At 38.6% G+C, this 113,420-nt stretch overlaps 1 protein-coding gene across 5 annotated transcripts; it reads left to right on the forward strand.

Moving 5' to 3' along the window:
- The first annotated feature begins 13,857 nt into the window (after positions 1 to 13,857).
- Prtfdc1 (phosphoribosyl transferase domain containing 1) lies at positions 13,858 to 113,219 on the forward strand. 5 transcript variants are annotated; one of them, XM_076831561.1, is made up of 9 exons: positions 13,858 to 14,028; positions 23,456 to 23,562; positions 27,704 to 27,887; positions 81,889 to 81,954; positions 91,923 to 91,940; positions 93,308 to 93,390; positions 93,866 to 93,912; positions 96,724 to 96,800; positions 98,425 to 99,660. In XM_076831561.1, the coding sequence occupies exons 1-9, from the start codon at positions 13,981 to 13,983 to the stop codon at positions 98,470 to 98,472; spliced, it is 678 nt and encodes a 225-aa protein (XP_076687676.1). In that variant the 5' UTR covers positions 13,858 to 13,980; the 3' UTR covers positions 98,473 to 99,660. The 5 variants fall into 5 exon arrangements, 4 of the variants coding, with proteins under 4 accessions (XP_076687676.1, XP_076687675.1, XP_076687673.1 ...); XM_076831558.1 differs by lacking the exon at positions 13,858 to 14,028 and adding an exon at positions 17,890 to 17,961; XM_076831559.1 differs by lacking the exon at positions 13,858 to 14,028 and adding an exon at positions 18,109 to 18,181.
- Positions 113,220 to 113,420: the final 201 nt, after the last annotated feature.

Below are 113,420 nucleotides of genomic sequence, written 5' to 3' on the forward strand. Positions count from 1 at the left end.
AAGGTATTTCTGATGTCCAGAAGAAGGCCCACAGCACTCGGGGAAAGGACTACAGAAGGCTAGAGGGCATTGCAGTTCAAGAGAAAGTTAATAGTGCTTTGGAAGTTAATGAGAAAATTGTACATAGCATACAATGGGGTCTCTTCTTTGTTGGCCACTTTATTATAAAGCACTTTGCACAGATTTCATTTTTATCAATTAAATATGAAGGTAGTATATATATGTCAAAAGAGCAAATTGCATAAGTGACAGGTTCAAGTTTCGTTTTCCTGGACATACCCAGAAATTTCCATTTATATTATCTTTGGGGTGTGCTTAACATTTATTTTTCTGAAAGAAGGTGATGAATCTGGCTGTATTCTTCTCAGGGTATTCTTATAGGCATCCTCTATTAAGTGAGTGTGTTAGTCTGTTTTTTGTTGCTATGACAAAATGCCTGAGAAAAATCCATTCAAAGGAGGAAAGATTTTAGCTCATGGTTTCAGAGGTTTCAGTCCATGGTCAGCTGACTCCATTGCTTGTAGGTCTATGGCAAGGCAGAAACATCATGGCTGAAGGGCATGACAGAAGAAAGCTGTCATGGTAGTTAGGAAGCAGGATGTGCAGACAGGTCCAGGGACAAAATTTAACCTCCTGTGAATTACCTCTTCCAACTAGCCCCCACCTCCTAAAATGTTCACCACCTCCTAATTGTACCATCAGTTGGGGACCAAGTCTTCAATACATAAGCATTTCAGAGACATTTCAAACCCAAATTATACAGTGTCCAAATATTATTGGAAGCTGTGTTAGTCGGCTTTTTATCACTGTGACAAAATACCTGAGATAAATAACATTAAAAGAGGAAAGGCTTATTTTGGTTCATGGTTTCAGAAGTTTCAGTCCATGGTACCTTGATTCTGTTGCTTTGGGCCTATGGCAAAGCAGTAAGCCATGGCAGGAGCATGTGGCAGAGGAGGCCCATCTACCTCAAGGCATTGAGAAATGAAGAGAGAGGAAGGGCTGGGGTCCTAATGTCCTCTTCAAGGGCATACTCCAGTAATTCTTCCCACTGAGCCCCAACTATTAGATGTTCAACCATCCCTCAGTAGCACCACAGGCTGGTGACCAAGCATTTATCACATGGGCTTTAGAGGGACATTTCAGATATGGCACAGGCCAAAGCAAATATAATGTATTTTCTCAGCCAATGTTTTGTTCTGAAGCTTTAATATTCATACTCATGGTATTCTTTAATGGAAAGATTAGATCACTGGGAATTCTGTACCCTTCCAAGTTACACAACCCCCACTAATGGTAAGGAATGAGAAAAGGTTTCAGGTGGTTAAGTAGCTATGGATTAGTTTCACTATTTTGTATTTGACCACTCTGAAACAAATTTTTTTGTTGTTTTATTTTATTGTTTGAGAGTGCTAGGTATTGAACACAGGGCCTTATGCATGTTAGGCAAGCACTTTACTACTGAGCTACATAACCAACCCTATGACATTTTCAGATGCAGTGAACTCTATAGACTTGCTGAAGGCCGATATCTCTTTAAGGAACAAGGAAGAAGATGAAGCCAGTACTTTTCCAAGAAAAAAAGGAACAGGGAGAGCAGGATGAGAACTTACCAACAATTGAAACTGATCAAAAATGAAATGGGGTGCCCTGCAAAAGACTGAGTAGTCATCAGTAAAAGTAACCCTTGCTGAACCAGATGATCTCTAATATTCCTCCCACCCCTACTCCATCTCTAATCGTTTTTGCAGAGAACTAAATTTTTCATATTCATAGACAACTAACCTCTTGGAAATTTAAAATCATTTTTGGATACTAAGAAGTTGCCAATCATAGCTTTAAGTTAATTTTACCATGCTGTGAACTTGATTTCCAAAAACCTCTCTGTAGTGCTGGATTCAGAATGAGAGTTGAACAAGCACATGAGGACTGTGATCCAGAGGCCCTGGGTGTATGCAAGGAACACACTAGTGGAGAAGGAGGAAGGCAAAGGAGGAAAAGTGGAATAAAATGGAATACAATGGATGACCGTGACAGTGGTACTAATGTAATCACCACAATCATTGCATCAATTATAGCTGTTCTCATTTTCCACAGGGAGGAACTGAACCTCAGGATTGAGTCCCCAGGTGGCACAGTAAATGGCAGTGGCAGGTCACCATGTTGGGAGTCCTCATTCCAGGTTTGCCACCATAGCAGCCTGCTCACCTGGACAACGGCTTGCTCACCTTAATGTAAACACCTCTATATTAAAAGCAGGTTTCAGAAGAAAAGCTCATTTTGGAATCCTGCTTTAAACCTTGTCAATTTAAAACAGCATTCTGTGTGCAGTTTTAACTGTGTTGCACAGCCTCCTGAGACTCACATTTCTTTATATGAAATGAAATAATATTAATGAACCTCAGAGGTCTATTACTATTATAAACTCCAAATTCCTATTTTGAGGGATTGGAAGAAAACAGAAAATGACTGAGCCTTTATAAAAGAAAGGATCAGGGCTGGGGATGTGGCTCAAGTGGTAGTGCGCTCGCCTGCCATGCGTGCGGCCCGGGTTCGATCCTCAGCACCACATACAAACAAAGATGTTGTGTCCGCCGATGACTAAAAAATAAATATTAAAAAAATTATCTCTCTCTCTCTCTCTCTCTCTCTCTCTCTCTCCCTCTCTCACTCTCTCTTAAAAAAAAAAAAAAAGGATCATTGCTAAATTTTGATTTTGCTTTTTGACTTGAACTTTTATTTGTGTTTCTCTATACTTGAAACAAAATCTATTTTTTTATGTTCATGTTTCTGTTTTCCAGGAAGTATTAAAGAATGAAAACTCTTCCACAAACTCGTGTCATATAACATATCCAAGAGGGCTTTAGACCTGTTGTCTATAGGTCTATTAGCTATAGGCCTAATGTTTTCCTTAACCTCCTAAAATTAGGGGAATAAAAAACAAAGGCCAGCATAGAAACTATTAATCTAGGAGCAGAGGTTCTTAACTAGAGATGTTTTTGCTTCCCCTGCCCCAAGAACATTTGGCTCTTCCTGAATGCATTTTTGATTGTCACAACTGGGGGTGCTACTGGCTTCTAATGGTCCAAAGCCAGTGTTGTCATTAAATACGTAGGAATACATTATAATTTATATATTTTAATTTGTATATGTACACATGCAAATATAATGAATAAGAAACCTTCATGACAAAGAATTACAGCACTTCAAATGTCCATATATAACGTGGAGAAACTCTGGTATAAACCAGGTAAAATGGCAGGGTACCATGGCACATGCCTGTAATCCCAGCAACTCAGGAGGCTGAGGCAGGAGGATTGCGAGTTCAAAGCCAGTCTCAGGAAAAGCAAGACACAAAGCAACTCAGTAAGACCTTGTCTCTGAATAAAATAGAAAATAGGGCTGGGGATATGGCTCAGTGGCCGAGTGGCCCTGAGTTCAATCCCCAGTTCTCCCCCCCCCCAAAAAAAAAAACAGGTTAAATATATGGAAGTTTACATATCTGGGCACTCCCTTGACAAAAATCTTCTAAACTCCCAAATCTAGAGAACTGCTTCACGGCAGAGCTGCTCTTCACGGGAGATAGGGAAGACTCCCACATTCTCCATTCATCTTTATAGACATTCACAGAATGCCCTGTGAGGGCTTTATGTTGTCTATGGGTCAATTAGCTATAGGCCTAATGTTTTCCTTAACCTCCTAAAATTAGGGGAATAAAAAACCAAGGCCAATACTCCCCCATTCTTGGGGGAGCATTCTTTGATCATTATTTTCACCCTGTTCTTTATTTTCCTCTATAAAAAAGCATAGGGGAGGCGCTGGGGCTTAGGCTCAGCAGTAGTACACTTTCCTGGCATGTGTGAAGCACTGAGTTCAATTCTCAGCACCACATACAAATAAATAAAATAAAAGCCTATCAACAACTAAATTTTTTTTTTTTTTAAAACGCATACTGGCTTTTAAGAGTTTTGGGTTGCCCATCATTTTACATTTTTCATGATTTGCTTTTAACGTCAGAGTTTTCCTATTCATTTTTCTTTGACAAGATACAGAAAGACATTTGGAAAAATCTTCTCAAAATGTCTAATGTCTCTAAGAATAAGAAAAATCATTGGGAACTTATGTTCAGCTTTTCCAACTAACACAAAAAGGTTTCTACCATTCACAATGTTTACCATTTTTAAGTCTCATTAGTGCTAGGGATTGAACCCAAGGGCCTCTTGCATGCTAAGCACGTTTTACCACTAAGCTATGTAGCCCCTATGCCTGCTATTTTGAAAAATTTAGAGTGTTGTCTAATTAACTAGGTTGATCACAAGAAGTATACCTAATATAAGAACTCAGAAATACAAACTAGTTTTAAGGTTTAGGGGGAAAAAAAAAGTTGGAAAAGAATGCAGAAAGTTTACAACACCCCTCCATACACACACATACACACACACACACACACACACACACACACACACATAAACACAAAAGTATAATAAAGGAGATAAGATGGGGGCTGGAGGTGATAGAGTGCTTGAGTGTGTTTGATTAGCATGGCAAAGCCCTGGGTTCAACCCCAGCACCAGGCGAGGGGGGGGGTGGCGGGGGGGGGAGGTAATATGACTTAACTATCAAGGTGAAAAGGTAATGGGCACAAAGTTCAGGTATGACTTTTTTAATTTTTAAGTCAGTCTGTCTATATCACTTAAGCTCTGGCAAAATCCCCAGATGCACAGAGAAGCCTGAGTCAGCCATCTCTCATTCCTTTATTTTCTGTAAAAGGTGAGTTGGGTATCAGTTCTGTGGCTAATTGTGCTGAACATGCTGAGAAATCTGAGCCAATGACATCAATCTTGAATGCTATTATATAAGAAATTATTTCTTGGTTTATCTTTTGGCTTTACCATGCAAACTAGAGTCTTTGGGTGGGGTGGGAGGATTGAACTCAGGGGTGCTTAACCATTGAGCCACATCCCCAGCCCTTTAAATCCATTTATTTGTTTGTTTGTTTGTTTGTTTGTTTTTATTTTGAGACAGAGTCTTACTAAGTTGCTTAGGGCCTCACTAATTTGCTGAGGCTGGCCTTGAACTTGCAATCTTCCTGTCTCAGCCACCTAGGCTGCTAGGATTACAGGTGTGAACCATCAGGCGTAGCAGAAAACTAGATTCTCCTGAGTCTCCTGTTCCTCGGAATCACCTTGATTTAAAGTGGGTTGGAGGGGCTGGGTCTGTGACTCAGGGTAGAGCACTTGCATCGCACGTTCCATCCTCAGCACCACATAAAAATAAATAAGTGAAATAAAGGTATTAAAATATTCTTTAAAAAGTAGAGTTGGGTTGGAAAGTTCTTACATGTGTGTCATTTAGGGGTGTTTGTTATTTGTAAGTTTGGTATGAATCAAAGAGAATCTGATTGATTGTTCTTCCTCAAGCTGAGAGACAGTCAGATAACCTCAACATTGGCCTGAAGTTCAGGTTCAGAAGGATCATGATAGTTTTGCTGAGCTGAAAAACAGTGGGAAAAATCTAAGGTAAGGTAAGCGCGGGGGAAAAAAAAGAAAACCATGGACCACAACAACCAAATAGCATCTGAAATGGCCTATGGAAGCCAAAAGCTGCTTCGTTCCAAACGAGTTCGTGGCCCACTTCTGCCAACTGGGAGAATTTTTCCATATGTATAACATCTTCCCCGATTCTTTCTTAGACATTTAGAAAAAATTTCCATTTGATTTTTTAATTTAGAATTTTTAATTTGAACCAGGTGTGGTGGTGCATGCTGTAATCCTAATGGCTGAGGCAGGAGGAGCACAAGTTCAAAGCCAGCCTCAGCATTTAACAAGACCTTGTCTCAAAACAACAACAAAACAAAACAAAACACAAAACCAAAACACAAAACAACAAAAAAATGGGCTGGAGATGTGGTTCTGTGGTTAAGTGCCCCTGGGTTTAATCCCTGGTACCACCCCCAAATTTTAATTTGATCCATTTATACTTGATTCTTAGGAATAAATTATAAATATTGAGATTAATGATGTATTTATATTTGATATAGAGCTTCTTTGAAGTATATAGTAATTGATTTTGAAGTTATTATCATCCTTTATATTACAAACATTAAGAGCATTATATCAAGCTTTTTTAAAATTTCTAATGTAAAATAAAAACTAACAAAGGGATGATTTTAAAAATAGACCTCAGCTGGGTGCAGTGGTACATACCCATAATCCCAGCTATTCAGGAGATCACAAGTTTGAGATCAGACTGGGCAATTTAAGGAGACCTTATCTCAAAAATAAAAGGGTTGGGGATATATTTAAGTGTAGAGTACCCAATAGTGCCAAATAAATAAGTAGGCCTGAATTCAGAAAATACATCACTATTAATTCTAGACAGGTAAACAAGAGAAAAACTTTCTTTTTTTTTTTTTTTTTTCAGTGCTGGGGTTCAAACCCAGGATCTCACACTTGTTGTTAGGCAAGCACTCTTCTGCAGAGCAACATCTCACCACAACAGGAGCTTTCCTTATTGAAGATTTTTGTTTCATGCTCACATGTGCGTGCACACACACAGTCAAACACACTCAGAATCATATGTTATAATATGTACAGAGCAGGTTGATATCATCACAAATAAAAGAACTTCAAGGGAAAATGTTAGCTCATATACATAAAGAAGATTTTATAGATTGTAAGTTAATTTGTAAAAAACAGTTCAACTGGGCTGGGGTTGTGGCTCAGTAGTATGTGCTTGCCTAGCATATGTAAAGCACTGGTTTGATCCTCAGCACCGCATATAAAAAATAAAGGTCCATCAATAACAACAACAAGAAAATTTAAAAAAAATCAATTGGTCTGTTTATTAATGCAGAAATCCTAACTCACCAGGAATTCAATTTAAAATTATCCAGTTTTAATAGTAGATAAGTACACTTTGCACACTTGAGACTCTGAATACATTACTTTTTATAAGCCTCATAGTAATATTAAGAAACAAACAAACAAACTGACATTATCATCATTGAACAGATGGGGAAAATAAAGCAAATAAATAAAGAAATTTGTCCAAGGTCAGGTAGAGTCTGGTTTTGAAGCTGAGTCTGTCTGACTTTGAGCCCAAAGCCTGAAAAGGAACATGTAAACTTTTCATTAGTCTAGGTATTACTTTATGGACTATAACGTTAAAACCACATTGTTTTAAAGTAGTCTACAGTGAAGAATTAATCACAAATTCAAACTGACTTTTCTTATTAGTTCCAATTACTAAGTTTCTAACATATGTTAGCTAATATTCTTTTCCTTCAAACCTCAAAGTATTTTAGCAATAAAATTTTATTCACTTTTAGTTAAAAAATCCCATAAGATTTACTGTAGTTTTTCATTGAAGAAAGACATTAATCTTGTAAGCTAAATTTAGCAATACATATCAAGAGCCTTGAAATATTTATACCCTCTCACTTAGAAATTCCATTTCTAGAGAATTTATCCTCCAGAAATAAAATGCAGATAAATGTTTTATTATAAACACACATATTTATATGTATTTATAAAATCAAACCTTGTGAGTAATATAAATATATTGGGGAATGGTTAAATAAATGATGGCATTGCTATTTCAAATAATGTTCATTATACCATGGAAAAACACTGTGTTAAAATATGTTTATTTTACTTGAAGTGCAAAGCAGAAAAGAAGGATACCGAACTCAACAGCAAGCATTTGGTTACAACTACATACGAGAAATTTTTCAGACTCACAAAAATTAGAAGAAGATACCAACATCTTTATATATATATATATATATTTTTTTTTAAGAGAACTTTTTTTTTTTTTTTATATTTATTTTTCAGTTTTTGGCAGATACAACATCTTTGTCTGTATGTGGTGCTGAGGATTGAACCCGGGCCGCAGGCATACCAGGCGAGCGCGCTACCACTTGAGCCACATCCCCAGCCCCTTTATATTTTAGTTCTATTTTTTTCCTATATTTTCAAGCTTGAACCAATTTTTATATACTGATTTAAAATAGAATAAAAAAATGCCTTCTAATTTTCTTTTTCTAAAGTTATAAACAGAATGGCTAAAACTGAGCAAACGGGACCCTCTGCAAGCCAGGTTCAACTTGCCGTGAATTGTACAGGTACTGCTGAGGGAGTGAGTGTAGTTAAGAGATCCCTGGTTAGAAAACACAAAGAACTCCATTTTCCACATGTAAACCACAGGATTATTAATGTGGGTGCTGCAATAGACTCTCCTTGTTCTGGACATGTACACCACGAGTCTAGCAGGCCCACACCCTGTGTGAGCTGTGATAGCAGCCCAGCTTTGCTTCCTGGTTCACCAGGTTATTCTACACGCTGGCCATGTACAAAAACAATTAATTGCCTTTGCTAGCCCCTGCATTTTCGCTGAGAGAGGCAAAAAGGGAATTGCCACAAGAAGATGGATTTCATCTTTCTTGCTACTCAGAAGACTGATTTTGTTCAGACCTAAAGGGACAGAAGAAGGTAGTGGTGGATGGGAAAGAATGCAGGTGGAAATAGGTTCCTTGTTTTTTAGGACAAATACAAAGATTCACATCAACTTGAAGGATGTCCCAAACTACAAATAAAATAAAAAAAGTCTTTCAGAGTTTGAAAAAGGCCTAAACCATGTCCATTTTAGCTCCTGTTGTCGTCATCATTATCATCATTTTTTACAGTGCTGAGGACTGAACACAGGGCCATACATAGGTGCTAGACAAGCACACTGCCACTGAGCTTCATTCCCAGCCCTTTTTAAATTTTTTTTTTTTTTTAATTTTGAGACAAGGTCTTGCTATATTTCCCAAGCTGGCCTTGAATTTGCAATCTTCTTGTCTCAGCCTCCTGTGTATTGGGATTATAGGCATGTGCCAAAATATCCAGCCCATTGCACCTTTTTAAAAAGAAATAATACAAATGCATAGGTTGAAAAAATTCTTAGATTTCAGTGTATCTATAAGACCCTATAAGCCTCTTATTTTCAGGTAACAATAAAGCCATAAAATTTAAGTATTTCATAATAATGCAATGTTTTAAAAAAATATTTTTTAGTTGTAGGTGGACACAATAATACCTTTACCTTTTTTTTTAATGTGGCACTGAGGATCGAATCCAGGGCCTCATGCATGCTAGGCAAGTGTTCTACCACTGAGCCACAACCCCAGCCCAATAATGCAATTTTAAAAAACTTTTTCCCTCCCTCTAAAAGGGTTTCCATTGTCAAAAGAAGTTTCAGATACAATCCATTTTGCAAAAGTCTTGTTGAACATTGGCAGTGTATATTGGCATATCAAAGGCTTCTGGAGATCCAACAACATAAAGGTTTGTTTTAACTTTGTTTATTTTATGGCTCCTCAGACCTAATGAATCACAGCATTGTCTTCCCCAAACATTAAAAAAAAGGGGATCAAAACACACTTTGGGAAGTGTTATCAATGTTCAATCTCTGCTTCAGTTTCTTCTACCCTCAAGCCATGTCTCCCCAAAGGGCTTCCCAAGCTTCTCCACCTTTACTCTAAAATGCAACCCAGAACCTGGCAATGACTGTAACCGGTGGGTATCATACATCAACTCTGATCTGAAGACACGTGCCTATAGCTAAGAGAATAAACTTCTCCTTTCAAGTTGGTCCTTGGTCTCCCCATCATGTCAGCCTAAGTTATTGTCAATTAAGGCCCTTTGTTTTTTGTGCGGTTTTTGGTTTTCGTTTTTCAAAGTGGACATCTTTCCAAACTCAGCACTGGCTGAAGCACCACCTAATTCTGTACAAGCTATCACAGCACCATTAGGTACTAATCTGTTCATTTGTAGCCACAGAGTGCTGTGCTAGGGTCATTATATAACTTCTGCCTCCAGCCCTATGGATTTATTTAGTGCTTAGTCCCTCGTTCCTGCAGCTGTGTCCTTTCAGTGACTGCTTTATAGTGGCCAAGAGAGTTGAGGTTGGCTGCCAGGACTGTGAGATCTGGAGGAACACATGGACACATTATTCTTTTTCTCTGAAGCTATCCAATTCCTGATCTGGTCAGATGGGAAGATAGTGGGAGGATATCTCTGAAGCAGCCCAATACTTACTGCTGATGATATTGTTCATGTCTGACATTATTGCAAGAGAGCAGGCTTCAATCTACCCTGTGTGTTCTCAATCGGAAGGCTAATTATTAACGAAAGTATAATGATACAAAATGTAATTTTCCATTAATACTGATTTTTTAGCTCAGACTGTATATTTTCTAATAATTCGTTGAAGGATCTGCAAGAATAAAGACATGTCATCTTTGCAAAGTTAGTATACTTCTAAGAATGGTTTGCTTTTCTGGCATTCTCTTTATTTCCTTTGTATTTATAGGTCTTTGCAGTTTTATATGTTGGAAATTACTAGTTGTGCCACTATTATCATGGGTGAAAACACAAATATTAATAATTAACTGGGTTCTCTTCAGATTGGAGACTTTTGTCCCTGTAAGTACATACAAAATCTTTGACTTTTGTGTAGGGTTTCTGTGGTTTGTCTGCCAATATTAAGCTGGGCTTGAAGGTCATCATTATTACTGGCCTTTGTCCACAGTGGATTTCGTCCAGATTCTAACCAGTAACTCTGTGACTAACGATCTGAGTCATTAAGTTTCAGATGTTTATGTATTTCAACACAATTCCCAGCCTAAAAATTTATTTATTTATTTTTGTTTAAGGGCTTAGAATTAAATGCCCTTAGTGACACTGAATTTCCAATCTAGTATCACTAAGCAACTAGCTACGAATACCTAGGTGAATAGATTGAATTGTTCCTTCAAGAACAGATTCATATTGGCAGAAACCAAAGAACTACCAAAATGTCAAAAGATTTGTATGTACTTACAGGACAAAAGTCTCCAATCTGGTAGAGAACTCAGTTAATTATTAATATTTGTGTTTTCACCATGATAATAGTGGCACAAGATAATTTCAAAATTTAAAATGCAAAGAACCTATAACTAAAAGGAAGTAAAGAGAATGCCAGAAAAATGCAAACATTCTTAGAAGTTACTAACTTTGCAAAGATGCATGTCTTTATTCTTGCAGATCCTTCAAAGAATTATTAGAAAATATACAGTCTGAGCTAAAACATCATTTTTAATGGAAAATTCCATTATTTTAATAATTTTCTCATTTTTCTATATTCATCTTCATACCAGTACCAGATTGTCACCTTGATTAGTAACTTACATCAATTTCAAAAGTCAATTCCCTAATTTTTTAAAAAATATTTTTGTTGTTGATGGACCTTTATTTTATTTACTTATTTATATGTGGTGCTGAGAATCGAACTCAGTGGCTCACACATTTGAGAAAAGCGCTCTACTGCTGAGCTACAACTCCAGCCCCAATTCCCTAATATTTTCACATGAAATAATTTTATATTTGGACATGAATTTTTGACAGTATCTCCAATTAATAATATTTACAGCTTTATAGCATTTTTCAAATTCTTTCATATTTTATCTCACATTAGTTTCATTATTATATATAGTAGAAAAGAAATGTATTGCTCCCTTTCAAGAAGAGAAAATTGAAGTATACTACATTGATATAACTGACTCAGTCTCATTGGCTGAAGTCATACGAATTATTACTAGAAACACTGGAATCCTAGTCTAAAGCTATACCATTAGATATATAACAGAAATTTGAGATTTAAAAAGAAATTTTTTGACTCTAAATCCTCATAATGAAGGATTAAGAATAAATCCTGAACAAATGAGTTGTTATTCTTCAATACTGGTCTTTGCAAATACTATTTGATATCAAATATTATATTACATTAATGCTGTCCAATGTATAGAAGTATAATCAGACCATAGAAAATATTATAACATACAAAGATGATAAATAAAATGATTTAATTTTAAAAAACTACTTGTTTACAATTCTGTGGTCTTTATGAAATGTCCTATAAAGCTCTATATGGGTGTTCTCAAATGTACATTCAGAAAATTCCTGTTGTGTTTCAAAAAGTTACTTTTTTGTTTTGTTTTGTTTTCATTATGAACCTACTGGGTTTTATGTTTAAATTAATGGTCTTTACAAGGAAAATAAGATTTATCAACCATTTCCCTTACATCTTCCACAATGCCTGGGCTGGACCACAGTGGTTGCTTTTTAATTTCTATGTTGCAACTACTCCTTTAATTTTTTTATCCTTTTCTTTTCTCAATCCTTCTTTCTTCCTTCTCTTCCTTTCTCCCTCCCTCCCTTCCCTTCATGCTAGAGATTGAACCCAGAATCTTACACATGAAAAACACAAGTTCCACCACAGAGCTACATCCCCAGTCCTGTGAAATATTTTAAAGTCTCTTGCCACCTAGTCTGGCCCATGCATTCACACTGAGCCTTGGATGGCTAAGTTTGATACTGAAGCACTAAGGTTTGTGAACCACCCACAGCATGTCTTTGGGTGTCTCTGACCAGTTCTGAACTCTGGTCCTCCCAAAGATCTTCTCCACCATAACCAGTGGGAAGCAGTGTGACCAGCAAACCTGCATTAACCAGTCCAGTGAACTCAAAAGTTTGATCATCATGATAGCTTTGTTCAGTTCCTGAAAATTTCAGCGACATTGGTTATGAATATGATTTCTAGACCTGGTCTTTGATTTTTGGGAAAAGAGGCAGACTACAGAAATGGTTCAGTATAAAGGCCTCCAGACAATGACTGAGAGAAAAATGTTCACTTGTGCACTAGGAAACATCTCTCATTTATGCAGGGAGTCACCGCATGTCTGGTGCTTAATCTTGGGGAGCCCTTTCACTGCACATAACATTTAGAAGACACATCAAAGGCCAGCGGTGCTGAGTATGGTGGGTCTGCCACATCTGAGTGACTATTTTGCCAACCCAGAGCAACATGAACTGATAACTACTTTCCCTTCAAACAGGGCAAAATCGGCATTCCTCTCCCTGCCTTGTGCCAGAACCCCAAGATTATCAAAAGTGTTTTGGAGAGGCTGAGAGTCAAGCGATCTGTCTTCAATTCAGGGCTTCAATTGGAAGCCGGGCTGTGTGGAACCTTTGAGGAGATGTCAGAGACCAGAGGCCTGAATACAGGGAAAGGAGGGCCCTGGAGGAAAAGACAAAGAACCGGGACATCGGGTTGGGAGGGAACTGATATTAGGGTTTGGATTTAACAACAGATTCATAAAACAAAGATTTCTAACCAGGGAGAGCCGTCGTTTTCAACTGCAACCTGCAACAACTAAAGTCTGACCGTCTGGTGTTTTGAGAGTGGTAAAGCAGATACAGTCATTTTATAACTCTTTTGCCCCCTGCCGGGAACGCAGTTTTAAGGAAAGGCCCAACGCCCATCGCCAAGGGTATGGTCCTAGGTAAAAGCAATCGCGTGGCTCTTTGCAACTCCCGGCCAGGAGGTTGGAGGATTTGAAACCGTCCAGGATATTTTTTTGTCAACCAAAAATCTCGAGAACCCGTAGAATCGCGGCTCTTTCACGCATTTACTGGGGACAAACGAGCGCATAAAAATGTAGGGAGGAGTCAGGGAGACTGCTAGCCCGGGGGCTGGGGCGACGGATTTAGGAAGGCAGGGGGACAAGGCAGCGCTTTCTCTTTCCGCACCGAGCGAGCTGCCGGCTGCCTCCTCGTCGCGAGTCCCTGCGGGGCGCGAGCAGGCGGCAGGGCTCACGAGCTCGCAGACGGACACGCGGCAGGCGGCGGCCGCCAGGGACGCGCCCGGGGCCTGCGCTCAGGTGGAGCGGGCGCTGCTCCGCAGCTGCTCCCCGCGCTGCGCCCCGGGGACCCGCGGGGGTAGGGGGCGCAGCGGCCGAGTCGCTGGCGCCGCGCCAGGCTTGCTTTCCCGCCGGCTGGCCGAGGGCGGGGCGGCCCCGGTCCCATCCCCATCCCCACGTCCCATCCCCCAGCCCAGCCCGGGCCTCCCGGATCCTTCCCGCGCCGGTCTTTCCTTCCCGCTTTCCCCCGGAGAAACATGGCCGGGAGCACGGAGGAGGCGCCAGACTGCGGGCGAGGCGTCGTGGTAAATGCAAACTCCCGATTTCGGGACCCAGTCGGGCGCTCCCGGCTCGCGCCCCTCCCCTCCCTTCTTGGCACCCTCCTTTTAGAAGAAATGCCTGCGGGGGAGAGCGGGCCCACTGCTTTGTTCTTCCCTCGCGGCGGGGATCCTTTCCACCTCCAAACCCAATCCTCCCTTCCCCGCCCCCAAAACTCACAAAACACCTAATACCGACGTGCCTTTACCCTGGTTCTCAATGTCCCCCCTCCTTCCCTGACCCAAACCGCTACCCTGGCGATAAACCTGCGTCTTGCGGGTCCCCACTCCTATGAGCCTCCAGGAGTCACTTATGCGAGCGGGCGGGTCTGGGAAGACCCTCACTTGCCATTCCGGCGACTGTCCTTTTTGTGTTGCACCCTGACTCCTCTAGTGTGGGCTTCAAGTTTTGTTTTCCAAAAAAGATACTGAGGATTCCTGAGAGTAGCTAGGAAATAAAGTAGCTCCCTTTATTAAAGTAGCTCTCCAGGACGGAATAGGAGCTTTGAAGTCTTTAAACCTGGGGAGGGACTCTGCACAAGTTCTCCTGCAAACTAGTGGCTCTGGAGTGCCCCTTGCCTCCTCAGGAAAGGGAGAAATAGCAAGCCAGGCCTGCCCAGAGAATTGGAGATCATGTGTGTGAAGTATCTGGTAGTTTGTCCTGATGGAGAGATGGGGGAGGGACAGACCTCAGTCTCTTAACTTGGGACTCCTTGAGGTGTGATCCAGATCCCATCTCTCAGAATCCTGGGATCAAATCATGGATGGTGGTGGTTTTGACACTGTCAGGTTTAGTGTGAAAATGTGGTGAGGAAGATGAGTGGGGCTCACTTGCCATTAAGATTCTCTTTCAAGTTCTTCTTGTAATCCACAGACCATCTGTGAAAATGAATGGACTGAATTAGGATGAGAGGGTGGAGAAAGAAACACCTTCACTCAAATAGAACTGTTCAGGTTGAAATGTGGTTTTTAAAATTTTTGTTTTGTTTTGTTTTTGTGCTGGGAATCAAACCCAGGGCCCTTCTCCACTGAGCAACATCCCAGCCCTTTTTATTTTTATTTTGAGACAGGGTCCTGTTAAACTGCTGAGATTCTCACTTAATGCCGAGGCTGGCCTGGATTCCCATCCTCCTGCCTCAGCCTCCTCTGATACTGTGATTACAAGCGTGAGCCATTGAGCCCGGCATGTTGCTCAGTTCATAATTTAACCGAAGGACCTTTCCTTCTTAGAGGTGGAGGTCACTTATTCATGCCACACATGTTGACTGGCCTGCTGGGTTCCAAGGGGTGTTTTGTTTTAGGCTCTGGCTATTGCAGCAAGGGGGCAAGACAAAAACCCCCGTCTTCCTGGGACTTGCATTTTAGAGGAAGGACACAGGCAAGCAGTGTGAAGGTGCATAAGTAGAGGAGATAATTTCAGTTAGTGATGTGTGCAATTGAAAGAGGGTAACAGGTCAGAGAGAAATTGGAGGAGGGATGGGGATCAATGCTTATTCTCTTTTTGTGACATTGAGCTGAGATCTGACGGGTAGACAGGAGGTAGCCATGCGAGGATTTCAAGACACAGGGCCACATGCCAAATGCAAAGGAATCATAGCATCTGATTCGTTTTTTCAAAAATCACTCCAGTTGCCATGGAGAGGATGGACAGGACTAGGGGTGAGGTGACTGGGAGAGGGATAAAAATAAGAAAAGGGAAATGATTAAGTTCCACTCAGTCAAATCTATAGGACTCACAGGTTGGGATGCTTTATAGAATCTTTGAAATTCACAATTGAATTCCTGAGAATAATAGGATAAATTCGGAAATCAACAACAAAAGAGTAATATTTAACATTTAAGAGTGAATGATGACATCCTGTGAAAATCAAAAAAGTATAAACTATTAAGGACAGATTCCTGGAAAGCCCCAAATATAAGAGGGGTGGGGGAATAAAGGGACCAAGTAGGAACAGCAGCATGGGAGAGAGTAGAAAGCCAGTAGGGCAGCAGGTAGGTGCCCAAAGAAAAATTTTATGGTAGGGGGTTGGTGGGGGGTCATGAGGTCATCAATAGTGTCAGATGCTGCAGGAAGAGCAAGTAGGATAAAGGTGGGAAAGAGGCCTTTGGTTTTAACAATTACAGACCAGTTTGTGGTGAGAATCCTTTAAACAACCATCCCATGGTAGAATGTTACAATGTAGTACTACCATATAAGACTAGACACTCTTAAAAAAGAACAAAGAAAATCTAAATACACTATAATCATACAGGTAGATTACTAAAGCCTGAAAAGCAAATGGGGTAACAGTGTAAATAGTCCAATTTATTGTTATCAATAGAGGCCCTCTTGGAAGCAAGATGCAGAGAAGTAGTGAGGGGTACAGGGAAAGGAGACACAGTTTGTACCAGCTCCTGTGGGTCTTGGATCTGATGAGTAATTGCTAAACTGCATGAGGGCCCATCAAAGTTGGAAATAATCAGTATAGGATGGAAGTGGCCCCTGCAAATATGACATTGTCTGCAGCAGAACTTGGAATAATTAGATTAGCTTCAAGTTGGAAATAGCAGGCAAGTCAAGTTCAGAGAAAATTCAAGATGCTGATGGAAGGAAACTCATAAGCTAGGGAGGGAAAGGAAAGCTGGAGAGAGTAAAATAGAGAGCCCTTAAAGGTAGGGTGCAAAAAAATCGAAAGGAAGTTTTGGTACCAGTGGGGAAAAAGGGAGAACAGGTAACAATAGCAAGCATTTATTGAGCACTCGCTATGTGCTTTTTAAAAATATTTTTTAGTTATACCTGGGCACAATATCTTTATTTTGTTTGTTTATTTTTTGTGGTGCTGAGGGTCGAACCCAGTGCCTCACATATATACGTGAGGCAAACCGTCTGTCACTGAGACATAACCCCAGCCCTCCCTATGCACTTTTACTGTTATTCATTGAATCTTCCACAAATCTGTGAGGTAGTTTGGTTATACTGTCCAATTTATGGAAGAAGAAATTGAGGTACTGAGAGAACATGGAATACCAAGTCATATAACTAGTAAATGGCAGAAGCAGAATTTGAACCAGCTTCAAACACTATGCTGCATAGGAACCTGTGATTCCAGGGCGGGGGGGATTCTAGAGTCGGGGATGCTTCTCAGTTCTGTGGGGCTATGTGAATGTGTTGCTAACGTCAAATTAAGATGAAGTAACTTGATGAAGGGCAGGTGAGGAGCTACAAGCTGGGATTAGTTGGAAGAATCATCAAGGTAAGTACTGGAGTAAATCATTGAAAGAGTTGTCCAGAAATGAGGTGGAAAAGAAAATTCTGAATTGGCAGAAACTTGGTGATGAATAGAACCAGATGATTTAAGCATGACAGTGTAATGTGTGCAAGAGAAGAGCATATTCAGAGATTTAAGATGGTTCTTGCCTATAAGTGGCTCTTTGTTAAATTGGGCAGGTAGAACATTAGTAGATTATTGACAACAAATCATTAGTAGATTATTGACAACAAAATATTATATACTAATTATTAAATAAGAGATGTATGTAGACCCTGAGCTGAGAAATTGCATAGAACTGGTCATTACTTGATCTGGAGCTAGTGAGGTCACTGAACTCCTGGTTGGTATGTCTGTTACTTCTCGGGGAGAGAAAAGATCTTTTCTGCCCCATCTTGCTTTGAGGGGTCAGGTTCTTAGATATTTTTGTTTCAGCTTGGTTTGATTTTTTTACCAAAGCATTATCAAAAGAGCCAGAGTTAGTACCTACACAGGTGTGTGTGGTAGGAATACAAGTCTAAAATTTCTGTTTCTCCTACGGTTGACTCTTCTTTCCTCTTCTCCATGGGGACAGAGTGGCAAAACAAGGTGTAGGTACAGCTTTACTTGGTTGTGATAATTTACCTTCTAAATGCTGAACCCACTACGAAGAGGAAGGCCTATGGAATACAAGGTATTATATGATCTATCAAAACCCTCTCATTCCTCTCGTGACAGAACATAGCGTCCTTCATTTAGCACCGCTCCTACCCTTTCTTCCAGAAGTGTGGTTTTCATGTGGTCTGTCCCTCATACTACACTACCCTTCCTGGCACCGAGCCGGGCCAACTGATGTTCCTGTCTGGGATTCTTTGAATCAGGACTAAGGGATGAGACTCCTTTCTTCTTTGCTGGTGAGCCCGAAAACCAGTATCAGTGGCCTGCAGGGGAGAGTGGGGTCAAGTATGTGAGCTCAGAAGTGAACAGAGGCAAAAGACTAGCTGCTTAGAGATGTTTCCAAACTATTTTTTCCCTGAGGAAAAATCAAACCTGCAAGAAGTAATCTCAGGAGGAAAAAAAATACACTTTTAATGACTTGAAGAGAAGGGTTTCAGTGTACTTTCAGATGAGAACAAGAGAATCAGAATTAGTTCTGGGATTTGAATGCCGTATAAAATGACTCATTTAATGTGTTTGTCACTTCCCCAGCTTGGTGATATTTTGCCTCTTTAAACAGAGAAAGCATTGTGCTGAATAAACTTAGAGCATGTTATCTCTGGTACTGAAATTATTAAAGTTTTCTTCTTGTGATTTTTAACAAAGCAAATGAATAACATAATTATTAAGGTGCAGAGCAACCTCCATTCCTCCATGATTCAATTTATTTGCAACACAATTAGCATGCACCTTAAATGTAACAAAACATAAACCAGTAATTCCTTCATCTCTCTTTGTCTTTAATCTCAACAATGAAAGCACCATTTCAGATTAATTGGGAATATTGGCCAACTGGGATTCTAGAATAGTTTTAGAGAAATCAATTTCTTCTACTTTAAGTTTACAGCTTTCACTAGGGTAATAAGACTTTGGCAAAGAGCTTTGAGTCACTTCATTATTTTTAATTATTTTTGGCACCTGACATATTGACTATTTTTTAAAATATTTACCAACTTTCAAAGTGCTTTATTCATGCATCTTAATTATACATAGGATTCATTGTGACATATTTCATACATGCACATAATTTGATCAATTTCATTTCCCCATTATTTCCCCTTTCCCCTCTGCCTCCCTTCCTCTCCATCTCCTTCCTTTCTATACTCTTCTGGTATTCTACCAGTCTCCCTACTATTCTCCTGAGATTCCTTTTTTTCTTTCTTTGTCTCTAGCTTCCACAGATGGAACAAAACATTCAACTCTTGATTTTCTGAGTCACGCTTATTTTACTTAACATGACATTCTCTAGTCCCATCCATTTACCAGCAAATGACATAATGCATTTCTTCTCTATGGCTGAGTAAAACTCCATTTTCTTTATCCATTCATCTGTTGATGGACAGACACCTAAGCTGGTTCCATAACTTGGCTGTTGTGAATTCCATTGCTATAAACACTGGTGTGCATGTATCGGTATAGTATGATGATTTTCGTTCCTTTGGATAAATGCCAAGGAGTGGGGTTGCTGAGTTATACAGTGGTTCCATTCCCAGTGTTCATAGGAATTTCCATACTGCTTTTCATAGTGGTTGTACTAATTTGCAGTCTCGCCCGAAATGTATAAGTGTCCCCCCACTCCTTGCCAGCATTTATTATTATTTTTATTCTTGATGATTTGAGGTACTACTATCAATGAACTAAACCATATAAATTTGTAACTAAACAATTGATGTTTCTGTACATCTAAATGGTTAACATTTATTGCATAAGTACTATAAACCAAATACTGATATGTCTTATAACCATTATCTCTCTCATTTAATCCTCACAGTAGTCATATGATGCAAGCATTGACTTCATCTTATAGATGAATACATTGGAATTTAGAGATGTTAATATGCCCAAGGTCCCATGACTAACAATTTTGACCTAGATATGTAGATTTTAAGTCTATGTTCTTACACTTTATATTGTCTCCGAGTTATGGATTGCCATTATACTTTTTATGCATGGGTTTTATTTTGTCATTTTTTAATCATCTTTTTCCTTTTCTTGGCATTCTTATTGTTTCTAGCATCATTTATTAAGCAGTTGTTATATGTTAATTAATGTACTAGGCACTCTAAGTACTGTATTCTGTCTCTCTTCATTTTTGCCACATCCCTGTCCACAGGTTTTATTGTGTTTTACTTAAAGGAGGGGGAAATTTGGTCTCAGAAAGAGTAAGTAATTTCCCTAACATCACAGTCGTAAGAGACATGAAACGATAAACTCTTAAAATTTGAGTGCAAGTCTGCTAGGACAATGATGTATATTTTAAACAGAGCACTCCAGCTGCCACGTGGAGGGCCTGCAAGAGGAGCAGGAGTAGAGTTGCCTCTGAGATTCCGTTGGAGCAGAGGGCAGCAAAGGATTTGCATGGTGAAAATAATGAACTCAGAAGACCCCTTGTTAATATTCTCACCAATGGCAGAGCTAAAGGAAGTGGAGTAGGCAGTGTGTGTAGTCAAGAGGGGCAGCCAGAAAGTGTTTATATGATCTCCATGGGGGACGGTGCTCCTCAGGGTTCTTGGATGGTCTTTACTATGGCCTGACAGAGGCTCTTCTGGAGGCTGGAGGTCTCTCAAGTGCAGCTGTTAGGCCAGGCTCTGACTAGCTGCTGTGGTGTCAGAGGTTATAGCAGCCCAAGGAATCCTCAAGGTGAAAGCCAGTTTGTTGGCAGAAGAAGAGCAAATGTGATGCTTTTCAAGTATGCAGAGGACGCCCACACTTTGGCCATGGTTCTGCCAATAGATATGATAGATATGACTCTCCAGAGCCTTGAACAGTGGTGCTGTTCATTGCAAGGAGACAAACCGAGAGCTGGGGCTGAAGTTCAGATAGTTGGGTAGCACATGGGTAGAGATGATCATTCATTCACTCATTGAACATTTTGAGCACTTCCCATAGTCCAAGTCAGTGTTCTAGGCACTGGGGATTGAGCGAAGAATAAGATGAAGTCTCTGCCAGAAGGAGCTCACATTCCAGTGAGAAGAAACAAGGCAGAACACACACACACACACACACACACACACACACACACACACACATCACATCCATTGATAATAAATGCTATGAAGGAAAGTAAAACTGGATAAGAATAATACAGAGATGGGTGGGGAGGGAGGGGTGCCATTTTACATACATGGTCAGGGAAGGCTACTTTGTTGAGGTGGCACTGAATGAAGACTTGGAAGAAGTAAAGGGCAGCCACGTGGACAGTTAGTAGAAATGTATTATGGACAACAGAAATAGGAGATGCAAAGTTCGTGAGGCAGGAACATGCTTGGCAGATTGAAAGATCAGCAGGAGAACAATGGTTGAAGTAGGATGAAGGAGGAAGAAAGGGCAGGGGATACATCAGAGAGAGAAACCTGTATGGACCATGGCAAGGACTTTGGATTTTACTCCAAGTGAAATGATAAACTCTTAAAATTTGAGCACAAGTCTGCTAGGATAATGATGCACATTTTAAACAGAGCACTCTAGCTGTCACGTGCAGGGCCTGCAAGTGGAGCAGGAAGACTAGATGACAGCTACTGCAGTCATCTGGGGAGAAATGACAGTGGCATGCACCAAGATGGGTGTGGAGAGATTGCAGCGGAGGTGCTCAGGACTGGTCCTGCTTAGATTTTGAAGGAATTGAAGACAAACTGAGCTAATGGGTTGCGTGAGGGGGATGGAAGAAAAGAATCGGGGACAATTTCAAGGATTTGGTCTGAGCAAGTAGAAAAATGAGCTGGTCTTTACTGAAACAGGGGAGGGATAAGTAGCCTGAGTTTGGTTTGCCTGGCAATTCAGAAACCAGAACCAGAATGAGAGTGTGTGGGGGCTGGACCTCAAGTGCCCTTCCAAAACCTCAGCAAAGAAGAACTGGATTTGAGTCCTGCATGAGAAGAAGGGTAGAAATCAGGCAGTGTCCTAAAGAGGGAATGAATGGGCTCTAAACCAACAGCAGATTGGACAGAGTGAGTGCTAGGATGGAAGGGGCAAGAATGTTCTCCGTGGATCTTTGTTGGAGCCTTTGTTAGAACAGAGGGCTGCAAGGGGCACCAGGAATTTGAGAAAGAAGATCAAAGGGTGGAAACCGTCAGCAAGGCGCCAGGAAGAAGTGGGAGCTGACCTGAACTTCTCAGGAAGGAGATGAGTTTGGAATATCGAGGTAGAGGGGGAAGAAAGGAAAAGGTGCAGGGTGCAGGACGGACCGAGCTGGGAAGAATCACAACTGGACACCTGTCTGAGAATGGAATGGGTGTAGGGAGTTGGGCTGGAAAGCTAGGATGGGTCTGCATTATGAAAGGCTTTGAAAGCCCATAGCTGGACAGAGGAATCTGGTGAAAGCATACAGGAGAAAGAACAAGAAGCCACATACAGCATATTTGAGTATGTAATGGTTTGAGTATATAATACATTAATTATTGCATCCTTTCTAAATTATCTGAAATGATCTAAAATGATCTGGTTGATCTCCACTTGCACCTTCGTTTTCTCCTCCATCTCTATCATTCTGACCATGAAACTTGCACATTGAGTCCTAAGCAAGGTAAAGACTTGCTATCAGTCTTTCTACAGCTAGGCCAATTCCCATCACATTCCCAGTAGGGACTGACTTAAGTTCCTACCCTAGTACATCCTTTTAAATCTTTACTATATTGACTGGACCAGTCAAAATTTGGGTCCACTCTTAATGCCAGGAGAAATATACTATTTATAGGTGACCTTTCCCAGGCATATAAGGCCTTGACAATGAATAGAAATGTAGTTATATATATAAGAATGTATCATAATAATACTGTGTGTATATGTTCACACACACACATATGTATAGCAAGTTAGAGACTAAAACAGGAGGATCAGAGGTTTAAGGCCAGCCTCAACAACTTAGTAAGGCCCTGTCTCAAAATAAAAATTAAAAATGGTTAGGAATATAGTTCAGTGGAAAAGTATATCTGGTTTCAATCCCCAATACTAAAAAATGTTATATTTTTATAAGTTGTGTGTGTGTATATATGTATATGTATATATACACATATACTTGTGTATACACACACACACACACACACATATATATATTTCTTTCTTTCTTTCTTTTTTACAGTGCTGGGGATCAAACCCAGGGCCTCACACATGCTAGGCAAGCACTATATCACTGAGGAACACCCATAGTACTTACACATACCTATTTTTTTCTGAATAATGCTATCAGTTTAGCTATAAGACATCAAATTTATGTTTTTATTGTATGATGCGAATATTTGGGAATGGAACACTCTTTTCATTTTAGCAGTAAACAAACAACCCTTCCCCACTCACTTTTTCAGAATTTGAAAGAATATAATTTTATGCAACATTGAGATTTGAGATCTGTAGATCTATCTTTTGTGTTCAGTACAATTTTGATGTTAAATGAAAAATTTATTGTTCTTGTTATTTATTTATGTTTTTTAAAAATCTAATGAAAAATACTATAACCAAAATAATTTAATTTACAGATTACAGACAGCTGGCCAGGGTACGACTTAGATTTGTTCACGTACCCACAGCATTATTACGGAGATTTGGAATATGTGCTCATACCCCATGGCATCATTGTGGACAGGTGAGTGGTATATTTTTGTGTCAACCTTGGTCTTGTGCTGGGCTGGCTCATTGTATTGTGATTCCTACAATGTACTCGGGTGCCCTAGTTCAAGCCCCTTTTTAGAGTAGTAGAGACAATTTTATAGGACAGCAAATTTGGAATGCAATGAATTGGTGCTTTAACTGAATCCCCCTTGGACATTTGTCCAGAGGGGATGCTAGGAAGGCTACACATACAGAAGCTGTTGTAAGTACTAGCCTTACATGGACAATGTCCTGTACAAAGAGATGGAAACGGGTGCTGGGAAAGCACTGATTTTACCCCAAAACCTTTGTCTCATGCCTTTCACAGACCCTTAAGTTAACCAGAAACAGTGAAGAGGTGACATTGCCTTCACAGGGCCTTAAAGCCCTTACTTTCAATTCTCTTGGAACAAGTAAAGTATCACAGGTCAGCCAGTCTTTGTACTATTGTGTTTTCTGGCCAGTGGTAATGTTTAGGTAATGGCAGTATTTGCAGTTTAAAACTATCTGCAGAAAACTATTTTTAGTATACAATTTCTAGTTCTTTCCTACATTGACATCCTTTGGGTTTTTGGAGCTTGTTGGCTTTTCCGAAAAACATTTCTCCTAAAGCCCCGTAAGTCATGTCCACTTTTTTTTTTTTTTTTAATCAGTAAATGATCTTTTTTTAAACATCAGAAATTTATTAGTTGCTCAAAACATTACATTGATCTTGACATATCATATATCATACATTGATTCAAATGGGGTATGAATTCTTATTATTCCCACGTGTACAGATTGCAGGATCACATTGGTTATACAGCTGCATTTATACATACTGCCATACTAGTGTCTGTTGTATTCTGCTGCCCTTCCTATCCCCTTTCTATCCCCCCTCCCCTCCCCTCACCTCACCTCTCTCTACCCCATCTATAGTAACTCATTTCTCTCTCTCTCTCTCTCTCTTTTTTCCCCTTCTCCTCACATCCTCTTATATGTATTTTTGTATAACAATAAGGGTCTCTATCCATCTTCCATGCAATTCCCCTTCTCTCTCCCATTCCCTCCCACCTCTTGGTTTTAAGGGTCCACATCCAATTCAGCTCAACACAAGCATCAGGATCTATAGGTCATATCCTTTAACAAAACTGTCTTGATATCAAGACTGTTCTTGTACCTCTAAGTTTTGGGACAAAGGTTGAAATACTTAAGCCTTCACATTTATATGGAAAGTGAGTGTCCTGGTGTTTATAAGGCACTCTCTGGAATCCTAGAGATTATTTGGAGGCCCAGATTTCAAATGGGGAAGGCAGTGGGGTGTAAGAGTAAGTTGAGTCTTTGGGATCCCACACGTACCCTTTCCTCAAGTCGTATAGTGTAGTTCCTCTGCCTCTAGTTCTTTAATCTGCTATGAGTTAAAATTTAACTTTATGAACTAAGCACTCAGAACAAAACAAAGTTTGAAAAACACTAAATGGTCACCTTACCAGGATATTATCTTTCCACCAATCCTGTCAGTAAGCAAACAGAAGCCTTATTCGTTTGTCCAAATTCTAAGATTTTGTGTTACATAAGATTTGTATTTTGCTTCTTCTCCCAACTTATAATATATTGTTAAAATAAGTTCTAGTTTCGGGTTTCTCATGGCCTCAGATGACTTTTTCATGGACTATAAGCCTGATTCTCCTAGGGGAGAAAAGTTCCATGATCATATAAGCTTGGGAAATTTTGTATTTCCCAGATTGGTAAATCTCCCAGTTGGCACTTGAAAACAAACATTAGCTTATTAAAATATAGAAAATGGCAGGGGGGACCTGCTTGACTTAAGAAATTAAATCAACTTTATTTATGTAGAGGGAGACTTTATATTGTTCACCTCTTTGTAACTTCTGAGAAGAGAGTTCCCTTAACAGCAGTTTGGGAGGCCCCTAGCTTAAACAAATTTTTTCTTTTCTTACTTGAATTTTATGAATTTTGTTAATTGTATCCAGATCTAAAACATGATTTAATACAGGATAAAGTGACCCTGGGCCTTCTCCTTGTATAGAATTATTCAGTGAACATGTTTTTATGTCTAGAAACCCTGAATCAATAGTCTGGGATGGGGATCAGGAATGTCCATTCTTACTTTTAAAATAAACATTAAGGTAATATTTATATACTACAAAATTCAGGCTGGTGATTGATTTGATGATTTTAGGAAACTTTTCTTTTGAGGGGTGTGGGTACAGGGAATTGAACCCAGGGGCATTCGACCACTGAGCCACATCCCCAGCCCTATTTTGTATTTTATTTAGAGACAGGGTCTCACTGAGTTGCTTAGTGCCTCACTACATTGCTGAGGCTGGCTTTAAGCTTTTGATCCTCCTGCCTCAGCCTCCTGAGCTGCTGGAATTACAGGAGTGTGCCACGGTGTCTGACACTTGGTTTTATTTTTAAGGCCAGCTTTCCAGGTTTACCCCTGGTTTAAATAGCACAGTGTTCAGTCTACAAGTGGTTAGAATACTTAGAGACACAAAGATTCCTCTCTGTTGTTGGATGTATCTGTGGCTGGCCAATATGTTCAAGTTTCCAACCAACCTTTTTCAAGTCTTCCCTGGTTTTTACTCCTGCCCTTCACGCCCACCCTAGCTGTCTTCCATCTCCTCCTCACATATATGTAAGCCTCCATCATTCAGGGATGTATATGTGCAGCTTCTGGTCAAATTGACATATATGAAGAAATAATTGTGTACCCCTTCCCTGTGACTCCAGTCATCTGATCCCAACTACTTGGCCAGTTCATTACATAATTGTGACTGCAACTTCAGGGTAATGGAGCCATGCTCTTGAAGTGGCCAGGTAAGCTTACAGGGTTCCCAGTCAGGTGAATTCCCTGTGGCAGAATCCTATGCTGGTTGAACAACATGGGTAGATAGCTGGGGGTGGGAGTTACGTCATGATGGACATCCCCGGGTAAGAGTGCCACTGACTTCTCTCCAGTATTCAGTGTTTTCATGATTAAGTGTCTACTTTGTTATATGCCTTTGGTTGATTTCCAGAGTGCTAAAATGGCTGTTTTTGAATTTTGTCCAGCTTTGTTTGTTTGTAGACAAGAAGTTGACCCTCTTATTCCACCATGCAGGAAAAAAAATGTCCCTTTTTAAGGAGCATGTCAGGTATTCTGATATGAATTCTTTGATGATCATATTTTGAGAAACATTGCCTGAAACTATGGTTACCATTCTTTCTATATATATATACATACATGCATACCATATAAAATATATTATGCTATATATATATATAGTATATATTAAGTATATGTTAAATACATGTATTACAATATTTTATATATATGTGTTGTGTGTATGTATATATATGTGTGTGTGTGTGTGTTTGTGTATATCACCTAGTTATCTATTTTAATCTAATTCTATTTGTTTGGAGTGCCAATGGGAATATTTTTAAAAGTATGTATCTTAGATCCTGTATTCATTTAGATTTTGATGTTATATGGCCCATGGGCAATAGACTTATAAACAACTTGAAACAAATACAAGAACAGTTCCAACCAGCTCTAGGTAGCAGACCAAAGCTGTGGCTATTGCACAACTCCAGGGGGCATCCTTAGCATTGTGCTCCCTGGAAACACTGCCTGTGGCATTGCATTCTGGAGCACCTTTCACATAGGCCATGTGCTACCTCTGTTGAATTACGAGACACATTATTCTTTTGATAGTTACAATAGGCTTGACTTTTCCTCCAGTCTCCTATAATATAAGGTGAGTGAGTCACTCTCCATTTCTTTTTCCTCTGCTATAAAGTTAACACGTCATCAGATACCATCATACATTGTTAACAACTAGGCACTGGGGTGATAAAATATTAGCATGCATGTCCTTTGACTTTATACTTTACACTTTACTAATTTGTGTGACATGAAGAATCAAGAATGTGCCATTAATGATGTAGCTATCAGAAGTATATTTTGAACACTCTGTGTCCATCTTTAACAAAGCCTTTCTGTCTGTAGGTTTCTATTCCCCAAATTTTTCTCCACAGTCCCCTGAATAACCTAATATAAATAATACATCATGCATTTTTATTAAAGGAACAAAAATGCTCAGAAATGGTTGCACTTTAATATGTCTTTTATTCCTTACTGCTTTCAGAATTGAGCGGCTGGCAAAGGATATAATGAAAGACATTGGATACTGCGACATTATGGTCCTGTGTGTACTTAAAGGTGGTTACAAATTCTGTGCTGATCTTGTAGAACACCTTAAGAACATCAGCCGAAATTCAGATCGGTTTGTCTCTATGAAGGTTGATTTCATCAGACTAAAAAGTTACAAGGTAAGTTATTATAGGTTCCATTTTTATCACATGATATTTAAAACTAATAATGTCAGCATAAAAGTACTAATAAAATCATGAAAATGTGTAATTTTTAAAAAATTGAAGTGAAAATGAAGAGCGCAATTTTTTTTTTTTTTTTTTAATTTGCAAGAGTACCACAGTCTACTACGAGGATTCAAATTATATTATTTGGGGGAAGAAAAATAAAACTTCCTGTTTTCACATATGCAGAGAGACTCTTGAGGAATGATTCATGCATTTTTTTATGGTGATGAAGCTCAAGTGATTATTTCCTGGTGCCCGGCCTCAGAAATGTGTATGGCTAGTGTTAAGAAAGTCCAGTGACTGCTGATGTCCTTCTACCCTGGATGTGTTCTTGGCCCTGGAGACCTTTGGGAGGGTGTCTAGCCCAGAGAGAGACATAGTACTTGGGTTTCTGCAGTCATGAAGTGGTGACCTTTATAGAAGGGAAGCCTGTAGAAACAGCACATTATCAAGTGTGAGGAGACCAGGCCAAGGAACCTCCAGTGGAAGACTGCTCCACCAGTTTATGATGGACTTTCTGGGGCCACCACCAGATAGAACTTTCATGAATTATTCTCCAAGACATGGTCCCCTTAGTCTTCTCTTTATGATGTTAACTTTTGTGATGCTTTTTGATTCAATGAATAGTAAATCATTCAAACTAACTTACTATTGACTCTTGGGGTCAAAAATCATGAAAATATTCTCATTGACTAAACTAGCTCAACAACGTTTTAATTTATTAATGACTCTTTGAGTTGGCTTTCTATTTATATAACAAAATCACCATGAACTTAATGGTGTAAATCCACACAAGTTGATTGTCTTGCAGTTTCTCTGGGTCAGAGGTCTGGGTTCTCTGCTCAGTCTTACTGGGTAGGAGTCAGAGTGTTAGCTCAGGATTTGATCATCTGAGGGTTGTGGTCATTTTTCCAAGATCACTGTTGTTAAAATTTAGTGTCCATTTCCTTGCTGATGGGAGACTAAAGACCTCTCCGTGCTTCTAGAAGCTGCCTTCAGGTCTTTGCTTCATGGATTCCTCCAAAGGCAGTTCACAACACAGTTAAGGTAACTTTCGCTTCTTCAAGCTGGATGGGAAAATCTCCATTCAGGAAGGGCCCAGCCTTTTTTTTTTTTTTAAAGCTTGCCTGATTAGGTCATGTTCACCCAGCATAATCCAATTTTTTTAACATTTTTTTATAACTTTATCTTATTTATTTATTTTTATGTGGTTCTATCAATGATCTACAGCCCCAACCCCATAATCTACTTTCTGAGAAATTCAAAGTTAATTGACTATTCATCTAATCTTGGGAGTGATTTCCTGCCATATTTATAAGTTTGACTTACACTTAGGTAGCAAGGATTATTCAGAATATGCACACCTGGGCTCAGCAGTCCTAAAGACCATCTTAACTTACCCCCCTCTTCAGATGATTCAATTGCCTCAGGGCTAAAGCCGCTGCAAATTCTCCTCATTTCTCAGGATATGCACTCTACTTCCTGATGACCTCTCAGGTTGGGGTGAAGCTCATTTGTTGCAAACACCGTAACCCTAGCTTATTGGTTCCATCCTGTCTTGAAAAGTTTTTTTTTTTTTTTTTTTCTCTTTAGCTTCCCTACATCTTGGATTAAGTAGGTGTGCTCCCTTCTTTTTTTTTTTTTTTTTTATTTTCTGAGGTAACTTTTATGGAATTACACAACCACACTTTATTTTATTAAGCCTACAGGTAATAGTAACATAAAAAACATTATAAATTTGAGTAAATAATAAAAAACTAGGATGTTTAATTACCAGTGTTTTGTCAATAAGAAACCATAGAATTTATTCATATTATTCCTATGGAGGCACTTTACAAATAGATGTATTTTGTTTTTATTTAGAGCATTATATTTATGCATATTCTCTGGGTTCTTTTTCACATAATTATACATACAAAGAATTTGATTTCAATCCCCATTCCTCCTCCCTTTCCTTTATTCCTCATTTTCTGTTCCACCCATTATCTACTCTACTGATCTTCCTTTCAACCATTTATTTACTTTTGGTTGACACTTTTTTCCAAAATACATAAGGGAAATTTTCCCTTCTTACATTTATATATCCATATAATGTGACTCTGTTATATTTATTCCATATTTCTTTCATTATTTCTTCCTTCTTTCCTCTCTTTCCTTCTCTTACATCCACTCAATTGATTCTCTCTATATGTTTATGATATCAGATATGAGAGTAAGCATTCAACCCTTGATTTTCTGAGTCTGGCTTATTTCACTTAGCAAGATTTTCTCCATTTCCATCCATTTGGGGGCAACTGTTCTTATTTTCATTCTTCCTTATGGCTGGGTAGAATTCCATTGTGTATAAATAGCACATGTTCTTAATCCCCTCATTCACTGATAGTCACTTCATTTTATTCCATAATTTGTGTTTTGTGAATTGCTATAAACATCATAGTGATTGTATGTATCACTGTAATTTGGTGTGCTCCCTTCTTATGAGATTTTTTTTTCTCATTCATTTGCCTGATCCTCATTGCACATGTTCCTGATAAACAGCTCTTCTAAATTTATTAATTTATTTTACAGTAGAATGCATTTTGACATATTGTACACAAGTGGAACACAACTTCTTATTCCTCTGGCTGTACATGGTACAGAGTCACTCCAGTAGTGTAATCATACATGTACATAGGGTAATAATGACTGTCTCTTTCTACTGTCCTTTCCATCCCCACAGCCCCACCCCTCCCCTAAATCCCCTCTGCACAAACCAAAGTTCCTTCATTCTTCCTACCCCCTACCCCACTATGGATCAGCATCTGCTTGTCAGAGAAAATATTGGCTTTTGTTTTTTGGGGATTGGTGTATTTTACTTAGCATGATATTCTTTAGTTTCATCCATTTACCTGCAAATGCCATAATTTCATTCTTCTTTAAGGCTGGGTCATATTCCATTGTGTGTATTACCACATTTTCTTTAATCATTCATCTGTTGAAGGGCATCTCAGTTGGTTCCATAGTTTAGCTATTGTGAATTGAACTGCTATAAACATTGATGTGGCTGTGGCATTGTAGTATGTTAATTTTAAGTCCAATGGGTATAAACTGAGGAGTGGAATAGCTAACTAAGTCAAATGGTGGTTCCATTCCAAGTTTTCTGAGGAATCTCCATACTGCTTTCCAGAGTGGTTGCACCAATTTGCAGTTCCACAGGCAATGTATGAGTGTACCTTTTTCTCCACATCCTTGCCAACATTTATTGTTGCCTATATTCTTGAGGATTGCCATTCTGACAGGAGTAAGATGAAATCTTAGAGTAGTTTTGGCTTGCATTTCTCTAATTGCTATAGATGATGATAATTTTTTCATATGTTTGTTGATCTATTGTATTTCTTCTGAGAAGTGTCTGGTCGGTTCCTTAGCCCATTTATTGAGTGGGTTATTGATTTTGGGGGTATTAAGTTTTTTGAGTTCTTTACATATCCTGGAGATTAGTGCTGATAAAAAGCTCTTTAAAAACCCCGTAAACTATTTTTTAAATGAAAAATCAAGTTTATTGAGGTTGATTTACATACAGTCACATTCATACCTTTTAGTTTACAGTTCTGTGAGTTTCAAAAAAATGCAGTCATGTTAATCTTGGTAACCAAGGTGTGGAAATGTTCCTTACCACAAGAAATGCCCTGGCCTTTGTAGCCAGCCTCTCCCATAACTCCCAGACCCTGGCAACCACTGAAGTGTTTTCTGTTCCTAGAGTTTTCTTTCTGTAATGTCATGTGCATCATACCTTGTAGTTTTAGTAATTCTGTTAATCTTAATATAATGCTTTTGAGATTCATCCACATTGCATGTATCAGCAGTTCATTTGTTTTTATTGTTAAGCAGGTTTCCATTGCATGGATATAGTGGGGGTTTTTTTAATCCATTCATTTAGCAGAAGGATACATGGGGTGATTATGCTGTAAGTGTTCACTTGCAGGTTTTTTGTGTACACTTATGTCTTCTTTTTCCTTGAATAAATATTGAGTGGCAAATAGGTAAGTCATATGAAATTTCCAAACATTTTTCCAAAGTGAGTAAATACTTTTGCATTCCTTTCAGCAATATGTAAGTGCCAATTGCTCCACATTATGACAGCACTTAGTATTATTACTTTTTCTTTTATTTTACCTATTTGAATACATGCTAGCATCTCATATGGTTTTAATTTACATGCCTTGAATGAATAATGATGAGCATATTTTCATGAGATTATTTGCTGTTCATATAGCTTTTTATTAAATGTTTGTCCAAATATCTTGCCCATTTTAAAAAATGAGTTGTTTTTCATTATCGAGGTTTGAAAGTTCATTATGTACTTTGTGAATCCTGTATTAGGTATGTGTTTTGAATATATTTTCCACCCCGTGAGATTTTTTTTTTTAATTTTTGTACCAATAAAACCATTTGATGTGGAGTTTTCTTTGTCAGAAGTTTATTAAACTAGGAATTCAATTTTTTAAAATTGATGTAGGAGTATTCAATTTATTTTTCTTCTCGAGTGAACTTTAATAGTTTGTGTCTTCCAAGGTATTTGTCCATTTTATCTAAGTTTTCACATTTAAGGGAATGGAGTTCCTTATAATATTTCTGTATTACCTTTTAATGTCTGTAGGGTCTGTAGTGATATCTTTCATTCCTGATATTATTAAATCATACCTTCTGTCTTTTGCTTTTTCTTCACTAATATGCCTAGAGGTTTGACAATTTTTATCAACTTATGGCTTTTTATCTTACTTTTTTTCAGTTCATTCAATTTATGCTTTTTTTTTTAACCACTTTAGCTTTTATCTTATTTCCCTCCTTCTGTTTGCTTTGGGATTAATTTGTCTTTATGCTCCTAGATGTTAGTTTAGTTCAGAGATTTGGGACCTTTCTTATTTTCTAACATAAATATGTAATGCTGTAGATTTTCCTTAAGTCCATTTTTAGCTACATCCCACTTACTTTTGACATATTATTTTTTTCATTCCACTCAAATATTTTCTAATTCCTTTTGTGATTTCCTCTTTCACTCATTGGTTATTTCATGTTGTTTAATTTTCAAACATAATTTTCTAGAATTTCTCTATTTTTCTAGCTTAATTCTGTCACATAAATTTGTACTATACTTTATTAGATTTCAATCCTTTTGAATTTGTTAAGGCTTATTCTATGGCCTTGAATATAGTTGATCCTGCTGAAACTAATAGCACCAACCTCCATGTCAAATAAAACTACACTGCTTTTTTCTAATTTTTCATGCCTTTTCATTGTCTGCTTCTTTAAACAGCCTCTATTTATTTTACCTTCACCTACAGGCACACATTCTAATGCTTATGTACCCTGTTAACTCAGGTGTATGTGATACTAGTTCAGAACAAACTTTTGTATTTCTAAAACTCCAGGGACATTGTGATCATCATTGCTATGTCTAGACAGATATTTTCAAATCACCATTTTTTTCCTGAGGCCAGGGATGTGGGGGTTCCTACTCAGGGTTCTGGAGGGGGAAGAGGATAGCAATAGTTTTCATCAAATCTGTGCTGCCTTCATCCAATCTCATTCACTGTATACCTTAGCCTTTGTCCCACACCTTTAGTCCTTTGGGACCCAAGGATGATTGTGACGTCTCTTCCCTTCTTATCAAGTATTTCTCCTCTTGTGTGTCACCAGAGTGACTCAGATCATATTCTGAATGATTATCTCATGTAAAACCCTATCTGGTTGCTCACTCAGATGAGCCTTCCCCCTAATTAAATATGTTCAGAAATGAATGGGAAGCTCATATTCATCGTCTGGACGATGACATGAACAGCTCTCCACCCATGACATGTAAGCTGTCCCCATCCAGAGATGAATCAACTGTTGTGTCAGGTTAGACTTGAGCTGACCATGCCTTGAGCGCTTTTAACATACCCCAGGGCAGAGACCAATAAAAACACTAAACTAATAAGTACCATCAAGTAAGGTATCAGGACTAGTTCACTTTCCTCTGAGGGCATTGAGTGCATCCGCATAACTCCAAGCCTATTCATAGGCGTAGACATCTCAAAAACATCTGGGAAGGCACAGTGGTCACTCAAGTATCTTGCTGATTACTTTAAAATTTCTGGGAAAGGTCAGGACTCTGCACTCTTGTAAGTGCTGGTCAAAAGCATGGTGTAGTTTGGTTCCTTCTTACCTTGTTGCTTGATGATTCTATTTTTTTTTAATAATGTTGATTGTTTTGTGTGTATATGTACTTTTTTTTTTAATTCATTGTGGTGCAGGGGATTGAACCCAGGTCCTCACACATGCAAGGCAAACACTACCACAGATCCACATCTCCAGCCCTCAATTTTTTTATGAGGATAGAAAGATGAAAGTTTATTTTACTCGAAGGTCGTGCTTCTCCTCGTCCCAGCCACCAGCATGTATAAGTCACTTCGGAAGCCCTTTTCCCAGAGAGGTATCAGTTGCCTAATGCCCTCCACAGTTTACTAAGGGACTATCCTGAGAGACAGCTGCCTGCAAACATCTGGGTTATTTGATTTGTCTTTGTTGTTATATTAAACTTTCCATGACACACGAAATGAATTTGAATGAAAGGTAGCAATCTAGAAAGGATTACTTAGAAACTGGCGTGCTGATAATTTATTAAAGGCAAACGTGATTGAATCACTGTCTGAAACGTGGCCTTTCTGTTACATACAGGCGCAGACAACTCAGGAGCTTAGGACACTTAAGGTCTTGCGTCCTATGTTTCACGTCTGATGCCACCAGAAATGTGTTATGAATTCTGTATTTAACATACTTCAAGTGGTATGAGCCCTCAGGACTGTACCAAAGAGCAAACACAGACTTTGTATGGTGGCAAATTTTTGTCTTGTTCATCGGTAGTTGCGGACAAAGTTGATTGTTTTTGTCTAAATCATAAAATCCATCGTATTGTTGATTATATAATCACCTGCTATATATTGTGACCTGTGCAGTAAAACAGAATTGTGTACATATACCTACCTTTGGATACCTGGAATTCCCAAGCTCAATTACAATAATAGCACCAAGTATAAGGCTGTACTAACCTTTAAGGGAATAATGACCCACAGACAGGATATGTGAGTGAGAGCTGGAGGGCTTGCTTGGGGTAAGCCAATCATGTTGAGCTAACACCAGCACAGTTTGAGTGGTACTGTGGTGGGAGAGGTATGTGGCCAAAAATGAAGGCAAGGCAGGAGATTGTGCTAGAACAAAGGGTAAGCACCCAGACTTGATTTCCTTTATATTAAAATCTTTATTTTTTATGTACAAATAAATGTGTATCAAAGACTTCAATAGACATCTCTCTAAATTTGAGGATTTGTGTTTTTTTATTAAAAAGACTTTTTTTGTCTTTTTGTTGTTCTTTTTAGATATACATGACAGTATAGTGTATTTAGACATATTATATATACATGGACTATAACTTATTCTAATTAGGACCCTATTCTTGTGGTTGTACATGATGTGAACTTACACTGGTTGTATTCATATACGAACATAGGAAAGTTATGTCCAATTCATCTGTCTTTCCTATTCCCTCCCCTCTCCCTTCCCTTCAAGGATTTTTAGTTTGTAATGCTGTCTTTTTGCTTAATTTTGCTTGCCTAAATATCTCCCAAACTGTGTGGGGGATCTGTTTCCTCTTTTAAAGTTTCATTATTAAAAATGGTTAAGCACACAAAACTTTTTGCTTTCTGTTTTGAGTTATGTGACTAGATGAGTTAAATTGAAATCTGGTGTTTCAAAGTTAACATACTTGTTTTGGTAATTGCAGTAAAGTTTGTTTTTTAAGTCCATCCTAAAAAAAGAAAGGAAGGAAGGAAGGAGAAGAGAAATTAGCATTAGATTAATTTATAGGAGGGTGTGGCTGACATATTCCTGTTCTTCAGTGAAATGAGGGGTATTGGCAACCTAAATTCCTTAACATTTCAAGTTCACTTCCTCCTTCCCTCCCTTCTGTTTTTCTTTCCATCCTTCCTTCTCTCTCTCTCTGTGAAATGTTCTATCAGCACTTGCTAAAAGAATTCATTATCTCATTTAATCCTGACTGAAATCCTGCAAGGTGTCATTTTTTCTTTTACCCACAAGCAAACAGAAGCTCAGAGAGGTTAACCTCATGGCATACAGCCAATAAGTGTTAGAAACTGTGTCAGAGTCCAGACCCATCAGTCTCTCAAGCCTGTGCCTTGGTAGCACATAAACATTTCTGACATAATTTTTTAGGGTTTTCCACAAAACTTTACTGTTCCATGAGATATTATTTTATGTGCTAACATTGATAAAGGAGTTGATTATATTTTCCTCCTAAACTATATGTAGGAGAACTAGGAAATACATACATATAATTAATATTATCATTTTGTAATAATTTGCTTTTTTAAAAAAAAATCTACACTTTTTATAACTTTATTTATTTATTTATTTAGTGGTGCTGAGGATTGAACCCAGTGCCTCACCCTTGCCAGGCAAGTGCTCTACCACTGAGCTATAGCCCCAGCCCCAATAATTTGCTTTTAAGAAATAGTAACCCTCAGTGTCCACAGTGACCACCCCTTGGTAAAAATCCACCCTTTCGTAATGGGAGACCCTAAGAACCTAGCTTGACTATCTTTTTTTTTTTTTAATAATTTTTTTTTTATTTGTAGTTGGATACAGTATTTTTGTTTTATTTATTTTTATGTGGTGCTGAGGATAGAACCCAGCACCTACACGTTGCTAGGCAAGTGTTCTACTGCTGAGCCACAACCCCAGCCCAAGCTTGTCTATCTTGACCTGGGTTGGGGTGGCAATGTAAAATATTTTCTGTGTAGTTTGCATGTGGGATGTGCCAGGGATTGAACCCAAGGGTGCTTAACCTCTGAGCTGCATCCCCAGTTCTTTTTAGATTTTATTTTGAGACAGGGTCTCATAAGTTGCTTAGGGCCTCACTAAATTGCTGAAGCTAGCTTTGAATTCACAATCCTCCTGCCTCAGCCTCCTGAGCTGCTGAGATTACAGGCATTTGCCACCATGCCCAGCTCCTGGGCAACTTTTAAACATAAGTCTGTACCACACACATGTAAGCTTGAAGTTTTTAAATTTACCCACTACCTGTATCATCTGAGATCCTGCAACTTTAATATTGAAACTTTAATTATGAAATTGGTGTTGGGCTTTGATGCACCCAGAGTCCCTGGTAGAAGCAAGTCTAAAACCTTTCTGCAGACAACATATCCATCTGGGCAGTATTCCTGTAGGTAACTCCTCACTTACCCTGAGTTTATAAACCAAAATTACAAGTGATGCATGGAAACAATCCACCATAGGCAAAATCGGCTGGCAAAAAGAAATTGTAGAGATAGGTAAATAAATGATGTGAAAGAGAATAGAAAATAATAGTGCATATCATGACTAAATACTGAAGGAATATTAGATAAAAGATAATATAATATGAAAAGATAATATGAGAACTTTTAGAAATGACATAATAGAATATTTACCAGCGTACAAAAGATAATAATTAAATGGGTAAGATAGGATAAACAGTGGATTAAATGTTGTTGCAAGTATAAATTTGAACTAGAACACAGATCTAGGAAGAAAAAAAAAAGATCCTAAGCTAGCATGGATAGAGACAAAATACAAGAAACAGAAGATACATGAAAGATAGACTGGAAAAACCCAAAATATGTCCTTAGGAATTCCATCAGGAAAGGCTAGAGAGAATGGGGGGAAATAATTTTTAAAAAGATAAGGTCTAATCCTACCCTAGAGTCAATGAAAGACATGAGTATTCAGTGTCAGGAGACACAGTGAGACCCTGCCTAGATGTGTCATACTGAAACTGAAAACAACACCAGAGTCAAAGAGAAGATTATACAGACACCTGGAGAGAAAAGAAACCCTGCCTCTCAAGGAATTCCCACTATCCACAGATTTCTCAAAGGCAACAACAGAAATCAGAAGACATGGAGCAGTATTGTCTGTTCACCTAGATTTTTATTCTCAACCAGATAAAAATAGTAATCACAGTCTAAAAGAGTTCCTCCAAAACTTCAGTGGCTAAAAGTACTCTCCAAAGAATGTATTTTATTAAGAAGGAAATCAGGGGCTGGGGTTATGGCCCAGCAGTAGAGCGCTAGCCTCACATGTGTAAGGCCCTGGGTTTGATCCTCAGAACCACATAAAAATAATAAACAATAAAATAAAAATAGTAAAAATAATAATAATTTTTAAAAAGAAGGAAATCAAATCCAAAAGAATGTGATAAGGAGACAGTCAAGCATGTAGGTAAATCAAAAAAAGGTTTTGATTGCTTAAAGTAATAGTGAAGTAACAATATTGATTGTGACAAATTTTGGTGCTAAAGCACATAAGCTGGAATTACAATATCAGTCTATACTCGGTTATAAATGGGACACAATGATCAGAGTAAAATCATCTCATGTCCTCTCTATTATTTAAGTGAGCATAGAGATGTCGATGACTTACAAACTTCATTAAGTATGCCTATTAAAAATTCAAGGACAACATCTAAAAGAATAGGAATGCTATTTATGATTTCTAAGACAGTAGAGAGGATGAAAAGGAATAGTTAAAAAAAAGGAATAAAGAAAACTCAAAACTCGATTGATTCAATAGTAAACCCCAAATAAGAAGCAATTAGGTAATGTTATTACACTCACTTTACAGATAAGGAAACTGATATCTGATGTGTTAAATAACATGCACAAGGTCAGTTAGCCAGTGGTGGATCTAATCATCAAACCCAAGTTTGACTCCAGCACTCAAGATTGTGACCATGAAAACATACTGTGTCCTTAGAGATGGATTGAGATGAATTAGATGAAAAGGAGAGAAATTTCACCAGGTGAATCAGCATCATGTTCTCCTGAGCTTTGTTTTGACATTTACCTAAAATTGCTAGAAGAATGGCAGTCTGTGAATAGATGATCAACTGCTTACTTTTTCCCCAAAATGTTGTACATTACATGTTAATAAGCTATGAAGAAGTCCCTTCTAAGAAAAGGAATAATAAATATTGACACTAGGTTTTCCTGCAGATCATAGGAAATCCATGATTTTCTTTCCATCTTTTCCCCCTGAACATATTCACTACGCCAGCTTGCTGTCTCTGGATTCACTTGAAGCTTGCTGCACTTTGGAAAGCCACTTCCAACAGGATTGCAAAGGAGCCTTAAGCTCCAAGCTCCCTACCAACTCTCGAGCATGTAGAGAATTGAATCAAAGAGAAACTGGCATAATTTAGCTGCCTCTTGAGCTCCCCGATTGAGTGTATTTTGAGAAAGCCCAAACAGGGTAGGGGTGGGAAGCCTTTTAAAAATATCTATTCTAAGGGGTTTAGAGTGGAGAAACAGAATTTGAGAGACGCTGGACTATTGTTAGATGCCAGCAAGTGACTTTTCAGCCGGCTTTTTTGTGTGTGGGTATATTATTGGCAAAGCTTTTTTTTCTGTTTTTTTTTTTCTCCCTCTTAAATGTTGCCCTGATTTAAGGTTCATTAATTGATATACTATCCAATGTAAGGATACTCAGGGTGCAACACTCTGATTTTTTTGTTTTCCTCCAATTTGGCTAGCTACCTGGCAAGTAAAGTAAAATCATCTTCAAGCTCGATTTTAAGAGACAAGGAGGAATTCTATTTAAAGTAGGCTGGAGTTGCCCTAGATCCATCCCCCTGGTTGTTTGAATGAGCACTGCTTTGTATGAATTAGTAATTCTGGTGTGGGGGCAACATCCAGAGAAAGTTTTTTTGAAGCTAAAATCCAACTTAAAGTACAACCACTGTAGGACTAGAGATTTGCCACACAGGAACGTGAGCTCCTGGGGAAGCTGGCATCTGTATTAAACAGGCACATTAGAGCTAAGGGTTGGCTATAAACCTACTCCCATCAGGCAAGAAAAATGTGAGAATTCATTTTTTTTCTCTCTCTCGTTCCCATAGTTAAAAACAAAGGATTTAAGTCAGTCCTGACCATCCATGCTAATGAGGAATGGGAACAGGATCAATAAACCAAAGCCAGGGAATTTCATGTTAGTAATTCTCATTTCACTGTACACCAGGCTTTTCCATGTAGGAAGGGTGCCTTGAGTTGAAAAGATGCGTCCTTTTCTTTTGGGGATAGGCAATCTGTACTTAGCAGAGTCTCATCTTGGGCTCAGAATGAGAAAACAAGATTACAGTTCTCTTGAGATTCAGTTACCTAGAAAAGAGTTCCCCAGTTCTTCAGGGGTACTGAATTGGTCCAAAGCAGTTGTGTATACATAAGAGAACAGAGCGAAAGTAAAGGAAGACTAGGAAAGTAGAAGATAAAAGAATAGAAAAGGGAGAATGAAAGACAAAAGAAATTCCTAAAATTATCATATTTCATTAAATCTAAGACTGTAAAGTACACTGTCACATTTTGTATCACTAAGAAAAGGTGCTATCAAGTGAAACCATAACATGACATGAATTGTTAAGATACATCCTGATTATTTGAGATATTAAAATGTGAAAAAGAATGTGCAACTTGGAATTAATAAAAATTAAGTCTGTTTTTCTCCAAAAAAAAAAAAAAAAACCATACAATAGTATGTTATAGGACCCAAGACTGGAGAATGACCAAAGAGCAAAGAGCATTTTCTAACATAGTTCAGCTATTCAAACACTTGCCAAGGATATAGCTTAAGAGTGGGGGAGGGGCAGAAACTGTTAATTTTTTTTTTTTTTTTTTTTTTTTGAGGCAGGGTCTTGCAAAGTTGCTTAACTAAGGCCTCACTAAGTTGCCCAGACTGACTTTGAACTTGAACTCTTCTTGCCTCAGTCTCCCCAGGGGTTCGCCACTACACCCAGTTGTTTTATAAAGCGAAACCAAAGCCCATGTGAATAATGAGGTTAATGTTAACATTTTTAGTAATTGCTCCTTAAACTCATTGTTTTATAAATATCTATACATTTTACTAATGTACATTCTTTACATTCAAATTTAATTTTCTAGGAAGATACTTGCTAGGGTTTGCCTTTCCTTATAAAAAGCAAACCCTGAGAGGGCAAATAAGAGAATAATGCAGCGGTAATGATTAAATTATAGAGGCAACCAAGTTAACACAGCTAGCTGCAGCAGGTAGGGATTGAACTCAGCATGAAAAACAAGATCCAGCCTTGGAATGGGGCATCTTGGGGCATGGACTTACGTGGCTGCAGATACAAGTTGAAGTGCAGTGTAGGAGTAATAGTTAGTAGAAAGATAATGAAAGACCACAGCCTTCAGCACTCCAAGCACCAGGTAGGTGGTATTTGCCAACTTGTGTAAGTAGGTTCTACTACAGATAAAACCAAATATTCATTGAGCACTTAAAGACAACTGTTGTTCTAAGAGTTTTATGCATATTAACTCATTAAACCCTCATAAGACCCCCCATGAAATTAGTGATAATAGCATCTCATTATTTTTTCACTTGAGGACATCGAGGCAAATCATGTTAGTTGGATTCCTAAGAATACATGACTAAGGAGTGGGGCTCTGCTTTGCTCCTGAACCAGGACTTTGAATTACAGCACCACAGCTTCATCTTGGAGCTGTGGAAGAAGAAAAGACTCCAATCCCTAGGAGGTGGACGAGCAGGAGAAGGAAGCTTCCCAGTTCTTTAGGTATGCAGGACAAGCTTCCAAGAAGGGACTTAGGCATAGCAAACAGGACCAGGCACAAATCTAGGACATACAGTGGGTACTGGATCTTGAGAACAGGCAGAAAGATCAAAGCTTAGCCCAAGAAGCATGAGACTGAGAACATGCTGGTAGGTTCTGGTTGCCTGCCTAGCAAGTCCAAAGAGTCCCAGTCCCAAATAAAGTCAGGTTTATTCCTAGCGATTCTGTGGCATTGAACCAGTAGGTGAAATGGGAGTAGTAATCTCTTGGTAGGAGAGAAAGCTGTAGAACCTGGAAACCAGACAGGGCATGACCCATCAGAAAGTGTGTGTACAATAGTATTGATGCATTGGATGCCTGCAGCTGCCAATATTATTTTGTGTATCTGCATTTACTCCATTTATCACTTCAAAGCATGCTGGTCCCATGGAACCCGCATGATGTATGCACATACAAAGTATATTGTCAATCAGTTTAATTTATTTGTACCTGGCCTGTTTCAAAATGGTATATTATTAATTATGGCTATATAATTTCCAATTTTCTGCACAAAAATAATTATTGGCCACAAAATAACTGCCCTTATTTTATGTTAGGCTATTTTTAAACAATATAACTAAAGTAGAATATAAAACTTAGCATCAAAACCATAATAGTCTTTATGAAATTACATATTCCATATGTTTTTCATAAAACACATGAACTTTATATAGTAGAAGAATTACCAGGAAATAATGTGGATTTGGAGTGAAAAAAAGTTGGTTATATAATAAAAAGCTTGAGAAAATATTTAGGGAAAATAATCTCCTTAAAAATCTTTTATGATGGTCATTGTGCTAAAATACAGTTTGAACTTAATGTCTTTATTTTCATTTTTAACTACAGTATGCATTCCTTTATGATATGAGTTTGCCCTTATGAAGCTTACTATTATTGTTAACGACTAAGGTAATTCCAACACATAATAAAGTGCTTGGGATCCATGACATTCAAGGTCAAGGATTATTTAATTTTCTCCTTATTGATTTGATATTCATATGGAGGCTAGTTTTGAAACTAGTTTTTTTGTTTATATTTCTGCCTAGTATTTTTTTCTCCTTGACAACAGACATGGAATTCAAACAGACACTGACAAATTAGAGACTAATGCCCTAAAAACAGGATGACTGTCAGTGAGGAAAAGGGACCAACAATAAGTCAAGGGCCCAGCAGCTCAGGCCACAGATAGCAATGACAGGCTGGGCTGCTTCAGGAAGAGTCTGGTAGACCTGCAGCTGGTGATGAGTCAGCGATGCCTTTGCTAAAAATGCTCATCTAACACAGTTGTGGGAAGTGTTGGTCGGCACGTGACAAGCAGAAGCCCAGAATTACTCCTTCCTCTCTGCAGCTCTCCTGAGTCCTTGCTGAAGGACTGGAAAGGGCTTTGGTGCCTTGCAAAGCTGTGTGTGGAGAGCCTTTTTTAATCAGGACAGGCAGCTGGAAGGCAGACTCTAAGCTGCACCAACCAGTAAGGACCTGGGTTTAATCCTAGCACTGTAACGTGCATGCACAGACACACAACGCTAAGTCCTGTAAGAAAAGAAAATGTGTAACGTTGTTCTTCCCCAAAGATAATTTCTTAGGTTGAAAATCGCTTTTTAACACATCACTTATTCCATCAGTTTCAGAGCCCATATCACAGAGGGAAGTCACTTGTAGTCTTTATTGCTTTTTTTCTTTCTTTCTACATGCTTTTATTTATTTCTTTAAATCACTTATACCTGTTGTGTTGTAGGCAGGGCAAGACTTAACTGTGAAAGAAAAATATCCTAGTTTTATTCCTATATTTAAATAAAAACCCACTCACTTTTAGTGCAGATCAATTTGGACCTGCAAAAATATATTTAACATTTTAGATGCTTTTAGGTGGCACTCTTGAAAGAGAAGTGTCCATAATTTTATAAGTTTAATGAATACATTTATTGTGGAAACCATTATGTAACTCAATGTTTGTTTCTTTTATTGAAAATATTTTAACATATACCAAATGGATGAATGAATGTAGATTTTTTTCCCAAGGATAGTCATTTTTCTTTGCGAACCAACAGTATTGTTTGACTATTCTACAAGCAGAACAAACCAACTAGAATAAATTATCTCCTATATGTCTTTTTTTTAAAACATTTATTTTTTAGTTTTAGGTGGACACAATATCTTTATTTTAAAATTATGTGGTTCTGAGGATCGAACCACTCTACCACTGAGCCACAACCCTAGCCCTTCCTATATGTCTTAAATGAAGCTCTTTATTGTACAATAGTACTATTTATAGGTTTGTTAAAGTTTAGTTTTATATACAAACTAATATCAAGAATATGGGTTAACTGATTACTCTATTAAAGTACTATTTTAAGTATTTTACAAATATTAATTCATTCGTGCACAATGTAAATTAATGAGTTTGAGAGCTGTTATTATTCCTGTTTTACATGGGATTTGGAAAGCAAGTCACAGAAAGTTTAAGAAACCATCCCAAGATCACAGCACACATTGAGAATGAGACTGACTTGCAAAATTAGGCAGCCTGGCTTGAGCACACAAAGATAGCAGCCTCTCCTGTCACCCAGAGAAGGACCCCATGACCATGGTTCACTGTGACAAGGAACTCATTTTTCTGGGCTTCTCTTTCCTCTTTCATAAAATGTTGAGGTTGACTTTCAAGATCTGTATGTTCCCTGACAGATTTGAGTTTATGTCCTCTTTAAAATCCTGGAATGTTTGTATAAAAATGACAGATTGCCCACATACATTTGGTTAGCATTCTCACTTAAAATGACAAGAACATATATGTAACCTTAAATGATAAACTGAACAAGACGGGAGACAACAGGGCCAGAAACAATGGACCTAATGGCATGGACCCAGAGGCCTCCAGAGAATGACACCAAAGAAGAGCAAGGCAAGCAGGGCCTCGATGGACTTAGCACTCTGCAGACTCAGGCGCAGCAGATAGTGAGCTGATGTCACGGTAGACGGGGTGGATTCCCGGTCCCTAATCCCACTTCCATTGGTAACTGTTCTCTCCTATTCAACCAGCCCCCGACTGTTGCAGGAAGCTGAAGACTAATTTTTTAGCAAAAAAATTCCAAAAGTGTACACACCAAGTAAAGCAGAGGCCTGGGGAGATTCAGCTACAACCCCTTATTCTAGAACTATCAGCTCCCTTCCTTAGCAGCATGCATATTCACAACCTCAGCCCCCATTGGGAGGCACTGAGGTTTGACAGTGAGTGTTCTTTGAAGAAACTAAACAAACCTAAAGGAAAAAAAAAAAAACCTGCATATATTTCATTTGGGAAACCACCATTGAAAAAGATATCACTTGCACGAGAACCTGCTGGTAAATCTATTTGTCACCAATCTCTTCCCCCATAGACATATGAAACTTTCCAGGAGGTTGTTCTGGTATTCTGTATTTAAATATGAAAAGACAAACAAGGAGAACAGTCTCTAATATGAAAGAACAATCAAACAAAGCAAAATCAGGAACAAAATAAGCTTGTGAAAGGAAGCCCAAGAAGTTAGAGCTAAATCAGGGAATAGAAGAAAACTTCCAAATATTATATTTAATATTCCCATGGAGACAGAATAAGATATTGGTATCCTTGAAGCAATAATAGACTATAACAGAATAAGAAAAGATGAATAAGAGTAGAAAAAAAATTCTTGGATGTCAAAAATATATACATTGTGGCTCTGTGCAGTGGCATACGCTTGTAATCCCAGCATCTAGGGAAGCTGAGGCAGGATGATTGTGAGTTCAAAGCCAGCCTCAACAACTTAGCGAGGCACTAAGCAACTCAGTGAGACCTTGTCTCTAAATAAAATATAAAAAAGGGATGGGGTTATGCTCAGTGGTTAAGCACCCTTAGGTTCAATCTCTGGTGCCAAATATATATATATATACACACACACATATGTACACACACACACACACACACACACACGTAGCAGATGCTCTTGTTTCCTATCCAATAACCACTGCTACACCCCACTTTTCTCAGCCTCCACTGCAGAAGCTACTAATGCCATTACCTTGATTTCCTGAAGAAATGAGCATTTGACATAGTAAAGGAAAACCTGGTGAGAATCTTACCAGAAGGAATGAAAAATAAACGATGGGAGGAAATTCCTCTCTTTTTGACTCTTGGAATTGTAGCAATCTTTGTGGGACTTTGAAAAGATGAGTATAAGGACTCAGCTAATTACTGAGATGGCAGAGAGAAAAGAAGGATAGAATCTGGGTCCTCAATGGCACCACAACCAAGAAACCATAGGGAACAGGAACACATAACTATATGCCGTGGGGCATACAGCATGCAGGCTGCCAGGGAAGGTCTGAAGTTTAGTTAGAAGAGACAGCCTTGTCTGGAAAGAGGAGAGGATGCTATTGGAGGTTCTACTGAGTACAAATCTGCATAATCCATTCCCTTCACTGGTAGTTAACACTGTGGTCAGGCCCTCTTCTAGGTGCCAAGAATACAGGACTGAGCAAAGCAAATTCCTTGCCATTCTGGACCTTCTCTTCTAGAGTAAGCAGACAGGAAATTGACAATAAAACAGGAAAATATGAAAAAATGCCAAATAGTAAAACAATAATAGGGAGAAAAATAAAGCTGGGTCGGAGAAATAGGGTGGGCTGGAGAGGGTCAGGGAAGGTAGTCTCTAATTATGGATCATTTGAAGAAGAGACTGGAAGGAAAGAGGGAGTAAACCAGGTAGATAGGGAAAGTCAGCTACAGGAAGAGGAAATGACAAGTGAAACGGTCCCTGGGTAGGAATGTGCTTGGCACCGTTGAAGAAAAGCAAAGGCAGCCCAAGAAGAATACGTCAGAAATTAATTGATGATCCAGAGAAGTAATGGGGGCCTTTTGCTCTGAATAAGTGGGAAGACTAGAGTTCTGAGCAGAATAGCACCATCTGCCTTGTGCTTTAAAGAATTAGTCTGTCCATTGTGTTGAAAATAGAGCAAAGCCAACGAAAGTAGAAGCAGGGAGACATTTGGAAGGTCAGTGCAGCAATGGTATGAGAGACAGCTTGAGCCAGCACAGTTACAGAGGGACTGGTGAGAAATGCTGGCTTCTGTATCTGTTTAAGAGGTAAAGACAAGCCACCATCCAGATTTACTGATGAATTTGGACTGGTAGATATTAACATGACTCCAAGACTTTTGACCTGAGCAAGAATATCAACTAAATTGTCATTAACTAAAATGGGGATGAGTGTAGAAAGAGGAGAGTTGGAAGAGGAAACCAGGAGTTGTGTTTTAGACATGTGAGGTGAATGGGCAGCTGGATACACCAGTCTGGAGTTCAGGGAAGAGGTTGAAGGTGAAATTGTTAGTTTAAAAATGAGAAGTGTACAGAAGGGGCTTAAAGTCATGATAAAGAATGGTTCACCCCAAGTCTGAAGGTAGATGGAGAGAGTTGTAAGGACTGAAGGTGGAGCAGCCAAAGATTTAGGAACTGAGAGGAAAATAATGAAACCAAGTAAAGAACTCTGAGAAGGAAATGGCCAAGGATTCATGTCTTGGAAGGCATGTGGAGGAGAAGCCAGTCCCCCAACAGATGCAGTTGATAGATCTGACAAAAAGACTGAAAACAGACCACCATATTTAGCAAAGTGGAACTTGGTGACATTGGTAAGGGCTCAGTAATGTGTTCACAGAGCACCTAATCTAGACAACCGGTCATAGGAAGTGGAATGAAACATTGAAAATAACCCCTTGCCTAGAAGGCATATGCAATTCTTTGTGTGAGTGTATGTGGTGCTGGGGATGGAACCCAGGGCCTTGTGCATGTGTGGCAAGCACTCTACCAACTGAGCTATGTTCCCAGCCCAGGCATATGTAATTCTAACCTCATTTCCAGGCTGATAGAAGCCCACTGTGGAAAGGGTTATTAAAAGGAAAATAAGAAGCTGTGTTCTTACCATTTACACTGAGTTGACATGCTCTTTGAATCTTTTATTTATTGAGAAGCATGGTAACAGAGCTAGATAAGCCATTTCCCTAATCAAATGTTGTCAGAAGTCTTGGAAAGGCAAGCATAATACAAAAGCAACACAAAAGCCATAAGTCCAGTCTTCATAATAAAGATGCATCTGGTACAAATTCCAGTATCATATAAATTTCGGATGCCAAGTTACTGAACCTTTTTGAATCTTAGTGTTCTCATCTGTAAAGTAAGGCTAATCATGCATTATCTCATGAAAAGGCTTCTTATTGAGCAATAAATTGGGTAGCATATAGGGAGCCTTAATATTGTCTCTTCCAAACACCAGATCAATAAATAGCAGCTATTTATCATTGTTGTTATTATTATTATATCTTATTTAGGCCTAAAGTAGAGGCTACTTGCTTTGATGCAGCCAAGAGGAAGCATCTTTTGACATGAACTCAATTGGAGAAGGGATTGGCTAGAGCTGCTGTTTTAATAGAATTCTTTGGAAGGCATTTATTATGGCCTGGACCTTGTAAGAAGCAGAGTAGCTCTCAAGGTCATATTTTCTTGATATATTCCAAAATAAATTTGCACTGACTTCTCTTAAACTTTGCTTTTTAATCCAGATTGAAACATGTTTAAGGTTAAGATAATACTACACCCCTGGGATGTTGGGAGTGAACACCTTGCTACTTAAGAATGTTGGCAGGCTGAGAAGTATGTGTTTGTGAGGCACTGAAAGGCCGTAAGCTCACTTTGATCTTTGTTCGCATTCCCACTCTCATATACTCTTACTTTAGAGCCTGTGTCTGCACGGGTGTTGGTTTTACTCTCAGTGATTCACAAAATAGAAATCAGATAGCAAATACCTAAGAAAAGATTTTTTTTTTTTGAAAATGCATTATGACTTTCTATATTCAGAGTGACTCAGACCAAACTGGAATATTTCTAGTGGAAATAAAATATTTCTACTCTTGAATAAAATATTTGGAAATTTAGCAAATGGGTCTGTGTCCTAGAACAATGTTTACTTGTTTTAATTATGGCTTTGTTTTCTTGTTTAAATACATAACTTTGAGTTCTGATTCTACAGTTTATTTTTTTCCTATCTGATTTGAAAGTTTATAATTTTGGAGCACTTCAGCCAAGAGATTCATAGGGCAGTATGGTATTTGGATTTCAGGTTTTTACATTATAGTGCATGCTCATTCAATTTATCAACTTTAAAAAATTCAAACAAAATGGACATTTCCCAGAAGTTAAGTAATTTCTCCAGAGACAACATAAAATTTCATTAGTCCTTGAATTTAAAAATCTAACCTGATTTAAATTAAAAATACATGGTTCTATTTCTCCACATGGGCCCAAAGAAATATTTGTTTGTGCATCTTGAATCCATAGATGCCTTGTGCTTCCTGCCCTTCGTGTGAGTTCTAGTTCCTACATTGCAGATAAATAGATTCCAAAACCTGCCTTAAGAAGCGTTGTGCTAAGTGGCATTATCCTTATTAGCATTTGACTATATGAATTGAATAAAAATATATTCTAATAGAGCTTTGTAAATATTAGACTGACCAGAAAGGGTCTTTTCCGGCAGAAATGACAACCCCTAAATGCTCAGATAAGAGAGATTATGCCCGACTTGATTCTAACCCCTCTGTATGCCATGATCATAGTAGAATTTTACTTAACCAACTATCTGGGCATAAAGAATTATTCCATTTGGATCTAAAATAGGGTAAAGTGTTTGAAGTCACAGTTAACAAGCATATCAGTGATTACATTCAACACATAACTTTATTACAATTGAAAACTGAATAATTAATCATCTTATAAACCTAATAATTACCCATACTGTCATGTAAAGGATCAAGCTAAGAGGAACAATAAGAAACCAAGATTGTTTAACGTTATTTCCTGACAGTATTACACATTCCTCTTAAATTAACTTTGAACCCACAAGAGGAGGTTAACTCCTGGCTTATCTCTGTTTCAGCACAGAGTTCCTCTACTATGATTCTGCTTTGAAAATGGGGAAGCCCTAGGAAAGTCAGTGTTTTCTCCATAAAATGGCTGACATTTCAAGGGTAAATGGGATTAGACCTTTTTGATGCCGTATTTGACATCCTTCATCTTTTACTTAATGAAAAGAATGCCTTATACTCTGGCCAAGTCTGATTTCAAAACATTATCAATGGAATTTTCACTATTTGTTTAATCACCTGTAACTTTCCACACAGTAAAGTTTTCCAGAGGAAGAAGGACGTGATCTGATTTATGGTTTGAAGGCTAGGATGGAGGGGCAAGGGCAGAACCAGGAGGACCAGAGGAGAAGTTGCTGCAGACTCTGGAGACATTTTATAGTAGACCCAGGAGGATGGGAGGGGAGGTGAAAGAGAATGACAGGCATCCAGGATGACATCCAAATTTGAAGCTTAGGTACCAATTGGGAGGAAATATTTGCAAAACATATATCTAATAAAGGTCACTTTTGTAGATATGTAGCATTCTTACAACTCATTAAATAGAAGACAAAGAATCTATTTTTTAAACATTGGCAAATGGTTTGAACAGGCACTTTACCCAAAGGGATATAAGAATGGCTAATGAGAACATGGGAAAATTCTCAATAATCATTAGTCATCAGGGAAACATAAAATCACGAGATACCACTTCACATTCACTAGGATGCCAATGACCAAGAAGTCATCCAATTAAAAATAAAGAGGTCAAGTAGTAACCATCATTGGGGAGGAAGTGGAGAAGTCGGAACCCTCATACACTGCTGGTGGGAATGAACAACAGTTCAGCCACCTTGAAAAACTCTTAGACAGTTTCTTATAAAGTAAATCTATACTTACCATATAACTCACAACCCTACTCCTAGGTATTTTTATCCAAATGAAAACTTTTTTTTACACGAAGGCTGGTGTGTGAACAAATCTTCATAGCAATTTTATTCATAAGAAATCAAAATAGAAGGATTGCAGATGTCCACAAACTGTTGAAGGGATAAACAAACCATGGGGTGATCATGAATACACTACAGTCAACAATAAAAAGGAATGAGCTACGTGCAAAATGTGATACCTGCGGCAGTGTGGGTGAATCTCCAATGCTCTATGCTGACTAAAAGATCCAGACTTGAAAGGCTACATACTGTATGACTCTGATTAAATGAAACTTAAAAAAAAAAAAAACACACACACAAAGAAAAGTCATAGCAGAACGTACAACACTGTTTGCCAGAGGTGACAAGTGGAGAGGAAGGAAGCACAGGTACAAAAGAGCTCTTTGTGGTGACAGGAACACGCTGTCATGATTTATGGTGACAGATACATGACTGTATGTATTTGTCATAGTTCATTGAATTATATACCAAAATTGGTATCTGAAAATTAGACTTCAAAAGAATTGATTTTTTTTCCAAGTAATTATAAATACTACTGTATCTTTTATGTTGAGGTCAGCATATTTTAATTAGGATTTGATAAATGCATAGATGGACAGTGTTTAGGCAATGTTGAAAAATATACCCTAATTCTCTAGACATCTTGCTTCTCAATGTAAGATGGAAATCACAGTTCCTGTTGAGAGATTTTTTTTAAAAGTCTGAAAAATCAAGTATAAAACTATGTTTGTAAATTATGCTGAATTTTTATTGCCTGTGGTTCAGCTGTTATTTAATGGAATCCAATGGTGGTTTAATTTGTAAAGAATCCTTTTGTAGTCAAAGTGGGCTTACATGATTTTGTAGACTTGCATTTTTATATATTGTATTAGGTTATATGAAAATTGGATGGATTTATAAGTACACATTCCTAAAGGGAGAAAAATGTTCTTTCTCATACTTGGAGGTTTTTAATTGATTCACATTCAACTAACTTTGATGATGGTTTTTTACAGAGATCATACACTGTGTTTTCATGTACATTGTCTTAATGTTCTAGCAACTTTAAGATAGGGATAATTACTTTCATTATACACCCATTGAATTAAAAAATCTATGAGTTATGTGCTGATTTGCTTATGGTCACTCAACTTGTAAAACGAAAGATAAGCTTTAGGTTTCCTGCTTTAAATACAATCTTCTTTCCTCAGTCAAAGCCACCTTCTCCCCCTAGTCCTTAAAATACGTAAGTGGTCAGGAATGATTATTCTTCATCTGCTTCATGAATTCCTAGCTTCTAACATTGCTCAGCATACTGGACAAGCTTATGTGTTTCTTTGGATTATATCTGCATATAAGTCCATAGTAAGGTCTGGCTATGGGCACTAAGAAAGGTCCTTGTACTGCTAAATTAGACCCTCACCTAAGTTCATTGAGGTACTAAGGGCTTCATGGACTTAGACTAGAAAATGAGGTATTATATAAACAGATATTTTTTAATTACAAGATAAAATATATAGTAAAAACATTTTAAATCTAAATTTATTTCCAAGTGTAGCATATTCATCTTTCACTTATTAAAAGAAAGGATGTTTTTTGGCCTTTACAAATCTATAAATATTAAGAAGAAATATGTGCAATATTTTAAAATTTATCCATTTAAGTAACATTTGCTGGAAGTCTTGGCATCTGTTTCTGCTAGATCTTATGAATTTGGGGGGAAAATAAGTCATACTTCATCAGATGGACTCAGCCTTGTATCAAGAGAAGCTAAAGTATAAACAAATGAATCTTGAATCCAGAGATGATGGGTAATGAATATTTTATAATCTAAAAGGCAGCTGTGTCCCAAGTACCTATTAAAAGTCCTCCAATGTCTCTTTCTAAGCTTTGAGGTAGATTTTTGTTTGTTTGTTTGTTTGTTTCCTGGTGCTGGTTGGACTTCAAGTCTTGCTCATGGTAGGCAGGTAGATGTTCTTCTCCCCACTTAACATATAAGGTATGTTGAATGCCTTGTTCAGGGTTGATTACTTCAGGATGGGAATTTGATTGAAGTGGCCACCCTCTTTCCTGCATACACACCCCTGCCAGAGAAATTCTGGTTTTTTTTAAAGGTAGTTGGAATCAAAGGGGCCATTTGGAAGAAGGGTATTTTCCAATGTTTTTCTCCTGCTTCCACATCCAATCTCAGTTACCAGGGACAGAGTACAAATAGGTCTTAGGTCCAATGAGATGCACAGTAACACATGGAAGACTCTATTGCTCAATCCCTCTAACTCTGGATATGCCAAAAGTCCTCCAGGGAAGAGGGAGACTAGACACTTAGCTACTTGATAATATAGTTCTTTTTGACTGAGATTATGAAAAACATCAAAATATGTAAAGAAACATTGTTTGAAATAAACTATTGCCTTAAAATACAATATGGTAGTCCACCAGTTCTTTAAACAAAACAAAAACCAAAACAGAGTATATTCAATCAAATGCAATTTAACAAAAGGAATTGAGGGTCTCTATGTGGCATGGTATGGCACGGTAGGGTACAAGAGCATGATGTAGCTCTAGGCCTCAGGGGAGTTCACTGTGGATGTTGCAATACTCAGTGAAACTTTATTATAAAAGGCCCTATTCAACATTCATTTTAAATATCTTGGACCACATCCTAGAAAGCAGTGTTGCCCTCAAGTAAAATTTTCCCACATTTAATGTTCCAAACACTTGATTGCTAGAAAACTCTATAAAGAAATTTTTCTGAAAATCAAACTCTTAGGACAAAGGTCATGACATTTTGTTGTCTGGCTCCAGAATGAAATAGTCTTTTATTCTATGTTCTCTATTTATGCTGGTTAGAATACTTCACTTTGAAATGACTTTGGTTGTGGTTTTTAAATAAAAAAGGATAGAAAAAGAAAGAAAACAACCACTCCAAATATTTTTTTATTATTATTACATATTGCATTTGAAAGAATATGACTTCTTCAGTAGCATTGGTGAAACTACCTGGGATATTCTGAACTCAAATGAAGGGTCATAACTTCAAAATGATCATGCTGCTATTTTAACAGAAATTATTTCCTTTGAGGAATTGCCCTTAAAGTGACTTAAGATGGAGACTCTTATCCTGCAGAAATGCTAACTCATTCAAGCTCATGATCTCTCAGTCCCCATTTCTTAAGTAGTTTTCCATTTTTATACTAATCTACATTGCCCCATTTTTCTGTAGTGGGTTCATGTGACTTTTATATTCAGAGAAGTAAAACATAAGCTGCTTTAAATCCTAAATGGATATAACCTATATCCTAAGTGGATAGAGCCTCTATTCTGGACATAGATGGAGAAATGAACTAGCGACAAAACTGAGAAGAGGGCCAAGACCTTCTGACATCTTGTCCCTTCCTTGGCTTCTGTGGCAGATTCTATCCTGCCTTTTGGAATCAGAGCCTGCAATGCCCAGATGGGAGTGAGCAGCTTATAAGGTCTCAAAGCAGCTCTCACTTGAGGAAAACCTCTTGCACATGACCTTTGTGGCCAGAGTTGCTCTGTGAAATGAGTGCTTATAACAATCTCCTTTTAATTTCTTTGATAAATAAAGACATTTATTAAGTTCCAATTAACTGAACCCCTTAGTATGCTACGGAAATATAGCAACTAATTAAAGCCTTTTGTGTTTCTTCTGTGGGTTCTATATTCTGTCCATGTATCAAGAGAGGTATTCTCTATGTTCTATGTGGTAAGACATTCATTTATTCCCTCAAGTCATTTGTTCCGGGTGCCAGCATACTCCATCCGTGTTTGAGAGTGTGTGTTATGTAAAAATTCAAAGTTTCTGTAATTCTTAAGATTTCTTAATATTCATCATGTCAGGATCTTTGTAAGATGGGTGGACCTGGCCTCACTTGACTTCAGAGAATACCTGTTAGTAACAATGTAATCAGAACTGTTAATGAAATCTATAAGCAAGGCATGGGAGCAGATGGGGTCCGGAAGGCTCTCTCAGCTGAGTTATGAACATCATTGAAGAAGTCAGTTGGTAGGGGTCTCCGTGCCACCAAGAGGAGACGAGAAATTAGAGCTGAGAAAGCAACATCCACAGCCACACACAGCATCATAGGGACATGAAGAAGCCTAAATCTGGAACGGATGGAGTGCTCTATGCATGGGATATACCAGGAAGCCAATCTACAAAGATGAGCCTGGTGTGCCTCTCAGGAGTTGACCTTGACCCTCTGGGTCCACAGCATGGGAAAACATGGAAGGATTTTCAGCAAGTAATTGATACAGCCTGTTTGTTTTGTAGAAGGTCATTCTGAGGGTATGTGGGCCTTTAGAGGCAGAAGAGTTCAGGGAGGGAAAGGCCAGTGACGAGTCTATTGGAAAGGTCCAGGCAAGATGTAAAGAGGGTCTGAACTGAGGCAAAGATGGAAGGACAGCAGACAGAAACAACAGGCTTAGCTTGAGACTTTGGAAATATTTTGAGGCCAGTTGGACAAATAACAATCTTTATGGACCATAAGTTTCTTGCCTATAAAATGGGTATAATAACACTTACTTTAAAAAAGTTATAAACAGGATGAAATGAGATCCAAGCATTCTTATATCCTTCAGATCTCTTGTTAAATATCACCATATCAGAGAGTATCTAAAATAGTATCCTCTATCCTTTGTCCCTCTTATCCCCTGTTATTTTCTTAACATAATTTATTACTGAATAATATGTTATTTATTCATATACATATTGCCTGTCTCTCTTATCTCAAATATAAGGTACTTGAAAATACTATATCACTTTGTTCACTAAAGTATCCCCAGAACCTAAGAGTGTCTAGCCATAGGAGTACACTATACATATTTTTGAATGAATAATTAACCTAAAGTGCCAGACGTGAGTTCTGTCATTGTTTCTGTGTATCTCTGTATATATCCATCTATCTGTGTGTGTGTTTCTATCTATTATCTATCCATCCATTTGATCAAAGCACATAGTAGGACTAATTAGGACTAATTTGTTAACTGTTTATTATTTGGGCACCATATAAGTGATTTATGTGGACTTTCTAATTTTTCTCAGACTGTTACGAAATAGGTTATCAATAATTATTAGCACCTTTATATGGCTAAGTTAATAGATGACTGATTTGATATGGTAGATAAAAGGGAATTTTGTGACTCAGGGTTTCTGGCTAAGTCATCTGACAGCTGATGAGCCATTGCTGAGATAAGGAATACAGGAGAGAGAAACCTCCAGCAAGAAAGCAGTCACCCTTACACATACGCATGTGCATATGGAGATTCCCAGTGGGCCATTAAGAAGCCAAACCTTCTTAATGGTGCTATGTTGGCAACAGGTGAAAATAAAACAAGAAGTCACGAGCATATAGACAGAAACTGGTAATATGCAGGAGATGGACTAAACAATGGGAAACTGGGTTGAGGTAGAAGATAGGACTTGTAGTAATGTCCATGGTGGCAGGTTGAGGATAAGGAGACCACATCAGAAAGAATCAGTTGTGTAGCTAAAGAACCAAGTCAGGGTGGTCTCTGTGAATCATGGTTTAGACTTTTCTGGGTACTTCTGGGATGGCCAGAGGTCCCTAGAATTTCAGATGTATTCTGGAATGTTCCTAGAAGAAAGACTCCAGACTGTTAAGTCAGGGAAGCAGAATCCAAGAGGTGGCATAGAAGGTGACCAATATCATAAGCCTGAAGTGTCCCTAGCCTTCTATGTAGCTACCTGGAATTTTCTCATGTCACTGTTAGTGACCTGCCTGCCTCAAAGCCTTGTAGGAGCCCTTTGGTATCACATGCTCTGTGTGTGTGTGTGTGCGCGCGCGCGTGTGTGTGTGTGGTGCTGGGATGGAACCCAGGGCCTCATGCATGCTAGGCAAATACTCTACCACTGAACTGCATCCCCAACCTTTTGGTGGAAAATCATAGTTGGTTATATAAACATCTATGGGGAGAGACATCTCAATGAAGGTCTATGATACCTGACCTATCATAGTGGATTCTTCCCAGGGCTGGGGTATTACTTAGTGGTAGAACATTTGCTCAGCATGCAGGAGGCCCTGGGTTCCATTCCTAACACAGCAAACAACAACAGTGGGTACTTTCCCAGACTAGCTTTTGTTAACTTCGAAAACTCTAAGGAAACTCTTAGAGCTGCAGATTTCTAAACAAAGAGAATCTTGATGGTGTAAATTTGAAGCCCACTCAGGATATGGAGGCAATCTCCTTTATTCCTATCAGATAAGCTTTATCAAATTGAGGCATCTCTGTTAAATTTCAGAACTTTACAGTTTGTTTAATCCAAAGACTAAAAGTTACAATTTACGATATAGAAAGACTAGTACAAGGTCAGTGAGAAATAAAGGGTACATTTTTCTCAGCAACCTTCGTCAGAGGTGGCCCCATGCAGAGCATCACACTGCTGACATGAGGAAGCACAGAATGGAAAGAATATTAAACCAGGAAAATCAGTTCCTATTCTTGCTTCTGCCAAAACCAACCCTGTGAATTTTCTAGGCTTTATGTTCTTTCAGGAGTTCCTTTTTACTAAACATTATAGGATGATTGCATTAAAATTAAAACTCCTCAAGAACTAAGATTGTGCCTGTTACTTACTTCCTATTGTTTACATATAATCTTTGTATTGACTTGTGACATGCATATCAAAAAGTAACCAAATCAAAGAAATGTACAGCTCAATAAATTTTTCACCAAGTGAACCCACTTCCTCTGGAGCACCTAGGAAAATTTAACAAATGGTATGCTACCAACTATTTGCTTTATTAGTCTTCAATTTATAAAACATGCTTAATTAGTTACTAAGTATGGGAGAATGATCCAATTCTCTTTTTCCACAACAATCTCTATATCTGTTACTCTGTTTATAGGAGAAAATTTGTGCCAGATAATCTACTCCACCTTTTTATAGCCTTCTTAAAATCAACAGATATTTATTGAAAGAGTAAATGAATGAATATCTTAGCCAACAATTATGTCAGTACCAAGAGAGTGAGGGAGAAAGAACTCAGCTACTCTTGTTAGTATACATTGTTTGCTTTTGCTCATAAGAATTGTTTCTTTGTCCCTTGTCACTTGTGGTGAGAGAAGAAAGATTTCTGTGCATCAGTGTCTTTCTCTTTGGTCTAAGCGTGAAGGAAAATGTAAAAGTCAACTTCCTCTGGAACACCTAGGAAAAATCTCCTTTCCTAAAATAGACAATGTGCACTGGATTGGAATTGATAAGGAGTAGATTCTAGACTTGGACAGAAGTTCATCGGGCCTCTTATCTATAAAAGGACAGAACTGGACAATTGCTAGAATTCATTCCTGATCTAAGGTTGCAACAGACATTCATTTTTTTTTTTTTTTTCTGGATGACCTACTGGAGTTAAGGGTGCAGTCTGTGGCCATGGAGCAGATAAAAATAAACTGGGGCGCCACAATAGTGAGCTGTTGGCATCGGTCCACAGCTCTATTAGTTGGCCAATCAAGCCAGGCAGGCATTAATGCCTAACTAGAATGTGAATTGTTGCTTTCCAAAAGAGCAATTTAAAGATTAAGGAAAAAAAAAAAAATTCCTGGGCAATCTCTGTCCTTCTCCCATCCAGCTAAACTGGCAGCTTTGATGAGTAATCCATCTATTGCTCTAAGCCACCAAGCCTTGTTCTTTCACCCCTTCGCTGCAGCAGTTTTCATTGCTAATAGTAATGCCAGCTGTGCAGGGAGGGGATCTAACCAGAACACGGCCCTCTTCACTGCTCCCAGCCACCTCCTAACAACTACCCAATTCATAGACAGATGTTGAGGGCATTGTAGTGAGATTGTAATGAAATTCTGGGGCTTTGGCCCTTGTGGGTGGGTACCTGTAACAAGTCACCCTGTCTTTAGTCCATCTGTTGGGGAGTTGGATACTCATATGTGTCCAGGTTGAGAAATTCACTGCAAATGCAGAGTGATGAAACATTAATTCGATGCGTGACCAATACAACATGTGAAAAATTAAAAACAAAGTTGTGCTGTTTGGGCTTTAAAAAATATATATTCGTTTTAGTGAAGTGAGGCCTTAGTAGTCATTTCTTCTTAAAAGCAACTTTCCATCTATAACTTCTATTTTCATTCCATGATGACAACATGTGTTTCCATGCCTACTCAATTTCTTTTACTCTTCTAATTGTTGACATTATGCCAACCAAGAAACACCCATTGAGTTTCTTTCGTACATAGTTGCAGGTTCCCTCTTTCTGACTGATTTGATCTTACCCTGCATGGCCGTTCAAGAAACAAGAAGCAAGAGCCTGGCATGGCCACTTGAGCAATAGAAACATTTTATTTTTAATTTTTTTGTAGTTGTAGATTAACAGAATGCCTTTATTTTATTTGTTTATTTTTATGTGGTGCTGAGGATCAAACCCAGTGCCTCATATGTATGAGGCAAGCCCTCTGCCACTGAGCCATAGCCCCAGCCTTTAAATGCAGTCTTTATGCCAAGACTTTATATTTATATAAAATATTCATCCTGAGTCATTGTAAACAGCTCTTAATCTAGATATTTGTTATTTTTTAATTCTAAAAATAACAATGTATAAAAATTTAGGAACTAAAATTCACATGAACTGGCTTCCAAATAATGCTATATTGATAAGTTGACTTGGTTTGTATGATTTTTTTATTCAATGAATGAATTTGATGAGAACACATAAAAGAATAAAGAACTACTCATGCCAGAGTTTTTTGGTTTTGTTTTGTTTTAAATATCATCTTTTTTATTGTTGTTTATTTTTTATGTGGTGGTAGGGATTGAACTCAGGGCCTCATGAATGCTAGGAAGATGCTTTACCACTGAGCTATCTCCCCAGCTCTTGATTTTGTTTTTTATCAAGTTATTCTCACAAAATTAGTTGGCAAATTCCTTATATTTCCATCTCCACTCAAGATTCTAGAAGGGTCTGAGGTGTTCCCTTTCCATTAAATTGCATGAGTTCAAGGGCAACTTTGGGGGCTGCAAAAGTTGATGGGAAAAATTCAGATGCAAGAATTCCAAATTGCCTAGGTTATATAATCAGCATCCACAGAGCCACAGGCTTTGTGTGGCCTTTTTATTTCCTCTCAGCTCTGTAGACCACACATCCCCAGGAGAGTGGCTCTGAGTACCCACACTAGTGCAATGTTCTGTTTCTCACCATCTCCCCTGTGTTCATTTAGGTGTTCACCAGAATTTGTATTTGGAAGAAAATTTCTGGAGATATAAATACTTCTCTTCACTGAACAATATGGGAAATGGTATCCAATAAAGGAGGGGGGTTTCATAAAGGAGAGTTAGGTTGTATTAGTAAATTAGGTGAGCTGTGGAAGTCTACCTATGGATCAGCAGGATAGAGTGACTAAAAGTGTTTCTAATTGATTTTTAACCAGTTTCCAGCTAGCAGTCCCTACATATCTATTACTTTCTTCCTAAATGAAATCTGAGTTCATTTAAATCCACTTTCTACCAACTTCCTAAATCCCCAATACCAGTAGAGTCTACAGATGCCCATGTCGATAATAAAGAAAATCTACAAAAAAGAGCATTATTGTGCAATTCAAAAGACTTCCTGCAACATTGTCAGCTATTCTGTAACTGAATTAGGGCATTGTATTATTGTGGTAATATGTTTAAAATGACCATCATTTGTCATAGTCATCTGTCTCTATTGTCTTGAAAATGTGGATTTTAGAGAGTTATGTTGTATTTTCTCTTTCTAAAACACATGGTTCAAATAGGGTGTCTCTAATGATAGCACAATATAGTCCACTTTCTGGTTAGTGTGAATTCAGTATATATTCAAAATGCTGTTAGATTTTAATCTGATAGATAAGTGTTTCCTATAGCCAGTTCTTACCACCTAGGTTTTGTGGAGGATATTATCTTTTGTCAGGAGTAACAGTTCATTCTGCCTGGCCCCACACAAACAGCATGGCTGCCAACGGTCATGTACAGCTCCAAAAGTATAATCCCAACCCATTTTATCCTAGATCACTTCCTAACCACAGGGTCATAAAGGAATTCCTTTGCTTGCTCTAAAGGGAAAAAGAGTTGTTCTTTAACCTCACAAGAAGACTGAGTCAAACTATTGTGGAAAGTTGACAAATGCTATTGTCAACTAAAGTTGTGGCAGACACAGATTGACTTCCTGGGTCCCAGCAATTTCCATAATGGACCTGACCATGTGACCCGCTAGAACACAGCAGTTGATAAAAGGGTAGTTGGTCCTTTGTTCTAAGTACTCTGTTTAGCAGCCTAATATTTGTTAAGACTGCCATAACAAAATACCATAGACTGGGTTGTTTATGAACAACAGAAATTTATTTCTCACTGTTCTGGAGGCGAGGTACCGGGCATGGATGGATTCTCATGAGAGTTTTTTATGAATTGTGGATGCCTTCATTACCTTCTAGCAACCCTATCTCCTTATTGTGTTACATTGGGGATTAGGATTTCAGCATATGAATTTTAGGAGAAAAAATATTCAGTCTGCAACCATATCCAATACAAGATTGGCTAATCATTAAAGCTCACAGATACCAATGATTGGTCCAAGGTGTAGGCATATGATAGAAGTCAGACCAATCAAGTCTTGGAATTTTTCACACTAAAGTTTAGAATGAGAAAGCCCTTCCTCCTGGTTAGAATGTGAGTTTGGAAATGGAGTAGAAGCAGAGAAAAAAGAAGAGTTGTCTGCATCCCTGTTTCTAGAGTGTCCCTGTCACTCAAACTGTCTGGCATCCTGCCTTCCTAAGCTTGGTTGTTCAACTCTTCCTTTTAATCAATCATCTTTCCATTTAAAGTAGTTTAAATGAGAATCCTATCACATGTACCTGAGAAAATCCTGAGTTAGACACATATCAAAAAGAGTACTTTACAATATCATTTTCAATGACTAGTAAACATTCCCTTATTTGCATATATTTACAGATTTTTTTCAGTATTTATTCCCATATATTTAGACTGCTTAAAATCTTCTTGCATCTTAAGTAATGCTGATAAAAATCCTTATTCATAATGTTGGGCACATTCATTAAACTTGCTCCTAAAGCCAAAAATGTAATGAAAGTTTTTGATACATTGTCACCAGATTTCCCTGCAAAGCATTCGTATTTAGTGTGTATTTCCAACAGTCGGTTTGGAAAAGTGTTTGTTTTTCATGTTGTCACCACCTCCAGATATTATCACTCTATTTCTTTAATTTGTTTCTCAATTTTACAGGCAGAAAGTGCCAACTCATTGGGGTTTTTTGTTATTTTTTAGTTTGCACTTCTTGGGAAAAACAGGTCATTCTTACAGAGAGCCCTGGATTTCCATCAAGTTCTAGAGTGTCATGTTATCATTTCACTGAATGCCTCGATTGCTGACTGACTCACTCTATCAAAATGCTAACAGGGTTTCCTGCCATCAAGGAGTTTTCTCAAAACATCACATTGCCTAATTTTGATCCGAAGTACTAATAGCCTTCTTCATTCTGATGGGAGGGGGGTAAAATGCTATCAAGAAAACATCCTAAGAAATAAGAGCAGGTAACAGGAGTATTTTTGCTTTATTTTGCTTGGCTGGTGGGGGATTGAAAAGCCCTTTAGCCTTCTCCAAGGAGGAGATTTTCTTTTAACTTGCAGGGTTCTCACTTTTATTTATTTATCTTAATGCCTACAGTAGTTGGTCCTTTTGTTGTGTGTTTGCAATGACTTGGATTCCACAGGACACATTTTGACTCTCTTTCCCCTTCTGATGGGTCTTCTGTGCTGGACGACCTAGTGCGTCTCATGAAGGTGTGAATGACCCTATCTTTCCTCTGTGGTGGTTTCAAATAGGCACATTTGCTTTTTCTCCCCTTCCACTGGGAACGGACTAAAACTAGCATGACAACGTCAGAAGATGGTCTTTGTGAACTCTGGGATTCTCAGGAGGAGGCTTTGAGCAAAGGCAGGCCACTTTTCGTAATTAAAGACTTCAGAGCACCTGCTATTGAATTCCAGACTCCTGTTTTCCAGGACTTGCGTGTATTTATGTGATATGAGCATAATGTGACAATGTAACAAGGGTTAGGGTCAGCGGAGGCTGGAGAATTTTCACTGTGTCATTGCAGGGAAAGAAAGAAAGGGGAAGAACTACTTTTATTTTTAGATTAAATATGTGTTGCATAACTTGAAGTGGCCTGAAAACTATGTGAGAATTTTTTTTTTATATAACAGGTTCATACTAAATTATTATTGTGATGAGTTTTAAAATTGCATTATAATATTGATTTTTATCTTTTAGTCAGCTCTCTCTCCCACCCCACCTTCCGCCCTCCCTCTCTCCCCTCCTCCCAGGATTTTAGGTTTCCTTTCACTTTTATTCCAGAACTGGACTATTTCCCTAAGCTTACACCAGGCCTCCTGTGCACTACCTCCCACATACTCTGACTCAAACATAGGAAACTACTTTATTTATTTGCATAAGAAAGTTTAAAAATTCCCAGAAGAAAGAAAAAAAAAAAACCTACAGAGATATAGAAGTATCGTGGCTCATAGGATACAGGTTTCCAGTTTAAATTTGATACAAGGCATAACTTCTCTAGACCTTAGTTTTCACACTTATATAAGAGAGGAACAGACTTTTTGCTAGGGCACATGAGGTTTTATGATTTTAGAAGACTTACCTTGTATAACAAGTAAGCCCCTCTCTGTTTATTTCAAACCCAGAGGAAGCCAGACCCCAAGTCCTATTCAGCTCACGAACCACAAGCATTTCGCCTTCTCTTTCTGAATTTTAACCTGATCCTCCTCCAGCTCATCACTACCATTTTCTGATGCCCATCCAGGGTCAGGCTGTATTTGAGGCTCAGAAGAGTTAATGTGCCCAATGCATGCAGTATATAAGTAGCACAACCTGGTTGAACCCAAGTTGTCAAGCTCCAAAGCCACAGTCTTCACGCTACACGGTATCTCCTACGAGGCTGATGGTTTTTAAACTTCTTTCAGCACTGAAACCTTTTAAGTGACATTATCCATAAAACCTCAAAATGAGGCATCTCTAGATACAGGCAAGTAGGAACCCAGTGTTGGCCACGTTGCTTCATCCACAAGCCTGGATTGATCCCAAGGTGCTTTCATAGAACCCTGAACAGCATGAAGTAGAAAACACACACACTGCATATGACCGTGACAGAGCAAACCCACCTTGCCTCCTATGGGGAGTCTCTGGGTAAAGGTTAAGTGGTCAGTGTCCACGGAGGCAGAGTTGCAAGAGCATGACTCACAGCGTAAGCTTCCAACAGCCAAAGACTAGCAGAGCTGCCCTATTTTAATCCTTCCTCTGAGGGCCACAGAAATGTTATCAGGAGGCAGGCAGCTTTGTTTTTCCTCTGTCTTGCCCTATGGTATTTCCAATAGACATGATAAGTTAGGAGCCTGTGGGGGTCCGTTTTTGACCACGGACCGTTGCCAAGTTGATTAGAATTGATTGAATCACTTGCCTGAAGTTGAACATAATGGTCAATCATGAGGACTTTGCTATGTGGGAGGCTAGGTTCACATTCCGTTTCTATCATTTATTTAATCAATTAAATAAAATCCATCACCATGAAGGTTAGGTTAGTTATTATTTGTAGTAGCATTATTATAATTAATGAAACTTATATTCTTCTAGTTTTAAGATTGGGGTTATAGCTCAGTGGTAGAGCGCTTGCCTCGCAAATGTGAGGCCCTGGGTTAGATCCTCAGCACCACATAAAAATAAATAAAATAAATATATTGTGTCCATCTTTTAAAAAACTTTAAAAATGAAAGAAAGAAAATGAAAAGAATCAGTGTTTTCAAAGACTTTATTAATATATATTACTATTTACTAAGACATGGGCCCATAAAACTTTATTTTTTCCTTTTTGTTAAGTTTGGATAGTTTCCTTCTGAATTGTTTGAATTTTAAGTGAGTTTTCTTTCTTTAATATGTACACAGTTAATCCACCCAAATTCTGATCCTATAACTATCTGTCTTTTTAACAGACATCTGACTGAAAGAGAAATGGAAGTAATAGTGTATCAATGTTAGTCCCTTCATTGTGGCAAAATGTATCACAGTCATGTAAGACTGTTTTACGTAGAGAAAACTGGGGAGGGGTTTACAGCAACCCTTTGTACTAACATTGATTCTTTTCTCTAAGTTTAAAACTGTTTTCAAATTAAAAATTTGTTTTAAAAAAGAGATTTATAAGAAGAATCATTTATGTGTAATTATCATTTCTGATGCTCTTCATTCCTTTTAAGCATATCCATAATTTCCTTCTGCTATGGTTTTCCTTCTGCCTGAGATTTTTTTCCTATAACATTTTTTTGTAGTGCCCATTTCTTGGTGATGAATTACTTCAACTTTTATCTGAAATGTTTTCTTTATTTCACTTTCAGTTGCGAACAGTATCTTTGCTATGTAAATACTTCTGGGTTGGCTATCTTCTTTTCAGTACTTTAAATGTGTTGGTTCACTACCTTATCACTTGTATTATTTTTAGCCAAAAGTCTACTGTCGTGGATTTTATGGATTGACATAGTTTTCTTCACATGACTTGTCCTTGGGCTCCGTTGAGCTTCTTGGATCTGTAGATTTATACTTGTCATCAAATTTGGAAATTTTATAGCCATTCTTTCTTCTGATAGTTTTTCTTCACCCCTTCCCTTTCCCAGGAATTCTCATTATACATCGGGCCACATCTTGAAGTTATCCCACAGCTCACTGAAGATCTTTTTTATTTTTTAACATTCTTTTTCTCCGTGTGTTTCATTTTGCTGACTCTATTTCTCTTCTCTGGCTCACGAATCATTTCTTCTGCAGTGTCTAGTCTGCAATGAATCCTGTCCAGTGGTATTCGTTTGCTTTTCCTGCATGACCAATCTCCACAAACTTAATGTATTAAGACAAAAAACCTTTATTATGTCACAGTTTTCATGGGACAGAAATCTGGCATAGTGTAGTGGGGGCCTCTGCTCAGGGTCTCCCAAGGCTGAACTCAAGGTTGTCAGCTGGCTGCATCCAAACAAATTCAGTTAGGGAACATATCTACTACAAAGGTCCTTCCAGTTGTTGGCTGAATTCATTTTCCTGAGGTCACGTGATTGAGGTCCCTGTTTATTTTTGACTGTCAGCCGCAGGCCTGCCCACTATTCCTGTCACATTCCTGTCACATGGCAGTTCCCAATGTGGTTGTTTGAACACTCAGAATACAATTCTAATAACTGTTTTAGTGTCCTTGTCTTCTAATTCCAACAACTGGGTCAGTTCTGGGTCAGTTACGATGGGATGGATTGATTCCTCTCCTCATTTTCTTGCCTCTGTGTGCCTGGTAATCGTTCACTGGACATCAAACATTGTGAATTGTATTTTGATGTGGGGTGAATTTTTAAAATCATGTTTAATTGTGCTAAAAAAAAAACCCCACGCAACATAAAATTTAACATTGTAACTGTTTTTCATTACATGATTTAATCATGTTGAGGGTATTCATGTGGTTGTGCGACAGATCTCTAGAATTTTTTCACCTTGCAATATTGGAACTCTATCCACTAAATAACAATTCTCCATTTCCCTGTCTTCTGAGTTCCAAGAAACTACATTCTTCTTTTTGTTTCTCTGAGTTTACCTACCTCAGATAATGTATATAAGTATCTTTTTGTGATTGGCTTATTTCACTAAGCATAATGTCCTCAGAGTTCATCCTTGTGACGTGTGACAGGATTTCCTTCTTTGTTAAGATTGAATAATATTCCTAATATTCCATTATAGGCATTTGTCCCATTTTGTTTATCTGTTCATCCATTGATAGATATTTGAGTTCCCTCTTTGGCTATTATGAATAATGGGTGGGTGGGCAGATACCTCTTTGACATCCTGCTTTCAGATCTTTTGGAAAGATACCCAGAAGTAGGATTTCTGGATAATATGATAGAGTATTTTTATTGTTGAGGAACCTCCCTTCTGTTTGCCACAAAGGCTGCAGCATTTTACATGACCTCCAATAGTGCACAGGCATTCTATTTCTCTGCATCCATTATCAACACTTGCTATTTTTCTGTTTTTTTTTTTTTCCACTTTTTAAAAAAGTAGCCATCTTAATGGGCATGAGGTGATATCTTGTGGGGTTTTTGTCTGGTTTTTTTTTTTTTTTTTTTTTTTTTTGTACCAGGGATTGAACTCAGGAGCACTGAACCACATCCCCAGTCCTTTTTTGTATTTTTATTTAAAGACAGGGTCCCACTGAGTTGCTTAGGGCCTCACTAATTTACAGAGACTGGCTTTGAGCTTGCCATCCTCCTGCCTCAGCCTCCCGAACTATTGGAATTAAAGGTGTGGGCCACCGTGCCCAGCTATCTTGTGGTTTTTGATTTGCACTTCTTTAATAATCAGTGAGGATGAGCATATTTTCATATGCATTTTGACAGATACATATTGTCTTATTCCCATAAATATTTTTGAACCTTGTTTAGGTTGCAGTTAAGTTACTTGGAAGTAATTTGATGCTTTTAGATTTTGCTTCTTTGATTCTTTAGGTGGGTCCTTAGCATATCCTCTCTCTAGGGCTTATTCTTCTTCCTTACTGGGGCAAGACCTTCCGGAGTACTGTACTCATGGGAAGAAGCATTATTCTGGGGCCTGTTTGTATCAAGTCCTGTTTCTTCCAATCCTTTGGGGGCTGGGGTGTTCTTTCCTAGGCTTCTTTTCCTCATATGCATCAGCCAGTCTGCTGAGCACTTTGCTGAATTCTCTTTCTGGTCAGCTCTCTCCTGTCTAGTACTTCGTTGGCCGAATTGCAGCCACCTTGGTCCTCCTGGACTCTCAGCTCTGTCTCCTCCACACAGACAGTCTGTGGGAACTGCCTGAGTTCTCCTTCTTTATGTTGTGGCCTGAAAGCTCTATCAAGACAATAAGCTAGAGTAATCACTCTCAAAAATTGCTGTCAATTGTTGCCTGTCTCATAGATTCTATTTTTCTTGTTTTTGGAGGAAAGAGGGTAAATCTGTTTTTTGTTATTCTATCTTGGCAAGTAGCAGAAGTCACAGGGACTTATTCAAAGTATAATGAAATGCTCAAACTACAACAATAGTAAAATTTTTTTCTTCAAATGTTTTGAAATGAGAAAATATGAGCTGAAGATATAGCTCAGAGGTAGAGCACCTGCCTAACATACATGAGGCCTTGGGTTCATCGCCCAGCACTGCAAAGTAAATTAATTGATGATTTAATTTAAAGACAAGCTTCCAATCAGGAAGTAGTTTCACAAATCCCATTATGTTAAGGATATCATTGAATTTTAGAGGAAATGAATTTTACATAATCAAAGGAAGATCATGTAAGAGTAAACACCTGAAATTCTAAAATTCAATGTCATCTTTCATGTAGCATTAACCTTTGGCCTTTGTTATCAGTCAGTAAATACAAAATTGGATCCATTTATGGGCATGCCCAAACTACACTGATTTTGGTTGATTTTGGTTGAACTTTTCCCACCTTCCCAATCAAACAGTGATTCTCCCATTATTTCTCAGGGTCCTCAAATGGGTCCTCACATGTGTGAGCTGCAGTTACCACCAAATACCTGCCACCTTCTCTACCAGTCCCCACTGCAGCTCCCGCTTTCTATGTTTCTGCCTGAGGAGTCTCATCTGGGTCATTTGTGAAATCTTTACTTGACAGTGCCTATTGTTGTGACCACGTCTGTGACAAGAATCCTTGCAAAGCTGCCAGTCCTCTGACAGCAGAGCTGGGTTTCCCACAGAAGCAGGGGCCCCAAATAGTCCTGAACATACCTTATTTCTGGCTTTAATCTCTCAATTTTTTTTTTTTTTTTTTTTTTTTTTTTTTTTTTGGTACCGTGGAGTGAACCCAGGGGCATTTAATCACAGAGCTACATCCCCAGCACCCCCCCCCAACCTTTTTATTTTTTTAATTTTGAGACAGGATCTCACTAAGTTGCTTAGGGTCTCACTAATTACTGAAGAAGACCTCAAACTTGGGATCCTCCTGCCTCAGCCCCCTGAGCCCCTGGGATTACAGGTGGATCAAGGTGGATCACAGGTGTGTGCCACTGCACCTGGCAATCTCTCTCAAAATTTTCCAGTCTCTGATGAAAGTAGCTCAATCAGTTTGTTGTAAAAGGAAACAGCACAAAAGGAGTCTATAGGTCCCTTTATCCTCCTATTCTCCCTTCCCAGCCACTCCTGACTCAATTAAACTTCTCCTTCCCTCTATATAAAACGAAGGACCTTGTGCTCATCAGCCAATGACAACACATATTTGATAGGGGCAGAAGGGAGTAGGCATTTTATGTACTAACAATACCTGGATGCACAAACAATACAGCCCAGGTGCCCTTATGAAGCCATATCCTGTGGTCGTTCTTGACCTTCATAACACAGAGGGTATCTGGTCAGTAGCCTCCACTGAATATCTATTGAGGTGCTGTTCTTAGATTATTACACAAAGCCAAGAGCAGAGTCTGCCTCTCAAGGGCACTTTGCATTTCTCGCTGGCATGCTACACTAAGCACCATACAGGAGCCACTTACCAGGAACCGCCTTTCCCGTTTTATAGAAGGCCCAGCCCTTCTAAGTCAGACACAGCTGTGGTCTCCTTCCTTCTCCCACTCCTCTTCCAGGCTTCCGCCAACACATTGGTACAGCAGTCTCATTTCCTTTGGTGTCCTGAAGCTTCCTTTTCACTGTGATTACAAAAACATTTATTAGAGAATAATTTATTCTTCAGGCACATTAATGGAGTCCAGATTTTGCTTGGATAATATGGACAGACAGATGTGCACTGTTTGGTGCTACTTTTAGATGAGCAATGCTGTTTACACAGAATTTTCCCGAGACCACCCAACTCATTTCACATGTAGCCTTCAGCTTTCCAAGCCCTGGCCTCCAGAGGGAAAGAAAAAATTTAATAACTCAGCGCCCCACCCAGTTTTGAAGACATGACTTAATACTGAAGGAATTTGCAAGCCTGCACTGCCAATCAACATGCCTACATCAAATAAACCATCTTTTCTTATTCTGAAAAATGAAAGGTAGTTCTAGAAGCATTCTACTCTCTGACCCTCTTACATTTTGTTCATGTCTCATTAGAAACCCGGAGAAGCTCAACCAAAGACCATAAATCTAAAAATAATAACAGGAGATGAAACACTTGTTATTTGGCCTTCCCCCAGTTTCCTATTTTGAGTATATTTCACATAAATTGCCTTTTCCCTTTAGCTCTGTATTATGCATAAAGATAACATTAATAATTCTTTTTGCACTTGGAAAGTTTGTTACATTTTTCATAGCATTTACACATATTGGTAATTTGCTCCTAACTTTAACTTGAGAAGTAGGTAAGGAACTGTCTTAGTCTGTTCAGATTGCTATAACAAAATACCATAGATGGAGTGGCTTATAAACAACAGAAGTTTATATCTCACAGTTCTGGAAGCCGGAAGTCCCAGATAGAGGCACCTGCAGATTGATTTCTGGTTCCTAGACGGTACCTTCTCACTGCTACCTTGCCCCTTCCAGTATCTCTTTTTATTCATGAGGGTTCTGCCTTCATGATCTCGTCACCTCAAAAGGACCACTTTTTAGTATCATCCCATTTGAGATAAGGTTTTAACACATAAATGTGGGAGGGATACAAACATTCAGATCATATCAGGCCCGTATGAGAAGTTAAGTAAGTTTACTAAAGTATTCCAGTGATTAATTGGTTAAGTCAGTCATTAATAATAATTCCTTTTTTCTGTGATTGCATTTAATCTAAAAATCATTGACTAGTTTTAAGTTTGATTGTTTTGAGTTTCATAGACATACCACAGCATTCTAGGTGTATATTAAATGTATTATTTTACTTTATAGTTTACCAAGATATAAAATGAATACATTGATGCCTAGTATATAGAAAAGAACATGGTGTAGTAATGGAGATAGGCTCAGATCTTGCCCTGTCCTTTACTTACACTCCCTGATACTAGACCCCTCTTCTATAGATTGGGGACCGTGACACCCATGCTTTTGAATTGTTCTGAGGTTCAACTGAAATGCCATATAGAAAGTGCTTTGTTCACTAAGACCTGATATTTATTGAATTGGCTTTTCTCTTTTATTTTTCATAAAAGAAAAGGGGGTGAGCACAGGAGTGAATTAAAGTCAAAGCCAGGCTGCTCAGTGTTGAGGAACCAGTAGGGAAGGCAGATATAAAGTCCCTCGCCTCAAGGTGCAGCCGAAGTGATGCATGTATGATGAACAGGAAGTAACTAATGCGAGCGGGAAGTAACGAATACTGCATAATTGGTGCTAAATGGGAAGGAAGCAGGTTGGCGGAGGAATCAATTTTGACTGACAGTAGGGGTGGGTAGAGTTCAGGTGATGGTTTGCAATGAAGTAGACCTTAATTTGGCTGTCTCAGAGTGATTATGGTTTTAACTGGCAGAGATGTGGCAGAGAGACATTCTGGGTGGAGGGGGGAACACCAGTAGGGTATAAACATAATAAGATGCAGGGTGTACTCCAAACTTAGCCAGCAAATTGGCATGAGTGGAATCAACTATGGCCACTCTGAGGGTGGCCTGTGGACCTGCAGTATCCCAATTACCTGTTGAATTGCAGACTCTTGGGCCCCACCAAGACTTACATAGTCACAGTCTGCTCAGGTGACATGCACATTAGGAAGCTCTGAAGGAGAGGGAATATAGTGTCCAGTCACACGGAAAGGCAGACTGTGATCAGAACCAAGAGAGAAGCTGTAGAATGTGCTGGTCAGGTGGAGACTTTGGAACCAATTGACAAGGGCAGGTGGTGTGGGGTGGGGGTGCTCCTTAATCTCATCTCTGGCTCCAGTAACTTCACATTCTAGCTGTGGGACCTTGGGCAAAGTTACTTAACATTTAAGGTGATAATAGTACCTGCTACCTCATAGGATTTTTATAAAGAAACAGACTATGTTTTAAAATATTCCCCACCCCTTCCTATACACAGTCTCCCCCTTGTCAACATCCTGCACTAGAGTGGTGTGTTCCTTATAAACAGTGAGCCTACATTGACAGGTCATTCTTCTAGAGACCATAGTTTACATTAGGGTTCATTTTTGATGTTGTAGGTTCTATGGGTATGGACAATTGTATGACATGTATCCACTATATTGTATCATAGAGCATTGTTTTAATGTCCTAAAAATCCTCTGGGACCTACTTATTCCCTCATTTCTCTCCCCACCAGCTCCTGGTAACCACTGATTTTATTTTTACTGTCTCCATAGTTTTGCCTTTTCCAGAATGTCACATATTTGGATTCATACAGTATGTAGCCTTTTCAGGTTGGCTTCTTTTACTTTGTATTATGCATTTATATTTCCTTTGTTTATTTTCATGACTCAATAGCTTATTTTTTATTAGTGCTGAATAATAGTCCACAGTCGGGTTGTGTCACAGTTTATTTTTCCATCCACATATTGAAGGATATCTTGCTTCTACATTTTAGCAATTTATGAATAGAGCCGCTCCAAACATCTATGAGCATTTTTTTTTTTAATGCAGATAAGTTTTCAACTCATTTGGATAAATACCAAGGACTACAATTGCTGGATCACACTTCATAGGCTTGTTTTAGGATTCAGGATAGTGATGTGCCTGGTACTTAATAAGTGCTCAGCTCTTGAGTCTAATAGTCAGGCTTGGTCCTAACATTGATGTGCCAGGGCAAACTTATCTGCATCTATTCTTGCCCTAGGCATATCAATGTTACCCCAAATGTTAAGTAACCTTGCCCAGGGTCCCAGGCTTATTTTTTGCCCAGATCCCCTGACCTAGAAACTAACTGAAGGTGCAGGGTTCATCCCCACAGGTTTTAAGCATGAAGGGAGCCATGCATCTGCTGGGAAGAGTGGGGCATAAGCTGAAGACCAGGGCTCATGGGTGGGGACTGGACCCACCAAACCCAGGAAGGGATTCAGAATCAATGAGCCTATACAGGATTCTATCCTCCGAAGTTCTCCACTCCTCAGGGGTCTGGGGCAGCTAGGTTCTTCTCCTCTATGCCTGGATTCCAAGACTGTGCCCAATGAGCCATAGCAGGAGGGAACTCCATTATCTGGGAACCTGGCCTGTTAGGACATCTGCCCTGGGTGATTTAGGGTGGCCATTTGGAAAGTATTGTTCCCTCTGTCTGTCCTACCTCAGGTAGGTGGTTCTTTTCTCCACCACCACCCCATCAGCCACAAACTTGGCTCTGCAAGAAGGGGAGAGGCCCATTTCAACACACATGTCCCTCCTGTCCAGCTCCCATTAGCTCAATCTGTTACAGAATTTCAAAGTAAAAAGACGCCTTTATGTTTTGGAATTTGTGATATGGAGGGTCCCTCTGATCTGGTTTTGGGGGTGATTGCCCATTGCTGTGACAAAATTGGACTTTCGTTTTGCTGGCATGGTCATCTTTAGATATAGTTTAAGTGAGAAATGACACGCAGAGCTGAACTTTTTGGACCCAGACTAAAATTGGGTGGGAATGAGGATAGATCTAGTCTGGTGCCAAAAAATGGTGTGTCGTCCTAGATGTTTCCCAGCATGGGCTCTGCCTCTAGTTCCTTCCTTTGATCCTTCCTGATCACCATTCCATTCCCTAGCACTCTTAAAAACAAGTTCCTGAGAGCTGGTTTAAGATTTCATTGCTGTTGAACAACAATGTTCATCTGGTTATTTTTGAAAGAATTCTTGCCTGGGTTATCAAGGGGGGAAATTGGGCACAGAAAGTGGTCTTTCCAGAAAGAGTCACCACTGGCCCATGGCCATCTACATTTTAAAACACAGACTCGACTGAAGTCCTCAGGGTCATTCCGATGTGTCAAGAGGCTCAGCTTGTTTGTCCTGCTCCATGATTGAAAAACATAATTTAAATCAAAACAAGAAGTCCATACCAAGGTTCAAAACAGAAGGATATCCTGCTTCAAGGTTTCAAGAAAAGTGCATGTGAAGCAAAGTCTCCGAATCTGTTTTTAAACTGAGTTTCCTTTTTCCCGGGGTCTTTTATAACACAATCGGAGTAAAGCCCATTCTGCTCCCCTCCTCCGCTCTTTTTTCCTCTTTCATGATGACCCTTCATTCTTCCTATCAGCCTATATCCTCTTCATATCATTGTGATCCCTTCTTGATCCAATATCCCTTTATTTCTCATAAAGAAAAGAGCCTTTCTTTGTTGGATGGGGATTACTCTCAGCTAACCAGTACCCTTTTGGAGCCGGGGTGGAGCAGAATACCAATCACAATACACTAATAAATCATTGTCACTAAGCAGAAAGCCATTTTTGTCGTTGCAGAAATTCACATCGCTTTTGCAAAGTTAGGCACACCAAAGTCAGGGAGTACAAATTGGATGCGTACTTTCCAATGAACTACATTGTACGCACTAACATAGGTATAGTTTTTCTGGTGAAAAATGCTAGTCTGTCTTTAAAACTACATCCTTTATGAATCAGCCAATGTAATTACTGATATTAAAATATCAATAATTCATACTTTCATATTTTAATGTTTAAAATTCACAGTTTTTTGCATTTAAGTTTCAAAAATATTAAGGAGATTGGGAAGAAAGGTAATGAAATAACAATAATGAGAATAATGATATATAAGTAAATGGAAATCACTCAGGTATAACAGAGGAAGATCTGTGTTACTCATCTTCCCATCTTCCAAGAGGGTCAAGTCAGCTTTGTTTCTGTTCCTCAACTTTTTGAGGGGAGTGGGTACCAGGGATTGAACTCAGGGTCACTTGACCACTAAGCCACATCCCCAACCCTATTTTATATTTTATTTAGAGACAGGATCTCACTGAGTTGCTTAGCACCTCGCTTTTGCTGACCAGCTTTGAACTCGCAATCCTCCTGCCCCAGCCTCCTGAGCTGCTGGGATTATAGGCATGCACCATCATGCCTGGCCATCCTCAATTCTTCACAGATATTATCTCCTATGTATTTTTTTTTTAATTTTGAGGGTGTTTTTTTTTTTTTTTTTTTTTTTTCCCTCTGTCTCCCTTTGAGCAATAAGCTTCCTTCAGAGGTCTGGGATAAGAACTTAAAACAAGAAAAATCAAGGGCTGCTTGCAAACACTTCACATTTAAAGTGGGTAGGGGCAGAAGAATTAAAAATGTACTGAACATGTATGCTCAGGTGCTTCAGGAAGGCTCAGCACACACTGAATGAGAGACAAAGTGCCAGCCACAGGGGAGACAGTTCTGATGGAAATAGGCAGCAGTGCTGGAATTTTTCCTTCCCCTGGCAATTGCTACATTCAGAGAAATTTTCAGTCATGGTTTGTTAACATCCAGATATGCATAGAGTGTTATTGGGACACAGATGCAGATGAAGTCCAGGGGATTCCAGGAAAACATCCTAGAAGAGAAGATGCCAAAACTAAGTCTTAAAGAAAAAGTAAGAATTGTCCATGTGGAGAAAGATGGCAGTATGTGGCATGAGCAAGAACATGGAGACAGAACAGTGTGTTGGGTGCTGGCACTCCCAGGGCCTACCGTAGCCTATGGTGGTCACAAGGAATGGGTAACTCTGTAATTATCAGAATTTATGCATATTTATGACTTTTCTTACAAATTAGAGTTCTATCTTAGTCAAGGTTTTTTTGTTGACAAGTAGCATAAATCTATTTTAAATTTTCTTAAGTGATAGATTTTTAGGGAAGAATGTTATGATCTCCAAATTGAAAATGTAGCAGGGACTGGAAATTCAGGAACTAGGCCACCCATGCTCATTTCCTATCCAATATCTTCCATTGCCATCTTTCCTTTTTTATTCTGCAGTGCTGGAAACTGAACCCCGGGCCTTGTACATTTTCTGTAAGGGCTAGACCACTGAACTACACCCCCAGTATCCCTTTTTAATGCAGTGCAGGGGGATCAGGCCCAGGGCTTTGTGCATGCTCAGCACACATTCTAACACTGAGATACAGCCTCAGCTCTCCTACCACCATCTTGTAGAGCAGTTTCCAGTCAACTCCGTTTTCTACTGACTACCCGTGGCTCTTCAGAATGACCAACATGAATCTGATACATGCTGCTAAGTACAAAAATGGGTCACAGCCTGATCTCCAGGTGGCTTCTGTCTATTGATGAAAACAGCCAAGTGAAATGATGGCAATTATACCCACCAAATGGTCCACTTGAAAAGTATCAGACATTGCAGTGTGGGAACCAGGCAGTCACTGAGAAACCCCAAGAAAACACAGAGATGGGCTTTTCCCAACAAGGCAAGAGCCATGATACAGAGTGGCACTGGAAGTACATCAGTCTATCTTAACCACGTTCCTCCTATGTTGCCATCAGACACAGTAAACCCCAACCACAGAGCACGTGGCTTACATGTATTCGCAATGTGAATGAACAAAGAACAAGTCACAAAGCCAAGGTTAGGAAACAAAGCAGATGTGCCTATTTCTAAGACCAAAGGTAGATGGCAAGAAGTCAAGGCATACTTTGTGTACTGTTCACAAAGTAGAAGAGTGCCAGGCCTTTCCTGAGTGCTTAATGCATATTAATTCATTTAATCCTCCCAATAATCCTCTGAGGTAGAGACTATGAATATACTCTTTTCTACATAGAAACTAAAACCCTGAGAGTTTAAATCACTTCCTCAAGGTCATATACCTAATGAAAGGTGGAGTTGTGCCAGGAACCCAGACATTCAGGTCCCAGGGTATATGGACACCAGCTTGCTCTTCTCTTTATCTCCATATTCTCCTTTCTCGTGATTCACTCTGCAGAGATAGTAAGAATTAGTTTCAAAACAAAAGTGATGTCAGATCAAAAAGATTTAAGTGAATAGAAAATTTTAAAAAAGGTAAGTCACTTTTGGGGTGGAGAGGAGAAACTTTAGCATGATAGTTTTCAAACTTATTTAGTTAGTTATTTTGGTAGCAGAACATTCCTGCCCAGTGTCTTCCTCTGAATCCAATAAACACAACAGAGACAAGTGGAGCTGCTAAAGCAAGGACCCAGTACAAACATGGTAGCCCCTCTGTACATTGCTCTTCACTCTGTACATTGTCACCCCAGGCAGCTTAAAGGACTAAGGGACCCAGCCAAGAGTCATGTCCTACACCAACCACTACTTGGACAGCTGGGGAAACTGAAACCAATTCACCTGTCTGATTATCTTGCTTGGTATCCAATGTTCTGAGTTTTGTTGTTGTTGTTGTTGTTGTTGTTGTTTGTTTGTTTTTTAAATCAGTTTGAGCCTTTGCAACATTTTAATTAGAAGCTCTCCAGTTTGATCCTTAAAGCTTCTTCTTTTGGGGAAGTGGGTAACTGGGGATTGAACCCAGAGTCTCTTAACCACTGAGTCACATCCCCAGCCCTTTTTATATTTTATTTTGAGACAGAGTCTCACTGAGTTGCTAAGTGCCTCACTAAGTTGCTGAGGCTGGATTTGAACTTGCAATCCTCCTGCCTCAGCCTCCCGAGCCGCTGAGATTACAGGTGTGCCCACTCACTGTACCCATCCCATTAAAACTTCTACAATGAAATGTTTGGGTTTCTGTGTTGCACCTCTGTCCATTTGATAGAGAATACCAGTGACTTCACTAGGCACAGGAGGAAGGTTTAGGATGAATAGCAGGGTGTGAGGGGCAGGAGAAGCAAAGTTAAGGTGTCTCTGGAGGTGGAGAAAACTGAAAATGCTTTTTTGAGCATGTCAATTTTGAAGCAAGTAGCTCTGACTCCAGAAAAAAAAGAAGTAGAGTGGTTCTTTTGTTTGTTTATTTTGTTTGGTTTTTCTCTTCTAGGAAAGGAAAAGGACATGATATTCACAATAGTTATTCTTCCTCAGTTTTTTAAGCATTATCTAAACTATCCAAATTCTCTATATGAGGAACTGTCTTACCTGCTGAGCTGTTTGGGCATGTTCTATGCAGTATCTAAAGATCAGGTCTCCGAAACTAGTAATTTCCAAAATATTTCTTCCAAGGATGTCTAAACTAAATGGCAGGAATTTTCTTGAGTGTGTACCCTCAAGGACCAGAATTTCTCTCAAGATGTTGATTTCTCCTAGCCATTGCAGTCGTTGTGCCTTATTTCACTATTACAGCCAGGCCCACTCCATCTCCACGCTACTCTCAGAGATACACTCACTTGGTGTTCCGTTTTTCTAGAAATATTGGGGTGGGAAAGGATAAGGTTACAACTGAATAATGTAAGCCAGGCAAATCTAGTGTGGATTGGGTTCCTTCACTGACTATTAGCACCTCTTTGGAAGGCTTCCTAAACCCTTGTTGTCTCAATTTCCTCATTTGTAAACTAGAGATGAACAGAACCTTAGTGAAACAGATAATCCATTTGTTAAAAACTCTTCCAGAGCAGGAAAAAAAAAAAAAAAAGACAAAAACCTCCCAATCTATTCTGTGAGGCTAGTACAACTTGGCTCTAAAAATCCACAAAGAGAGCAAAAGAAAATTGCAGTCCAGTCTTACTTATGAAAATAGATGAATAGGCACACGCCTGTAATCCCAGCGGCTCAGGAGGCTGAGATAGGAGGATCATGAGTTCAAAGCCAGCCTCAGCAAAAAGTGAAGCACTAAACAACTCAGTGTAGACCCTGTCTCTAAATAAAATACAAAAAAAAAAAAAATAGGGCTGGGGATGTAGCTCAGTGATGGAGTACCCCTGAGTTCAATCCCCAGTACCGCCCTCAAAAAAAAAAAAAAAAAAAAAGAAAAAAAGATGAATAATTCCAAATAAAATATTATTAAATCAAAACTAATGATATTGGGCTGGGCATGTGGCTCAGTGGTAGAGTGCTTGCCTAGCACACGCAAGACCCCAGTTCAATCCCAGGACCATTAAAAAAAAAAAAAATGTCTAAAACAAACACCAATCCTAGGAATGTAGGATAGTTTTGAACCATTACAAAGAGATCATGGTTAGACAGAGGATTGGATACATACAACTGACTTCGTTCCCTCCTGAAACCCCACTGAACTAAGTAAAAAAATAAGACAAAAAGGAGAGAGAGAAAACCTCCATGGACAAGAGATGTCAACATTACTTAAAAGGGGAAACTGATGAATGAAGAGCACTGACTCAGCAGAATTGAGCAAATGATTCTCTAAATGTCTTTGGAGGGAATGTCAATGACCAGTAGGGGAGTGGCTCCCCAGAATTCCCGAAAGGCTCAGGGGTGGAGTCCCCAGGTTCTTAGATGAGGGCCTAATGGAATGAGAGCACTGAAGTTTGTTGAAAGCTGGGAATGGAGAGGCTGGACCTCTAAGTCCCCTTTCACATCCCTGCAGGAGACAACAGGCTTGCTTTTATGGGATCATTGAACGGAGGGAGCTCCCACTCTGGTGTACCTGTGGAGGACTAAGGAGTTACCCGTTTCCCTGGGTAGGAAGGGAGAATAGAAAGAAGTTAATCAATCATATTTACTGAGTGTATTAGCTTTCAATTATGATCATGAATACCTGAGACAGTCAACTTATAAAGACAAGAGGTTTATTTTGCCTCACAGTTTTAGAGGTTTCAGTTCACGATCATTTGACCCTATTGCTTTGATGCCTATAGTAAGGCAGCACATCATGGTGGGAGCATGTGGCAGAGCAAGCCTGCTCATCTTATGAACAGGAAGAGAAAGAAAGAAAGAAAGAAAGAAAGAGGAAGGAATGGGGTCCCACTAGCTCCTTAAAAGGCATGCCTCACTGATGACCTGAAGACCTCCCACTAGGCCCCACCTCTTAAAGGTTCCACCACCTCCTGATAATACCACACAGGGGACCAAACCTTTAACACACAGGGACACTTAAGACCTAAACTATAAAACTGAGTGTCTGGTGTGCTGAGCACAGACCATGTGTCCTGCTCAGTTCTAAGGGTTCCATATGGATGAATTCATTTTGTCTTCAAAACAACCCACCAGGCAGGAAGACAAAAGTATTAAAGTAACCAAGACAGTTTTTTAGAACAACAAAATAATGAGATTTACCCTACCAGATATTAAGACATATTAGAAAGCTATGATAATTTTTAAAATATAGTCTGAGTGTTGGAATAGATAGGTTAGATTATTATTTTCTATTTATAATATAATGAAAAGTTACATTAATTCATTGGACAGATTAATTAATGTTAGAATAGGCATGTTTGATCCGAAGAATATAGAAAGTCACCCTATATGAGCATGATATGATAAAAATGACATTTCAAACCAGTAGGGAAAATAGTAAACAATTCAGTAAATGATAATGAGATAATTAACTATATACACTCTCAGAAGATATAAGTTTCAGATGGGTTAATAACAACAAATCTAATACTTAGAACATATTAGAAAGAGACTATGGAAGGCCTTTGTAAATAAGACTTTCTTGATGACAGACTAACTGTATAACTTTGAACACATTATTTAGCTTTCCGATATCTAGTTTTTGTTTTTAACAAACTAAAAAAAAAAGAAAAAGAAAAACCAGTTGATTGGGGATATATAGTCAATAGAATGGAGATGAAAACAGTAGAATTATTGTGAAATTTACTCTGATCTGGCAGAGTAAGTCTCATTGGTTACATTAAACTTGTGGTTTAGTACTTGTATCCAGTTCTGTATACCCCAGTCCCCTGGAGGTATTGAAATTTTATTTTTTCCTGCTGCTAGTAACAACATAGTTTGGTCTAATATGCAGATATTCCTCCCACGCACGTTAAGTCCTGCTCTAGAATTAATAAAGCAATGTTTTTCTTTGACATTTTTGACAAGTTCTTAACCACTGTTTGACTGCTTGCTTGTGGATATAAGATCATATTCACCTGTTCAAAAACAGCCAAGGATCAGTGAATCTTGGATATTCTGTGACTTTTCTCCCTTTCAGATCAGTTCCCGTAAGAAGATGATTGGTTTTAATCTAATTTAGTGGGTCCCCTCCAGGATGCGCTACTAGGTGATATAGGATAAGCCTCTGTCTTTACCTTTATGCATTCGCTCCAGTCCTCTGCAGTAAGGAGAAATGCTTTACCATGTAGAAGTAAAAAAAAAAAACCTTTTAAGGTCTTTCCCCCCCACCCTTTTGATCAAAAAGGTAAAAAGATAAAATTGTTTCATTGTCAAAACTGTCAAATTAGTGGTTTGACTATATCTTCTCTTCCCAGATGACCAATAACCTGGCAAAGTAACTGTACCTCTAGATTCTATGATTCTCAGTTGCAAGGGACAGAATCTAATTTGAACCAATCCAGGAAAATTCCTAAGGGAAGTGGCTGGAAAGGAAGAGTTTGAGTAGAGCCTGGGGCATGGCTGGTTGGTCTGCATAGGTGGCCCTAACAGAACCGTGTGGAATGGGCTCCTCCAGAAAGAGGGAAGGCCTCCTTGCCAGGACTAGGGAGGATAGGGCTGAACTGGCAAAAGGAACAACTGTTTACACCAATAACCAAAGACGTTTCCTGGATCAGCACGATGCACATATGGTGCCTATATTGTCTTTGCCCGGAGGCTATTGTTGGGATGGAGGAATTGCAACATCACCACATTCTTGCTTGGTCGTGAAGCAGACTGCCTGAGTCTATCTGCTTCAGTGCCTTTCATGTGTGTCTATATCGAGGCAGAAGACAAGTTACCACTTCTGTTTCCTGTTTTGTCTCTGTTCTATTGTGATCCTCACTATATAATAATCCATTTTTGTTTGTTTTAAGAGGTTTTATTAGGGAAGGATAATGTACTATGCATAAACATTGTGAAAGCAAATAATCATAAATCCTAAGAGGATTTGAATTAAAAAGTCTTCTAAGTATGATTCTGGGTTTTATGTTCCCGGAATTGCAGAAATTTCCTGAGGCTTAGTCATTTATGTCAGAAGGTCTAAGTGCAGTACTTCTTGGCTCCACAGCCTGTTAGAATTGCCCTTGACATCAAATCAGGGGCTGGATCTCCAAGGGCAAGGAGTAGAGGAGGCCTCAGTCTCTCAGGGAACCAGAATCTGATTGGTTTCTACCGCAGGGCCATAACTAGGGCTTATTAACCAATGCTTTACCACTCCTAGGGCTTCCCCAGCCCCCTCCACCTCAGGAAAGTCCAAGAGTCTGACTGTTTTCTCCCATTCTGTCTGCCTCAGGACAGGTTCCAACACCTTTTATTACGTTTTACTTCAAAATTAGGTTTATTTTTTCCCTCTGTGCTCTCCATCCCCCTCCACGTTCAGTCTCTGGCTGCCAGTCATTAGAGGCTTTGTCTCAAGCACAGTGCAGGAGGGTGGCTCTTGGTAACCATAGGCAACCATGAGTCTGTGCTAGCTATTTGTGCTGTATTTGTAAGAAGCAATCTAGTCACTGGGTACATGGGAAATATGCTTTAAAGGTTGTTTTTTTTTTTTTTTTGGCAATAAAATATTATCATCATCTTCTTTTTTTCTGTAGAATGATCAATCCATGGGCGAGATGCAGATAATTGGAGGCGAGGATCTTTCAACACTGGCTGGAAAGGTTTGTTAATGTAACTCTGCTCAGTACACATTGATGTCTGGGGATATCAGTGACCTTCATTTCAGGTTAGCACTTGCAATACATTTCAGATACTCTCCCGGGTTTCCTAATTCATGCAAATAGATGTATGAATCCTTTTAATGACTTCTTCCTTCTAAAACATGCTTTTTAGAAGGTTTCCAGGACACAGGCAGACCTAATCCTTCTCCAGGCTTCCAATTCCAGTCTTATTTCAGACAACAAAAATCCTGGCCCTCCTTGCTCTGTTCTTGCTTGTCCTTTCAGGCATCTTCTTTCTGAAAAGGAAGGTTTCTGAATATTTGTCTGCTTTTTATCTCTACTCTATGCCTCAACACCTAGGCACTACATAGTAAGACATTTAAACAAGTTTGTTGAAATGTGCAAAATTGAGGGAGGAAAGAAAAAAGAATTTGAGAACACAAATTTTAGGTCTTTGCCTTTTTTTTTCTCCTAATAGTATAAAGTAATCTATTAGATTATGGGGAAAAAAAAAAAAAAACACTTCCAATTTTAACTTGGAGTTCCAAAGCTGCTAATACCTAATTATGAAGTGAAAAGACTATTTGGATTCTGACATAAATACTTAAATTGGAAGGAAGAGTTGTTTCATAAAGCAGATGATCTTTGTGAAATGTGATTTGAAATGCAAATTTACTGTGAATGAAAGCCACTACCAAAGCAGAATTTGTTTTTGTTCACCTGTACTGACCTATCTTGTATTCATTATCCCTGAACACATTCAGCTTTCTAAGTCAAATGGATCAGTCTATTACACAAGCTTAATCTCTCATACTTGTGGTTGTTATTGTTACACAATCTCCAGATGGGAAACAAAGAGTAGCAACCACATTTAATAAAAATATGTATCATAATGGGAATGCTACAGAACCACAAAGACTCTGATTGCAAAACAGCCTGCTTCCCCTTACTCAGGAGACAACATTGGCAGCTCCAAGTATTAAATTGTCATCTAATAGTAAATTTTGTTCCATAGCAATTGCAGTTAACTTGATAATGTTAATGTATTGCCAGACCATCATTTGATGTTACTACAATATCCTAGAAAGCTAAAATACTCCAAGCAATTTCCAGAAATTCATAACCTTATACAATCTTGGAGTGTGGTCTTTAAATGGTAAGTCACATTAGTACTTTGTTGTGTGACATTACCTTACAGGTTTATTACACAAGGGAAATATCTTGCCTTGTGCTTTTGCTGAGGTCTGTCCCCAGTAAATGCCAAGAAAAAATATTGCACATAGAATTGTGCCCCCTCCTCCCTTTTTAAAGTGATTTTTCTCCTGAGCACTGGATATTCCCTTTAAGAGATGGGGTTGGGGGATGGATGGAGAAAAGGGTAGCTTCTTCCTAGGGATGGAGTGAGCAGAAGGGGTGACAGCTCTGTGCTTTGTCATTTCCTCCTGTGAATACTGCAAAGACCCCTGTGGGAAAGCAGAGATTGTGAATGTTCAGGGAGAAGAGTTGGAAAACCAGGCACATACAAGCAGGAAGCTACTTTAATTTTCTGCTGACATGACAAATTATTTCTTCCAGGTTCCTGGGTACCATTGAGCTGTACCTTTACATTCTCTGTGTATGGATAGGTGCACATCTATATATGTTTAAGTATGTGCCAAATAGAACTCCTTGGGCTTAGAATGCACCAGGTAAATATTTCTAAGATGAATCAACCCTGATTAGCCAGGTTCTCAACTGTCCCAGCAACTCAAGTTTAGTGACTGTGCAGTTCCAGGTGCCCAGCTCCCATCAGAGGGGAATGCTAGATGAGCCATGCAGGCCATACCATATGCTTTCAAATATATCGAATCTGTCCACTCCTCTCATCTCCCTGGCTGTCACCCAAGTCTTGACCCATGCTACTCAAAATTTCAGGTTAGAGATCAGCAAATTTTTTCTGTAAAGGACCAGATAGTAAATATTTTCGCCATTTTCTCTTAAAATTGCTCAGCTCTGCTGTTATAGTATAAAGCAGCCATCTAGACACTATGCAAACAAATGGATGTGTCTGTATTCCAATAAAACTTTAATTACAAAAATAGGCAGCAAGGCCAGATTTGGCCCACAGGCTATAGTTTGCTGACCGTTAGTCTGAGAACCAGCAGGTTAGAGCCATGTCAGAACTTATTGGAAATGCAGGATCTCAGACCCCACTCCAGACCTGCTGAATTAAAGTTTCCATTTGAACCAGATCCCCAGATGATTGCTTTCTACATCAAGGCTTGAGAGGCACTGATGTTCCACGGTGAGGCCGCCTCTCTCCGTCTTCTCAGATGCTCTACGGCAACTAGGGTCCCTGAACTTCTACCTTCACTTAACTTTCACTACCCTCCAGACTATTCTCCCAGAAGCATCCAAAGGGATCTTTTCAAAATGCAAATTGATTCCATCACTTGCCAACTGAAAACCATTCAATGGCCTCTTAATTAGGGTTGTCAGACTCAGTGAAAACAAAACAAAAGATGCCTAGTTAAATCTGAATTTTAAATAATGAACAAAGGTTTAGTAAAAGATACCCCATGCCTACTTAGCTTAAGTATGTCCCATGCAATATCTGGTATATACTTATACTAAAAAAAAAATTGTTATTGTTTACCTAAAATTCAGAGGTAGCTGGGTATTTTCTGTTTTTACTTGGCAACCCTACTCCCAGTGCTTCTGCAAATATGATCCAAATTCCTTACCGTAGCCTGTGTGATCTGGCCCTGACTCTCCACAGCACATCTTTGTGCATCACTGAACCCCTCCTTGCAGCACTGACTAAACTCCTTCCTGCCAAGACGTTGGACAATCTGTGGCTTCTCTCTGGTCTCTGTTTTCTTCCTGCCCTTCAGATGTCAGTCTAAATATCTCCTTCAATACTGGAGGCCTTCCCTAATTTGTTGTTTAAAATGAGTCCAGAATCTCGCCCTCTATACTCTTCCCAGCCCTGGTTAATCTCTCTAGGTGGACACTGTTTTCATACAATCATTTCTGTTACAGGGGAGATCTCCAGAACCAAAGTGACCACAGAGATCCACAGTGACCATTTCTTGTGATCCCATTGGAAAGACTTCAATTGAGTCACTCAGAGTAACAGGACAGAGTTTATTCAGTAAGAATGAGGATAAGGATGCTCAGGAGAGGCCCTGAGCGGACCATCTCTGTAGAGAACAGTATAGCTCTTACAGATTCTGGGCTTTCTACGGGATTTGGGTTCCTTTGTTCTTGCCTTAACCATATGAAGGCTTATTACCCTTGGTATAGCCCTTAGTGAATTTTCTTTGTGAGGGTCACGAGACCTGGTCACAAGAAACAGTTGTGACATGGTTTTGAAACAGTAATTCCATTAAGGGCTTATAATTAACTATGGCTAAAAGACATACCAATTTTGACATACCGATTCTCATTTTTCCTAATGCTGTCCGCTTTGATAAAGTTTTCTGTTACCCCAGTCCTGTGACTTATGGACTCTCTTTGATGTACGTTTGATGTCCTCCCTATAAATTATCTGTCTTCATTATCCTCTCCTCCCACCCACTTAGGACTTTCTACCTTGTATTTCCACAATCTGTAGTATTTGCTTGGGGCTTTTCTTTTCCTCTCTCCCCATTGGAAAGTCACCGTGAAGTGGACAGGCACCTTGTCTATTGTAGTCACCATCTTCTCTCCAGCATCTCGCAGGGCCAAGTCCAGAACAGTTTGGAATAAATATTTGGTGAATAATGAGTGAATGATCCTCTCACACAAAAATTGAGAAGACATTTTCAATTAATTTCAGGAAAAAGGACATGGCAGGAGCAAATTATAAATTTTAGCCAAATTGGCAAGTTTACTTTTGGTAAGTGGTGGAATCCAGTTTGTCTTTTAAGAAGACCTCTGTGGCTGCTTCCTGGAGAATGGTTTGGAGGGTAGTGAAAGTTAAGGGAAGGTAGAGGTCAGGCCTTTCACTTGAACAGATAAAGGCATTCATGTGACCCGCCCGTTCAGCCATTCTTCAGCCAGCTCCTGAAAAGTGGTCCATTTAGAGTTGGAGAAAATTTTTAAAAAGAACTTGAGGAGGCCTTCTAGAATAGAAGAATAGAATCTTCCTATCATGAAGAATATGTACTTGCTAGAAAAAAAATACTCAAAGAAAAAGGTGCTCAACAGTTATTAGGTCTTTGTTTTAAAGGAAAGTCTGAAACTTCCATAAATATCTGCACAGGATGGAAGGGTTGTTATAGGCCATCACCTCCCCTCCCCCTTCTCAGGTGGTCCTCATACGCTTTTTCAGTCAACAAACTTACATTGAAGTTACATTTATGATTGTTATGACGCTGCCAGCAACTTGTACACATCTTCTCTCATTTAATTTTCAGCACCCAGAGAAAAGCTCCAATATTCTTTCCTTGGTTTTAAAGAAATCCAAAGAAGGAAGAATTCCTTGGGATTGCAATAGTCTTAGAGGAGAGTGTATTTTTTACTTGGGACCAGAAGGTCTGGAAAGAATGCAGAAGTGGGAGGAAAAGTGGAGTGGAATGGGGAAAGATGGAGAGCTAGACAAGAGGGGACTGGCATGACTGCAGGAAATTAGAAACATGGAAATTATAAGAAAACGATTGAAAATGTATGTTGGGTTTGGTGTATAGAATATGTTGAGTTGAGTTTGCTTAGAAAAGCAAAGAGATGTCACAAAGCACTTCAGCCGAGGCGACATCTTGGAGCTGTGTTTGAGAAGCCACGTGACAGAAGGGAAGAATGAAAGTCGAGAAGGAAGAGGAAGCTGTTCCCTGGCAGTGCTGGTCTTGGTGGCCTGAGCAGGTGCATTAGATGGGCACTGGGGTGAAAGAGGAGGAGGAAGAGCACCAAAAACAAAGTGAGATAGAAAGGATTTTTTTTTACATGAAATTTGTTTCTGAAAGAACTTTGTAGAATGTGGGGAAACAACTCACCTGCATCATTTTGCCATGCTCGAAGTTAGCTGAATCACCAGCCCCATAACTCTACTATATCATTTCTGGAACTCTCTAAAGATATAGGAGTTAAAATATTTAGATAAAGGAGTCTCTAGACAGCCCCCGAGTACCTTTCTCTCTCTCCCTCTTCTTTTCTTTTTTTCTCCTTTTGCTTTCAAGAGAAGCTGGCTGAGTCATGGTTCTAAATAGGTCATTGCTGTTGAATAGAGGGAGCCTTAACAATTCAGTTAAATGGCCTCTTCAGCTCACAATGTTAAAAGCATTTTACTTGGTGTGTTTTGAGCTGTCTGCACCGCCGTGCTCTCTGGCTGATTTTTTTTCAAAGTTGATTTAATCCTGGCACTTCATAAAATGTGTGTATCCATTAAAGCAAGATTTTATTCATGTTCAAGAGAAATCTCTGAAAGGGTGGAATAAAACCAAATGCATGGAAACAGACCCCTGTCTGGCAACGAGGAGACATAGATGTGCAGGTTGAGTGCAAGATTTCAGGAGATGTGCTCCCCCCTCACACACACACTACCCCCAAAGAAGTTTCTCATCAAATGCCAGAATGAAGCATCGGAACTTGCCAAAATCTCCCCCTTGGCTGCCTGAACTGTTTAAATCATTCCTTTTTATTGGATCTGACTAGGCTGAGAACAATAATGGAAATGCCCACTGACTGATGGTTCTGGCGATTTTGTGAATTATCACATAAAATGAAATGCTGGACTACATTCCTATCTCCGTGGGGTTTATAGTTACTCTCCTACTCATGCTCAGCATCGCCTGTACAGCTTACCTTCAAGACTCCATGGCCTTCTGAATAGAATGACCACATCCGCAAAACTGCATTGCTGTAGATTAGACAGTGTGGTTTGCTAATCTTTTTGTTTTAAAAGATTAAAAATAGGAATAACCTGTTTAAGAAAATCATTTAGATTTTTCTAATTCTCTTCTCTTGCTTTCTTCTTCTCTAGGGAACTCAATGTGACTAGCCTTGATCAGACTCATGCAATAGCAAAGAAAGAACACACTCTAGAGAGTCCCCACAGGATTTTGCCTACAGCCCCCAGGCTGGAGATTTTACTGGCTTTCTGGGAGGAAATGAGCTAGGTGTGATGAGATGACTAAGACAGTAACTGGCAAACATCTCAGATTCAGTGATCAGAGTTATCAGATTGGAAGTGTTTCCAAAGCACAATGTGTTCAGAAAAAAATTCCCGAGGTTGCCCACTCAAAAAATGGGTATTTTAAAAAACTGCTTAGTCCAAAATTAAAAGCTGTAGACATTAATTATAGCTTGATTAAGGTAGAATTTGAGATCATTAAGGAAATATGGAAGCAATCTGACAAAAGTAGAATGAACTAGACAAAGTAAAAGAAATGTGAGCAAAATTGTTAATTGATTTCACAGGCAATTCTTGAGCAACTACCATATGCCAGTCTCCATGTATTGGTCCCTGGGCTCTTGGATCTCTTCTTGGTACATTAAAATGTAAAGACATTAGGTCCTTTAGACACTGGTGAAAATTTTTTGTAAGTTTTAATAGTTAAATCTTCTCTACTCTTGGACCTTCATGTGACATCATCCCATGGTGGAAAGCAGAAGGACAAAAGTAAAAAAGAAAAAGGGACTTTAGAAAGTGATATAATATATAAAATATATGTACAATTATAAAAAAAAATTAAACGTTCTAGAATACATAAACAAAATGCATAAATTTTGAAAACTTGCTTTCATAATAATCCAGTCTCAGAACACTTAACCCCCTCCTGCAAAAATGACAAAAAAATCCATTCTTGAGGGCAGAGCACTCATGACCTAATCACCTTTTATTAGGCCCTAACTTCTAACATTCTTGCATTGGAGATTAATTTTCCTGCACAAGCACTGAGGGGACACATTGAAACCATAGCAAGATTTGACGCATGGTCTTAGATTGAACAAATTAGTCACAAAGGCCATTTTAAGAACAAGTAGAAAATTTGAATATGTAATTGGCTTTATATGATATCAAAGAATTATTTTTGTTAGATTAATAATACTGTAGATATAGACATGCATAATAGAAAATGTCATAACTTTAATTAATTTTAAAATAATACCTAAACATTTTTCATTCATTAAACAGTTAAATATACATCAAAAATTTGGAAAAATCTTAGGGCTACGGGATAGCTGAATGGTAGAGTGCTTGTCTAGCATGCATGAGACCCTGAGTTCTAGTCCCAGTATCACAAATACATACATAAAAATTAGAAAATCTTTATATTTTCTGTTTTCAAAATTTATGCAATTGTATTTATATTCTAGAAAGTATAAATTGTTTTTATAAGGGTATAAATATAATATATAAAATACATATATTCTATATATTATATCACTTTCTATAATTTAAAAATGAATATTTATTTATACTTAAACCCTTTTTTAAGAACAGGAACCTAAGAATTTAAAAAATTATACATTTATACACACATGCGCACATACACACAAAACTTTTGTGGGATGGGTACTAGGGATTGAAGCTGGGGCACTCTATCACTGAGCTACATCCCCAGGCTTGTTTATTTTTTATTTCAAGACAGAGTTTTTCCAAGTTGCTGAGGCTAGCCTCAAACTTGTAATGTAATTGGCTTTATAAGATATCAAAGAATTATTTTTGTTAGATTAATAATACTGTAGATATAGATATGCATAATAGAAAATGTCATAACTTTAATTTTAAAATAATACCTAAACATTTTTCATTCATTAAACAGTTAAAATACATCAAAAATTGTATTTTTGTCTCAGCCTCCCAAGTAGCTGGGATTACAGGCATGTGCCATTGTGCCCAAACAAAACATTTTTAAATATATTGGGCTGAGGGCATAGCTCGGAGTGGTAGAGAGCTTGCTTGCCTAGAATGCTTGAGGCCCTGGGTTCAATCCACAATACTGCAAATATATATATATTTTGTATAATATATACTTATATATTTATAATGTGTGGGTGTATGGGTGTTAGAAATGCTAAAGTAGCAGCCAGAAAAACAGCTAAAAGAGCTAAAAGTGACTGCCTATTGGAAGCAAAATTGGGTGTGAGGAAAGTTGATATGGGAGGGAAGTGTTTTTCTTTAAAACCTTTCAATCCCCCACCTTCAGAACCCAGGGGATAGGGCCTTGCCTGTGCTAGGCCAGAGATCTGTCTCTAAGCTACATCCCCAGATCTTTTTTTTAATTTTATTTTAAGACCAGGTCTCACTAAGTTGCTCAGGCTGAACTTGTACTGGGCATATTCCTGCATCAGCCTTCCGAGTAGCTGAGAGGCATGCTCCTCCACACCCTGCAAAACCTTTTAATCTCAAAATGTGTTTGAGTAATTTTGACAAAATATCTCAGGATTGGTACACATCCAAGTCCCACTTCCAACCACCACTGTTTCCTAAAAATTGTGGCTAATCTTTTCAAAGATGACTCTTTTGTTTTGCAATATTCTGTACTGTAAGAAAAAAAAATCAGATCCAATTATTTTCAATACACTCTACTCAATTAGACAAGAATGCACGCTAACATATTTTAGAACAATTTTTCTTCATAAAATGAAAAGAAAAAGATTGTGAACCAGGAAATTAGCCAAACATTCTCCCTGGGTGGTTAGTAGACTTGGTTAATAAGCCTCAGATGAAAAATACTCATTCCAACTAACTACTGTGCAGTAATGGTTAAGTTCATAGCAAATCATGTTCAAAATGCCAAGGGACTCCTCTATCCGTATGACTCTTGGAGTAGGGAATATGATGGTTTGAACCGCTTCAAAATAGACAATATAATCTTGCATCTTAATGATAATTTAAATGTTAATGGATTCAATTAATACAAATATCATGGCTGACAGAAAAACACTTTCAGAAGGATATTTCTATGGAAGAATATGTTTGACACGTGGTACAGATTTAGCAGAGTTGTTGGGTGGGTGGTTAACATTTTTATTAATTAAATCTTTTGCATTAGAAAGAACAAAGGTATCTACTGTGTAAAATTTGATCCAGTTTCTAAAATATTACATAAATCAAATAAATGAAAGGTAACCTAAAGAAAGAAAAAAATCCTGTTACTTTGAGAGAATATTCTGAACACAGTTAATTGGAATAGCATATTAATAGTCATATTTTAATTTGTTGGGACAACATTGACATGTTATTACTAATTCAATTAAATTGGTTGATTTTTAACTCATTAATAAGCTGTTATCAGTTATTATTATTTCATTCAACAATGATGATTGAATATCTATATGCGGGCATTATGGCAAAGTCTGGTAATACAGTCGTACCCAAGACAAACGTGATCCCTACCACGTGGAGTTTAGCGACTAGTGGGGAAGACAGATATCAAACAAGAAATTAAAAAGAAACATAATCAGTATTCCCTGGGGGAGAAGTAGAGGACTGCCTTGCAAGCGTGTAGCAAAGGCTCTAATCATTTCACTAAGAATCTGTACCAGACCCCTAACAGGTTCCTCTAGCCACCCCTTTCATCAGGGTTGAAAATCCCAGGGTACATACTAAGTCCCTGGGGATTGGGGTGGCATCACTAAAACAGGATTGTCACAGCCTATATGGGATCCATCTACCGGCCACTGTTTCCACAGTGATTCAATTTTTGTTGACTTATTTTCCAGAGAACCCTTAGTAAGCTTTGCATCCCAAAAAATGCTGAGTGGAGACATGTAGCAGAGTTATTGAAGTGGGATCACTTTATAGATGGCTCTACAGACAGATATTAGGGTCTAAGATGATCCTGCTCCTAACCTGAATATACATACAAAAATTGTAACCCCAAGTAATTCAAGAGGGACTGTTAAACTAATTCTGAAATACCTACCTTATGTCCAATCATTTGGATTCGATAGATGGGGGAGAACCAGCTAAGCAAGCTGAGATTCTCGCTAAACCAAGCTTGTGTTTATCTCATGAGCCAGATTGTCATCATATTCTAAAATATGGATTTTGTTTATTTCAGAATGTCCTCATTGTTGAGGTAAGCTGCCTTTTCCTTTTCCGTGTTTGGGAGTTGCATGGATCTAAGGGTGAGTTTTAAAATGTACAACTTGTTATCAAATTGGCCAAGGATTTATGGAGTCCTCACTGTGTGTGTGGTTCTCCAAATTTATCAAATCGGAGCCTACTGTAATCACTAGCTTCAAATAATTTCCAGAACCAAGGCTCTGCAATAATAGCTGTGTGGTACTTTATCCTGTTTTATATCCAATTTCATGCATGACTAAATTGGTTCTTATACCTATTTGTGAATCAGACAGTTGTAGAGAAGAGTAAATTAGCCCCCAGAATCAAATTTATTTAACAGTAAAATTAAGGTTAGAACTCTCTTTACCCTTAATTCAGGATTCTGGCTTATGTCCTTCCCATCAATTTTCAAGTACTTGGAGCCTCAAAATCATAAATAAAACCAATTAAAAATGGTAATCGAAGGGAAAACTATGACCTTTTAAATTTGTCTTTTTCTGTTAAAAATAAAAGGGGAAAAAAAAAAAAAAGCGAGTCTCTGGTAGCAGTGGACTAATACAGCAAATGGCCATGTTTCCTTCAGGAGCACGCCTGCCTTATCAGTTGGCAAAAATTCAGGGGAGCTGTTCTTGGGCTTTTGTTCCACAATTGCCTGCCTGTGCCTTCTGGATCCGCAGTTCTGGCTCCACACAACCCATGGAGTGGACCCTCCAGCCAAACGCATTGCCCACCCCTGGCTAAATTCAGACCTGTTGTATAGATAATCAGCTCGTGACAGCTGATTTCTGTCCCAAGGACAATAAATTGCTGCAGCCCATTCTACTCTAATTGTGCAGCAGCAGCTCATCAGCAGAGATGAGCCTGGGCTCACTGCAGCCTCAGACCCTCAGAACTCACAGGCTGTCACCAGCTGCTACCCAGACACATCTCACTTCCCAGCCAGAGAATCCCCTAGTGAGTCAGGAAGACAAGGAGGGGGTGGCTTATCCATTCAGTATATTCAGATGTACATCCCATGTCCATGAAAATTCATGTGTCATGTATTGTGTTACATAACCTCAGGGCCAAATTTAGTCCTTGAATGTGCATGCATGAGTCCCAGTGTACTCAGTGAGGAGAAGCTGCACATGGTCTCAAAAGGCCAGATTTAGCCCTTCAACTCAATTCAAGGATGCAAGGAAGTATTCACCAGTATGTGCCCCCAAAACTCAGCTTCCAGAAAGAAGTAACTAAGAAAACAGAACCAACTCTGCTTCCTTGATTCCAGTCAGATAGTATTTGTCCTTAAGATGCACTGTTAACAAGGAAAATCTCTCCAGGAGAGAAAGCTATTATGCTGCTCAAATGCACTTTACTTAACTTATCTGTGCTTTTGCAAAGGATGTTGTTGGAACTGGGAGGACCATGAAAGCCCTGCTCACCAGCATAAAGAAATACAAGCCCAACATGATTAAGGTAGCCAGGTGAGTAAGACATTCATAGCATGCTGATTTCTGTTCTTCCAAACAAGCCCAGGAGGGATCCTCACACAGGATGGCTATTCCCCAAAAGTGTTTCTAGTCCTAATCACTGGCCCTTCATCCCAGAGCATTATGATTTGATCATACTGAAAAATAGCCCATTTGATTGCTACCCTGAGAGAGGAAAGGGGAAGTGATGTGCTTTGCTATGTTTCTGAGCCCCTCTTGATTATGCCTCCATAAGCCGTTTCCAGGAGCGGCTGGATGAGCCCCTGTGCAATTGCTGGGCTCTCTTCCTTTTATCCTGAACCATTGATGTAGTGCCACAGCAGCAAGGGCAGGAATAAAAAAAAAGGGTTGTGATGATGCTTCACAGGCTCAAGGGAAAAAATACATACTTCAATGATGTTTAATTCTATCTGCAATTCACTGTTGAAATCACTGAAGCAATTTTTTTTTTGTTTTGTTTTAATGACAGTTTGTTGGTAAAGAGAACACCTAGAAGTGATGGCTTTAGACCTGACTGTAAGTGTTTTTTGGTTTGGGGGATTTTTTGGTATATTTTTGTTTTGTTTTGTTTTGGTGGAAGTACTTTGTTTTGTGCTTAAGAGTTATTGATTTCCCATTTTCTAGGAGTCTAAAGTGGAAGGTATTATAGGACTGATAATCCCACAAATTTCTTGTCTTCTCTACTTTACAGAGATTAGGACCCTTTCAAATGGAAGGTCTTAAATTTCATTTGCATCTTTCACAGGAACTTCAGTGCATTGGATATTGTTGTTTTGGTTTTATGCAACGCCTTAACTTCAGTTTCAGGGGAGAGGAACAGTTATGGGCTGGGCTGTTTCAGACACTGGCTGCTATACCTATCAGTCACAGAGGCAGAGGCACTAAAAGAGTTTAGAAGGATCCTCATACCACCCTCAGAAACTATTAACAGACAATGCACAATGGTGACCTTCAGCCAGTCTGAATTTTAGCACACAGAAGGCGGAATGTACGACCTCTCCCCACCACCAAAGAGAAAAAGCAGAGCAGATACCTCTAGGTAACATCTTCATCCTTTCAGACGTGTATTCTACAGGGCTTTCCTCAACGAGGCCACTTTCCCTTCCCCATATGTTAGGACCATAAACAAGCAGCCAGATTATTTATTATTCTAACACTAGAGGCGACTTTTTTTTTTCACTTGCATAAGGAAGAATTCAGCTTGATTTTTATAACTTACATTTGTTCTGAAGTCCCTGGATAATTTGGCTATAATTCTCATCAGCAAGCTGAACAAACATTAGAGACAGGCACCGTATGGATGGGTCATGTACCAGTGACTCTTTATTCTAAAAACAAGTCTCACTCCTCTGCTAGATGTACTGACTCTAGACCTTTTCAGTTCTGCACTGACAGATTCAATCACATGTTCCTATTGGTTCCTGGCTTCAGAAATCTAATCTGTATGTCCTAAGTTACCAAACAGAAATTTTAATAAGGAAATCATATAAGATTTAGGTAAGATTTGAAATGAAGTTGAAAAACATTCATTTCAGACATACTCAATTAATTCCAAATTTATTGTCTGTGTCACTTATAACAACAACATACATAAAGTAATGACACCTAATACTTGAAAAAGGTAGTGGTGTGCCAGATACTGTTCAGGGAGCTACACAGATAATTTGTGTCATTCTTACAACAGCCCTCTAAAGGCAGCTGCTATTGTTATACCCATTTAACAGATGACAAAATGGAACACAGTGATGTTAAATAGCTCGACAAGGCCTTAGCCACACTGTAGGGCCAAGATTGAACCCAGGCAATCTGTTTTCAGTAATGGCAATTGCAGATTTAAGTGTAGGAGCTGCACTCCTTTGCCATTGAGTGATGGGGCACTTTGATTCCTGACTGTCCTCCTATCCATCCTCTTCCTTTTGTTCCATGACATGTTAGGGTTCAGCCATCTAAACTGGCTTTGTGCTCTGATTTTCCCAGTCTGAGCGGCCACGCCTATTGTAGGGGCTGCATTGCTCCCTGTGAAGTCATTGTTATTGTTACCCACAGGGTTTCCTGGGATCTGCTCACATTTTTTCAGTCAGTTCAGAATCTCTGTTTCTTCTTTCTTTCTGGATTGCTGAGGCTTTGCACTTTTTGTTCCTTTCTCGTGGACTCTCTCTTATTTGCGCAATGTAACCTCTGACATCTTTTCTTCTGCTCTTTATTTTTCTCCTCTTTATTCTTCTTAAGAAACTCTGCAGTTTGGAGGAATTAGACAGGATCCCTGACCAGTGGTCTCACAATTCAGTCCCCTAGAAAACCCACCTCTGGCACATTCTGTAAATAGGAGCCAGTTGGAGTCTCCACGTGACAGTGTCTTTGGTCATAGAGATGGAAATGGTGGGGCATAATCAGCAGGAAGATAACTCTGTGCTGTAAGCCCATCAGCAGTACCAAAGGACAGTTTCATAAAAGTAAGCAAGCACATTTCTCCTCTGTTACACTGTAATCATCAAACTTATAAGATTCTAAAATACGGAAAAAGTTTGAAAAAGCATTAGACCTAGGCACATTTATTCTGTCTCAGGAGTGGACCTCTGAAGAAGGAGAGCTCTTGTCTGTTTCTTAAGGGACCCCTTCAATTAAAAAAATATCACCTTCCCTTCAGTAAAGTCTTCTTTTACTCACCCTAGGTACCTTGTGCTGCATTTAAATCCATTTCCTCTTATTCCACCCTCATTAGAGATAAAGAGCTAATTAGTAACCTCTGCATCATGGACTCAAAGACCAGCATTAAAATAAACCTGAGCATTCTCTTCCTCAAGCTGAACGATCCCATTTCTTTTTATCTTGTCCCCCAGGTTTTACTCCCCAGCCCAGGACACTGATTCTGTAGGAATATTGCTTCTCAGTTGCTGAGATCTGCGCACCTGTTCATGTTTGCAATGCTATGATACTTTCTATTTGAACTGCCCTTAATGCTTTTCAGAGAATTTCCTTTGGTATTATGTCATTACATACTGCCTGCACGTGAACAATAGGGCCTCATGACTAACTCACACACACTCCTTATCTTCTGAGCCTCTTGAGCCCTTCCTGAACTCTGTGCACTGGGAGTCCAGTCATGTATGTTTGCTTATTTGCCTTGTTTCTGCAAGTAGTCATTCTGGTCAAGGTCCCTATTGGGTTTGTCGTGTGCATTGCTCACCATGAGTCTTTCTTATTTCTATCCAAAGGCAAAGTCTTCACTGTTTTAAGTGCCAAAAACAGCATATGGTGACATTAGACTTAACGTACTCTGAATTATGCTTTTTTTTTTCTCCTCTCTCTCTCTTTCTTTCTGCTAAGATGCTGGATTTGAGATTCCAAACTTATTTGTGGTGGGATATGCCTTAGATTACAATGAATACTTCAGAGATCTGAATGTAAGTCTTGCATGTTAACCCTAATTCCCCTTTTCATAAGAATTTAACAGTGACATCAATTTAACAAATCTTTTAAATAGTAATACTAATAACCATTATTCAGTGGGTCTCTTTTGTGTCTGGATATATTGGGCAATTTTCATCTGTACTCCCAATTAATTCCTACCACCACCCTGTAAGATTGGGATTAGGATGGTGGAAGCAAATGATGAGTATCTCTATTTTGTACTAAAGAAATAGGAAGCAAAAAGCACAATTATGGCTCCATATTGATTTTTCTCCAGAGTTATTGACCATGTTCAATCAATCATAATGATAGCTAATATTCTCTAAAGTGGTTCATGTCAGTACTTGAAGTCTAACAGGTTCCAATTACAGTGGCATCCAGCTTGTTACCACTCCCCCTTTTGGGATTCAACACACAGATACCAACCCCCAGTGTGGGCCGAGCCGTGTGACCCTGATCAATCCTAAATGATGTCGAAGTAGACATTTTACCAAAAGTGGAGCAATCAGCATCTTACTCCTGGAAATTAGAAACTTAAATCAAAAGTCACAGAGACCTAGAGTCTTTGGACATAAGCCACTATAATATCAGCCCCAGAGAACATCCACAAGCAGCATGGGCCAGTCTCCGACACCCTAGTTCCTGCCTTTCACCTGTTTTATTGCTCAGCTCTTTCTTTGATTGTATTGGCATCCTACCAATAACCGTCCCCCCATTTTTTGCCTACATTAGCCCTACTTCATTTCTGTTATTTGCAATAAAAATATTCCTTACACATGTCTTGTTACCCAAAAATGGTTGATTAGGAATCCATGATATGGGGCTGGGCATATAGCTCAGTTGGTAGAGTGCTTGCCTCACATGCACAAGGTTCTGGGTTCAATCCCCAGCACCACAAAAGAAAAAAGAAAAAAAAAATCCATAGTTTATTTCCACTGTTATTTCTTTGGTTACCCAAGCAGCTGTAATTTTACTAGTAGAAGATTTCTGTTTCCACCAGGGATAAATATGCTGGACTCTTAGTGTTTTTAGTTTTGGGGACCTGGGAAACCAAATTCAAAACAGGGTTACGAACTAAAACAACAAAGAAGTTGGACAGAGCAGCACACACCTGTAATCCCAGCAACTCAGGAGACTGAGGCAGGAGGAGGATCACACATTTGAAGCCAGCCTCACAATTTAGCAAGAGCCTGTCTCTGGTGGCTAGAGTTGAGACTCAGTAGTAGAGCACTTGCCTTGCACATGTGAGGCACTGGGTTTGATCCTCAGCACCACATAAAATTAAATAAGTAAAATAAAGGTATTGTGTCCATCTACAACCAAAAAAAAAAAAAAAGAACCTGTCTCTGTATAAAACATAAAATGGACTGGGATGTGGCTCAGTGGTAAAGTATCTCAGGTTCACTCTCCAATACCAAATAATAATAAAACAACAAAAAACCTTTTACCAAGCATTTAAATGGGTATCTTTAGATTTTTCGCACATCCAAATACACACATACGTGTTTAAATGAGCAAAAACCAATACAAGGTAGCATTCTATTATTGCTACATCATATTTTCTGTGCCTCATATTTTGTTAAGAAACTGATACATGTAAATCCCTTATTGTTTCAGCACATCTGCGTGATCAATGAACACGGTAAAGAAAAATATCGAGTCTGAAGAAGCAAATTCTTACCATCAACTTCCCAGATAACATCATTCTTACTACTATACTGCACTCAGAAAGCCAGCCCCGGGGGGCGACTTCACGCAACAGGATGTAAAAGAAAAAAAAAAAAAAAAAAAAACGTTTTAAGTGAAAGCTTTCTTTTCTGAGATATAGAGAGTACTAAAGGTTCTTAAGGAAAAGAAAGCAGTGCTTTTATTTGACTTGTTCCAAATTCAACACTCCACCTTATGACTCATAAGTTCTCTCCACCTTCACACTCCTGAGTTACACCTTCTTTTGTTTTGATAATCATTATGCTTGACTACCATTCCCAGGAATACCCCCACTTAGTTACTCATATATTTTTCACCTAACTTTTTTTAATACCTTCATTTTGTAATATTTTATGCTATTAACTGGGAAACCTTTTAAAGTAAGTCCTGAGCTGACATACTAGGAATGCAGCTAGATTCCCATGCTAAAAAAGGGAGGGAGAGGATAACTTAGTATAAATTCCTGTTTGCGCCTCTCTGACAGGACATCATTATCTGCTGTGACAAAGCCTTTCAGAAAAGCAGGGTACGATGAATCTTAATGATGTTATGAAATGAGCCTTTGCTTAGTGCTCTTGATCGGAGCTTCCAGTATGTGATGACAGTGTGTCGTGTATGCATGGATGTACTCAACTGTGTTTAATACTCTGAATTTTAATTAGAAAAGACACAATGGCAGCAGGGCCCTGGTTCCTACCCTGTACCCTTTCATTCATGTGGGACCTGAGCAAATGGCGGAATTGAGTAGGGAGTGTTTTCAATGCATGAAACTAAGCAAGTATAAATTTTTCCTGTTATTTGCATCAAAGGCCAAGACACTATTAAGTATTGTCTGAAACATGAACACAGAGATTGAATTATTTCCTTAAGTGTCCTTATAAGACCAATGGCACAATCCGAGGTGCTACGGGAAACAAGCTTACCTACAAAAGATTTTTTTTAACCAAATAAACACTTTATTATTATTATTATCACTGTTGTCTGAGACATTTTCTAATTTATGGGAATTTTAATTGGAAATAAATTTGAATGCCAATAGAGCTGTTTTTCCTCACTTCCTAAAAGAAGTAAATGCAAAAAATAAATAAGCAGCCTTTGTTTGGTTCTGAACCAAATGTGATGTATTGTTATTAGGTTCCAGCTTCCTTAAAACTAATAAAACGAATAAGAATGCTTGTTATGTTTTATAACTGCTAACTGTTTTTTCTTCCACCTTCATATTTTCTATGTACTTTTAGTTATTAAAATATGTATGAGCCAGTAGCTTCAATACACCACTGCAGATACTATCCTGTGGCTATTTTTGTTCACCTGGTTTAAATCCAATGTATGCACTACTAATATAAGGAAATGATTGAGCCAGGCTAGATTTGATAGGCCTCCCCTTGCCCTGGGCTCATTTGTAAGAACAAGGAATTTTAGTTGTAAAGGATTTTTCTGCATATCTTCCTTTCAGTCCAAGAAGAAAACAAACCACACCCAGATATCTCAAGCGAGGGAATCAGCAAAGGGAATTCCTCTCTAGCTTTGCTCCATAGAAGGATTGGTACCCAAGTTACAGATTAATAATTGTGTATAGCTAGCCAATTTCTTGAAATATCAGAATTAGTATTCTAAACATAATTTTCTACCATGCCACATTTTATTGGAAGACCTAGAAAAATCCAGACACGCATATGATCTTAAATATAAATCATCTATACATTATAGAGTACAAAAATATTTTCTTAAAAATCTTGAATTTTACCAGATACAGTGGCACACACCTGTAATTCCAGTGACTTGAGAAGGCTGAGACAGGAAGGATCACAAGTTCAAGGCCAGCCTTGGCAATTTAGGTAGTCCCTTTCTCAAAAATAAAAAGGGATGGGGATATAACTTAGGGATAAAGTACCTCTGGGTTCAATCTGCAGTACCAAAAAATAAAAATTAAAATTAAAAAATATATATATATACACACACATTGAATTCAATGTATATGAATACACTTAGGATTTTAGTGTTCCAAAGCGTTTAGCTTTGAAATAACTAACTAGTCCTTTGTTTTTTATTTCTGTTTTCTTTAGCCTTTTTCTGTCCATAAAACCAATTTCCTCTGCTTGCCCCATAGGATACTTATTCAGTTTTATGGAATGAAATATTGCTTGATTTTAGAATCACAAAGCTGATTAAGATCTTTAAACTAAAATTGGTTGTAATTTTTGTCTTTTTACAAGACACAAATTACTAAAATTAGGAATGAGAGAGTTGGCATTACTCCAGGTTATACAGATACTAATTGGATAATAAGAATATGATTAACAATTTTTATGCCTATAAATTTGATAACTTAGATGAAATAGACTTATCTTGAAAGGCTTAAACTCCCAAAACACAATCAAAAAGAAACATAAAACCCCAAACAGCTCAGTAGGTATTAAAGAAATTTTTTAATTTAATTCTAGAGAAAACCTTTATGTCTAGAGAATTTTTCTGATAAATTCTACCAAGCATTAAAGAGAAAATAATATCAATTATACACAAACTCTTCTGGAAAAATTTTCAAGGAAGGAATGCTCTTCATTCTATGAGATCAATATTATCTTGACAAAATAAAAACCAGACAAAATATTATAAGGAAAGTAAATTATAGATGAAAATTCCTCATGAACATAGATGCAAAATTTTCTCAACAAAACATCAGTAAGTTCAATCAATAATATATAAAAAGAATAGCATCATGATCAAGTGGGATTTATCCTAAGATTATAAGATTGATTTAACATTCAAAAATCAATATAATCCACCATTAATAAGCTAAAAAAGGAAAACCTTATGATCACTTAAGCAGATATAAAAAATAACTTTGCCAAAATCTAACATCAATACCTGATTAAATCTTTCAGTAAATTAGAAAAAGACTGTCATCAACCTGATAAATGATGTCTCTAAATGTTTGTTGATTGAAATGGAGCTAATAAAGTTATTTTGTTCTGTTGACCTAATTTGACTTTCTAGAGTACCAGCATTAGTTCCAGGATTAACAAATTTTAAAATGCAGAGGATAAGAGAGAGCAGAAAATTGCAAAGAAGAGAGTAAAATGTGGGCCCTAAAAAAAAAAAAAAAAAAGAATAAAGGAACTTAACAGGAGATCTAAGGCTAAGGTAGAGATTTAGGCAGTTGGGGTTCAGTTGAAATGTTAGGAGGAAAAGGGCCTCACCTCCATTCTTTTTTTTTAATTGTATTTTAGTTATAGATAGACATAATATCTTTATTTTATTTATTTATTTTTATGTGGTGCTGAGGATTGAACCCAGTGCCTCACCCTTTATGAGGCAAACACTCTACCACTGAGCTACAGCCCCAGTCCCTGCACCTTCATTCTTGAGAATCAATTCCAAGGTTCCTGATCTCCCCTGGAAAGGGGAAGCCAAACTTGGATTTATTTCACTATAAACAGGATATTTTTCTCAATTCTCTGGTCAGACACTAAAGCAGGAGGATCACAAGTTCAAAGCCAGCCCAGCAACTTAGGGAGGCCCTGAGCAACTTAGTGAGACTCTATTTCAAAATTTAAAAAAATACAAAGACTGGGGATGTGGCTCGGTGATTAAGCACCCCTGGATTCAATCCTGGTATTACTACTACTAATAATAATAATAATATGGGTCTGGGGTATAGCTCAGTAGTAGAGCATTTGTCTGGCATGTGCAGGGCCCTTCCTGGCTTTCATCCTCAGCACTGAAAAAAAAAAAAAAAATCCTCTAAAATGTGCCTTGGGGTTCAGAGAAGGAGCGCAAGGACAGAAGTCATGGTTTCACTTTCATGTCCTTTCAACTATGTTAAGCTAGTAAAACTTTCGTGAGCAAGGGTCAAAGGCAATTTTTCCTGGTATTTAAAATATATATGCTGATGAACTTCTCTTTGTACATATATATTGATAGAGTTATCCTTGGGATTATCAAAAACAAAATGTCTCTCAAGACATTTTAGATTTATTGTCCCTAACGTACTTCTGGTTTTTATTGCATACTGTATATGTAACCACTATTCACTTACATAGCATCTAGTTTCAATATCTTCAAGTCTATGGCTTAAATAGCATTCTGAATACTTGAATTCTGTTGTTTGCAAAAATCTACATTTCCCCATTTTATAACATTGTTTATCACACATACCACAACGTGCTTTAATTAACAGAGCTGCTAAACTTTGCTCAACTGTAGTTGCACCCTATGACTCATAAGCTTTTTCTTTTTTCTTTTAAAAATTTGGTTCAACAACATCTGGAAGCTTATATAAGGAGAGATGGTATTCTTTACAATCAGTGATTTTTTTCAGGACAACATGTTTCTGCAATTGGCAAGCTTTCATTTTTCTCCGAGTTATTACTCTTTTCATGTAGTCTAACATTGGCAACTTAAATTTTCCCTAAAGATTAACACATGTAAGGACTTGGTCAAATACTGTAAACTTTTGCAATGATTGATTCCTAAATCTCTTCTATTAATTTATTCTGAGTTGGTCCGACCTTGAAAAACGAAAACTAGAAATAATTGGGAAGGAGTTAGAAGAAACAAAAATATCAGTATTATATACTTTATGTGCAGGATATTTCTTTTAGAGGAACTTACATCATGAAATTTTTGTGGTCTCTTTGATAATCGCTAAAAAGAAGATAATGATCGGATTTTGCAAAATGTATCTCTAGATTCTATCAACTGTTTTTTTTTCTACCTAGATGTTTTTTCACATCCTTTCTGACTCAGAGTCTTTCAAACAGAGATAAATTGCACATGATATGTGCACTACTATATGGTCTCAAAACGTGTCCCTGGAAATTCTAATGTTCTTGCTTTTGTGTCTTACTGTGCTTTAATTTGGAAGTAGGGAAATAAGCCTGCTGTCCGCAAAGGGGAATTACATACTCTTAGAGATCTTTTAAAAATATCCCACTGTTGTTTCTTCAGGTAGAAAAGTAGCTCAAGTGTCTGCATTTCCCTTTTGCTGGGGAAAAAAAAAAAAATAGGAAATAACAAATACACTGTGATCGGACTGAGCTAACAAAGAGACAAATAATTGGTCCTTGATACTTAAAATGATGAAAATTCATTTTATCGAAAAAGTGTTCACATCCAATGCAGGATGATCATCAATCATTAATACTGATTATAAATAAGGTATTCAACAAAAGATGTTTTCTGCTTATCTCTACCTGGGAGTATTTTAGCCTCCTACAAAGTGTATGGGTCACTTAATATCCAGTGGTCTAAAGTGTTTTAATACATGTAATATTTCTACATCCTCATTCAATCTTTTTTTCCATCATGTTTCATTAAAGACTAAATTGTTTTGACAAGTCCAAAAGGAAAGAAGTTTGGGTTTAGAATAATTCGTCTTGTTTTGAAGGGAAACTAGTCCATACGCTTGAGATGCTTCCAGCAAAAATTCTTTGAGGTCTCGGCATAGTTTCAAGCACTGGTAATTTTTCAAAGGGTTACCAGTATCTGTCCTCCCTCATATCCATCCCTAAGTGAGACATTAAATACCTAGGTCTTCTCTGGGCAACACAGTATCCCAGTTTAAGAAATTACTATTTGTGGCCAACAATTATATTAAAAAATATTCAACATTGTTAGTAATTAGGGAAATGCTAATCAAAACTACACTGAGATTTCATCTCACACCAGTTAGAATGGCAGTTATCAAGAATACAAATAATAATAAATGCTGGAGAGGATGTGGAGAAAAAGGAACACTTTTACACTGTTGGTGAGATGGTATATTTGTAAAACCACAACAGAAATCAGTATGTAGGTTCCTCAACAGACTAGGCATGGAACCATTATATGGCCCAGGTATACCATTCCTCAGTATTTCTCCTAAAGAATTAAAGTCATCATACTCCAGTAATACATGCATACACATGTTTATAGTAGCACCATTCACAATAGCCAACCTATAGTACCAGCCTAGGAGTTCATCAATAGATGCATGGATAAAGAAAACATGGCATATGTGAGCAATGGAGTTTTATTCAACCATAAAGAAAAATGAAAATATGTCATCTGTAGGAAAATAAATGGAACTAGAGACCAACATATTAAGCTCAATAAGTCAAACTCAGAAGGTCAAGTGTATGTTTTCTCTCATATGTGGAAGCTGGAGAGGAAAGAGGAAAAGAAAGTTGGGTGTCCATCTCATGCAAGTCAAAGGGAGATCAGTAGGTGAAAGGGAACCAGGGGTGAGAGGCAGGGAGGGAGGGGAGAAGTGCTGGGAAGTGATATTGGCCAAATTATATTGCTGTATTGTGTGCATGTACAGATGTGTGACAACAGATCCCATAATTGTGTACAATTCTAATGCACCAATAAAAAATGTGGGGAAAAAAGAAACTACTATTTGTAAGAAATTACTATTCCCTTGTATTTCTTTGTTAAGAGGAGCAACTATTCACAGTAGCCGAGAGGGGGGAATGACTCAATTGTCCATTGAGGGATAAATGAATAAACAAAATGTGGCATACAGAATACAAAATATTATTCAGCCTTTAAAAAGGAAGGAATTCCTGTCACATAAATGAACATGAATAACCCTGAAGACACCATGCTAAGAGAAATAAGCCTGTCACAAATGGACAAATATTATATGATTCCTCTTATATGAGGTATCTAGAGTACATAAACTCAGAAAAACAGAAAGTGGAATGGTTTTTGTCATGGGCTGAGGGAATCAGGGAATGGGGAGATGTTGTAATGGGTTTGGAACTTCAGTTTTGCCAGATGAAAATGTTCTAGAGATCTGTCTTTCAACAATGTGAATACCTAACACACATGAACAGCAGATACACTTAAAAATGGTTAAAATGGTGAATTTTGTTACATGTTCATTACCATAATTCTAAATAAATATTTCTCCAGAAAAGTTTTTTCTTTTTCCAAAGTTTATTTTACTTTAAAATTTCCCATTATGAACTGGGGGCAGTGGAACATGCCTGTAGTGGCTTAGGAGGCTGAGGCAGGAGAATCTCGAGTTCTAAGCCAGCCTCAGCAACTTAACAAGGCCCTAAGCAACTTAGTGAAACCCTGTTTCTAAATAAAAATATAAAAAAGGTTGGGGATATGGCTCAGTGGTTGAGTGGCCCTGGGTTTAATCCCTAGTACCAAAAAATGAAAGAAATAATAAATAAATAAATAGTAAAATTTCCCTTTTATGTTGAAGAAGGGATGAAAACCTGTTGTTGTCTCAGAATGTCCTAAAAATAACCTATGGTTTTTTTTTTACTCTTGCTTTGCTAAGCACCAGAGACATTAAATCATTCACCCTGTCCAAATCTGATTGGATTTTAGAAATTCCCAGATTTCAGTCAGAAAGGTTTTTAGAAATGAAATTTGAAGGCAATTAAGCACTATATTAAAAAAAAATCTACTGAAAATTGCAATTGGTTCATACGCACACTCACCTACAGAAGTGTTTCTTATCAAATGGAATGGAAGATTCATTTTTAGGTAAAGAGAAGAGGACTTTGGAAAGGAGTAGGGGACTGGGTATGTGGTATCTTCAAATGGTCTGCTCTTGTCTCTTACACTGAGGTCCATTTCTGTTGTGTGGGTGTTTAGGACAGAGTCCAAATGACTGAAAATCCCGTTTGGGATGCTCCCACACACAACATTTGAGAATCTGGCATTTCACTCATTTCCTAACCTCCTGCTGGTACACATAGGCTTTGGGCAGCTGAATAGACCCTTCTCTGCACTGGAGTCTGTGAGAAGACAAGAGCAAGGAACTGAAAATTCCCTTCATCAAAGAGTTCCTACCCTCACTCTCCTCATATCTTTTTCCTAAAAACTCTTTCTTCCTTTCTTCCTTTCCTTTCCTTTTTCCTGGGAGGGGAGGGGGGTAGCAGGGGGCCAGGATAGAACCCAGGGCCTTGGCATGCTTCCCCATGTGCTCTGCCACTGCACCCCAGCACCTAAGTTTCATTTTTGAAAGGATGGAGATGGATGGTTTCTTCACTTCCCAAATAGCATATACTAAGTATTTCACTACTAGTTCCTAATTTCTTAGGGTTTATGTAGGCCTCCCAAAGTTCAAATAAAGGAGTTTTATGGAATTACTGGACTTCCAAAAGGTATAGACCCTCTCACTGTGTCATTTCAGATTCATTCATTCATTTGACAAATATTTATTCTTTAATAGATAACAGGCATTGGCCCTTTACAAACAGGTCTCATTAATATTGCCCTTTAATATTCTAAATATTGGCCCTTTAAAAATCATTGAAGCATCCCGAGAATGATTATATTTAAGTTAACACTGATCTTGACCACCAACTCAATACTAGATGTATAAAAAGGTATATTAAAAAAAAAAAAAACAGACTTTTGCTTCATTTATAAAACAAACCAGCAATCTTGCAAGTATGATATTTCCCAAACTAAATAGGGACATGCTATATAAGATTGCTCACAAGGAATGTGCTATCCTCACCTGTGACCAATTTTGGTCCAGGACTCTCACAGGTCCCAAGACAAGCTACAACAGAGCAACATGCTGGGCTGCCTGATTGGCCTGCTGGGTGCTGGTGCTTCGGGAGCTAAAGGAAGTCCCAACTGCTCAGCTGATTGCAGTGCTCTGAGCTTTGGCCCATGAAGATTTTTGTCTGCTCTCTGGACATTTGGACCTGAGCTCACCCCATTGCTACAGGCTCCATCCACAGCTTTTTAGCATCCCCAGGCTGCTCCTGGCTTTCTGCCCTGTCTTCACCTCCACTGTTACTCCAGCCAGAGCTTGACTGCTGTGTCTAATAGGGAGGAGGTCATTCCTTCAGTTCCAAAGGAGTAGCCAGGCTAACTTGCTCAGGTCTGTCCTGCTCAATCAAAGGCATAGTCTTCCGAGCCTTAGCAGAGATACTTTAATCACACATTTACTTCCTCAAGTATAAAAGCTAACAAAGAAAAAAGTCTCCTTCATGTTCCTTAGAAACTAATGGCAGCAAATTTACTAGAAATCACTCTACTGTTTCATCCAAGCATGTTCTCTCGCGCGCGCTCTCTCTCTCTCTCTCTCTTTCTCTATACTTTCTCTCTCTCTCTCTATGTGTGTGTGTGTGTGTATACATATATATGTGTGTATATATGTGTGTGGGTGTGTGTGTGTATAAACTTATCAATAGACATTTATTTATTTATTTATTTATTTACATGTAGTGCTGAGAATTGGGCCCAGTGCCTCACACACGTGCTAGGCAAGCTCTCCACCACTAAGCTACAACCCCAGCCCTCACCCAACTTTATACTGTCTATGTTATCAGTACATCATTTTGCCTCTCTTGGAGCTCCTACTTAAAATGAAGGAGCTGAACTAAATCATTTCTTCCACTTTTCACAGTATATGCCGGTATATGAAGCAGGAGATTAAGGGCGCAAGTTTTGGAAATAGGAGGCCTGTGTTTGAGTCCAGATTTTTGTTAGTAACTAACATGTGACTTACCTTTTCTGCACTTCAGTTAAATAGAGATAATACCCACCTTCAAGGTTAGTGTGAGAATTCATGAGAATATATGTATTTGTTATCACTTAACATTAATCAACACAGTTTTATACATACATTTACACATAGCCATATGTAAATACTTAATGCTGACATTTTTCCTGACACTCGTCTCTAAATATTCTTCATCTCAGTCCTTGCTTTTCATAACAGCTTTTAAATAATTACAATATTTCTATGGCCATGTACCATATAGTTTGGATCTGAAATATCCCTCTAAGGCCCATATGTTAAAAGTTTGGTTATCATTAGGTGAGGCCTAATGATAAGTTTTAGGTCATGACAGCTGCAAAGTAAAGAGAAAGAGGGACAAGAGAACAGAGTCCCACGATTCCTTCGAGGTCATTTCTACTCTCTCTCTCTCTTCACTCTCCAGCTATCATGAGGTAAGCAACTTACCCTACCAAGTGCTGCCTACCATGACATGCTGCCTTGCCACAGGTCTAAAAAACAATGGGGCCAACTGATCATGGACTGAAACCTTCAAAGTTGTGAGCCCAAATAAAACTTTTCTCTTTATAAGCTGACTATTTTCAGGTATTTTATTATAGGAATGGAAAGCTTACTGACACACCAAGTAATATTTGTCTGAACCATGATTTTGTTATAAGGGTATAAAATCTTCGTTTTTTAAGTTACCCTTATCCAAACTATAGTTAAAATAGTTGTGGAGCTGTTTAATTTGAACAGATGTGGGGCTTTTGTAGTTTTGTTTTAAAGTATAAATTGTTTGGGCAACCATCTTTGTACTGATCACAGTCTTAAAACTTTTTTTAAGATGTTCCAGTTTTTAATCAGAAAGCCAGAATGTCTTGGTAAATCACTTCCACACCAGGAAAGAATCCATTAAAGAGTTCCTATGCCCCTGTTAGTTCAGTCACAAGTTCAAAAACACTTTTTTTTATAGCAACCTTAAAGTTAGATGCAAATAAGAAAGTATGCCAATGTATAGGGGAACAAAGAGAATTCTAATCTCACTGTAACTCCATGCTACAACGCCAACAATTAAGACCCAACAGGCTCTACCCTTCTTTTCCAGTTGGAGGCAAAGAAGTGAAATAGTAATATTATAATTCAAGCCATTCTGACTTCTGCAATGCTGAGCTTCTAATTCTGATCTTTTCTAGCCCTTGCTCTACTCATCTAGAAACCCAGGAGAGACAAATGGGCCTTCTCACCTTGTAGCTATGATGCATAATTAAGTAATAAATGCTAGGTAAGCTATAGGTGAGAGCAAATCTCAAGATGCCCATAAAGCAGAGCCCAAGAGATAGCTTGAGACGTTTACCTTCATTGTAACCTACCCTTTTCTCTGAGGCAAGACTGTTAACTCGCTAGAATTTGGAAAGACCCACTGAGAAATCAAATGCCTTTGGAATTTATATAAGGTCCAGGACAGAGTTGTTCATTGTGAGACACACCAGGCAAAGTCACATGGTGAACAGAAGCTCTGGAAGGAGATGCATGTGTAGCATGCTGTTCATTCATTCCTTCTGTGGTCAGCAGAATAATGACCCCAAGGATGGCCACACCCTGCTTCCTCAAATTGGTGCATATGTTGCCATCCCAGGAAGAAAGGACTTTGCAGGTATAATTAAGTTAAGGATATTATTAAGGATGGGGATTATCCTTTATTATCCAGATGGGTTCAATGTAATGTAATCCCAAGGGTCATTATAAGTAGGAGGTAGGAGAGTAAGAATCAGAGGAGAAGGGATAAGACGAATCTGAATCATGGAGAAATTTGGAAATCTTGCACTCCTGCCTTTGAAGCTGGAGGAAGAGGACATGAAACAAGAAATGCAAAAAGTCTTTAGAATCCAGAAAATGAAAGGAAACATTCTCCGTGGGAGCCTCTAAAAAAAAAAACAGCTTTCCTGGCACCTTGACTTAAGTGTAATGAAAGTTATTTTGGACTTCTGATCTCCAAAACCATAAAACAATAAATCTGAGTTGTTTTAGTCACTAAATGTTCGGTAATATGTTATAGCAAACAGGAAGCTAATATACTTGGAGTATAAGGATACTTCCTCCTTTGGGCATTTGTTCAATAAATATTTATTGAATTGCTCCAAGTCATATGAGATCCAATTCTTACTAACTGCCCTCTGTGTGGCACACCGTATGGTGTTTTAAATGCATTTATCTAATCTTCAAATCCTTTCTATTACCATACATTGCTGATATCTACTGAATGCTATGTCTAAACACTGTCTTAGACACTTAATATGAGCTATTTAATTCTTAGAACTCTTCAAGGTAGATAATAATCACCCTGTCTCATTTTATACACGAGGAAATAAACTTTGAAAGATTGAAAGCCATTTCTCCAGGTCAAACTGCTAGAAAATGAGGAAAATTTTCACTTGTCTGCCTCCAGAGCCTACTCTGTATTTCCCCCATTTTTCAGGTGAGTAAACTGAGACTTTGGAAAGTTAAATAACTCACCAAAGTCAAAATTGACTCTTTACTTCCTGACTAGCACACACTTTCCTCTGACTCTCCTTGCATGCTCTTTCCATTTTCCAGAGACTTCTGATTCTGGTCTGCAGCCTGATCAGAAATGCTCATGTAACACAGGGACTTGGTCTCTCCTAGACTGATGCTTGAGTTGAACAGTTCTTGGTACAGAAATTTAGAAGTAAGGTATCCCAGGCTGGATGGCCTATGTCCTCTTTGGTCTTCGGCTCTCTTAAACTGGGATTAATTCAATCACCCTCACAATACTTTCTTCCTTTGGAGGAGAAGCCACTATTCCTAAAAGTTCTTGTTTCTTCCTTCTTCCTCCATTCTTGCCATGATCCTTTCAGGACCCAAAACTGTGCATACCAAATTCTACAGGACTGTGAGCTTCCCAATTAACACAGCCCAAACTATAAACCTGCAAAACTGTCCCTAGGATTGAGCAGAGGAGGAAAGAGGCAGATGAGATGGTTTAGAAGCTCCACTGCCTCCAATAGTCTCCTGCTGACAGAAGGCTGAATCTGCCCTGGGTTGTATTCTTGCTGCTAGCCACGTGGCAGGCCACCTATTATATCCCCAGTCCTAGACATTCCTTGGCTTCCCATAAGATAGCCAAGGTGACATTGGAAGAAAACAAGGTTAATGAAAAACTAAGGGACAGCAATAAAGAAAAAAAAAAAAAAAGCACTAAAAAGAATCAGTTTCAAAATATATAAAATATATTAATTTCTAAACTTCAGGTATCCAATGTAACAAATGCATTTTGGAAAAAGAAAAATATTAAGGTTCTCCAAAGATGTTATAAATGTTTTCAACACATGCTAAGTACCCATAACACATGTTTCTTTAACTGAATTGGTTTATTCTGAATCAACTGATGTGATACTCTGGCCTACTTTAATGCAAACACACTCTTTTCCCAGAATCCCCAGTTCCCTCTCAGCAGGAGTCAGCCCTGCTCTTTGGGTCTTTCAACAAAGACCAGATATCTTTCTTATTAAAATGCAAAGCTTTTCTTTGTTCAAGTCCTTTTTCAGGTACCTTAGATCTGTTCTAGTTTAGAGCTTGAAGGAAACCCTGCCTGCAGACTGATCAAAGGAGAACGAGCAAATAAAAAAAAAGAACAACTGGGGTTTTCCTCAGAGGGGTTCTCAAGTCCCTCTGCTTCTGGAGCCTTTGGCTGTGACTTCTGCTTCTGACTGAGGTTTGCCCCCTAATGTGCTCTACAGAGTGGTAGCCAGAGCGTCCACCATGAGAACATTCCTGTAATCATACAATATCATTGCCTCTCTGCAGGGAGAGAACACACCTGTTATGGTTTGAGTCTTAATATCTCCAAAGGCTCAGATGCTAAAGGCTTGGTTGCCAGCCTGTGGTACTCTTGCTATTTGGAGGTGGTGGGATCTTTAAGAGGCGGGGCTTAGTGGGAGGAAGTTAGATCATTGGGGATGTGCCCTTTGGATACAGGGCTCCTTTTTCCTTCCCCTCTTTCTCCCCTTCCACCATTTGCTTCTTGGCTACTATGAGGTGAGCAACCTCCACCACCACACCATGAGGTACTATAGCTGCTGCCACAGACTCAAAATCAATAAGGCGCAGCAACCATAGACTGAAACCTCTGAAACCATGAGCCAAAATAAACTTTGCCTCCTTGTAAGCTGATTTTCTCGGGTATTTTGTCATTGAGACGGAAAGCTGATTAAAACAACATCTAATTAAGGGCAAGACAGACAAAAATGCTGCCTGGCCTCCTAGCCATCAGAGCAGAAAGAGTATTAATAAACAGATGCCTGCTTCTCTGCTTGAGTCAGTGACAGGGAGAATAAGCCCTGTAACTGTATTCACTCTTTTGGGGGGTAGAGGGTAAGCAGGGATTAAACCCTGGGGCACTTAACCATTGAGCCACATCCCCAGAATTTTTTATTTTGAAACAGGATCTCACTAAGTTGCTTAGGGCCTCTCTAAGTTGCTGAGGCTGGCTTTGAACTTTTGATCCTCCTACCTCAGCCTCCTTGGGATTACAAATGCTCAGTTATATAAGCTCTTTTAAACATCCATGAAGTATCTATGGATTATTTACAGCCTCCAAGAATTGCTGGGCCTCCTTAATTTTCAATGACATTAAAAAGGGATGATTTTCTATTGGAATTGTTATGACAAAATACACCTGTTAAAAAAAAAAAAAATATGCCCAGGGTGTGTCCATCATATCCCTGGAGCCAGCATCACACCTGGACTATGAGAACTCCATCACCATTCTGCAATGATTTATGTAGCTCAGTTAACAGCATTACAATTACTGATAGTTGCTAATGTGACCTGCTGGGAAACTGTGCAGATAATTTCTTTCTTCCTGTTCAGTCCCTTAGCTATCAAACCAGGGCAGATTCTTTCATGTCTCAAATGTCAGACAGCTAGCTGCCTCAAGTTATGACAGGAATGTTTTAAAATCTGGTTTCTCTTCATGAGGTCATTTCTCATGACTTGTTGATACACAGTCACCGGACCAGCCAAACAAACCTGTTCACTGCCTCTGAGCAAGGCTCTCGCCCATTTCTGCTTTATCCTTTGGCACAAATGGTCTTTCCACATTGAATGCTTTTTACTTTCTTTCTTCCAATTCACATCCCTCTTATCTGTCTCCTTCCAGGTTACCACCATCCTGACCAGATTATCATTGAAGTTCTTCTGTTCTGACACATATACCGGAGTCATGAGGTAAGGGTCTACTTATATCCACCAGCAGTTACATTTCTGTATGGTGTGTGTCCTCAAGAGAAGGCACAAACCTTAGAATGGGAGGAATTGTATTTTCCATTTCTTTTCTGTCACATCCCTGCCAAGATATTATTGGGGACAGCCTTCAGTTTTCAGTTAAGCACGTAATCCATGTACTAACTGCGTTTATTCT

This window comes from Callospermophilus lateralis, chromosome 13, assembly GCF_048772815.1.
Source record: "Callospermophilus lateralis isolate mCalLat2 chromosome 13, mCalLat2.hap1, whole genome shotgun sequence".
Taxonomy (NCBI): Eukaryota; Metazoa; Chordata; class Mammalia; order Rodentia; family Sciuridae; genus Callospermophilus; species Callospermophilus lateralis.

Coding starts and splice junctions, on each gene's coding strand:
- Prtfdc1 (XM_076831561.1), top strand. CDS start 13,981: ATGGCCGGGAGCACGGAGGAGGCGCCAGACTGCGGGCGAGGCGTCGTG. Junction 93,913..96,723: donor TGATGGCTTTAGACCTGACT/GTAAGTGTTTTT, acceptor CTTTCTGCTAAG/ATGCTGGATTTGAGATTCCA. Junction 96,801..98,424: donor AATACTTCAGAGATCTGAAT/GTAAGTCTTGCA, acceptor TTATTGTTTCAG/CACATCTGCGTGATCAATGA.